Source organism: Caenorhabditis remanei, chromosome X (genome assembly GCF_010183535.1).
Source record: "Caenorhabditis remanei strain PX506 chromosome X, whole genome shotgun sequence".
Lineage (NCBI taxonomy): Eukaryota > Metazoa > Nematoda > Chromadorea > Rhabditida > Rhabditidae > Caenorhabditis > Caenorhabditis remanei.
Genome location: NC_071333.1, coordinates 2906598 through 3021903, shown reverse-complemented (window position 1 = coordinate 3021903; position 115306 = coordinate 2906598). Strand labels below are relative to the sequence as shown.

General features: G+C 38.3%; 15 protein-coding genes and 1 pseudogene across 16 annotated transcripts in view; 9 read left to right on the top strand and 7 right to left on the bottom strand.

Moving 5' to 3' along the window:
- Positions 1 to 3469, bottom strand: part of GCK72_022583 (uncharacterized protein) — a gene marked incomplete at both ends in the record, with an annotated part of 3474 nt that extends 5 nt beyond the window's left edge. The window contains 5 exons of the mRNA XM_053734914.1: positions 1 to 331; positions 377 to 730; positions 1207 to 1398; positions 1932 to 2591; positions 3440 to 3469. The exon at positions 1 to 331 is cut by the window's left edge and continues 5 nt beyond it. Of these exons, the coding sequence (XP_053578480.1) occupies positions 1 to 331; positions 377 to 730; positions 1207 to 1398; positions 1932 to 2591; positions 3440 to 3469 (1567 nt within the window). The remainder of the gene's footprint in view (positions 332 to 376; positions 731 to 1206; positions 1399 to 1931; positions 2592 to 3439) is intronic.
- A 7673-nt stretch (positions 3470 to 11142) lies between these two features.
- On the top strand, positions 11143 to 11433 carry GCK72_022582 (uncharacterized protein; the record flags this gene model as incomplete). The annotated part of the gene is made up of 1 exon (XM_053734913.1): positions 11143 to 11433. One exon carries the CDS (start codon positions 11143 to 11145, stop codon positions 11431 to 11433), a length of 291 nt encoding a protein of 96 aa, XP_053578479.1.
- An 8209-nt stretch (positions 11434 to 19642) lies between these two features.
- On the bottom strand, positions 19643 to 21485 carry GCK72_022581 (uncharacterized protein; the record flags this gene model as incomplete). Its single annotated transcript, XM_003090675.2, has 4 exons — positions 19643 to 19664; positions 19741 to 19859; positions 20286 to 20477; positions 20958 to 21485. 4 exons carry the CDS (start codon positions 21483 to 21485, stop codon positions 19643 to 19645), a joined length of 861 nt encoding a protein of 286 aa, XP_003090723.2.
- Positions 21486 to 26789: 5304 nt separating this feature from the next.
- On the top strand, positions 26790 to 28447 carry GCK72_022580 (uncharacterized protein; the record flags this gene model as incomplete). Its single annotated transcript, XM_053734912.1, has 2 exons — positions 26790 to 26819; positions 28247 to 28447. 2 exons carry the CDS (start codon positions 26790 to 26792, stop codon positions 28445 to 28447), a joined length of 231 nt encoding a protein of 76 aa, XP_053578478.1.
- A 9253-nt stretch (positions 28448 to 37700) lies between these two features.
- Positions 37701 to 39520, top strand: GCK72_022579 (annotated as a pseudogene). The gene is made up of 6 exons: positions 37701 to 37751; positions 38319 to 38465; positions 38565 to 38655; positions 38846 to 38967; positions 39017 to 39192; positions 39349 to 39520. Coding segments are annotated over exons 1-6 (759 nt in total).
- Positions 39521 to 39990: 470 nt separating this feature from the next.
- On the bottom strand, positions 39991 to 40343 carry GCK72_022578 (uncharacterized protein; the record flags this gene model as incomplete). The annotated part of the gene is made up of 2 exons (XM_053734911.1): positions 39991 to 40193; positions 40244 to 40343. The coding sequence occupies 2 exons, from the start codon at positions 40341 to 40343 to the stop codon at positions 39991 to 39993; spliced, it is 303 nt and encodes a 100-aa protein (XP_053578477.1).
- A 1720-nt stretch (positions 40344 to 42063) lies between these two features.
- On the top strand, positions 42064 to 47606 carry GCK72_022577 (uncharacterized protein; the record flags this gene model as incomplete). Its single annotated transcript, XM_003091053.2, has 8 exons — positions 42064 to 42161; positions 43456 to 43521; positions 43585 to 43668; positions 44353 to 44565; positions 46091 to 46130; positions 46236 to 46447; positions 46727 to 47021; positions 47082 to 47606. 8 exons carry the CDS (start codon positions 42064 to 42066, stop codon positions 47604 to 47606), a joined length of 1533 nt encoding a protein of 510 aa, XP_003091101.2.
- A 661-nt stretch (positions 47607 to 48267) lies between these two features.
- Positions 48268 to 51748, top strand: GCK72_022576 (uncharacterized protein; the record flags this gene model as incomplete). The annotated part of the gene is made up of 5 exons (XM_053734910.1): positions 48268 to 48408; positions 49086 to 49193; positions 49544 to 49678; positions 49906 to 50095; positions 50445 to 51748. 5 exons carry the CDS (start codon positions 48268 to 48270, stop codon positions 51746 to 51748), a joined length of 1878 nt encoding a protein of 625 aa, XP_053578476.1.
- Positions 51749 to 56150: 4402 nt separating this feature from the next.
- Positions 56151 to 57165, top strand: GCK72_022575 (uncharacterized protein; the record flags this gene model as incomplete). Its single annotated transcript, XM_003096623.2, has 4 exons — positions 56151 to 56412; positions 56456 to 56640; positions 56691 to 56918; positions 56968 to 57165. The coding sequence occupies 4 exons, from the start codon at positions 56151 to 56153 to the stop codon at positions 57163 to 57165; spliced, it is 873 nt and encodes a 290-aa protein (XP_003096671.2).
- A 2286-nt stretch (positions 57166 to 59451) lies between these two features.
- On the bottom strand, positions 59452 to 60030 carry GCK72_022574 (uncharacterized protein; the record flags this gene model as incomplete). Its single annotated transcript, XM_053734909.1, has 4 exons — positions 59452 to 59556; positions 59611 to 59724; positions 59775 to 59879; positions 59938 to 60030. 4 exons carry the CDS (start codon positions 60028 to 60030, stop codon positions 59452 to 59454), a joined length of 417 nt encoding a protein of 138 aa, XP_053578475.1.
- Positions 60031 to 67615: 7585 nt separating this feature from the next.
- On the bottom strand, positions 67616 to 68689 carry GCK72_022573 (uncharacterized protein; the record flags this gene model as incomplete). The annotated part of the gene is made up of 4 exons (XM_053734908.1): positions 67616 to 67684; positions 68164 to 68285; positions 68335 to 68461; positions 68516 to 68689. The coding sequence occupies 4 exons, from the start codon at positions 68687 to 68689 to the stop codon at positions 67616 to 67618; spliced, it is 492 nt and encodes a 163-aa protein (XP_053578474.1).
- A 5105-nt stretch (positions 68690 to 73794) lies between these two features.
- On the bottom strand, positions 73795 to 74291 carry GCK72_022572 (uncharacterized protein; the record flags this gene model as incomplete). The annotated part of the gene is made up of 2 exons (XM_003096616.2): positions 73795 to 74027; positions 74111 to 74291. The coding sequence occupies 2 exons, from the start codon at positions 74289 to 74291 to the stop codon at positions 73795 to 73797; spliced, it is 414 nt and encodes a 137-aa protein (XP_003096664.2).
- A 1163-nt stretch (positions 74292 to 75454) lies between these two features.
- On the top strand, positions 75455 to 77420 carry GCK72_022571 (uncharacterized protein; the record flags this gene model as incomplete). The annotated part of the gene is made up of 4 exons (XM_053734907.1): positions 75455 to 75686; positions 75852 to 76026; positions 76895 to 77033; positions 77127 to 77420. The coding sequence occupies 4 exons, from the start codon at positions 75455 to 75457 to the stop codon at positions 77418 to 77420; spliced, it is 840 nt and encodes a 279-aa protein (XP_053578473.1).
- Positions 77421 to 77489: 69 nt separating this feature from the next.
- GCK72_022570 (uncharacterized protein) lies at positions 77490 to 77897 on the top strand (the record flags this gene model as incomplete). Its single annotated transcript, XM_053734906.1, has 1 exon — positions 77490 to 77897. One exon carries the CDS (start codon positions 77490 to 77492, stop codon positions 77895 to 77897), a length of 408 nt encoding a protein of 135 aa, XP_053578472.1.
- A 21885-nt stretch (positions 77898 to 99782) lies between these two features.
- On the top strand, positions 99783 to 100480 carry GCK72_022569 (uncharacterized protein; the record flags this gene model as incomplete). The annotated part of the gene is made up of 3 exons (XM_053734905.1): positions 99783 to 99875; positions 100222 to 100284; positions 100388 to 100480. 3 exons carry the CDS (start codon positions 99783 to 99785, stop codon positions 100478 to 100480), a joined length of 249 nt encoding a protein of 82 aa, XP_053578471.1.
- A 2669-nt stretch (positions 100481 to 103149) lies between these two features.
- On the bottom strand, positions 103150 to 105772 carry GCK72_022568 (uncharacterized protein; the record flags this gene model as incomplete). Its single annotated transcript, XM_053734904.1, has 6 exons — positions 103150 to 103420; positions 103519 to 104065; positions 104151 to 104327; positions 104882 to 105274; positions 105377 to 105617; positions 105668 to 105772. 6 exons carry the CDS (start codon positions 105770 to 105772, stop codon positions 103150 to 103152), a joined length of 1734 nt encoding a protein of 577 aa, XP_053578470.1.
- Between the last annotated feature and the right edge of the window lie 9534 nt (positions 105773 to 115306).

Here is a 115306-nt window from a genome sequence, read left to right as displayed (position 1 = left end):
CTTTATCAATGTGTACTACGAATTTCACAAATGACCCACCTTTCTGTTTTCTGAGAAAATAGATGAGGGGAATAGACTCGACCACCGTAGAACCACCGATTGAATAGTTTAAATAGAAGCGTCCCATTTCCTCGTGTCCCAGACCAAGCAGAGTGAGAATATAGACGCCTATAATTGGCAGATACCCGAAAATAACGGCGACAATCATTTCAGCAATTATTGATCGATAATAGACTCTGATCTCAGCTTTTGTTGAGCTCGGAATGAAGCCGGCGAATTCTCTATTGATTTTCGCCAGGCGAAGGCGATATAATTCGTATGGAAGGAATGCCTGTTAATTAAATTGGTTTTTAATTAATTGAAAAGACTCAATTACCATAGTAATAACGATTAATGCCAGGGGAAGCATTGTAGTCCAGTTTTGAGATGTGTTGATTGCTCCAATAGTACCCGCAATATCGGTTTCCGCCGGCTGCCAGAAACACGAAGCAAATATTCCGTTGATAATAAGAGTTAGGGCGGTGAGTACTCCGAAGATAATGAAAAGTCGATATCCTTTAGGGGACATTGTGATCAAAATCTCTAGGGCGATAATTTTGAGGAGCAGAATAGTGAATTTGGTGGAGACTAGGGACCAATATTGTATTAGGAAGAATCTGGGGATGCTATCGTCCGGGAGAAGAATTGATGAGAAGACGATGGAGAATGCATTGTTCTTGATATGATAACTCTGAAAATGATAGATACAGTAACCTATGTAGTCGTTGTGGTGTTTTATCCATACTTGTCAACCGGGCCGAAACGGGCCGACACGGGCCGGCTCATAACTCGCGTCAAACTCAATGTTTTGGGCTGAAAAATATACCAAAATGTAGATCTCGACGAGTTCTATGTCCGTGACCTACTACGGGCCGGATGTCTATCCGTTAATATGTCGCGGGCCGAGTTAGAATGGTTTTTTGGCCATTTTCGCGTTTTTTGGCACTTTTTCCCGGCCAGTGGCACATTAACGAATAGCCATCCGGCCCGTAGTAGGTCACGGGCATAGAACTCGCTGAGATCTACATTTTGGTTTATTTTTCAGCTCATAATAATGAGTTTGAAGCGAGTTACTAGCCGGCCCGTGTCGGCCCGGTTGACAAGTATGGTTTTATCGATATCGCCATCACTATCGCTATCACAACCGCCTTCCCCCTTTCGACTTACCGGGCTCAACACGAAAGTTTCCATCATCAGAAATAGATTATAAGCAGTCGTCAGGTGGATTATGATCTTGTATTGTGGTATAGTCTTGGGCTTCTCAGTCTTGAAGAGGATATACCAAAATAATAAGAACAATACGATTGAAACAAAGTTGACCAATGAAGGGAGAAGAGTTGCCAGGTCGTTGAACATGATCTGAAATTTTTTTTTTGTTTTATTAGTTTTTGATAAAAATAAGATACGAGGAGAGATAACGGATAACGAGATAGCGGAAGAGAGAGAGGAGGGAGAGAGGTAATTAAGGGGGGGGGGGGGGGGGGTAATTATAGGGCGTTGAAAATCAAAAAAGGAGAAAAAAAGAAGAAAAAATCCATTGTCGCGTCCTGTTCCTGTCCTGAGTCGTGCATCCTTTATGATAGCTTATCTCTGAAAACAACCAATTAGTCTATAATTCTGCAACCTCGTTCCACGGAAATATCAAAAAAGGAAAGTCCAGTGGAGCGAAATTGCTATACGTACCTCCGATGTTAATCCTCTATCATCTCCTCCAATCTGCCTATAGCACAGTTTCGCTCCACCGCGAAGATGGCGTTGCCCACATTACCCCTTGTGGATTGATCTGACCGGGTTTTTCTGGAAATTTCTTTTTCTTATTGATGTCCTATTCCCTATCGCTATGGCTATCTACGAACTATGCTATGAGCTAAGCTATGAAACTTACTTAAAACCTTCCACACCACCAAAAACGATCCAGTTGCCTCGAGGCCCGCCATTACAATGATCCAAACACCAAACGCCTCTCCGATCTTGATTTCCATACCAAAATAGACGGATAGAGGGATCAACACCACGACTGGAGCCAAAACGGTGATCCCATGAAAGACAATCTCGAAGAGCCCACCGGCAATCAAAGCCTGGCGTGGCTTCTTCGGACTTTCCTTATGGGTTGCCAAGGTGTAGAGCACTTTGGTATATCCGAGACTCAATAGCAAGCTCCATCCCATTAGAACGATCGACACGATGTTGTATTCCCCATACGCAAAGCCCACAATAGGGAAGGCTTCGATGTGTTGGTTCCGTTGAGTAATTATGGAGAGGCAATTGGCATCATGGAGCTGAGGACCATAGGATAGCCAGGAGATACCGGGGATGAAGAAGGAGGCAGTGATCAGAAGAGCACTAGCAACCACGACACTCCCTGTGAGAATTTGATCCTTTCGATTCCATTGGTTGATTGAATGCCGGTGCTCTGCCATCCTCCACAGGCAGATGAGTGGCTTTAGGGCAGAGTAGAGGAGGATGGTGATGAGGAGGAGTTGAGTGAAGCGGTGGTGGAAAATGGTGGTTGGGGACAGGAGGAAGAAATTATAGTTTTGGAAGAATGCGGTCTGGAAGAAGGAGCCTTGTGCTGAGATCGCTTATAACTAGCTAAGATTGGCTAAAATGGTCAAAAATCGTCTGAGATGGGTCAAAATTGACCAAGATCGCTCAAAACCGCTTAAGATTGTTTTAGATCCTCTAAGATTGCTTATCATCATATATCATATCACATAAGACTGTCTAAAATCGTCAAATATCGATTGGGAGCTTCTGAAAGTGCTTAACATCGATTTAGATTGCTTACGATAGTCTAGAATTGTCAAAAATTGCCAAAAATGGTTTAAAATTGTCTAAGACTGGCTAAAATTGGCCAAAATTGATTATGATGCTCTAAAATGCTTTAAGTTATCTTAAGATAGCTTAGGATCGTTTTAGATCGCCTAAGATTGTCTAAGACCAATTGGAATCAGCGAAAAATTGGCTGAGATCGTCAAAGATTACTTAAGATAACCTAAGATCATTTGAGATCGCCTAAAATGGGTTTACGTGGTCTAAAATTGGTTAAAATCGGTCAAAATTGGCTAAGATTGCTTAAAATCGGTTGAGATAGGCTGAAAGTGCTTAAGATCAGCTTAGATAGCTCTAAGACAACATAATACTGTCTAAAATTGCCTAAAATCGATTGGAGTCGGTCAAAATGGTCAAAAATCGTCTAAAATTGCCTAAGATCGTCTAAAACTGTCTAAAATCATTTGAGATCAGAAGATCTAAGGATAATATGTAGAGATGTCTGTCCAGATGTTTGTTTGTTCGGATGTCTACAAGTTCAGGTGACGGACGGAAGAGTTGACTATGTCTCTCTGTCTGTCAGTCCGGATGTCCATCCCTATTTCTGTTTGTCCGAATGTCCACTCACCTTCTCACACTTCTTGTCCACTAGTTGCATGAATATAAATAAATAAAATATTAGAATTCCAAAAAAATCATATGGAGCATGACCTTAACACAAAAAGTCTGTTGAATAATGTATAAATCTGATGGTACTATGATACTGTATTTATACTGGTCCTGAAGGCCACGCCCACCAGTTACTGTAGCGGTAAACAAAACGATTATGCAGTCCTAAGAGACAGATGGGTGGAGCTTAGAAAAGAGAGAACGTGGGGAGGGGAGTATCCGAGGACAAAATTTGAAAAAAGAGGGGACCAACCGGTTGTCGGGAAGGTACTTAATTAGTGGGTACAAAATAGGAGAGGCGGGGAAAAATTAAGCCGGAGCAGGAAGGGGAAAAACAAAAATGTTGAAAATGAGCAGATGGAGAAGAGATTTGAATTTGAATATAAATTCGGGTAATAATTGGTACAAAAACTTTTTGGACGGTTCGAAACCGAGCCGTTTCATAAATGATTTTTTCAAAAGAATGATCAGTTTCGATGCAAGTGCGCTCCATTGGACTATACGAAACTATTCAAAGAGTGATTGAGCCGATAGAGCTACGTATCGAATGTCTAGTCAAGCTGTATTAAAGAACATGACACAAATCAAATTGCGAAAACTAGAAAGGTAGTAGATTGAATGTACACTTTTGCCTGTTCTAACAGACTCCCTCGTATATTTTCAAAAAACCCACAATTCTACTCATTACAAACACGTAATATGATGAAAGAACTGGAATCGTTTCAAATACTTCTTCGTCTTTTTTGCACTCTCCGTCTGACAAATGCAATACAACTTAACTGCTCCCAGACCCCGCTTTAAGTGCATTAAAAAAATTAGGGACGAAAAGAAGTTATTGGAACGAGGCTCGTGGGAACTTTACACTTTTGTGTGAACTCAGAACACCCCTCTAAACGTTTCGAGGAGCCAACGTTTCACAAACAGATGGCGAGAAAGAGAAATTTCCAAGACAGAAAAAAAAACATCAGATCTTGGAAGTCCAGCAAAATGTTTAGTCCAGCACATTATTCATCATTTTGGAAGAATATAAACAAAATTGGTAGACACCAGAAAGCATGACGGCCCAGAAACCCGTCTGCCCGCTGAACCCTTCAGTCTTCTCTCAGAACATCGATAGTTAGTTTCTAGCTAAGACATAGGAAATCATCAAAATGGGAACAATAGTTTTTTACTCAGACGTCCTACAGTATGCTTTTAATTTTTTAATGTACATAAAGCGGGGTCTGGGAGCAGTTAAATTGTATTGCATTTGTCAGACGGAGAGTGCAAAAAAAACGAAGAAGTATTTGAAACGATTCCAGTTCTTTCTTCATATTACGTGTTTGTAATGAGTAGAATAGTGGGTTTTTTGAAAATATACGAGGGAGTCTTTTAGAACAGGCAAAAGTGTACATTCAATCTACTACCCTTCTTGTTTTCGCAATTTGATTTGTGTCATGTTCTTTGATAGAGTTCCACTAGACATTCGATACGTAGCTTAATCGGCTCAACCACTATTTGAATAGTTTTGTATAGTCCAATGGAGCGCACTTGCATCGAAACTGGTTTTTTTGTTGAAAAATCAGTTATGAAACGCCTCGGTTTTGAACTGTCCAAGAATTTCCTGTACCAATTATAACCCGAAATTGTATTCAAATTCAAATCTCTCCTCCATCTGCTCATCTTCTCCATTTTTGTTATTCCCCTTCCTGCTCTAATTTTTCCCCGTTTTCCCCTTTTTTGTAGCCATTAATTAAGTATCTTCCCGACAACCGGTTGGTACCCTCTTTTTTCAAATGTTTCAATTGTATATACTCTGCGTCTCTCCCCTCCCCACGTTCTCTCTCCTTTAAGCTTCACCCATCTGTCTCTTAGGACTGTATAATCGTTATGTTTACCGCGTCTCCGATGTTCGAGTGATTTTAGATCACATTCGTCAAGCGCCTCGAAATACGATGTATACGTCATATTGAATTTCTTATAAACTCTGAAAATAAAGGATTTCTGGACTGATTCCAGCATTATAACGTTCTCCTTTAGAATAGGTGATGTGACCACAGTGCCTTATTCCAGTAGAGGACGGATGTAAACCAAGTAGCATTTGATGAATATTTTCCACGAAGCATATTTTAGGACCGAAAAGAATATATTTATCCTTTGATGAGCTTTCCGAATAGTTAACGCATTATCTATCACCAACCCATACATGCAACGGACCGGGCCGGGCCGTGACGAGAATTTCCACGACCCGGCTAAAAAAATTTGAACTGAAATTTTGAACGAAAATTTGAATTTTTTTGAATTTTTTCCCAAAAATGTCGAATTTTTGACTGTTCTTCAGAATTCAATCAAAAGCTATTTATGCATCAAAAATTGAAATTTTTAATGTTAAATTTCAAAAAAATTCAAAAAATTCGGTAGAAAATAGGTACCTTTTTTTGGAGCCGGGCCTTCGGGCCTTAAATTTACAAGTATGCAGCAACCAATGGTTGCAGAAAGGAGCAAGGGCAAGACTACTTTTTTCATTTTCTACTCTAGTTTTAAGACTACATGATAAATCGCGCCAGTACCCCAGAAATATGTAGGCTAATCTACACACGTTGGAAACATCTTCTCTTCGTATCACTAATCTGCGACTCCATCCATCTTACTATCTTGTTGTGTTTAACTAAGAAACCTTTTCCCCTCTTTTTATTCTTTTTTTCTGCGCTTATCTCATTTTGTTCAGCAAACCTCGTTTTGTTATCTTATCAGTTGGAAATAATAGGTATTTTCAATTTCGTTTTTTGTTTTTTTTAATGCGCCCGTTGATTTTTGTTGTTTTTACAACGAAATTCAGCAATGATGAACAGTAGATTTTATAAAAATATACTAATTGGTAAACAAGAAATAAGTGAAAAAATGGAACTTTTGTGAATAATTTGGAAACATAAACGCCTTGGAAAAGTCTGAAGTTTCACTTTTGTAGTTGAAAACTTTTCGGCAAATCTGATTGATCTCTTATTTTTGTTCCTTGACTCTCCGTTATTCTCCCTGATTCTTGTTACAATTCGCCTCTTTCTTCTTTTTCTCTCATTTCCACGCATAGACTGGCTGTAACCCTGGAGGCGCCTCAATCAAGCTAGGGATTGGCAACAGAGAATTCCGGTGATTACGAAGAATCTTTGGAATTACCGCATGGCTACGAATCAGATGATATCCATTATCCCTCCAATTAGTTACAAAAACCTTCTGAGCTGAATCGAGACGAACAACCCGAATGGAAGACTCTGATTTGGTTCTATGAATTTTGTGTAAGTATTTATCTTTTGATAAAAACTGAAGATAACACTATTCAAATTTCAATGATAAGGACAAACTTCTGTAAAAACTAAGCTAATTAAGTACATTTTGTGATTTTACTTATGTCATCATTTTGAGAAAGAGGGTTTCTTGCTGAAGAGACCAGATCCTCTTTTTAGTTTTGTTTTTAATAGTCTTACTGTCCAAGAGTATGGTCGAAACAGTGTTAGTTTCTCAATTTGCGTTCTGTTTTTCAGCTATTCTCAAAGTTTTCATGGATTTTAACAACAATTTCAGATATACACATTTATTGTCGCAGAAAACGTCAAAATTTCAAAAAGCGTTGATGATAGAGCAAAATGCAAAAAAAATTACCGAGGTTACCACTAAAATATGACGATTTGTGATTAAATAGACAGTTATGGAAATTAGAGTATCGTCGGCTGGAAATTGCAAAAGTGAGAGGTTACCAGTGTCGATAGCGTTGTCGTTGATGGTGTTATACACTGTATGGTGCCGAAGTGAATTCGTGACAATTTTGCTGGATGGTGTTGCCTAGATGATTCGGCTCTTTATGATTTACCGGGGGGTTTTAATAATAGACTGGGGTTTTAAGAATAGACGGGAATTTTGAGAATAGAAGGGGTTCTAAGAATAGACGGGTGTTTCAAGAATAGACGGGGGTTTTGAGAATAAAAAATTATACTAAAAACCCCAAAATGGTCAGAAATGACTACAGTCCCTCCAGTATACATTTTTTTCATAGGCTTTTCCAATTTTTTTGGTTTCTTTTTTTTAGTTTTTTTTCTGCATTTTCTCATTTACTTATCTATTTTGTACGTCGCATTGTTCTTTGATAAGAGAAGTGGACGATTGATAAGAGAAGAGACTCCTTCTTCTTTTGCTCTACAATTCTGCTGCCTGCATCTTGTTTCCCCTCCTCTTCTCCACTTCTCTCCTCATTATCTCTTGCCTACAGACAGATGGGTTGCCCGACTTTCTTCCATTTTCCTATCACACATACGTTGAGTATCGACTAGTTTATTGAAAATACATCTTGAATAAATTGTAGAAATATGAAATTACAGTATCTTCTTAAAAATCCATAAATAAATGAAAACAGTATTAAGAGACAATCTTTCGCTCAAGCCACCAGGCCATGTTACACATGCACCAAGTTGATCCGTTTTGCCTAATTTTTCAATATGTTAGTACCCTAGGAATTCTAAGAATTTTATACCATACCAGATTAGGCTCCGCCAACTTTGACCTACCAAAACGATCGAAAGATTCTTCGTAATCACCGAAATTCTCTGTTGCCAATCCCTAGCTTGATTGAGGCGCCTCCAGGGTTACAGCCAGTCTATGCGTGGAAATGAGAGAAAAAGAAGAAAGATGCGAATTGTAAAAAGAATTAGGGAGAATAACGGAGAGTCGAGGAACAAAAATAAGAGATCAATCAGATTTGCCGAAATGTTTTCAACTACAAAAGTGAAACTTCAGACTTTTCCAAGGCGTTTATGTTGTTTTTCAAATTATTCACAAAAGTTCCATTTTTTCACTTATTTCATTCCATGTTTTCACTTATTTCTTGTTTACCAATTAGTATATTTTTATAAAATCTACTGTTCATCATTGCTGAATTCCGTTGTAAAAACAACAAAAATCAACGGGCGCATTAAAAAAACAAAAAACGAAATTGAAAATATTATTTGCAACTGATAAGTTAACAAAACGAGGTTCGCTGAACAAAATGTGATAAGCGCAGAAGAAAAGAATAAAAAAAAGGGAAAAGGTTTCTTAGTTAAACACAACAAGATAGTAAGATAGATGGAGTCGCAGATTAGTGATACGAAGAGAAGATGTTTCCAACGTGTGTAGATTAGCCTACATATTTCTGGGGGTACTGGCGCGATTTATCATGTAGTCTTAAAACTGGAGTAGAAAATGAAAAAAGTAGTCTTGCCCTTGCTCCTTTCTGCAACCATTGGTTGCTGCATACTTGTAAATTTAAGGCCCGAAGGCCCGGCTCCAAAAAAAGGTACCTATTTTCTACTATTTTACATTAAAAATTTCAATTTTTGATGCATAACTAGCTTTTGATTGAATTCTGAAGTACAGTCAAAAATTCGACATTTTTGGGAGAAAATTCAAAAAAATTCAAAAAATTCAAATTTTCGTTCAAAATTTCAGTTCAAATTTTTTCAGCCGGGCCGTGGAAATTCTCGTCACGGCCCGGCCCGGTCTCATCAAAGGATAAATATATTCTTTTCGGTCCTAAAATATGCTTCGTGGAAAATATTCATCAAATGCTACTTGGTTTACATACGTCCTCTACTGGAATATGGCACAGTGGTCACATCACCTATTCTAAAGGAGAACGTTATAATGCTGGAATCAGTCCAGAAATCCTTTATTTTCAGAGTTTATAAGAAATTCAATATGACGTATACATCGTATTTCGAGGCGCTTGACGAATGTGATCTAAAATCACTCGAACATCGGAGACTGTGTAAGACTACAGCGGCATAGATATTATCTCAAATCTCTAACTAGGAACTCGACTAAATTATCTTCTCAAATACTTTCTAATAGAGTCCTCCGTTGTTAAAATTCTTTATCTGATCTGGTGTTTCCGATTAAACCGTGCACAGCTGTCTTTAAGAGCAGAATATATACATAAATACAATCTCGATCATTTCTTGTCACTAAATTCAACAAATTACTAACTTTGCTTTACCTTTTTTTTGGATAATGGAGCTAATCTCGAGGTAGCAGAAAGTGCAGAAAACTATTTTTTCTTTATTAAAAAGTAGTTTTTGCTTTGTTTTTTGCTACCTCTAGAGTAGGCCCATCATCAGTTATGTATTTATTTTCCCCTTTTATTAACCATCTCTTTCATGTAACTCTCAAAATCAATTCATTTTCACGTGTCAGTGGTTTTCACCCTTCGATGAAATAAAAAAATAAAAAAAGTAAAAAAAAGTTGGTGTTCCAAAACTCGAAATGATCAAACTTGGAATTTCACTTCGCATCATCTTCCCGTCTCGAAAAGCAGCATTGGTTCCAGCATCCTATAATTTAGAAAATCTGATTAGAAACTTGACAAACGAATTCACCTTTTTGGTCGAAGAGCTTCCAGATGCGACATAGTTGAGACTAGGAACGCTGATTTCACAAGTGAATCTTTGTGGAGCGTTTTTTTCATCCCTCGTATCGTACACAGGCTTGCCGTAGTTATGTCGACCAAGCCATCCATATAGAAATGCTTTAATATCTTGGGACATCTGAAAGTGATTTAAAAACATTGGCTCTATCCTATTTTAATGGTCCCATAGGATTTTAATGGTCCCATAGTGATTTTAATGGTCCCAAGTGATTTTAATGGTCCCAAGTGATTTTAATGGTCCTTAGGGATTTTGATGGTCCTAAGTGATTTTAGTGGGCCCATGTTTTTCTAGTGGTCCCATAAAGATTTTATGGATCTATTAGGATTTAAATGGTCCCATAGCGATTCTGATAGTCCCATAGCAATATAAGTGTTCTGATGCGAAACGACTGTTCAGTAAGCAATCCGTCAGCAGCTCTAACGTTATTCATTCATTCTTTATTCAAATTTTTATTTTTTCATTCGAAAATAAATAAATAAATATGCAATTAACATCAAATTAAGAACGGCCACGGCCACGGCCGCGACCAGGTCCCCACGACCCACCGCCACCACGACCACGAACACGTGAGGAAGCACGATCCGGGTTCCGACGAAGATGTGGAGATGACGGAGAGCGGGAGGGGGCAGCACGACGACGATTTAGTGGTGGCGGAGAGCGGGATGGGGTCGGACGACATCGATTCTGAGGTTGCGGAGAGCGTGAGGTGGCAGGACGACGTCGATTTAGTGGTGGCGGAGAGCGGGATGGGGCCGGATTCTGATGATTCTGAGGTTGCGGAGATCGTTAGCGGCCTGGATTGACGCCTGAAAAATTGGTTCAAAAAATATAAAGAGTAGATCCTACTAATATAAATGGAGAGGGCAATTTTCAAAATGAAACAAAGTTAAGAGTTGTTTCAAAAGTTGTATCCTCAACTTGAGAGTGCTATTAAAAATTTAGACCCCGAAAATTCATACCTTGAAAATCAGGTTGATCAGCCATCTCATCGTCATCCGACGTGCCATCTGACGAAATATCTGTTATCTCAGTCATGTCGTCTTCTGACTTAGTCATGTCGTCTTCTGACTCAGACATATCGTCTTCTGACTTTCTCTTGGCTCACTCTTTTTCAGCTTCTTTTGCCTTCGCCTGTCAACAGTCTTCCTTTTGTCGCTATTGCGTTGCAAGCGGGAGCCAGCGTATTTGTGAGAGAGGTAAGTGGCGCATATATTGTTTTAATATACTAACCATGACGTTGCTGCAGCAAATTATTGACTTTCTCGTCGAAAAAGTCGGAAAACCTCTGCTGCTAGAAGTCAGAAACTTCGTCGACGAAATTGTCGACGAAGCTCTTTTAAAAACGGACGCTTCGGAGGACAACGCAGCGAAGTCGACTAAAGAAATAGAGGAGGAACCGATCGAGAATGGAACGGAGGATGCTTTGGAAGATGTAGGGGAAGATGCTCGGGAGGATGCTGGGGAGAACAACCCACCAGAAGACGACCAAACCGCACGTGTTCGTGGTGGAGGAAGAGGTTGATCGTGGGGGCGTGGTGGTCGCAGTCATGACGGTTTTTAATTAATGTAAGATATTGCACATCTGTTATTGTGTTCTTTGTTCTCTTTAAGAGCGTTGTTTATTGTGTTTTGTAAGAGAAGTTGTTATAGAGCGTCCTGTAGCCCCTCGATAGCCTCCGATACGTGTATCGGGCGCTTACAGGGCTTCTGCTGTGTTCCCTCGATAACTCTTTTCCTCTTATTTCCTATTGTATTGTAAAAGGCGGAACCAAATAGGTTTTTAATGCAGTTCTTCGCGGGACATGTTTTTTCCCTATAATAAATGGTTTTTGTAAATACTTGAGTTGTCAGCACATCGGGCACTTCCTTAAAACCACTGAGCCACCTTATTTGAAGTATAAATTGGGCGCATGTTCCCACCCTACTCGGCACATTACCGGCGGCAGCAGTCAGAAGACAGAAGGGGTGGCCACATCTGTAGTTAAATTCACAGATACAGTACTACAATTATTTTGGAATTTCTAATTTGATAAAAGATACCTCCTTTGACCGGTAACGCACCCGATGCCTCTAAGATGAGAGGAAGACAGTTCCTTCATTTGTCCAGGACAGGCCAGCGGCATACTCCGCGGCAGCCATGCTCTCTCTAAAAATCTTTCTTACAGAAGCAGACCATCTTCACCGCCAAGAGAGCCACACGGTTTTTAAATTTGTTTGTCTTTATATTTTATTAAAATACGCTCTACTTCTCTATAGATATATACTTATATTTTTAATAAAAACATAAAAAATTAATGAAGTAAAACATGAAAATTTTAATGAAATTTACTAAATAACATGCGCGCAGCTGAATTGCTTATCGAACAATTCTGATTCCGCAGTAGAGCACTAAACTTGTTATGAAGCCTTTAAAATCTTGTGGGACCCATAAAATCCTTATGGGACAACTAGAATTACATGGGACCCTAAAATTCCCATAGAACCACTAAAATCACTTAGGACCATCAAAATCCCTTAGGACCATTAATATCTCTTGGGACCATTAATATCCCTTGGGACCATTCAAATCACTTGGGACCATTAAAATCACTATGGGACCATTAAAATAGGATAGAGCCATTAATAATAAAAGTATATGCATTAATAATAAAAATATCTTAAAACTATCTGAAGACAGAATCTCCAAAAATATGACTACAGGCCTCCTTTAAGTAACCAATTTTTGATATTAAAAGTTTTTCTAAAGAACTTACCACTGTTCTCAGTTGACTCCTAATAAACAAAAACAAGAAATTAGAATTTAAAAATAATCAGTTTATATACAATGGCGACAGGGCATTCCGTTAGCCCATCTGTGAAATGATGTTGTTCATCTTTCTATCCCTTTTATACTTTTCTTTCTCCGTGGGGGTGGATCCTGTGTTGTTTTACGATCCCTCTTATAGTAGAATGAGTGAGAGGAAAGACGGAGAACGAGAGAGTACAGTCAGTAGCTTATTCTATCTCTCAATATACATCATAGAACAATGCAATAAATTGTATGGTAACTTTTGAGATAAAAATTTTCTGGAATGTCGGTAGAAAGTGTCTCACAACGGAAATACTAGTTAATCATTTTTTCTCCACATTTTCTGTTATACAAAAACTCCAAAAAAAAAATAACAATCTTGTTATCGAAATATTTTGATCAACCTTGTACGAGTGACTATTGACCAAGCTATCCCTTTCACTTCCGTCGTAAACTTTTGAAATTGTCTGCGTCGCTCGATTGTCGGCTGACCTTTTCTAACAGCCCTAGTGAAAAAAAGTTCAATGACCTGCTGACACACTTGCAAAGGAAAAGAAGAACATCACACCATCCGCCGAAGAGAACGAAAAAAAAACACCGCCGGCCAAAAAAAATGAGCGTTTAAACGGGTTGTCCACGGAGAGTACACAGCAGGTGACGGAGGTTTCGGAATTGTCGGGAAACGCCGATTTGAATGCCGTCTTTTGTGTTATTTTTTAGTTATTCGTGTTGTATTTATCTCGTTTCCTATAGTAAAAATTATAATTAAACCATAAACTCGTTAATTATCTTGTTTTGCAGATACCCACTCGTACTAAACGTCAAAGAAACCGATGGAAAGAGGTGAAGAATTTGACGCAACAGATTCGGAATGTTTCACGGATATTTGACCGGTTTTCTGGTTAGTATAATTATGTTGGAACTACATGATGCTCTCCGCCAGTATCTCATTGCAGGTTCAACTCACTGTTTATTGAAAAAGTGCGACAGCAAGATCTCTATTTTGTTTTTTAACAACGTTTTTCAAACATCTTATTCAGCATTAAATTCTCTTCAAACCGTAATAAGAAATCACGTGGCCGCGTTAAATCAAGACATGGAGAACAAAGCTGTATATTCGGTTATAAGAACAAATAAAAACGAACTGTGCTGGTGGAGGTGAAACAGATTCCGAACTTTGATAATCGGAATAATTCAGACACACGTAAGGAAGGGAAAAATAATAGTTGTAGAACAAAACTGTATATACGAAAATATGAATAAATAAAAACTAACTTTGATGAAAAGAGAGGTGTTTTTGAACGAAAGTACGTAAGGGAAGGAGTAATACATCACGCTAACAAAATGTTATGTTCACCAAACAAGACATGGAGACCAAAACTTAATAAGTTTCTATCCGAATTGATAGAATTCCATATTGCTTGCCGAGGTGGAAGTATTTCCGAACTTTGATGAAAAATAAGAGATTTCAGAACGTAAGTACGTAAGGAAAAGTATATTACATCACGCAAACTAAATTTGATGTTCACTAATTAGAAGATGGAGAACAAAACTAAATAAGAATTTCAACGATCAAGATTGTCAGCCCACCTCATAAAGAGATGAGCTTTTTCCAAAATTTATTTGAGTGGGGTGGAGGTTAGGTGAGTGCAAATAATGTTTATATACATATATTTACATTGATCTCAAGTCCCATTAAGGACTCCCACCTTCCACTTCTGAGATCAATTTCGAAAATTGACACAGACGACCTATATGAAACGAGCGGCCGACATCTCCCGGGTTCCGCCACTCACTGTGTTTTGTGTGTGAGTGGGCGGGGCGAAAACGTCCAATCGATCGCAGTGCTTGTAAATCAGTTTCTTTTCATTGTATTAGAACTGAAATTTTGTTAGCGTGATGTATTTATCTCTCTTTGCACTTTTTACCCTTAACAAGAAAAAAAAGAATAATCCCGCTAAATTTTATAAGAACGGTTTGAAATTTTTGAAAATTTGAGTTGGTGTCAGTTTTTTGAAAATTTCACACTCAAAAAAACTTTTTTTGAACAAAATTAATTTCTATTCTTAAAGCACTTGAAATTTGCTACATTTATGTCATAATCCCTTTTTTTCAATAACACTTCTAGACAGAGAAAAATATGATTTTTTTTTTAATTTCGAAAAAAAACTTTTTTTTCGAAAACTTTCAATTTCTCAAAAACAACGTCACGTCACAGGAAAACCTGTTATGGCTCATATATTCTTTTCAAAACTTATCGAATGAGCAAAAAAATCGGTACTTTAGGGGGGGGGGGGCAAATGAAGTACATTCCATGTAAGTTATTTTTGAACGTAAGTACGCTGGGGACAGATAAATACATCACGCTAACAAAATTTAATGTTAACTAAACAAGACATGGGGAACAAAACAGAAAAATTTCTGTTATAATCGATAAAATCTCACATTGCTTGCCGAGGTGGAACTTATTCCGAACTTTGATGAAAAGTAAGGGTTTTAAGAACGTAATTACGATGGGGAGAGATAAATACATCACGCTAACAAAATTTCAGTTCTAATACAATGAAAAGCAACTGATTTACAAGCACTGCGATCGATTGGACGTTTTCGCCCCGCCCACTCACACACAAAACACAGTGAGTGGCGGAACCCGGGATATGTCGGCCGCTCGTTTCCTATAGGTTGTCTGTGTCAATTTTCGGAATTGATCTCAGAAGTGGAAGGTGGGAGTCCTTAATGGGACTTGAGATCAATGTAAATATATGTATATAAACATTATTTGCACTCCCCTAACCTCCACCCACTCAAATAAATTTTGGAAAAAGCTCATCTCTTTATGAGGTGGGCTGACAATCTTGATCGTTGAAATTCTTATTTAGTTTTGTTCTCCATCTTCTAATTAGTGAACATGAAATTTAGTTTGCGTGATGTAATATACTTTTCCTTACGTACTTACGTTCTGAAATCTCTTACTATTCATCAAAGTTCGGAAATAGTTCCACCTCGGCAAGCAATATGGAATTCTATCAATTCGGATAGAAACTTATCAAGTTTTGGTCTCCATGTCTTGTTTGGTAAACATAACATTTTGTTAGCGTGATGTATTACTCCTTCCCTTACGTACTTTCGTTCAAAAACCCCTTTCTTTTCATCAAAGTTAGTTTTTATTTATTCATATTTTCGTATATACAGTTTTGTTCTACAACTATTATTTTTCCCCTTCCTTACGTGTCTGAATTACTCCAATTATCATGACATTTTGTCGAAGTTCGGAATCTGTTTCACCTCCACCAGCACAATTCGTTTTTATTTGTTCTTATAACCAAAACCTATTCTAAAGGAGAACGTTATAATGCTGGAATCAGTCCAGATGTCCTTTATTTTCAGAGTTTATCAGAAATTCAATATGACGTATTTCGAGGCGCTTGACGAATGTGATCTAAAATCACTCGAACATCGGAGACTGTGTATTGATTTGATTTTTACCTATAAACTAATGGTTACTAAAGAAATTATTATCGATGAACCTATATTGGAACTATTGGACCATTCATAACTACATCGGCATAGTTACTCTCTGGAGATCAAAAACTAAATAAGAATATCAACGATCAAGATTGTCAGCCCACCTCATAAAGAGATGAGCTTTTTCCAAAATTTATTTGAGTGGGGTGGAGGTTAGGGGAGTGCAAATAATGTTTATATACATCTATTTACATTGATTTCAAGTCCCATTAAGGACTCCCACCTTCCACTTCTGAGATCAATTTCGAAAATTGACACAGACGACCTATATGAAACGAGCGGCCGACATCTCCCGGGTTCCGCCACTCACTGTGTTTTGTGTGTGAGTGGGCGGGGCGAAAACGTCCAATCGATTGCAGTGCTTGTAAATCGGTCTCTTTTCATTGTATTAGAACTGAATATTTGTTAGCGTGATGTATTTATCTCTCTTTGCACTTCTTACCCTTAACGGGAAAAAAATAAATAATCCCGTTAAACTTTATTAGAACGGTTTGAAATTTTTGAAAATTTGAGTTGGTGTCAGTTTTTTGAAAATTTCACACTCAAAAAAAATTTTTTTGAACAAATTTAATTTGTATTCTTAAAGCACTTGAAATTTGCTACATTTATGTCATAATCCCTTTTTTCAATAACACTTCTAGACAGAAAAAAATATAATTTTTTTAAGAGGCGTTGTCTGTAAGATGAGGATTCCTCTTGGCACAGTTGCAAAAAGTTGCTTCAATCCGAACTCTTTTCACAGCATATGTACCCCTATGGTAGTAATTTACAAACAATATGTCACCAGTTCCCTATGACGTCATCCTAGGAAAATATGCCCAATAAGTGACTTTTCACCCAAAAATTCATAAAAATTTCAATTTTTCAGATAACTCTGCGAAAATTTTGTAACATGTTAAAAATGTTTTTGGCTACTTTCACACAAATTTCCAGCCCTCCAAACACCCCAGAAACCGTTCAATTAAATTTCATTTTCATGTTTTTTCAACTTTTCTCAAAAAATCCCTCTAGAAGCCATAAAATTTCAAATCGTATTCATATTCCCCGCAAAAAGTTTTATTAGGTACAATTAAAATCATCAAAAAGTAGGGGGACCATTTTGAGATATTTCGATTTTTCAAAAATCACTTAAGGGTCCGCCCTTATGAAAAAATTTTTTTCACGAAAAATTTACAGAAAAAATTTGTTCCGAAAATAGTCAGAATATCCATAAAACACATAAAATGACCCAATTCCAAAATATTACACCTCAGAAATATGTTTGAACCGATTTGGTTTTTTTCTTCATCAAACTTTTTTCCGTTTTTTGACGTTTTTATTGATAATTTGTACAGAAGCAATAAAATTTCAAAAGATTTTCTAACTTCTTGCAGTAATTAACATACGATCCAATGAAAATCATCAGAAAAGAGGGGGACCATTTTGAGATATTTTCATTTATTTCGAAAATCACATAAGGGTCCCCCCATGGAAAACAAATTGTATCGAAAAAATAATTCGACATTATTTTGATTCAAAAACGTTCAGAGCTTTGATGAAATATTACAAAACCAAATGAAAAAAAAATTTTGAACGTTTTTGCATCGAAATGATGTCGAATTATTTTTTCGATACAATTTTTTTTTCCATGGGGGGACCCTTGTGTGATTTTCGAAATAAATGAAAATATATCAAAATGGTCCCCCTCTTTTCTGATGATTTTAGATGGATCGTATGTTAATTACTGCGGGAATTTAGTGCATAAGTTAAAATTTTATTGCTTCTGTACAAATTATTTATAAAAACGTCGAAAAACGAAAAAAAAGTTTGATGAAGAAAAAAAACAAATCGGTTCAAACATATTTTTGAGGTGTAATATTTCGGAATCGGGTCATTTTATGTGTTTTATAAATATTCTGACTATTTTCGGAACAAATTTTTTCTTTCAATTTTTCGTTAAAAATGTTTTTTTCATAAAATGTTTTTCATACCCTTATGTGATTTTTGAAAAAATTGAAATATCTCAAAATGGTCCCTCTGATTTTTAATGATTTTAATTGTACCTAATAGAACTTTTTGCGGAGAATATGTATACGGTTTGAAATTTTATGGCTTCTAGAGGGATTTTTTGAGAAAAGTTGAAAAAACATGATAATGAAATTTAATTGAACGGTTTCTGGGGTGTCTGGAGGGCTGGAAATTTGGGTAGGTCAAAACCACACCAAACATGTTGCGAAAGTTTCCTTGAAAATCGCGGCCGGCCGCGGTTTTCTAGCATATCAACTGAAAACATGACTTGATATGCTTTTGACTTTTTGGTACAAATCTGGCAACCAGGGTTCGACCCCCCTCGTGGCCACGTGAATAGAGAGAGACCAGCCGGCTCAACCGCCGAAGGCGGGGGAGACAGGCTGGTATATATATATATATGTACCAGCCTATCTGCTTCGCCTTCGGCGATTCAGTCGGCTGGCCTCTCCTCATTCACGTGGCCACCTTCTCTCAAACGTGCTCGCATGGCCGAGTGGTCTAAAGCGGCTGTCGCTGTCCAAAGCACGGCAGTTCGGTTTTGCCCGCTGGCTCAGTTTCTCTTCTCTTTCCAAAATCGTTGCGGACAGCGCCTCAGACAGACAGACAAACACCATTTGTCTTTTATATATAAGAATGATATCTGCCAATTCCAGCAGTGTGAGTCTCCCGGGAAACCCTTCCCGGTAAATTCTGTTTAGCGAAATTTCCCTAGTCCTGGAACCTCACACTGAATGCAAGTGAATACACATACTAACGAGAGGTTTACATTTTTACGCATTATCACCTGTTCACCACACCCCAATGATTTTATTCAGTTGCTTTGACATTTGTCTTGAAATTCTAGGTGTGATCGTTTTATCAAACAAACATTTACAAAATGGGAACAAGAAGAAAAAAAACAAGAATTTCTCAATGTGGGGACACTATCGTTCGGGAGAAGAATTGATAAGAAGGTGATGGAGAAGGCATTGCCCTTGATATGATAACTCTGAAAATGATAGATACAGTAACCTATGTAGTCGTTGTGGAGTTTTATCGATATCGCCATCACTCCCCCTTTCGACTTACCGGGCTCAGCATGAAATTTTCCATCATTAGAAATAGATTATAAGCAGTGGTCAGGTGGATTATGATCTTGTATTGGGGTATAGTCTTGGACTTCTCAGTCTTGAAGAGGATATACCAAAATAATAAGAACAATACGATTGAAACAAAGTTGACCAATGAAAAGAGAAGAGTTGCCAGGTCGTTGAACATGATCTGAAATTTTTTTTTTGTTTTATTAGTTTTAAATAGAAATAAGAGAAAGGAGGGTAATTAGGTTAGGGGGTAATAAGGGATGCTAAAAAGACCTTGAAAAAGAAAAGAAAGAAGAAAAAATCCATTGTATTTTTCTGCCAGTTGTTGATCAGTTGCAGAGTTCTTTGTATCTGAAAAATAACCAATTAGTCTAAGTTCTGCAATCTCACTCCACCGAGTCCAGTGGTGCGAAACTGCTATACGTACCTCCGATGTTCTCCATTATCTCCATTATTTCCTCCAATCAGTCTACAACACAGGTTCGCTCCACCGCGAAGATGGCGTTGCCCACACTTCCGCTTGCGAATTGATCTGACCGGGTTTTTCTGAAAATGTCTTTTTCTTATTGATGTCCCATTCCATATCGCTATCACACTATGAACTATGCTATGAGCTAACATGGAATGACTCCCGACTGGCTCCACAAAATTTACGAATTTATTGGCTTATTTGATAGATTCTACAGAAAAAGTGACAAATCTAATAGCTTTTCCGGTGACTGGACCTAATTTTCGAGATTTTCAGATTTTTAGAAAATCAATTTTTTTTCAAAATTTTTTTTTCATCATTTTTTTTCTCAATGTTCTCCCATCTGGCGAAAAAAGCAAAAACAAGTAAAAAAAGAGAATTTCATAGACTTTTCGATAGGCTATAAAAATGTTTTTGGTCATGTTCCTACTTTGTACCGATACCGATATCGGAATTTCATTACGCATTCCACCTTCCGCCCAAACCCAAAAAAGTCCGCTTACCGGTCCAATTACAGCATTATATATCAGCATGAATAAATTATATCCGTTGCTGATGTGTACGATAGCCTTGTATTGGGCTATAGTATTCGAGTTCTCAGTCTTGGCAAAGATAATCCAGATTAGCAGAAACAGTACGATTGATGCGAAATTGACCAGTGAAGGGAGAAGAGTTGCCATGTCGTTGAAGATCATCTGAAATTTTTATTGTTTTATTAGTTTTTAATAGAAAACAAGAGACGAGGAGAGATAATAGCGGAAAAGAGAGAGGAGAAAGAGGGGGGGTGGGGGTAATTAGAGGGTGTTGAAAATCAAAAACTTGAAAAAAAAGAAGAAGAAAAAATCCATTGTAGTTTTCTTGTTGCATAGGAGACGGATTTCCAATTGTGATTATCTCTGAAAACAACCAATTAGTCTATGCTTTTGCAACTTCGCTCCACCGAGTCCAGTGGAGCGAGACTACAACACGTACCTCTGATGCTCCATTATCTCCTCCAAAATCAGTCTACAATACAGTTTCGCTCCACCGCGAAGATGGCGTTGCCCACATTTCCATTTGTGGACTGATCTGACCGGATTTTTCTGGAAATTACTTTTTCTTATTGATGTCCCATTCCCTATCGCTTTTGAACTATGAACTATGCTGTGAGCTAAGCTATGAAACTTACTTAAAACCATCCACACCACCAAAAACGATCCAGTCGCCTCGAGGCTCGCCATTACAACGATCCAAACACCAAACGCCTCTCCGATCTTGATTTCCATACCAGAATAGACGGATAGAGGGATCAACACCAGGACTGGAGCCAAAACGGTGATCCCATGAAAGATGATCTCAAAGAGCCCACCGGCGATGAGAGCTTGCCGTGGCTTCTTCGGACTTTCCTTATGGGTTGCCAAGGTGTAGAGAATCTTGGTGTAGCCGAGACTCAATAGCAAGCTCCATCCCATTAGAACGATCGATGCAATATTCCAGTCCCCATAAGCAAAGCCGACAAGCGGGAAGGCTTCGATTTGTTGGTTCCGTTGAGTGATTATGGAGAGGCGGTTGGCATCATGGAGCTGAGGACCATAGGATAGCCAGGAGATACCGGGGATGAAGAAGGAGGCAGTGATCAGAAGAGCACTAGCAACCACGACACTCCCTGTGAGAATTTGATCCTTTCGATTCCATTGGTTGATTGAATGCCGGTGCTCTGCCATCCTCCACAGGCAGATGAGTGGCTTTAGGGCAAGGTAGAGGAGGATGGTGATGAGGAGGAGTTGAGTGAAGCGGAGGTGGAAAATGGTGGTTGGGGACAGGAGGAAGAAACTGTAGTTTTGGAAGAATCTGGAAGAAAGAGCCTTGTGCTGAGATCGCTTATAACTAGCTAAGATTGGCTAAAATGGTCAAAAATCGTCTGAGATGGGTCAAAATTGACCAAGATCGCTCAAAACCGCTAAAAATTGTTTTAGATCCTCTAAAATTGCTTATCATCATATATCATATCACATAAGACTGTCTAAAATCGTCAAATATCGATTGGGACCGGCCAAAATTGGATGAGATTATCAATGATCACCACAGATTGTCTAAAATCGATTGGGAGCTTTTGAAAGTGCTTAACGTCGATTAAGATTGCTTACGATAGTCTAGGATTGTCAAAGATTGCCAAAAATGGTTTAAAATTGTCTAAGACTGGCTAAAATTGGCCAAAATTGATTATGATGCTCTAAAATGCTTTAAGTTATCTTAAGATAGCTTAGGATCGTTTTAGATCGCCTAAGATTGTCTAAGATCAATTGGAATCAGCAAAAAACTGGCTGAGATCGTCAAAGATTACTTAAGATAACCTAAGATTGTTTGAGATCGCCTAAAATGGGTTTACGGGTTTACTTTTGAATTGCGCATTTCAAAAACGTTAATTTTCTTGTGAGAAATATTGTTCAACTTAAGAGACACTATCTGTAAGAGTGAGAATGTTTGTGTTGGGCCTTGGCACAGTTACAAAAAGTTGTTTCAATCCGAACTCTTTTTACAGCATATGTACCCCTATGGTAGTGATTTACAAACAGTATGTCACCAATCCCCTATGACGTCATCATAGGAAAATATGACCAATTGACTTTTCCCCCAAAAATTCACAAAAATTTTAATTTTTGAGATAACTCTGCGAAACTTTCGGTACATGTTCGGAGTGTTTTTGACTACCCTTACACAAATTTCCAGCCCTCCAGACACCCCAGAAACCGTTCAGTTAAATTTCATTTTCATGTTTTTTCAACTTTTCTCAAAAAATCCCTCTAGAAGCCATAAAATTTCAAATCGTATTCATATTCTCCGCAAAGTGTTCTATTAAATTTAGAAAAAAATTGTGAAAAAATTTTTTTCATAAGAGGGGACCCTTATGTGATTTTTGAAAAAATCGAAATATCTCAAAATGGTCCACCTACTTTTTCATGACTTTAATTAAATTTAATAGAACACTTTGCGGGAAATATGAATACGATTTGAAATTTGAGTACTTCTAGAGGGATTTTTTGAGAAAAGTTGAAAAAACATGAAAATGAAATTTAACTAAACGGTTTCTGGGGTGTCTGGAGGGCTCGAAATTTGTGTAAGGGTAGTCAAAAACACTCCTAACATGTACCGAAAGTTTCGCAGAGTTATCTCAAAAATTTATATTTTTGTGATGTTTTGGGGGAAAAGTCAATTATTGGTCATATTTTCCTATGATGACGTCATAGGGGACTGGTGACATATTTTTTGTAAATCACTACCATAGGGGTACATATGCTGTAAAAAGAGTTCGGATTGAAACAACTTTTTGCAACTGTGCCAAGAGGAATCCTCATCTTACAGACAACGCCTCTTAAAGATTACATCACGGTGTTTGGAAAACTCTAATAACTTCATGTTTATATTGATTGTGTAAAACAAACCAGCATCTCCATTTTCATAGTTGCCCGCTTTTTGATAAAAGTCTAGGAATCTTTCGGAAATCTGGAAATTCGGAAATAGAGAAAAAATGGAAAATCAAAAGATCTAAAGATAATATGGGGAGATGTCTGTCCGGATGTTTGTTTGTTCGGATGTCCACAAGTTCAGGTGACGGACCAAAAAGTTGACTATGTCTCTCTGTCTGTCAGCCCGGATGTCCATCCCTATTTCTGTTAGTCCGGATGTCCACTTACCTCTTCACACTTGTTGTCCAGTTGCATAAATAGAAATAAATAAAATATTAGAATTCCAAAAAAATCATACGGAACCTGACCTTAACACAAAAAGTCTGTTGAATAATGTATGAATCTGATGGTACCATGATACTGTATTTATACTGGTCCTGAAGGCCACGCCCACCAGTTACTGTAGCGGTAAACAAAACGATTATACAGTCCTAAGAGACAGATGGGTAGAGCTTAGAGGAGACAGAACGTGGGGAGGGGAGAGACGCAGAGTATATACAAGGGAAAAATTTGAAAAAAGAGGGGACCAACCGGTTGTCGGGAAGGTACTTAATTAGTGGCTACAAAAAAGGGGAAGGCGGGGAAAAATTAGAGCAGGAAAGGGAATAACAAAAATGGAGAAGATGAGCAGATGGAAGAGAGATTTGAATTTGAATTTGAATTCGGAGTATAATTGGTACAGGAAATTCTTAGACGGTTCGAAACCGAGGCGTTTCATAACTGATTTTTTCAAATGAATGTTCAGTTTCGATACAAGTGCGCTCCATTGGACTAGAAGAAACTATTCAAATAGTGATTGAGCCGATTAAGCTACGTATCGAATGTTTAGTCGAACGGTATCAAAGAACATGACACAAATCAAATTGCGAAAAGATAACGGGTAGTAGATTGAATGTACACTTTTGCCTGTTCTAAAAGACTCCCCCGTATGCTTTAAAAAAACCGGCGATTCTACTCACTACAAACACGTGCTATGAAGAGAGAACTGGAATCGTTTCAAATACCTCTTCGTTTTTTTTTGAACTCTCCGTTTGACTAATGCAATACAATTTACAAAAAAAAGTTGTTGCTTTGCTAAGAACATCATGTAGATGCAAATGCCAAACACTACGTTATAAGCGTTTCGTATAGCTGTATAGCTTTTGAAGTCGAAGAAAATGCATTTAAACATCCTAAATAGGTCAAAAACAGTTTAATAACGAGATAATTGTCTTCCACAGCTCTAAAAATGTCAAAAACGCTTGAACTACGTGGCTGTTTGCTTCAGAACTGTTAACTCGCGTTTATAGCGTCCTAAGTCGTTATAAAAGTTGAATATGTGTCAAACGTGTTCCAGCTAGCACTATAGCTGTCCAAACTTGTCAAAAGTGCGCCAGATATTTCAAACATTTCTCTGAAGACTGTTGATTCTCTGAAGACTGTTGATTTCTCTGAAGACTGTTGATGTTGATTTTCTCATCTCAGTCAATGAAAATCAATAGAGTTCTACCGTAAAAGTCACCGAGGCCCATACCATGACACTCAGGGAAAAAAATAGAGTTCTAACAAAATTTCAGTTCTAATACAATGAAAAGAGACCGATTTACAAGCACTGCAATCGATTGGACGTTTTCTCCCCGCCCACTCACACACAAAACACAGTGAATGGCGGAACCCGGGAGATGTCGGCCGCTCGTTTCATATAGGTCGTCGGTGTCAATTTTCGAAATTGATCTCAGAAGTGGAAGGTGGGAGTCCTTAATGGGACTTGAGATCAATGTAAATATATGTATATAAACATTATTTGCACTCCCCTAACCTCCACCCCACTCAAATAAATTTTGGAAAAAGCTCATCTCTTTATGAGGTGGGCTGACAATCTTGATCTTTGATATTCTTATACTGTTGTCACAAGCTGACAGAAGGTCCCAAAACTTTGCTAGGCTCTCGACCGCCTTTTTCCTAAGTGTCATGGTATGGACCTCGATGACTTTTACGGTAGAACTCTATTGATTTTCATTGACTGAGATGAGAAAATCAACTCGGGGTCTACCAGCACGTTGTTGTGAAAGACATTGTTTGCAGATCTTGCATCGGAGGTATCGTATTTGTTCCAGGAAATTACACCTTTCAAGTTGCCAGAGCTATCCTTCAGGCACCTTTCGCCCCACAATTCATGTTCTTCTGGTGGTCAAGGTAAAACGGATAACAGTTGTAATCAATCTCGAGTTGGCAGGAAGTCTTCGGTCCAGCTTCGTATGACCTGGGAAAGGTTCTCTATTTAATGTCAATAACAACTGTGTTTACAACAGACTAAAGAAAACGTCCATGATTTTCTTGTTTTGCTGGTTAAAATAACGTTGTCGGTGACTTTTGTTTATTTGAATGGTAAAGAGCTATTTAGAGCACTTTTGCCTTGTTTTTGCATTTGGAAAGCGGTGTGAGGAGTCTTTAGAAAAATGTTTGAAATATCTGGCGCACTTTTGACAAGTTTGGACAGCTATAGTGCTAGCTGGAACACGTTTGACACATATTCAACTTTTATAACGACTTAGGACGCTATAAACGCGAGTTAACAGTTCTGAAGCAAACAGCCACGTAGTTCAAGCGTTTTTGATATTTTTAGAGCTGTGGAAGACAATTATCTCGTTATTAAACTGTTTTTGACCTATTTAGGATGTTTAAACGCATTTTCTTCGACTTCAAAAGCTATACAGCTATACGAAACGCTTATAACGTAGTGTTTGGCATTTGCATCTACATGATGTTCTTAGCAAAGCAACAACTTTTTTTTTGTAAATTGTATTGCATTAGTCAAACGGAGAGTTCAAAAAAAAACGAAGAGGTATTTGAAACGATTCCAGTTCTCTCTTCATATGTTTGTAGTGAGTAGAATCGCCGGTTTTTTTAAAGCATACGGGGGAGTCTTTTAGAACAGGCAAAAGTGTACATTCAATCTACTACCCGTTATCTTTTCGCAATTTGATTTGTGTCATGTTCTTTGATACCGTTCGACTAAACATTCGATACGTAGCTTAATCGGCTCAATCACTATTTGAATAGTTTCTTCTAGTCCAATGGAGCGCACTTGTATCGAAACTGAACATTCATTTGAAAAAATCAGTTATGAAACGCCTCGGTTTCGAACCGTCTAAGAATTTCCTGTACCAATTATACTCCGAATTCAAATTCAAATTCAAATCTCTCTTCCATCTGCTCATCTTCTCCATTTTTGTTATTCCCTTTCCAGCTCCGGCTTAATTTTTCCCCTCCTCCCTTTATTTTGTAGCCACTAATTAAGTACCTTCCCGACAACCGGTTGGTCCCTTCTTTTTTCAAATTTTGTTCTCGTATACTCCCCTCCCCACGTTCTCTCTTTTCTAAGCTCTACCCATCTGTCTCTTAGGACTGTATAATCGTTTTGTTTACCGCTACAGTAACTGGTGGGCGTGGCCTTCAGGACCAGTATAAATACAGTATCATGGTACCATTAGATCCATACATTATTCAACAGACTTTTTGTGTTAAGGTCATGTTCCGTATGATTTTTTTGGAATTCTAATATTTTATTCATTTCTATTCATGCAACTACTGGACAAGAAGTGTGAGAAGGTGAGTGGACATCCGGACAAACTGAAATAGGGATGGACGTCCAGGCTGACCGACATAGAGACATAGTCAACTCTTCTGTTCTTCACCTGAACTTGTAGACATCCGGACAGGCATCTCCACATATGATCCTTAGATCTTCTAATTTTCGATTTTTCTGGATTTCCGAATATCCAGATTTCCGAAAGATTTCTAAACTTTTATCAAAAAGCGGGCAACTATGAAAATGGAAATGCTGGTTTGTTCTACACAATCAATATAAACATGAAGTTATTAGTATTTTCCAAACACCGTGATGTAATCTTTAAGTTGAACAATATTTCTCTCAAGAAAATTAACGTTTTTGAAAAGCGCAATTCAAAAGTGGACGGAGCTATCAAAATGTACTCAACTACTACAAAAAAATTTTCTTATATACTTAACGTTATCCATCTATTTTCAGGTATGAACCATATCACGCTACTCTATGAAAAGATACGGAATCATATAAAGTAGGTAGACACTGGCAATGTTATCCTTCTATTCCCCTTCACAGCATTGGTAAGAATTGTACTTTGTGGTTTGTAAGGCTCACCCAGGGAAACTAAGCATTTTTTCGAGCTCAGATTTGAATCATAGGCTTGCCCTCCAAAAGAGTTCGGCTTAGGATCATCACTCAAAGCTTGCACCGCTACTTGAATCGCAAGAGATGTTTTTGAGAGCGGAGCCTAAAATTCATTGTCTTCAATTTTTAAATTTGAAGACAACGAACATCATTGTTTCACAGCAGTGCGAGGCAAAAGGTCTGGGAAAAAATACTTTGAACTTTCAGAATCGCGTTGCGTGCGCGTCGCACCTTATACTAATATTTTAAATTTACGATAAGTAAACGTAAAATCCCTGACACACAGTCAAGTTTTTTGTCACCGTGCCAACCGTTGTGCGACGGAGCGCGTTTTCTCGACATTACGCCTCGCACTGATGTGCTGCATTTGACAGAAATTGTAGTTTGTAGTCTCTAACATGCAGCTCCCAATTCTTCATCTCCTATTCCATTCAGGTAGTATTCGATCTTTGCCTGCTTGGTCCTCCAACAATCCGTGAGCAATAAAACAACTTGAACAACCATTTTCGCCAACAACACGAACGATGGAAATGAGGAAGAAACAACGCGAAAAAGAGGAAAAGAAATAGGAATCGAAGGCGGAGAAACAAAAACAAAAAAAAGCGGAAAGTGAAGAACAGAAGCATTTTCAGAAGGCCTCAAAGGTGAGGGACCAATTGTAGTGGTAGTGATTTTCCAATAAAAATTTTTGCTACATGTTAGAGAAATATTTGACTACCTCCACACAAGATTTCAGTCTCTCAGAGACCCTAGAAACAATCCAAGTATATAGTGTTCTCACTCTCGCTTGTTTCCCGTAACCTACATAAATATTTACCAGTTTCAGATGCCTCATAGAGAAGCTCCTACCTTTCCTTTCCCACCTCGAATGATGGAAGTCATCGACATGGTTGAACACAACCATCTGGAAAACTACGCGAATGCCCCAGAAGACACCAACGACTACATATTCCTCCTATTCCGTTTGATCGTCATCATCATTCTCTTCTTCATTGGAAAACTGCGTATCGATTGGGCTGCCTACTAATTATTCTTTTAATTATTTTTTGTAACTTTCGATACTTTTCGTGATAATTTACTCGAAGTGATAAAGTATCCCCATTGAAACATTGTTTTCTGACTGTTGATGCTTGAGGGTGGAGGGTTCCTGTATCCCAACTAATTCTCCTCTATAAAATCATTTGCGGCTCCACTTTCTTTCCAGAAATCCACTCTTATGTCAGACTGTCCAACTCTAACAAACGACCCATGGCCCTCATGTGTATTAGACCACAAGTAAATAACTTATTCTCTTCCACTGTCCCCATCTGGAATTCCAACAAATCTAATTGCCGTGAATTTCTCTCACCCGGTAAATTTATCTCACTTCTTGAACAATCCATTAATCGATTATAATCATGATCTTTTTCCACCATCATTTATCTCCCCCACTCGCCTCTTCCATTTTAACGATCTGTCATATTAATTTATTCTTCTCGAAATTCTCACCACTAGTTCTATTTTATAATTTTTCCATTCGAATAAAACAACACAACGACGGAAATATTGAAAAAAGAAGGGCTAACTGAAATCCAGATAACTGTAAGAAGGTTAATTCTTTTTTTTCTTAGTTTGTTCAAAATTGTTTATGAATAGGTGGGACATCAGGATACTTGATCAATAATTGAATAAAAATAGCCACAGTTAATAAATTGCTTCATTGCAGACGTAAATGGACAAGTCCTCAAGGAGGTTCCAATCAAATTGAAGGTTTTTATTATGCAGTTAAAACAAAATTTTTTTTAAAAATATGTTATTACAAATAATATAATTTTTTAAAGCATGATCTTTTGATATTCTGGAAATTCTATCTTAGATTACTCCAAGTCTTTATCAACTATACGAATTTCTCATTTCCCCTTTTTCCTTACGTTTCCCGCTTTTCTGATTACATCTTCTTCTTAATCCCAATGCGGGGCATGTCCAACGTCTCCTCTCTTCTGCTTAATGTTCACTAATCTAATCCCCATGAGTTCACTCTCAGAAATTCCAAGTGTAATATTTCATAATATCAGAATGTTCGAGATACAAAGGGGCGGCTCGGTGAAGTTTGATCATCAAATATAGATGACTCCGCCCTTCTAGGGAAAAGTATATAAGACGCACTCTCTGACTCGTTCGAGCATCGATCAACAGACCATGTTCACCCGAAAAAAGTCGGCCATCTCCGATTTGCCAATCCTTTTGATCAAAGATAGTATCAAGTGTTCTCAGCAAATTGGGGTACTTTTTGGCCAGGTCCGTCACCTGGGTACCTAGGAAAATCAAAAAATCGATATTTTTCGAAAATTTTTCCTGAAGAAGTTAGGAATGAAATCTCAACGGGAAATTAATGTAGACACTATTTTAAGCATTTTTTGTGTTCAGAAGAAAATTCCAGCTCAACACCTTCATAGTGAAAATTTTGAAAATTTATGAAATTTTCGGGTTTTTTTCATGAAATTGCTTTTATCTCGGCAGGGACACGAGAAGACGGGCTTTTTTATTTTAAATTCGGAATCTACATAAAATTTGGTATTGGATCCATGTTGTCCCTACTGGTATCTCTTTCTCCAAAGAACACTTTTTTCGTTTTTTTTCATCTTGCAGAATCTATCAATTTTTGCCGTTTTCTTACTATTCCTGTCATATTCATCACAATTCCCTGTCAAATAACGTCGCAATTATGAAGTACCGTTGCACCAACTTCCCAAGTTGAAAATTTCGCTGATTTTCACCATGAACACGTAAGTAGCAGGTGACCCGACAGTGGGAATCAAGTTTTTTATGAACCTAAAGAATATTCCATTTATATTCTCCTGATTTTATAATGCTATCCTTAACATTTCAGTCGGAATGATTCAATTCGGGAGAAAATTTTCAGAAATCAAAAAATTCAATATTTTCGAAAAAAATTTTGTGGTATGATCGAAAATTGTACCGGAACTAAATAAAAATGGTATGATTGAATGAAAAACTTCAAAAAACCATTATTTTGAAACATCAAAATAAATTTACTGGAAGGACTTGAAAGTTAAAATCGCAGTTTTTTTCATACTTCCCGAAAAAAGTGTTCTTTGGAGAAAGAGATACCAGTAGGGACAACATGGATCCAATACCAAATTTTATGTAGATTCCGAATTTAAAATAAAAAAGCCCGTCTTCTCGTGTCCCTGCCGAGATAAAAGCGATTTCATGAAAAAAACCCGAAAATTTCATAAATTTTCAAAATTTTCACTATGAAGGTGTTGAGCTGGAATTTTGTTCTGAACACAAAAAATGCTTAAAATAGTGTCTACATTAATTTCCCGTTGAGATTTCATTCCTAACTCCTTCAGGAAAAATTTTCGAAAAATATCGATTTTTTGATTTTCCTAGGTACCCAGGTGACGGACCTGACCAAAAAGTACTCCAATTTGCTAAGAACACTTGGTACTATCTTTGATCAAAAGGATTGGCAAATCGGAGATGGTCGACTTTTTTCGGGTGAACATGGGTGATCGAACGAGTCAGAGAGTGCGTCATAAACTCCATCGTCAGAGGCATTCTTCAAATTTCGACCACTATGTTTAAGAGGTCTGGTATTCCTATTTTTATTAAATTCTAGTATTTTCAATCGAACATTCCAAAAGATCCGAACATTAATCTAAAACATCAGTGCGACAACAACATCTTTGTTTTGTTTTTCAACAACTTTTTGTTTTTCAACAACTTCGAACACACCGGACAGACGTCACAGAACGGTTTTTCGAACTTCAAATGTGTTGGAACCATCTTATTCAGCATTAAATTCTCTTCAAACCGTAATAAGAAATCACGTGGCCCCGTTAAATCTACGTTTTCAAATTAGAAGAGTTCGATTTTGGTCTATTTTCGCAGTGTTAAATAAGGTGTGTCTAACTACCATCCTCTGGGAAAGCGTCTGACTTTATTTTTGAAATAAAGTGTTAGAACTATCTTATTCAGCATTAAATCCTCTTGACAAAAAGTAAGGTATTTTTGAACGTAAGTACGCTGGGGAGAGATAAATACATCACGCAAACAAAATTTCAGTTCTAATACAATGAAAAAAGACCGATTTACAAGCACTGCGTTCGATTGGACGTTTTCGCCCCGCCCACTCACACACAAAACATAGTGAATGGCGGAACCCGGGAGATGTCGGCCGCTCGTTTCATATAGATCGTCTGTGTTTTTTTTCGAAATTGTTCTCAGAAGTGGAAGGTGGGAGTCCTTAATGGGACTTGAGATCAATGTAAATATATGTATATAAACATTATTTGCACTCACCTAACCTCCACCCCACTCAAATAAATTTTGGAAAAAGCTCATCTCTTTATGAGGTGGGCTGACAATCTTGATCGTTGATATTCTTATTTAGTTTTGTTCTCCATCTTCTAATTAGTGAACATAAAATTCAGTTTGCGTGATGTAATATTTTTTTCCTTACGTATTTACGTTCTGAAATCCCTTACTTTTCATCAAAGTTCGGAAATAGTTCCACCTCGGCAAGCAATATTAGATATTGAATTAGATATTGACTCGTCAACCAACGAATGGTATTTAAAAAGGCAAGGAAACTCTTGAGACAAGAAGATACCAAACTGGAGGATAAGTCAGAGTTCCCGGAGGAAAGAAGTCGCTTGCCACCAGGAATGCCAGAAGAACAACGAAATGAAAAAAAATCTACAGTTTTTGAGTGGGCTTCAAGGAGATTGGAATCGGAAAAAGCACCGAGGACAATGTGGGCGCTCGCAGAGAAAAGGACAGGTGGCCAATGAATGCACCTAAGACAAATCAACAAGGAGGTGGAGGAAGGGGAGAAAGAAGAAAAAACTGAAGATGTGTTCAATATGACTGTATGTGATCTCTACGCGTCATATTTTTGTGGTAACTTTCGATAATTTTTTGCATTCGATTCTACATATCATCAAATTCTTTTTGCAATTTCAATTTTTCTGCGACAAAAAATGTATATCTGAAATTGTTGTTAAAATTCCTTGAAGAACCTTTAAAAAAGCAGAAAATATAACTAAAATTGAAAAACCAACACTGTTTCGACCATCTTCTTGGACAGTAAGACTATTAGAAACAAAACTAAAAAGAGGGCCTGGTCTCTTCAGCAAGAAACCCTCTTTCTAAAAAATGTTTGATAATGACGAAGGTAAAATTACAAAATTAGTCTTGGTTTTGATAAAAGCTTGTTATCGTCATTAAAATTTGAATAGTGTATCATTAGTTTTTTATCACAAAGATAAATACTCACACGAAATTCGTAGAACCAGATCAGAGTTTTCTATTCGAGTTACCCGTCTTGATCCACACGATTTTAGTGAGTTGTATTCAGCTCGAAAAGTCTTTCACGACATTCTTGTCTCGACCGGGCCGCTCGGCTCGTTTTGAAACAAAATTTCGATTATTTGAACTTTTTTTGTAAATTTTTTGACATTTTTTTGAAAAAAAAACTATAGCTTTTGTCTAAAATTTGAATATTCAATCAAAAACTGAATATGTATGATAATTTGAGCACTTTTGATATGATTTTTCAAAAAAATCAGAACATTTTGTTTAAAAAATGAGTAACCATTATTGAATCCGGGCCGAGAGAAAGTTTGTCCCGATTATTGAAAATTCGTAGTACTTCCAACTGATAAGATAACAAAACGAGGTTCGCTGGACAAAATGTGATGAGCGCGGAGGAAAGGAAGAAAAAGGGAGATGAGCAAAAAAACATTAGTTGAAGACAATGAGGTGCTAACTAGTGAGATTGAAAGACACGCAGATGAGTGATACGAAAAGAGTCAGCCTACATCTTTTTGGGAAAAAGACTAAATTTTTCATGTAGTCTTGAAACTAGATTTGAAAATGCATTTCGAGGTAGCCATGTGCTTGATCCCTTTTTCAACATTTGGTTTTTGAAAGTGATAGAAAATAAAAGAAGGAAAACATCTGAGTCACGACAGATTTCGGGAGAAAAAAAACTGGGGAGGCGCAGAGAAACAGCAGTCGTATCGACCACACGTATCAACCACATTTTCAATGGGGCAAAAAGCGAGAGAGTGTAGGAAACAGATATACAGCAGAGAAAACGAGGAACGGCCGACATACCACCCAGCCGCTGTTCTTTTCATTCATTCCTCCTGCATAATATCGTTTCAATGGGTGAGTTGGTTTATTCTTTGCGCTTTTAGCATATAAAAAGGTATTTTTCAGATACTTTTCTGGTTAAGTGTCAAAACAAAGTATATATTTGATTTTTTGTGAAGCCTTGGATTTTTTGTATTTGGGTTTTGAAGGTGAGTATTAAATGTTCCAGATATTCAAATAATAGTTACAGTATTCAGATGTCCTATTTGATGGTCGTCACGAAAATTCGAAATTTGATTTTTTTGGAGTTCTAGTTTTTTATTAGTTTTGGAACGTGGAGTTCTTGGAGGTGAGTCACTGTTTTCAAAAACCACGTCGGCATAGTCATATGTTTCAGAACAATATCTCTTGCCATCCAGACACCGCAAAAAATGAGAAGACAGAGCCGGAGCAACTAGAAGTCGTTCGAAGAGTACTGAAACTCCGATAATTTTAATGGTAAGTTATTCTGGAAGAATCCCTCTCCAAAAATCTTCTTTTTTTTTGAAGGAAAAGTCGAGGTCGGTGAAAACGGAAGATGACGAGGACATGGAAATTGTTGAAATTCGACTGGAGATCGACGCAAGACTATTTTGGAATGCATTCTGGGAGCTTCCAAACGAAAATCGAAAGTTTTGGAAGGAGTTTGAGCCGATTTGTGATAAAATCAAAAAGTTATCAAAAGAAAGTAAGGAAAAAGTGAGTTGACTAGGTGGAGGATGAGGGTATCTCTTCATTGTTCATTTTTCAGGTCCTCAAGGTAGCGGACATTGTGAAAAGCTCGAGAGCACCTTTCCTCGTTTACTTGACTATGTGGAATTGGAAGATATGGAACTTAATTATTTTGTAATCTGAATAAATACTTTAACATTTTTTTCGTTGTTTTGTACCAATTCAGGTAGAATTAAGATTTTCAAAGTTTTATGAGGATTACATAATATCGAAAGAAAATTCGAGGGTTGCTATGATGCTTGGAATCCCTTTAACTCAATCTGTAATCAACGAATGAAGAGGTTGGTAGATTACATCTTATCATATCAGTGAATCTACACAACGTATCCACCTGATGACGTTTTTCAACAGAGAACTCTGAGGGGTTAAGCTACTCATAATCAAACTACAAAAATTTAGGAATAAAATCTAGAAACGTAACGGTTGACGCGTTTTCTGGTGGAATCAATGCTGACTGGCATACCTTTAACGCGTTTTCTAGTAGAATCAATTCTGACTGGCGTACCTTGACGCGTTCTCGAAACAAAATAGAACTGCCGAACTCGTCGTTCATGTTGTTAACTGTCCATTCCCTATACTGAAGATGAAACTTGTCTTCTCATTGCAAGTTTCGTCCGGTTTCCAGCATTCGGTCTACCAAATAAAGAATTGGAGACATCTCCCGCATGTTCAGTGGTTTGTAAAAATCAACCTAAAAAAGGACAGATGCTGATGCTGATGGTAACAATCAAACTCTTACCGTAATAATATTATGATTCATATCCAGATATTCCAGAACCATTGAAAAAAAAGCGAGAGAAGAGTGATTTAATACTCCGGTGTCGGAAGGTTTGGAATATGATGAAAAGTCCGCTAAAATCTTGAAACATTGGCTGAAAATCATGTTATTGGCTAAAAGTTGGCCAAAAACTTCATTTTTCCATTTTAAAATTATCAAAAATCACACTTCCAGCGTCATTCTCCAAGTTTTTCCATCAAAAATAAACTGACATTTGATTTCATAAAATTGCTGAGAAACCATGAAAACATCATCTAAAAATCTTATTTTCAAACTAAAATTGTGTTTTTTTAAACAATCATTTATTAATTACAAGCTAAAAGGCAAGTTTTAGAGTCATTTTGAATTCAAGAATGAAATTTTTGGGACTATTCAGCTCTAAATATTGATTTTAGGTCATTTCACCCAAAAAACCAAATTCTTTACCCTTTTTTAGCTCGAAAAGTGATTAAAACGCGTTTTTCATTTCCAAAATCTACTTTTCCACCGATTTTCAGTGAAAAGTCGTGTTTTTGAACGTTTTTTTTTTACTTTTTTCGTCCAAAATGCAATTTTCCACCCATTTCCAGCTCATCCGCAATCAATCCAATCATTAAGTCATCATTGTCAAAAATGAATTGAGTACAAGAAGAGGGACATGTCAACAAAAAGTGTGCTTGATCACCAAACCGTTTTCTCAAAAACTCACTTCGTCTTCTTATTGATGAAACATATAAGTGGTAAATCAATTATCAGCAGGTTGTAGTTGAGACAGTAGTTGTCATTCATTGGATTTCGGAGTCTACTTCTTTTTAGGTCTGCTGGCAAGCCATCTAAAAATTCCCGGAGAGTCAAGAACCGCCATTCGATGTCTCGCTTGAAATTGGTCCAAAAAAGAATGTCGTATGTCCAGGTTCTTTGGCGTATCCTATTTTGAATCACACAAATATTCGAAAGACGGATCAGGGTGTTTTGACTCCTAAAAGACGTCAACCTGTAAAAAAATCTGAACAATTATGTGAAATCAACGAAAATTCAACAAATCAACACTTTCGCCACAAAAATGCACGTATTTTGCACGTTTTCAATAAAGAATCACTCTCCTTTTTTAATTGGATTTTTGCTGCTGTTTTCAGTTCAGATCTGAAATAATAATAATGAGGAATTTGAACAGCTCATCAGTATTTCTGATCAAAAATCGACGATACACCAAAAAATGCACGTATTTCGCCTGTTTGCAACGTTTTTAATGAAGAATCACTTACATTTCTCCATCAGATAGAATAAGTGCGTTTCGTTGGGAGTTTTCAATGCGGAACCACTCGTTTTATCGTTTTTCTGAAAGAAACAATTTGTCAAAGTTCAAGAAAAAACGGCAAAGAAATGATGAAAAAGTAGTCTGCTAAGTACTGATCATAATTCCGGTTCAAAAATCATGAAAAGCAAAACGTAATTGATAAAATATGATGTATTTATTGGAAAAAGTCATTAAAGACCGCGACGCGGCCGCGTCGCTTTGGAGGGAGGAAGAGACTGAGGAGACAGTGTAATAAGGTGTGGGTCATCCAAGAAAATGAATAGCGAATGGTCGGAGAAGGACATTAGCGGAAAAGGATCATGCAATTTAAAATAAATGTTTGAAATAGCAGAGAAAATGGAAAAGACAATGACACAAATGTGACTAAAACTGTGATTGTGAACTGTAGGAGGCGGTTAAGAAGGAGAATACATAGAGATATTTTGATGATATTTTCAACAAAGAACTCCGTGTGGTGATCCTACATCAAGTCAAATTGAATGAGTTTTGAGATAAACAAAGAAATAAAAAATACTGTTCTACTGGAAAGGGGAGCAATTGAGTGCAATCGGAGGTTAATTTAGCTTGTTTTTAATTATTTTTCTTTTTTTGGCTGCCAAAAATTTAAAAAAATCACTCATTTGTGCTCTAGTGTCACATTGATTTCCTTTATCAGTCGACAAACAATTTTTTCCTTCGTGGACCTATTCCAGCTAGGAATGCAAAAAAAAAGTGTTCATAGAGGGCTCTCCAGCTGCCAAAAAGCGTGAAAACTGCGTCAGGCAGCTTGCAACAGGTCCAAAGTGGACAAGATTTCTCGAAATGCGTCAAAGGCGCGCCAGTAAGTTCCAAACGCATCAAAATAGCGCCTGAAAGCATTAAGCAAATTAAATGTAAGCCAGAAATCTTGAAACACGTCGAAGATCCACCAGTGAGCATGAAAAACATCAAAGCACGCTGAAATTTATGACTCCGCAAGGATTGAAACACTTTTTGACAGCGTTTGTTACTTTTTTCTTGCAAACACTTGTAAATTCTTGTGTTCCTCGATTGAGATCAAATCGCGCTCATCATTTTTTGCAAGATTAGTATCAAAATAGAATAATCCAAGAAAACTTAGTATACTTCTTCTTTTTCCAATATTCTTGATTCCTTTCCCAGCTTACCCACTTGTCGTCATTTGTGGTGCCATGTCCGCAGTGCAGCTGAACTGACGCGCAACTGCAGACCGGAGTACTTTTCTCGTTTCACTCATTTTCTCACCAATTTATTTTGTTTCTAATTGTTATTTATTAAATTTTTCACTCATTTCACGTCTTCTCTTACATTATTCATTTATTTTTCAGTTATATGAGCAAATCTGCCAATATTCCACATCAAAACCGGCTTGCCGATGTGGAGGTGAGATTTCCGACAAACATTGGTACGAAGTTTGATTTTTCTTGCTCAGCAGACTCAATCAAAAGATGACGGGCATTGCAGTCGAGCAACTGACCAAGACGTGGAGGAGTTTATATTGGAATGTGAGTTGATGTTACTTAAAAAACGGAGGAAATAAATGATTTATCAATTTCAGAATATCGGTCGCCAGTTGAAGGATAAATCTCTGGAACCCAACATTGCTTGTAGACTGCTGGAAGAGATCAATGGCACAAAAGCACAACCGGCGTACAAGTGAGAAGTTTTTGGCTAACTTTTGGGGAAGAACAAGTGAAAATCGATAAAATCCCTCGAAAATGAATTTGCGACGTTCTAAGTTTCGGCAGAACGCAAGAGGGGTGGTTTTGAAACCTAAAAGCATGCAATCAATGTACCAAATGAAGTAGTAAAAGCTAAAAATATTTTTTACATATCTGCGCTTGTTCTGAAGGGGAGAAAATAGCATTTGAAGGTCTCCGCTTCAGAAAAAGTAGACAACTACCAGGAAAACCCCATCAATCTTTAAACTTCACTTTTCTATATTTACAGGCACGTCGGATACCACTTATCGACCGTCGATCAACTCTTTACAGTGCTTCACAAGAAACCGAGCACAGTTGCCGAGCTGCTCAACAGCTTCGACAAAAACGATGTATCCTTCCCAATGAGGCAATCATTCAGGTCTTCTTCCACCTGGTGACTGTGGTCTCTCACCCCGGAGACTAACTGAAAATTACTGAGGTACGTTTTCTTTCAACTGAAGCCTTACTCAAAACAAAAATTTTCTGATTCCAGGTTGTGTGCTACCTGCTAAATCTTCAGCTGCTCAAATCGGAGACTCACATGACGACGATGTCCAGGAAAGAGACGTCGATGTCCACACGCTGTTTTAAACATTCTGTGGAGTTGATGCACCCAGTGAATCACAGCTTGGTTTGAATTGCAATGATCATTCAGGTGATTTCTTAAAAGAGTTTGAGTGACCACCGGAAAAGTACAAGGAGTTCCTGAGTCAGTGGAAAGTACGATCATTTCCAAATAGAGGCCAGCCTCTAATATTATCATTAATTTTTCAGAATACTCATCGGATTTCGGAGATGATGGATGCACTTTTGACGAGAACTTGCCTCCAGACGTCGAGATAACCTGCAAAGCAAAGTCGAGCTTTGTTGGTTTCGTGGCGGATATCAACGTCTTGGTAAGTGAAGGTATCCAATGATAAACCAAAAATATGAAACAATTTTCAGACCAAGATGATCCGCAGTACTCCGTCATCTGCAAACAATAACACCGAACGAATTGTGTCGACTTGTGAGAAACTAACAGAAACATTTATCTGCACTGCTCAAAAATCGAACGTGGAAAATTCGGAAGAGTATTCAAAGGTGTCAACACTTCGGAACATACATCAAAAGGTGCAGAAGTCTTTAAAAGCCGGAGCTTCGTTCTATGATGCCATCGAAGTCAAAAACAAAGAATAAAGCATTTTCGGGAAGAAAAACTTTGATTTGTTCTTTTTGGACTACTCATCGTAAGTTTATTTAACACAGTTGAGCTGATATGAATTTTTTGATTTCAGAGGAATCTATGTGGAAGCGAGTGAGTTGGAACGTCCTAACAATGAAGCGAAGGAGACAAGGCGCCGGGAGGAAACAAAACGATTGTTGTTGGATACACCGACAACATGCGAACCGGCACCGGCTGCGCCACCAACTGTCCCAAAGAAAGCCCTCATTTGTGTGATCAAATGAAAAAAAGGTTAAATTTTTTCTGATTGGAAAACAAGCCCATACCAAATATACACGTTCCCTTGATTCTGACGCGAGGTTGTTATTTCCCAATTCGGTACCCTTATGCTCATGACGCTTAGACAGTAAGGAAAACCTTGGAATCTCTCCATTTAGGTGAAATGTTTTGGCTCTGTCTTTGACAAAATCAAAAACTGAGATTGATATTCACTGTTTTCAGAAATCACTAAATCCAATACTCTCTCTGACTTCCGTGGACATCTCCGTCAAAGCACTCATCAAGCCTGAAATGATGAAAAGTGCTAGTGACCAACTTATACAGTGAGGAAGAAACCTCGAAAAGTTAGTCCAGGCCTTGAGAAAAACGGTTTTTTCTGCAAACTCCTGTTTGAAAGAAACTGTGTGCATACGTCACTGCGACTAATAACAGAACGCGTTCGAGTTCCAAAAATGTATTATTCAATTTTACTTAATCAACAATTTAATGACTTTGCAGTGATCAACTTAAAGTCATGGGTATTCAAGACGAATTCAGTTTCAGCCGATGTTTCCTTGCTTTTGATAATGTAGGTAATTGTCCAAAAATCATCCTTCATCACTTGAGCGGCGACGATGATGTTTACCGGATAATGTGGATCTTCTTTCCGATACTCGAGCAGATTTTTCAGGAATTCGTCTGCAAAACGAAATTTACTTACTGAAGTGCCAGAATTTTTCATTTCTCACCTTTTTGAATGGTTTTATTATTGCAATCAGTAGCATTAAAGGAGTCTTCGAAAAAGTTTGATAAACCAGTTTGTGCATTGTACGCTGTGGCCAGTTTCATCAAGAAAAGGGTCACGGTTTTTGAAGATATAGTCTCCGGACGGAGAGAATAGCTGCGACCTGAGGAAACATGCCAGAAACCTCCGAAAAGGGCAAAAATGAAGAGGATTGATGTTGCAGACCACATGAGGAGTCAATACTGATACTCTCTTCTTGAACGCTTTCTTTTATATTGAGAAGTTGTGAGAAATTGTACAGTTCTCATGAAAGCAGATGGGAATGGAATCATTTTCACAGTCGGCATTTTCTTTGACAGCAGAAGATGGTTGTTGAAAAGTTTTCAGTGAGAAAACATCAATAATCGCTGGAAAGGAATGTTGAATTATGAAAAATGAAAAAAAAAGTTTCGACTCGTAAGCTAGGAAAGTTAATGGCTACTTACAAACATAATTGTTATCTTCTTCGCAATTTCTCACGTTTTCTCTACTACACCGGTCCAACTTAATGTTTCTTTCAATTTATTCCCAAAGTGCGGATCGCTTCCTTTTATTCCCGTCACCCAACACCACATGTTATCTCTCTTTCTCTCTACTGCCCGTGGTTCACGCCGACTGGACCACTATCTCCCCCTTCGCATTCTTCAATGGCCTCTTCCTCCTCTTTCTGTGTTTTTTTTAATGAGCAGTAGAACCAATGTATTGTCATCTTTGGAGATCTCGTCTGGGCACGTCAAGAAAAGAAAATGTAGGTGAAATTCAAATACCGCCCCCCCCCTAATTCAAAAATGACCCCCCAAAAGTTGTCCTGGAAAAGCCCCCCGCCAGTGAACTTTGAGAAACAAGCTTGTTAAACGTTGGTCCCCCACTGTTACTATCTCCAAATAGAAAGTTGATTAAAGGAGAGCCCCCCTCTCCCCATTCAATATGAGACCCCCGTTCAAGATTGGGCCCCCACCCCAAAGCGGATTCAAGCAGAACCCCCCATTCTGTCGTAATATAAAATGCCAGTGGATTAAAGAAGAGCCCCCCGTTTTTGCGTGATTTCAAGTGCATTGCAGATTATAATATGCGGACTACGAAAATCATAGTTTTTCCATTAATTTTTCCCCATTTTTTTTGGTTTTTCACTGATTTCAGCAAATGTTTTACCTTCCTTTCTGAAAATTAATTGTATATTGGCATTTTGGAGGGGATAGCGCAGTAAAATCCCAGTTTTTGACAAGAGAGCGCCGATATTGAACGATGGGAGCTTGTTTTTTAATGGTGGGGTCCCATTCTTGAATGAATCACTTTTATGGTGGGGGGCTTGTTTCGTGGGGGCCGATTATTAAATCGTGGGGGGCTCATCTTTCACCAAGAGTTGGTTGTTTAGGAGAGGGGGGGGGGGCTCTTTTTTAAGTATGCCGGGTAATTGAAATAGAGCCCCCCATTTCTACAGGTGGGGGACGAATGTTTAACAGAGGGATTCAAGAGTTACCCCCCTCTTGAAAAGAGAGCCGCCCACCAAATTTGTACTGGTGGGGGGCTTTGCAAGGGTTGCTATCAACGTGGGGGGCTCAACTGGATGGGGGGCTCTCCTTGAATTACGCCGAAAATGTATTCCTGCGTCCGCTAGTTTTGAGACAGTTTGACCTTAGTTTGATCAGTATACTTAAAATATAACCGATTGATGACCACTCCCTTGAATTAATCAATTGCCGTTATGTTTCACATCAAATTTAACTATTTTCAGGTGTACTCTCCGTCAGAACAAGATGGGACCGCTCTTTTTCAACCCGCAAAATGCAATTTATCTCATCGCCACTCGCACCCCCGACCAGGGAGATTGATCGAGCACTACCGTTGCATAAAGCGACGAAACCGACAAACTCAATATTTTTGTAAGTTTAAATAGCTGTAAATTGTGCAAAAATGTGGTAGAACCACACCCAATATATTCAATTAACGAAAAATATGTCGAGAGAATTTTCCACACCACTACATCTGGGAAAAAGTGTCGAAGGCACGCCAGATAGGTATAAACAGCTAAAAAAGCGAGACAAGTGTTTCATAAAACCCTCTAATTGCCGGAAACTCGTTGAGGACACGTTCGATCAGTTCAGAACTGGCTTGGTTCTGTACTGAAGAATCTGAGAAAGGTTAGCGCTGAAAATCAGTCTGAAAATTCTGATTTGAGTTCTAGAAAAAACAAATCTAGCTAATGCCGGATTTGGTTTAGAAGCCCATTTCCATTAAAAAAAACACAAGATTAATTTGATTTGTGTTGTTAATTTTTTATTTTTTTGTTCAAAATTGGATAATTTCAATGATTAGTCGTAAGACTACAATTTCGATCAAATTTGCTTCCACTTTTCAGCAAAAAAACCTCATAACCTCATGATTGGAGCTGAAAACTGCATTTCTAATTTGAAAGTAGCCTAGGCAGTCCAAGTTTAACCCGAAATATTTTTTTATTTGATCCAAATTTTTTACATCTGACAATGTTTGATTTTTTCACACATATCTAACTTGAACTGCCTCATATTGTCCCTCCTCATTTTTTTCAGCAAATTCAAGCCGGCTTCATGTTGATTCAAACACGCCCTGCCTCCGTCATTAACATTCACCATCCCCGACCTCGAAACCTAGTCCAAACATTCTGTCACCTGATTCGTAGCTTCCCCGGAAAAATGGAACAGTTAAAGGCTCGAATGAACGACAGATAGAGCGACGATACCGACGAGCAGGAAGATTTTGTAAGTGTTAGTTGCTGCAATTCCGTGCAGAAAACTGTGTCAAAATAGGACCTGATAAATCTGAAACACGAAGAATGAGTCGAGGGCGTTTCCAATCGCTCTCGACTTTTAAAAAACTATCAAAGATACGTAAAACAGGCTTGAAACTAACTGGAAACAGCACCACAATGATTTCAAGAGCGTTATTTACTTCCAAGGCTTCATGATGACTAAACGCGTCATAGGCGGGCCAATAGCTTCAAAATTTATTTTAAAAACGTCACAGGCGCTTCAGACAATACCACAAATACTAAAAACGTGTGAAAGGCGCGCCTGCAGCTCTGAAACACACTAGTGAATTCAAAATAGGTACGTTCTTTTGAAAACTTTTATACCTATTCAAAAATCTCCATTTCCGAATCGAAAATAGTCATTTTTACTCTAAATCAATATTTTCCAGGCAAATCGTCGCGGATAGCCAACTCGCCAGGAGTTTTGGTGATCCAGACACCAAATATACCTCAAAGTGAGTAAAAACGGCGGCGGCGGCGCGCCAGCTGAATCCACATAAAAATCAACCTAATTTCAGAAGCTACGATCTACCGCCCACCTTCACAGTAATGTCAATTCAACCGACCGGACGGTTCACTACTTCGCCATCTTCATCGATGAGGTTCTTCATCTCCGACCTTGTTTTTTTTTCGGCACCTGACTAGCAACTTCCGCGGAACGATGTAAAAGTGAGCAGGACGAATTAGCCACGGATTGAGCGACGAAATCGACGAGCAGGATGATTTTGTAAGTTAGTTGCTGGAAAATGTGAATAAATAATGTCAAAAGTGCGCCAGAGAAATCCAGTTCATAAATAACGAGTCTAAAGCAGAATGTTCTGAAATGACCAAAAACACGCCTAATCGCTTCTGAACTGTCAAGTCACGCCCATTGCACCCTAGATAGTTCTACTGCGCGATCTTCAAAACTTGTTTAGAAATGCGTCACAGTCACACCAGACACTCCAGATGGCCCTCAAAATGCCTAAACGCGTCAAAGGCGCGCCAGATAGTTTTATAACTTACTAGAAATTACATTGAACTAGCGCAAAACATTACTAAAACTGATCTGAACGCATCAGAAACTTTTCAGATCGCTCTCTGAATGTCAAAAACTTTCTTTTACCGATGAAATTCCAGACCGGTCGATGCACCATATGCTAAAACTGGCTGGGAGAACAATTTTTATTGAAGATAAAATATAGGCGCTTGTTTCGGCTTTTTTACTGACCAGAGGCGCAGCTTAAACGTAGATGTGTGGGTGGAAGAATGCAAAATTAATGATAAAAACGATAGAATGATTCAAGGCTCAATCTTATGAATCATCTGATTGAGGAAGCGGGAAAGGGAGCCGAAAAGAAGTGGGGGAGTGTTAAGTACACAACCGAGCACAGGCCTCTTATCGAATCTTTAAACGAATTTCAGACTATTTGTCACCATAGCTATCACGACAAAGTGGAAGAAAGTGCCGCACAATCATCGTTGGATAGCGCGACGACAACGGCTAGTCGGTTGATATCGTAAGTTTTTCTAGTCTAATTGGCTAAAAATAATTTATAAAACGGGTCAAAAACAACAAATAAGGGTAAACCAGCTAGCACTAAAACTGCAAAAACGCTACAAAGGTGCTACAGATAGCTTTGAAATCCATAGAAAATGCGTCAAAGGCGCTCTAGTTAGCTATGAAAATCACTAAAAATGCGTCGAAGGTGCTCCAGAAAGCGGTTTCTCAGCATAATTAGAGAAATCAGGCTACTGTGTCACTAGAGTCTGTGAATAGCCCCCAAATAATTCTATTAAGTTGTAGATATCCAACTTCATGGCTTCGTTCGATGGAGGATTGGAAAGAATAATCATTTGGAAGAGCATAAATCGCTGACAACAACGTTATTTCAACGAGCAAAACAAGAAAATCATGGACGTTTTCATACTTCTCCCACAAAAGCGCAGAGATATCATCAGATGTGAAAAGAGAAGCTTTCTCAGGTCATACAGAGTGCTGGACCAAGGACATCCTGTCAACTCAAGAATAAATACAACCGTGATCCGTTTTGCCTTGATATTTACCACCAGAAAAAAAGGAACTGTGTCACCCGACTGATGAGACTGTTCAAGTGGAAAAGTCGTATCGCTGCGAAATCGGACATCCTTGATGACAGTGTTTGCATGAGTTGCAGATCTCTAAAAATCTGATCGAACAAGTAAGTTTCTTCTGAAGACTGTTAGCTAAGCGGTCAGTCAAATCGTTTTTTTGTGTGAACCGTAGTTACACCGATTAACTGACCATTCAGCTTGATGTCTGGAGATCTTTTATTGTTTTTCCTATCAGATTTCAGATATGTATGAGAGCACGCAATTTGGCTGATAAAATGTTGATTGTGATAATGCAGTTTTCAAGATACATAAATTCAAGATTTCAAGATAATTTTAAAGATAAATTTTTCAAGATAAATGAACTTATTTCTAATATAGTTGCTTTGATGGTTCAACATAAATGTATTAGGCTAAAATTTTGATGCTTCAATGGTGAATTAACTTATGAAGTATCAAAATTAATTAATAGGTGGTAAAGGTGCGCCAGTTTTGAGTTATTCCTCTTCGCTCTTACATATTTGTTTAATATTTGTTATACGAATATAAATCGGAAACAACTGGAATATTTTACAAAAGCTAAATCGGAAAAAAACAATTATGAAAGCGTTTGGCGATGGTCCAGAGGAGCGCGTCCGCATCACGGAGTTGTGACCTCTCGAGAAGCAAATTTTTGACGTTCCCAAATTTTCACTTGCATGCTAGAATGGATCTATTTTTATTTATTAAAGCATACCGACTTTACTATTAATCCAAAAAGTTCCCACAGTAAGGTCTGCCGTGAGTTATATTTTCCACATTCTCTACTCACATTAGTCATTTTACGATGTTTGCCACCATATACCGTACACTGTGTCCAGTGGATACTGGCTACAGTATACGGTTGCAGTCAACCATAAACCAGATGGTCCTGTCATATGTAGCTACCATAAACTAGATACTGTATATTTTCAGATTTGCACAGGCTCCGCCTACCAAACTATGCGTCTGTCGAGTCTGTATTCAATCATTCATCTTCCTCACGTCGTGACGGAAGGTAGCTGTTTCTAGTCTCTCTTCCTATTTCTCTAAATTCTTAGAATTTTTCCTTTTTTTTCAGATGTCAACCACTGCCACCTCTACAACATCTGGAATCAAAGTATCATTGTTCAATCAGGACCAATGGGAGAAGTTTTATCCTCAAACTGAAATGATTCTGACTAGGAACAAAGGACGTCAACTGTTTCCACTCCTGAACTATATTCTGAAAGGATTGGATCCAGATTCAGTGTATGCAGTGTTTCTACATTTTGAGAGAGTCGATAACTATAAGTGAGTTTTAATTTTAAAAGATATGTAATAGCAAACCGGGTCTAAACGAGCTGTCACAAGCCGGGGCGCATTTCCGTATGTGCCGTGGTCCGGGCTGGAATGGGTTTTTGGCACTGAAACCAGGTCCGCGAAACACTAACAATTATCCAACCGGTCCGGATCAGGTCAGTGGCATAGAACCCGCCGAGATAAACATTTTAGTAGATTTGTCAGGTTAAAAAAATCAGTTTGAAGCGATACACGCACCTTTACCGATGATTCAATACTTCAATTTTTCAGATACGAGTTCTCGTGCAATAAATGGGAAAAGAAACAAAGTGGTAATGAGATTCCACCAATTGAAATGAAACAACACATTCATGGATGGAGAAATGGAAGTCATTGGATGAATGGTCCAGTTTCATTTAAACATGTCAAGCTCACTAATGATCCAGATAACACCAAAGTAGACAGTGTTTATGTACAATCCATGCATAAACATCTCCCGGTTATCAGCATTCTGAAAACGGGAGATACAGTAAAAGAGGAATTTCGATTGGGACTCACGGAGTTTATTGGTGTCACTTCTTATCAGGTTAGTTTCAAAAATTATTAAAGTTTGTTCGATTTCATAAAATGTATTGTATATTTTCAGAATACTCACATATGTTCCCTGAAAATCGAATTGAACCCCCATGCTACCCGATTCAAAGTAACTGGCGGGCATAATAAGGTATCCGAGGAGAAGAATAAACGACGAGGAATTAAGCGCCCAGCCCAGAATCTACCGTACCAATTTTCTCTGTCAGAAATGCAAGCAGCTCCTCAATTTGTTAACCAGTACTCTGTACGTGTGCACCCAAACCAGGAGAATCAAATAGGAATGTACCCTATGCAAATGGCTCCCGGAATACCTGGCACCACACACACTTATAATTCTCAAGGATTATCAAACAACTATCCGTATCAACAGCAGAACCAAATGATGATCAATATGGTACCATGGTACCCAATGAACATGTCAATGGGACCATGGCAAGGAATGCATATGTACCCTGGTATGGTAGCAAATATGGTTCCACGGATGCCACTTACTAGCTATTCTCAAAATTGGCAGTATCCACAGGGCAGTATGGTACCATGGAATGGAGAATATGGACAACGTGAAGCAGGAAATTAGATGTTTGCAATTGCGTTCTATCTAAATCCGAGCTTACAACATACAATGATCCAAAACTAAGCTTTAATCAACAAGTATGGGTATACTGTTTCCAAATGAAGAATTATATTTAACAAGTATAATAAATCGATAATAATAACAACTGCTTATGTACTTTTTGAGTTTTGAATGTGACAAGTTTCAGACAGTCTGCTTTTTTCCAAATCCGCTGAGTATCGACTGTGTACAGGGTAGCTAATAAGCATACAACGCACTTAGGGGTAACTGACCAAATTGCCAAACCTTACTTGTTAGGAGAAAGAAGTTGAAATTCATATCATTGATCACTTAATTGTGTTTTACTCTTACTTTTTCGTAGAATCATATGTATAATTTATCAATCAGTGAGTTCCATTGAGTGAGGGAAGGGAGGGTAAAAAATAACAGAGGCATTTTTGGTCGTGATGTTTGTTGATCAATGTTCACCGAAATTTGCTTCCAAACACTGCAATAAGACGACCACTCGTTCCCAGATCCTCATGGGAAACAAAAATGATACCTTTGTCGGCAATACTGCCGTTCCCATCTAACAATATTCACCGACTCAAAAAGCCACTCCGTCTTCATTTGTACATCTTTCCGTTTCACGAATTGGTGACTGCTCATTCTCTGCTCATCGAGAATGAAGATTTTTGAACTCATTATTCCACTCGTTTTGATTTTTGGAAAGATTTCCTGTTCTGCTGGAAAAAAGGAGAGCGACCGCGCTGAGGGTCGTGAGAAGAATATCACAACTCCGACCGTTCACGAAAAACCTGATCAGGTACGTTTAAACAGGAAAATACTTGTTCCGAATATTTAAGAGAGACCAGAATATTGAAGAAAAATACAGATAATAACTGAAGTATGACTGTTTTTATGGAACTCAAAAAATTGAGAAAGGGGAGAAAAAAAATCAGATAAGATGCGTGTAGATGATGTTGGCTATGTTTTATGTTAAAACATTTAACCAAAACCAACGATTTTTGTTATGTAAGCAATTTACGCAATTCAAAACTGAATTCACTAATTATAAAATATCTGTCGTCTTAGTGATCGAAATTTGTTGTTAATGTGGTAGAATCTTTGTGAATAACAAAGCTGTTTTTAGTATAGAAAACTTTATGATTCATTTTTGTTTGGCTTGCAGCGCTAACGTTTCAAACTTTTTTGAGCTTCCTCCAATTTTTGTCTGTAAAACAGCAAAAGAAATATTAGAATACTGATTCCATGTAATTTTTAGTCCCCAATTAAGTATTAGTTTGTCTGCTCTTCAAAAAATTGTGCCAGAAACTTTTTGTAAAGAAGGACATGGATCGCTTATTTAGAAAAAACTCCATCGAAAACTGATGAAAACGTGATTTTTACCCCTAAAGTACCATTTTTTGCTCATTCGATGAGTTTTTTCGAGATTAAATTACCCATAATGGGTTTTCCTGTGACACCAATGTAACATTTCAGAACTGCTCCAAAGAAAACAACTGCTCTACTGCGAAAAATGATAATGACGACGTTGAAGGTCCTACAAAGAATATCACTACCCCGATCGTTATGAAAAATCCAAAACACGTACGTTTAAATCAGAAAAAAAACATTTTGTTGGCGCAAAATGTTTGCTTTTTTATCTCTAGGTAGGTAGTAGGTCATGACTAGCTTGTTTATCTCTAGGAAATGGAACTGGCCGCGTTGAAACCCCTACAAAGAATATTACCACCTCCAGCGTTTTTAAAAATCCGAAACATGTACGTTTGAAATAGAAATGAGTCTGTATTTCATTGAAAAATGTAAAAAAAAAACCCGAAGTTTACGTTTTCAAATTTGATAAAAAATGAGAATTTTCGAAATTTTGATAACATAAGCAACACCGAATTCATCAAAACAATCAAATTTGCCGGTTCAAATTACATAAAGAATTTCAGAAGTGCCCTGGAAAGAAAGGCTGCGCTAATGGAACTAAAGGAAATTCTAATATCCTTCCCCCTCAGCCCACTGTGGTTGTCACTACTCCAAACGTTCTCACTAATCCAGGACATGTGGATTCAAATCAAAAAAGAGTTAGTATTGTCCACTTTATGTTTGACATAACAAACAATGAATTAATTAGGCTTGGATCGAAAAAGTTTAGTAGCGGTGAAAACCAGACGTTCACGGTTTTTATTTTAATTAAAAATCAGTTTTCAGCCCAGCATATCTGAATTTTTTGAAATTTCAGAGAAGTTAGCTCTGTCATACTTAATATATCCACTTCATAATTCAGAAACACATTAATGATACATTTCAGAACTGCACCGAAGATTACACCGAAGATTGGTATATAAAATACTTCGATTTGTTCGACCAGACGTACATTAATTACGCTGACGGTTGCAAGAAGAAATTCAAGGCGGCAATGTTTTCGGACAAACTTGCGACGTACCCATTGGCAAAAGGGTTTTTGCACCTCACTAACAAAACATTAAGTTTTTCTTCACGTTAATGCAATCCATAAAACATGCATTTCAGATAGAAGAACGCAGAAAATGCCTTGAAATGAATGACCAAGAACTTATCGAAACTGCTCTCCCGGCATTTGAAAAGATCTGTGGCAAACCGACAAGGTTGATAATGAAAGAAGTAATAGAAAGTAGCATGAAACCTCTATAAAATTATTTATTCAGCTCATCAAGGATGCACGACAATGCTTTCACTGTAGCAAACATCTCATTTTTGGTGAAGAGATAGACTTGGAGTTTTAAAGAATTAATTGGTTATCCTGCTTTAATAAAATGTGTTATTTTCATTGAAAAATTTGGACTGTTCAGATTGCAAAAACTTAATTAGAGGACTTGGGTCACGACCTAATTAAGGATTTGGGTCACGACCTAATTAAGGATTTGGGTCACGACCTACTTGATTTGGGTCACGACCTACTTGATTTGGGTCACGACCTACTTGATTTGGGTCATGACCTACTTGATTTGGGACAAGACCTACTTGATTTGGGACATGACCTACTTGATTTGGGTCATGACCTACTTGATTTGGGACATGACCTACTTGATTTGGGACATGACCTACTTGATTTGGGTCATGACCTACTTGATTTGGGTCATGACCTACTTGATTTGGGTCATGACCTACTTGATTTGGGTCACGACCTACTTGATTTGGGTCACGACCTACTTGATTTGGGTCACGACCTACTTGATTTGGGTCACGACCTACTTGATTTGGGACATGACCTACTTGATTTGGGACATGACCTACTTGATTTGGGTCACTACCTACTTGATTTGGGTCACGACCTACTTGATTTGGGTCACGACCTACTTGATTTGGGTCACGACCTACTTGATTTGGGTCACGACCTACTTGATTTGGGTCACGACCTACTTGATTTGGGTCACTACCTACTTGATTTGGGTCACTACCTACTTGATTTGGGTCATGACCTACTTGATTTGGGTCACGACCTACTTGATTTGGGTCACGACCTACTTGATTTGGGTCACGACCTACTTGATTTGGGACATGACCTACTTGATTTGGGTCATGACCTACTTGATTTGGGACATGACCTACTTGATTTGGGACATGACCTACTTGATTTGGGACATGACCTACTTGATTGGGTCACTACCTACTTGATTTGGGTCACGACCTACTTGATTTGGGTCACGACCTACTTGATTTGGGTCACGACCTACTTGATTTGGGTCACGACCTACTTGATTTGGGTCACTACCTACTTGATTTGGGTCACGACCTACTTGATTTGGGTCACGACCTACTTGATTTGGGTCACGACCTACTTGATTTGGGACATGACCTACTTGATTTGGGTCACGACCTACTTGATTTGGGACATGACCTACTTGATTTGGGTCACGACCTACTTGATTTGGGACATGACCTACTTGATTTGGGTCATGACCTACTTGATTTGGGACAAGACCTACTTGATTTGGGACATGACCTACTTGATTTGGGTCATGACCTACTTGATTTGGGTCATGACCTACTTGATTTGGGTCATGACCTACTTGATTTGGGACATGACCTACTTGATTTGGGTCATGACCTACTTGATTTGGGACATGACCTACTTGATTTGGGGACATGACCTACTTGATTTGGGGTCATGACCTACTTGATTTGGGACATGACCTACTTGATTTGGGTCACGACCTACTTGATTTGGGACATGACCTACTTGATTTGGGACATGACCTACTTGATTTGGGTCATGACCTACTTGATTTGGGACATGACCTACTTGATTTGGGACATGACCTACTTGATTTGGGACATGACCTACTTGATTTGGGACATGACCTACTTGATTTGGGTCATGACCTACTTGATTTGGGACATGACCTACTTGATTTGGGACATGACCTACTTGATTTGGGACATGACCTACTTGATTTGGGACATGACCTACTTGATTTGGGTCACGACCTACTTGATTTGGGACATGACCTACTTGATTTGGGTCACGACCTACTTGATTTGGGACATGACCTACTTGATTTGGGTCACGACCTACTTGATTTGGGACATGACCTACTTGATTTGGGTCACGACCTACTTGATTTGGGACATGACCTACTTGATTTGGGTCATGACCTACTTGATTTGGGACAAGACCTACTTGATTTGGGACATGACCTACTTGATTTGGGTCATGACCTACTTGATTTGGGACATGACCTACTTGATTTGGGACATGACCTACTTGATTTGGGTCATGACCTACTTGATTTGGGTCATGACCTACTTGATTTGGGTCATGACCTACTTGATTTGGGTCACGACCTACTTGATTTGGGTCACTACCTACTTGATTTGGGTCATGACCTACTTGATTTGGGTCATGACCTACTTGATTTGGGTCATGACCTACTTGATTTGGGTCACGACCTACTTGATTTGGGTCACTACCTACTTGATTTGGGTCATGACCTACTTGATTTGGGTCACTACCTACTTGATTTGGGTCACGACCTACTTGATTTGGGTCACGACCTACTTGATTTGGGTCACGACCTACTTGATTTGGGTCACGACCTACTTGATTTGGGTCACGACCTACTTGATTTGGGACATGACCTACTTGATTTGGGTCATGACCTACTTGATTTGGGTCATGACCTACTTGATTTGGGTCATGACCTACTTGATTTGGGACATGACCTACTTGATTTGGGACATGACCTACTTGATTTGGGACATGACCTACTTGATTTGGGACATGACCTACTTGATTTGGGTCATGACCTACTTGATTTGGGTCACGACCTACTTGATTTGGGACATGACCTACTTGATTTGGGTCATGACCTACTTGATTTGGGTCACGACCTACTTGATTTGGGACATGACCTACTTGATTTGGGACATGACCTACTTGATTTGGGTCATGACCTACTTGATTTGGGACATGACCTACTTGATTTGGGACATGACCTACTTGATTTGGGTCATGACCTACTTGATTTGGGACATGACCTACTTGATTTGGGTCACGACCTACTTGATTTGGGACATGACCTACTTGATTTGGGACATGACCTACTTGATTTGGGTCATGACCTACTTGATTTGGGACATGACCTACTTGATTTGGGTCACGACCTACTTGATTTGGGACATGACCTACTTGATTTGGGACATGACCTACTTGATTTGGGTCATGACCTACTTGATTTGGGACATGACCTACTTGATTTGGGACATGACCTACTTGATTTGGGACATGACCTACTTGATTTGGGACATGACCTACTTGATTTGGGTCACGACCTACTTGATTTGGGACATGACCTACTTGATTTGGGTCACGACCTACTTGATTTGGGACATGACCTACTTGATTTGGGTCACGACCTACTTGATTTGGGACATGACCTATTTGATTTGGGTCACGACCTACTTGATTTGGGACATGACCTACTTGATTTGGGTCATGACCTACTTGATTTGGGACAAGACCTACTTGATTTGGGACATGACCTACTTGATTTGGGTCATGACCTACTTGATTTGGGACATGACCTACTTGATTTGGGACATGACCTACTTGATTTGGGTCATGACCTACTTGATTTGGGTCATGACCTACTTGATTTGGGTCATGACCTACTTGATTTGGGTCACGACCTACTTGATTTGGGTCACTACCTACTTGATTTGGGTCATGACCTACTTGATTTGGGTCACTACCTACTTGATTTGGGTCACGACCTACTTGATTTGGGTCACGACCTACTTGATTTGGGTCACGACCTACTTGATTTGGGTCACGACCTACTTGATTTGGGACATGACCTACTTGATTTGGGTCATGACCTACTTGATTTGGGTCATGACCTACTTGATTTGGGTCATGACCTACTTGATTTGGGTCATGACCTACTTGATTTGGGTCACGACCTACTTGATTTGGGTCACGACCTACTTGATTTGGGTCACGACCTACTTGATTTGGGTCACGACCTACTTGATTTGGGTCACGACCTACTTGATTTGGGTCACGACCTACTTGATTTGGGTCACGACCTACTTGATTTGGGACATGACCTACTTGATTTGGGTCATGACCTACTTGATTTGGGTCATGACCTACTTGATTTGGGTCATGACCTACTTGATTTGGGTCACGACCTACTTGATTTGGGTCACGACCTACTTGATTTGGGTCACGACCTACTTGATTTGGGTCACTACCTACTTGATTTGGGTCACTACCTACTTGATTTGGGTCATGACCTACTTGATTTGGGTCACGACCTACTTGATTTGGGTCACGACCTACTTGATTTGGGTCACGACCTACTTGATTTGGGACATGACCTACTTGATTTGGGTCATGACCTACTTGATTTGGGTCACGACCTACTTGATTTGGGACATGACCTACTTGATTTGGGTCATGACCTACTTGATTTGGGTCATGACCTACTTGATTTGGGTCATGACCTACTTGATTTGGGTCACGACCTACTTGATTTGGGTCACGACCTACTTGATTTGGGTCACGACCTACTTGATTTGGGTCACTACCTACTTGATTTGGGTCACTACCTACTTGATTTGGGTCACGACCTACTTGATTTGGGTCACGACCTACTTGATTTGGGTCACGACCTACTTGATTTGGGTCACGACCTACTTGATTTGGGTCACGACCTACTTGATTTGGGACATGACCTACTTGATTTGGGTCATGACCTACTTGATTTGGGTCATGACCTACTTGATTTGGGTCATGACCTACTTGATTTGGGTCACGACCTACTTGATTTGGGTCACGACCTACTTGATTTGGGTCACGACCTACTTGATTTGGGTCACTACCTACTTGATTTGGGTCACGACCTACTTGATTTGGGTCACGACCTACTTGATTTGGGTCACTACCTACTTGACTTTGGTTGGGTCACTACCTTACTTGATTTGGGTCACGACCACCTACTTGGATTTGGGTCACGACCTACTTGGAAATTTGGGTCACGAACCTACTTGATTTGGGTCACGACCTACGTGATGTTGGGTCACGACCTACTTGACTTTGGGTCACGCTACTTGATTGGGTCACGACCTACCTTGATTTGGGTCACGACCTACTTGATTTGGGTCACGACCTACTTGATTGGGTTCACGACCTTACTTGATTTGGGTCACGACCCTACTTGATTTGGGTCACGACCTACTTGATTTGGGTCACGACCTACTTGATTTGGGTCACGACCTAATTAGATCTACCTACAAGGGACCCTACCAAAGGATCGTGCCCAATTAACTTGACCGTAACCGACCCCCGTGACCGCCCCCCGATGACCGGGGGTCACCCCCCCCCCTCCCGTCCCGGGTCATTTTTCGAAAATTCAATCATTTCCAGCTTTTCCCGTCGGCCACTTGGTGTTCGCCCCGTTCCTCTTGCCGATTTTCGCTCATCCTCCCACCGGCCATACTACCGCCACCGTCTACTGCTACTTCAAAATGTAAGTATTTTTAAAGATTTTGGGGCAATTTTTGAGAAAACTAGGTTAGGTAGCAATGCGCGGAATTCGGGAATCTGTAGGAAAAGTTTTTGGCTATTAAAATCGTACATTAGGTTTTTGAAAAAGTGGGTTATTGAGGCGTGAGGCAGTTCGCAAAAGAGGTCACTTCACAAAAATTCAGAAAAGTTGAGTTTTTCGATGCATGAAAAATGTATGTCAAAGTGAGATTTTAGAAACTTTGAAAAGTGGGTTTGGTAGCTTGAGGATAGGACTATCTAATAGAAATACTTTTTTTTGACATGAATCTAGCAACCCGCCACAAATGCGCTCCCAAAATCTAGTTGGTAGTTAGATTTCACGGCGGGCACCAATCCCAAAATAAGCATTTTTGTAACCGTTTTCGGAAATTTTTTTGGCTTAACTGATAGAGTCACTAATTTGCTGCTCAAAAATGAATTTATTGTTTTCATAACTAGGTCAGCTAGGTGTCCCCAATCACAAAAAATGAGTTTTTTAAACAAAATTCTAATTAATTTCCAGGATGTCAATTGATATGCGGCCTGGCAAAGTTATCGCCAAAAAATATGTCCTCGGGGACGAAATCAACTGTGGAAGTTTTGCTAGGGTGTTTCAAATTAAGAAAATAAATGAGAAAGAGTTTACGAAAGTTCTGAAAATGGGGAAATCAAATGAATTGAATGAAAAGTATCAAACTGAAGTCAGTATTCTTAAGTGTTGTCGTGGTCAGAAGTCCTTCCCGCAAATTACTGATGAGATTTCGATCAATAATTTTAAGTGTATTGGTAAGTTCAAATTACTAACTCAATAGAAACAAACTTTTTTCAGTGATGACTCATTCTGGTGAATCAGTCGCTGATCTTTTGGAGAGAAAGCCGACTCAGAAGTTCAGCAACTCGAATATCCTTCGTATGACCACGTCCCTCTTCAGAGCTCTAGATACTCTTCATCGAATCGGATTTGTACATCGTGACATCCATAAAGGAAATATGATGCTCAAATTAAGCAATGGGGTGAGTTCTTAAAGTTAAGGTTCAATTAAACCAGTTTATACATTTTTCAGCGTCTCGTCTTTACGTTAATTGATTTTGGAAACTCTGCTTTAGCAAAGTCAACTCTGAAATATCACTCCAAATCTATCGCGATTAACATCAACGTCAATTTTGGGAAAACTGAGGACTACGCTCCAATTGACGACTTCATAAATTCGATTTATTGCCTGACCAAATGTGCCGGAATAGAGCTTTTCAATGTGCGATTCGATGCGATGATTCAAGCAAAAGAGAAATTTGTAAGTTTTTTCCTGAAAATATTAGTTTGTACAGATAATATATTTTCAGCATCGCGACCCATGCGCAGCATATGATGCTAGTCGAAAATGGATGGGACTGATCATGAAGAAACTATTGGAAATCAAGAACGATCAACTAAAAGACCATAAACCTGTCTGGAAAATCTTGGATACTGCCATTCCCCACTGCCTCCCTACTTCACCGATCAAATTCAAGATAATAGAGGATGAAGTCTACATTGAATGATGAAAACACATGTAGAGAGCCCTCCGTTTCCGTAAAGTATTACATGTATGAGATTTGAATAGAAATAAAAATTAGACAATGTAAAAATAATTCATTTAACAAAATCTTAGAAAAAACAAAACTTTTTCAGGGATGGGCAGAATTTTCGTTTTTTTGACAAAATCCAAACTACATCAGTAATGACCTGAATGTTGAGCATGCCCAGTGAAGCGATTTAGACTACTGGAATACTGTTGACCAATTATGTTTATTTGAAAGAAATAAGCACCCAATTACCCTCTGAAAACAACACTTTTTCAGGGACGAACAAAATTTTCGTTTTTTTGACAAAATCCAAACTACATCAGTAATGACCTGAATGTTGAGCATGCCCAGAGAAATAATATAGACTACTGGAATACTGTTGACCAATTATGTTCATTTGAAAGAAATAAGCACCCAATTACCCTCTAAAAACAACACTTTTTCAGGGACGAACAAAATTTTCGTTTTTTTGACAAAATCCAAACTACATCAGTAATGACCTGAATGTTGAGCATGCCCAGAGAAATAATATAGACTACTGGAATACTGTTGACCAATTATGTTCATTTGAAAGAAATAAGCACCCAATTACCCTCTAAAAACAACACTTTTTCAGGGACGAACAAAATTTTCGTTTTTTTGACAAAATCCAAACTACATCAGTAATGACCTGAATGTTGAGCATGCCCAGTGAAGCGATATAGACTACTGGAATACTGTTGACCAATTATGTTCATTTGAAAGAAATAAGCACCCAACTACACTCTAAAAACAACACTTTTTCAGGGACGAACAAAATTTTCGTTTTTTTGACAAAATCCAAACTACATCAGTAATGACCTGAATGTTGAGCATGCTCAGAGAAGCGATATAGACCATTAAAATATTGCTGACCAATTATTCATTTGAAAGAAATAAGCACCCAATTACACTCTAAAAAGAACACTTTTTCAGAGATAGGCAAAATTTTAGTTTTTTGACAAAATCCAAACTACATCAGTAATGACCTGAATGTTGAGCATGCCCAGAGAAATAATATAGACTACTGGAATATTGCTGACCAATTATGTTCATTTAAAAGAAATAAGCACCCAATTACGGTGAAAATTGCGGAACAGGAAGACACAGAAATGGCACCTGGTAAAATTTTTTTTAGCAAGATACGGTAGATTTTGGTATCAAGTATCTCCGATGAGATATGAAGAGAAAAGAATAGATTTCCATTTCAGTCTGAACAAAAAGATGGGAGGAGACCTCTTCTCTTCTTCCCGGTCCTTCCATCCCATAATGTGTATTTGGCAGCATGCCAAGTCGAAAAGACACCTAGCTGTCTGTTGTTGCGTAGAGAAATGAATGCACTGATTGCAGTGAAATTTATCAGGATCTGGTCAAAAAGGACTCGGCATCATGTAAAAAGTGAACATTGATTTATGTATACACAAGTAGTATTCACCTTATGTTATTGAATATCTGAAAAACTAGAAGATTCAAACCGACCAATTAATTGAAAAAATTGAATTTAGTTAATAAAAAATCAATCTTTCAGACAAAAATTAATCAGAATGATGAGAGAAGATTATTGAAAATGTGCGTGGCAGGTTCCAACGTTCAATTTACTCAGATCTACCGGGTCCTCCTTCTTTGATCTATAAAGGGTGCGCGGCACCGCGCGCTCCTTTCTCTTCTTATTTTTCCTTCCTGATAGTCTACCCCCGTTTCTATTCATTCCCCTATTTCTCTATCTATTTATTCACTCTCGTTCATTCGCTCCCTCTAGTTGTATTTTCCCCTTTATTCAGTCTTCTAATAAAGACTCTTCTACCATTCTGTGTTGTCCTTCCCATCCCACTCTCTCCGGATGACGGACACAACAGAGACAAAAGTGACAGGGAGACTTTACAAAGAATTGAAAGAACAAAAATATGGGGAAGCGAGAAGCTCACGTCACAACAAAACGTTTAGAAACAATAAGGAATAAGAGATACGCATACTTGCAGATTGGCTCCTTGCATTAAACCAGCTCGTATCAATTCAAAGACTCGACTCGTAAAATTCTACAGTATCCTGTAAAATTCTACTCCCAGTTTTGAATTTGATTATAGGGTCCAAGCTGCTAGTATGAGAAAAAGACAAAAGAGAATGAGGGGTTGGGGGATAATGCATATGTAGAAAGAGATACATTGAGAAAGGAGGGGAGGCAAACGGGAGAATACTGTCAAAAATAAAAGGGGAGACGTGTTGTTGAAGTCTCAGACAAGCTCATTATTTCTTGGTCTTTTTGATCGTGGCGCTCTTGGCCGTTTTGTTCGGCTTCTTGGCGGTTGTCTTGGTCTTCGGCTCCGCCACAGCAACTGGCAAGTTACACGGCTGAAATAAAATTGGTTCCAATTTTAATATTATCGTGAATTGTTTTTGACTCACGTTGTATTCTTTGCTTGGAGCCGGGTGGGAAACCCGCTCCGTGCGTCGTGGAGCACTAGCCCGGTGGTCAGCTGGGCGCTCAATCCCGGAGAGATAGCGTCTTGCCACTCGAGACTAAAGGAAAAAAGTTAATTAAAATTTTTTTTCAAAATACTTCAACTTACCGAATCGCGAGGGCGTGAGCTCGAGCGCTGAGCTGCAGCCGCGAGACGGGAAGCTGGTGCCGGACGGGTCGGAGTGGTCTGGACAGACACAGGAGCAGAAGTTGGCTGAAAAGATAGTATTCCGTTCTATCAAATTTTTTTCGAATTTTTTTTTGCAACCTACCGAATGGTTCGGCGATGGGTTCATGACTCCGCCAGAAGCAGGAAGCGACTTGCGAGCTCTGACCAGTGGTTTTGGGGGTCGAACGCGAACCATCGATTACTTTTTCTCTGGAAAAGTGACAAATCAATAGGAAAATAAGGGAAGAACTGATGAAATGAAAGGGTGAACTAGAGAAGATACGATTGGGAAGAAAGAGAGGGGGAGAGTAGAAGAGACGGCTCTCATTTGACGGTTCTAAAATTTGAAAATTTAAGACAAAATGCGTCCGTCTAGCCATAAAGGACGGGAAGGCTTCAACTGAAGTGATGTGGAGGGAAAGGAAGGAAAAGAAGCTATTTCTGTAGGAAGCGGGGCCTATAGTCCCAGACAAAGTAGGGAAAGGTGCGGAGGAGTGAAGTGAGAGAGCAAGGACAGATCTGGAGACCTAGAGTCTGTCTTTGATAGAAGTTACATCTGTAGCCTTCTTGTCTCGTGTTATATTACAGTAGCGAGCATAAGTGAGTACCCCGACCTATTTTTATGTGTAACTCTGCTGAATTATGTCCGTTTTGCCTAAACTTTTTTTGAAAGGAAAACAAAATATTCAGCAATACGACTATATGTTTTTTTTAAAAAGTTCCATTACTGATTTTTTCAATAATCGATTTTTCCTGATCTTGATTTGAAAATTCGAAAAAAAAACCTTTTATTTTTCTCTTGGAGATATTGAGTTTTTAGTTTCAAAATCTCTAGAGAGCGTGTGGAGGATGAAAGTGGCAGGGGTGCTAGACAATAGAAAAACAGAAAAAAGCCGGAAAAAATGCAGAAAAGAGGTGGGGTTTGCTCTCCGCAAGTAGGAGTCGTAAGGGCAGGTAGATGGTACAGAGCAATGTCCAACACACGGCGTTCATGCGAGTGAAAATGAAAGAGCCGCAGACTGAGGAAAGAGACGTTCATTTACACACTGTAGCGTATGAGAGGAGTGTTTCTGTTCTCACCGCTGTCTGACCCGATGCAACAAAGTGGTCACCAAAACAGATGAGGAGCAATCCATTGTTTGTAAGATAGCTGAGACGAGAGAATGAGAATATATCGATTTGTTGAGATCGAGAAATAATAAACTTGAGGACAAAATGAAATTAGAAAATTTTGCCTCATATGATTTTTCATTTTATGTTGCTTCAAAGTGTGTGCATGGCAACATCTGGCGATTGTAAATCACGTATAGTTGTTGCGCAAAACAACCTTGAACAGTGTAATAATAATTTTCAATGTGTAATAATAGTAATGAGTGTATTAGTTCAAGTGTAATAATAATTTTAGTGTAATACAAAATAAAGTGTCGGCGTGGAAAAACAAATTGAGAAGAGATAACTCTAGTACGATAAATGATACCCTTTTGGATCAAAATGTGATTCTATATGAAAGTTTTGACGGTCTTGCCAAAAAAATCAGAGAAAGGTGGAAATAGAGTGGGGTACAGCTGATTTCGCATGTTTTGAATGAAATTTCGATCAGAAAAATGTTAGAACTATCAGTAAAGAACATTTTCTTTTGATTTCTGTGAAACTTATAACTATAAAAAAAAATCATTCTTAAAAATTGGAGAAAGGGAATTTTATGATGCTCCTTTGCCACACTTATTTCCCCTTTTTCTTTCCCATTTGTCCTTTCTCCACGTGTACTTGTGTTCATACTGTTGCCTATTACAGGAGTTTCTATGTTCTCGACTTCTGACCTGACGAGGTGCAATGAAGTGGTCATCATAAGAGATAAGGAGCAATCCGTTGTTTGTATAAGATAGCTGAGATGAGAGAATGAGAATTGATTCGATGAGCAGAAGAATTCATGAAATCGTTTTGATGGAATTCGAGCAATAAAAAACTTGAGGACAAAATGACATTTATACTTGGAGAGAGAATGAGAGATGTTTAACAAGACTGAAACTGAAGTGAATGTTAACCGCCAAAATAAACATTATGAGTTAGGAAAAACACAGAATATACAGACATGACAAAAAGAAACAAGGTGAACAAGCAAATGTCTATTACCAACGCGAGAGAAAGATGCGAGACTCTCTTCTTCAAAAAAAACTATATTTTTTCTTTCTGTTTCCTCCTGTAGAGCAAGGTTACAAAAGAGATTGATGGTATAGAGATGTTAGATACAAGGTGTTTATGAAAGAGATACTTTTTTCGCACTCTTCTCTCTTCATTCATCACCGTTCCCTCCTTCCGTGTGTACTTGGCAACATGCCAAGCCGATGAGAACATTATAGCTGCCTGTTGTTGATTGAATGCATATGAATGATTCTACCGATTGTAGCGGAATTTATTCGGTTCTGGTAGATAAGGACTTGGCTGCCCCAAAATATCGATTCTTTCCACTTTCTTAGACGTAATCGAGTGAATATGGCGGAACTTGTACCCGCGTTTTATTATCAATCTTCGTGTTGTAAATTTTGAGTTCTAAAAAAACTCGAAATCGCCTATGGAAACTATTCTAAACCGGAACACACAGGCCTGTCATTTTGGTATCAATAATCTCCGAAAAGAGAGGAGATGACAGAACAAGTTTCTATTTCAATCTGAAAAGAAAGATGCAAGGAGGTCATAGAAGGCAGATCATTCTCCTTCCTTCTCTTTCTTCCTCCCAGTCCATTCTCTCAATGTGTGCATGGCAGCATACCAAGTAGAAACGGACACCGTAGTTGTCTGTTGATGCTTGGATGCATAGGAAAGAATGTCCTGACCGAAGGGGAATTTTTAGAAACGGATAGAAAATGAGGGTGCATCAGGGATGAGCGGGAATAAAAATTCCGGAAATTTCGGAATTATTCTACTAGGAAATTCCGGAAATTTCAGAAACTCGATTTTGTGAGTTTTTCATAGTCAAAATTTATAAAAGTGCATTAAAAACTCAACATTCTGTGAATATGGACACAGGTATGGCGGTCTGGATAAATCTTTGTGAATTTTTCGACGATTAGAACTTTGAAAATGATTCACCTTCATTCAGCTAAAATCAGCCTGAGCATTGAACATGGGTTCAATCATAGATGTAAACAAATATAACTCAGAATTATGGAAGGTGGTCTATGGCACAAGGAAATTTGCTATGCCGTTTTTAATAGTACTTATTTATTCTTTTCTGGCATGACAGAAAGAGAAATAGTGTTGCGCGACACAAGACGCAGGAAAAAGAATGAGAGTGGCGAAGAGGAAATGAGAAGAGAAGAAAGGGTGGACAGAGACAGAGAAAGAAGAACAGCGAGAGAAGGGATCATGTTCAACAAATGTATTATGACGTGGCGACTAACATCTCTGAATCTGACTGTAAATAAGAAAATCTTTTGCTAGTTGTCGGATTAGACTCATCTTAATTCGTCATGGCTAAAAAGACAGTTTTCACTTCAACTCCAGAACTTAAAAACTTCAACTTTTTTAGTGTTAGAAATACAACAGCACCAATTCAAAAATTTGACAATTTTCTAACCGAAAAATGTAGGAAATTTCGGAAGAAAAAATTTTTGGCACCGTACTAACAAGGCTATTTCTGATAGGGCACAATAGATGTTGGTAGCAGAAAGCGATGATGAGAGAATGGGATGGCAGAACAGAGGGTTGGGAAAAAATTATAATAGTAAGAATCATCTTTTTTGCTTATTTCCCGGTCTCTTCGCCCCCTAAGTACAGGTTATAGCTCCAATGAAATAAAGAGATAACAAAAAAGACGCTCACCTTTATATGAACTCAAAACAGTTAGAATGTCCCAGAAAACAGATTCCTCTCCTTCTTTCTCCTCCCTCTTGCTTTCTCTGCACGGTTACAAAAGGGATTGATGGTATAGAGAAGTTAGATACAAAGCGTTTATGAGAGAGACGCATACCTTTTCCCCTCTCTTCTCTCTTCATTCAACGTCGTTCCCTCCTTCCGTGTGTATTTGGCAGCATGCCAAGTCGAAAAAGACATCCACGCTGTATGTTATTGCTGGGAAGAACAACAATGAATGTACTGATCAAAGTGAGATTCATTAGTAACAGATAGAAAAATACTAGGTAACGTGGCCGGAAGATGACTTGGAAGTTTGGAATTTGAGCAATTTTTTTAGCAGAAAACTAGTAGAATTGATAATTGAAAGCGAATTGAAAAAGACGAAGAATTCAAATAATAGGCGGAAATATGAATAATTGGCACCATGCCGAAAAATTGAATTATTGAAAGGCACTGTAGTAAGGGTACATTTTGGTATCAAACAGCTAGGATGAAATGGAAAAATGACATTATAGACTTCAATTTCGATGTGATCAGAAAGATGCAGAAAAATCACAGAAGTAAAATCATTTTCCTTCCTCCTCCTTCCTCTTTCTCCCTTCCCGGTTTCTCTCGTCTCAATGTGTATTTGACAGTATGCCCAGCCAAAGAGGACACCCAAGTTGTCTGTTGTTGCTTGGAAGCAAAGGAAGGAATGTCCTGACCGAAATTTTTAGGAACGGATAGAAAATGAGTTGGCATCAGGGATGAGCGAAAATAAAATATTCGGAAATTTCGGAATTATTCTTTTCGGAAATTCCAGAAATTTCAGAAACTCGATTTTGTGAGTTTTTGGCACAGTGCCGAACGACTGGAAATAGGTATAAAATGATTTCTGTACTCATCAACAACGATGAGACAGGTGGTAGGAACAAAGAACATGGATACTTGTCTCTACCGTCAGGGTTCAGATAAACATGACTCGCTGAAGGGCGCGGATGAGAAAATGATCAGAACAACACTCTTGAAAAAACAACGAAGAAAAGTTAGAACGCGGTCTACAAACGATGGCCACTATTAGCCAAGAACTAAAAACTGAGGAATAGTGAGAGAAACTGCGGGCATCGACAGGAGGCGGGAATCGAGAAGCAATAAAAATTTTTTATTAGAAACCGGAGATTGAGAGAAAAGAAAAGTAGAAACAGAAAAATAGACTTGTTGACACTCGGAGAGGTTAGACAGTCAGCGACTAACAATAATGAATCAAATGTTGGCTACGATCACTTCAAATGAAAGTGAGCGGACCTTAGTTTTTTGTCAATAACTAAAAAAAAGAGATAGTAAGAAAAAAGAGTGCATCGACCAAAGGCGAGAATCGAGGCGCTGCAAAAAATACTTATAAAAGAGCAGAGATTGAGAGAAAAGGAAAAAAATAAACTGAAAAAAGACTTCCTCACACTCGGAGCATATAAAATAGACTGTAGGTCAATCCAGTTATGTCAAACAGTTTTTCAAAGAGAAAAAAAGGAATTAAAAGAAATGTGACGGTTTTGGGTGATCCTAATTCTTCCAAAATCCGGCGGAATTTTAAAATCAGGCGTCCCTGAAAAGATATGGAATTAGCAAAATATATTTTTCTTTCAATCGATAATATTTGAAAGTGGACTAACGTTCACTTTCGAGAATCCGATGAGTTCTTTGGTACCACGAAAACAAAAAGCTTTTATAAAGTTTCCGCCAAAATGTATTTAATTAAACCGACTGTCCTTCATCTGTTTTCCACTTTTCTCTTCCTTCCTCGCTCCCCATTCTTCTGTTTACTCGACACCACACCGCTCCCATAGATTTTTAACAATCTCTTTTTTGGTAAATTTTATGTGTGAAATGGTGATAAAATCGGCAATTCAAAGTCAAGTATCCTTCGCTCTATAATATTAATGTGGTTGAAAATGTTAGGTGAATTATCAATTGTTATATGTAGTACTTGGATTGGTTACGGTAGAGTTCGTTGCGAGTTGGCAAGAAAATTGGAAGTGGATGATCTTCAAGAATCTAATCAAGTTCTCAATTTCATAATGTCATTCAGATAGTGTACAGGGGTAGAGTTTCTCTGACGCCAGACGACCCGCTCCATCGAGACGCGCTGTACCAATCACCCCTTTTTATTTCTTAACCTCTCTCTCACACAGGGTTGGGAAATTCCGGGTCGGGCCGACTGAAAAATTTTCCTTGGCCCGGTCCAGGGACGAGCGGCAACGGAAAATTTCGGCAATCTGGCAATCCGGCAATTGCCGATTTCACAAATCGGCAATTTCCGGCAACTTTCTGCAATTTTCAGCATCATGTAATAATAAGGATTTTTCCAAAGTCGGGGGAAAAAATGGGAGCACAGTACACTGTATATCGCCAGTGACAGTTGCTTCGAATAAATGAAAGTAGTTCCCTTTTTTTTCGAAAAATTTTCAAAAAACTCTTTTAGGAAATCGAAAAATATCCACGTTTGAAATATCCATTTTTCCACGTAGAAATATCCGTTTTTCAACGTAGACATGTCAACTAATTTACACATTGTCTCTCCCGGTATATTGTCAGAGGCATTGTTTTTCACGTCTTACCATCTGCCTCCTTATCTCTTTGGGAAATCGGTCCGAACGGATGACTTTGGGGGAAACTTGGAACCTTGAACGGTAGGATAAGAGGGCCTGCCTGTCCTTTGCCACTCGCCTATTGTCTCATTACTGTTAACACAAACCACCTTTTCACTTATCTCCTTGGGAAATCATTGATCCTATTAGATTAACAGATGGATGTTTTCTGATAGACTCCGCCCACTGGCCCCCAGTCTCCTCATCATCATCTTCTTGGCTCAGTCGTCCACCATCTTTCCGTACTGGATGGTGACTCTTCTATCTTCTTTTTTTGGCCATCTTTGAGATATCCACATAACCATATTTTATCTCATACATATATTCCCTATTTTCTAAGTTTGTTTATGAACTAATGTTTTCTTTTTCAGTGCTAAAGCACAGCGCATGAAGAGCAAACCCACCGGCTTGATAGATAAGAAACGGTCGAGTGCAAGAAACGGTTGACAAGAAAGTAATGGATCAAGACGAATCAAATGACGATCAATTGATAGACGTAAGTTAAAAAACCCTAGAATCAAGATACTTTATCGCTCTTAACTTTGACTTCCCCCACCATTCTTATCTGTGTCGGTACCGGATAGACTCGTTGATCAGAGGATGTAGTAGTCTATAATACCCGGGCTGAGGTTTACTTCAGTAGACGCGGGTTTGAATTCTCCCGGGTTAGAAATCAACGAAATTATTATTGAAATTCCTAAAAACAGGACTTTTTTAAATCTAGAAATCAACGAAATTATTATTGAAATTCCTAAAAACAGGGTAATTTTTATGAAATTAACTTCCCCCACCATTCTTATCTGTGTCGGTACCGGATAGACTCGTCGATCAGAGGATGTAGTAGTCTATAATACCCGGGCTGAGGTTTATTTCAGTAGACGCGGGTTTGAATCCTCCCGGGTTAGAAATCAACAAAATTATAATCGAAATTCCTGAAAACAGGACTTTTTTAAATCTAGAAATCAGCTCTCCCGATTACAAAATGTATTGATTTGCTTTTCTCCATTTTTCGTCCCCCACTTTTTGTTTTCAAAACTTCTGTGTGTCTGCAACATGCCTCACCCTCCTGCTGCAAACGAGGAACAAAGGAAAAGGGCATTGCGTCATGTACACTGACACGGCCTGACACGAAAGACTCTTTCCATCGTTTTCTATGAAAGCAAAGCCGCGGTGCAGATGGTTTTTATTAGGGATTTCGAAAGACGCCGACGATTACTCCCTCTCTGCGGTCTCTTTTATGCCGTGTTCTAAGAAAACTGCCGAAAATATTTGTTCTCTGCCTTGCGGTGGTCTGGTAAAAAATTATGATATCATTTGAAGGGCTCTGGTACCAATGGAGCAAAACTGGCAAAATTGCTGAATGTTGAAACGCTGAAATTTTCTGTATCATGGCTAAAACTGTAAATTTACAAAGTTTATTGAAATCATATTAAAAATGTTGAAAAAAATAAGGAAAATTAGAATCCGTTTGCTTCTTTTCTTTCCAGAGCGCCTGCCGCATGATCGACGCACTATTTGCCAAACGGTGAGCAGCTCGTTATCTGAAATTTGTTCAGTTTGTTTTTTCTAGAAATCTGAATCCATTTATTATAATTTCACGGTGTGCTGCCGGAGGGTGTTAAAGGTGCATCTAATTTATTCACAATGGTCTCGAGGAGGAACACATGATTGAAATTTTTAGGACCTCCCCATTCACGATAAAAAAATCATATTATTTCACCGAGATTTTTTGGATAAACGCAGAAAAGTATGTATCACTTCAAAAAAAATTTTTTTTTTGTATCTTCGAGCACCAGCCGTACATTTTTTACAGGTTTCAGGCTTCTAACGACTGTGACTATTTCACTCACTATTTCACTCATCACGCAAACGAAATCATCTTCAACTTGGTGAACAGGCATATGTTGCCGACTCTCCAATAACGTTTTGCACTTTTTTTTACATCCCGGTACAGTGCACTTGAAAATTTCCCCTGAAAAACAAATTACTAAATTTTACTCATTTTACTGTCAAACACTTACCTTCGTGAGTTATCAAATGCACTTTGAGATCATCAGGTGACTCGAAACGACACTTGCAAATTTCGCAGTCAAATGGCATCTCATTGACATGAGCCGAACATATATGAACTTTCAGCTCAAGCTTTGTCTGAAATACTATGCTCTCTTGCTGATACTTTTTTTAATTGAATATATATAATACCTTGAAAATTTTCTCACAGCCTTTCCAAGAGCAATCTCTTTGATATTGTTCTTGATAATAGATCTCTATATGGTCTCCCAGTTTTACTCCGTCATCAAAAATTTTGTTGCATTTGTTACAGTCGGTGATCCAGAAGCATCTGGGAACACTGACGTTAAAAGTATTGAAATTCATTTTGAAAAAACTTACCACTGTTCTAGTTTGACTCCAAATTAATGATAAACAGATAATTAGAATTTAAAAAAAATCAGTTTTAATACAAGGTGTAGACTGGCATTCCGTTAGCCGATCATTGTTTGAGATACTGTTAGTCATCTTGCATGTTGCTTTTATACTTTCTTTCTCCACGGGGCGGAGCTTGCGTTGTTTGGATACCTGCCTATAAAATAGCACATGGAGGGAAAAGTTAAATTTTTAGCTCAACAGAGATGTAAGTCCAAATTTTTTTTTCTATTTGTCACATCTTCGATAGGAAATTATCTGCATGGTTTTATTGCCCCACTCCTGAGAAACCCGGTGACACATTAGCTTAGATGAAAGAAGAGGTTAAGAATGGTAGAAGTTAACTGCCGTCATGTGACAACATACGATTTCGGTTGTTTGATTTTATTATCTGAAATCATTCAAAAGAGAAAAATAGTCACACTATATTTTATTAATTTTCAGATATACAAAAATTTGAAAATTCTCGTTTATTAATCCAAGATCTCTCCACGGAATAAAAGTGGTGTTTCTCTTCAAATATTAAAGATTCGGTGGCCTAGTCCACACTTTCCAATTTCAACTTCCATTCTTCTCATGATGAACACTGACACCGACTGGAACGAATGTGAGAGGATTAGAATGTGATTATGTCTAATTTGATTACACAAGAAGAGAGAGGAGAAAAAGAAGGGGGTGTCTGCTGGTGGCGCCAAAATATTACTTCCTTTTTGTAATTTACAATTTCCTTTCACAGATGTTAACCACGTTTCTCCATATTTTTTGTTATCCAAGACATTTTTCGTTTATTTGGAGGACTTTTTGCCTTATTTCATATGATGTTTGACTTCGAAAATGTTGTTCTCCTTCTTTCAAACTTCTTGATGACATGCCACGTTTCGAGGATGAAATCAAAATCACGTAGTCGAGATGTTTTGATCAAACCTTTTACGAATGAATATTGACCAAGCGATGTCTATCCATTTCCCTTCTGTCGTAAACTTTTGAAATTTTTTGCGTGGAGTCATTGTCGGCAGACCATTTCTATTAGCGCGAGTGATAAAAAAATTCAATGACCAGCTAATAGAAGAATGACCTTTATTTTTTTCCAACACTGGTACTTGTCTCATGATGTACACTGACAGCGACTGAAATAGTGTATGATGTTTGCCCTAAATAGTGGGAGGAAGATGAAAAAAGAGGAGAAAAAGGGGGTGTCTGCTAGAGGCGCAGACAGTAGACCACTAAAACAGAAAATAATAATACGATACAATGTGCTGATCAAATTAAACATATGAGAGTGATCTGAAGTTTTCTGAGAGTGGACATTTTAACCAATTGAAAAAAGAAACACATGTGATGTGCTGAAAACTTGGAAATATACAATATTTATCATTTGTATAATACAACAGGAAAATGATAATTTATTTAAAAGTATAAAGAAGCATCGATTGATACTGCTGGAAACACGCGCTCCGCCCACCAGAGGAATGGACAATCGGACTCTTTAGGACGTTCTCTTATTGAAAATTGTTGAGAGATCGTTATTTCCGAGCTAATAAAAGTCATTCGCTCTCTCGAATTCATGGCTTCCAGAATACCAGAATATACCGTCCATTTCCAATTGGTCTTCACGAACTCGTTGATGACTTGATTCTCCAAATTTTTCCACTTTTCTTCCGGAAAATGTCAGTGTGTGAGAATAATGGATCCGATAGTACAGCTGCTTCATAACTATTTCTAGAATAGTTCTCGAACAATGAATCCAGCAATTCTTGGACTTTCTCTTGTTGAAATGGAAATTCCCTATCAATCAGCCGTCGTTGTCCCTCTATTGCAGGTATAATTTGATAGATAGAACTACTCGGAGTTCTCAACGATCTGCAGTAATAGACACATCGTCGAAGGAGACTTTCAGATGAATCAGTTGATTGGAGACCATATTGGTGATGTATAGGTATTTTGTATTGTTCGCAGAGGTGGACGAATGATTAGTGCTGCAAAAATTGGAAAATTATTCGAAAGAACTGGAAACTTCTGAAAAAAAACTAACGAGGAGAAGACATTTTGTTAGAAAAATGTATGTGTTTTCCCACGAGTCATTGTCCATCGACGGCAGGTGTGATTCTTGGTTCCTTGCGGATTGTAAACTGGAAAAAGAGAAAAATAATAAATAAAATAACAGACAATTGTTCATTGTATGCAAACTTGGCAAAAAATCTGTCGTTTCCTTTTATAAATCTTATATATTGTCACAATACATACAATTCGTGAAATCTCCCAGCACAACGACATATTGCGATAGAAAGAGATGTTTTTAAAAAAAGGAGTGGTGCCGTTTACATCAATTTTTACATTTTTAATTTCCTTTAAAATATTAGAATCCGTAACAAAAATATGACTTCAGTCCTCATATAAATTTGACATTTTTCGATACTTTTAGTTTATTCAAAGTTATTTATATACAACTTACCACTGTTCTTATGTTAGTTGACTCCAATTGAAAAAAAAAAATAGAAGAAATTAGAATTTTGAAATAATCAGTTTTTATACAAGGGCGACCAAGTCATTCCGGTAGACAGTCTTCTAATGCTGTTGTTCACTTTGCCTATCTCTTTTATACTTTTCTTTTTCTGCGGGGCAGAGTCAGTGTTGTGTGACGCTCCCACCCCCTAAGAGAGTGAGTGAGAGAAAAAAACGGAAAATGAGAGAGCACTGTCAGTTGCTGATTCAATTTTACATGTTCTGAACCATAATCACTATGATTTTTTAAAATTCAGTTGGAAATTCGAAATTTAGGGTTTTATTTTGATGTTTTCAAACTTGAAAATGGAATTATCACTGTTCAATCGTGCATTATAAAATTAGTTTTCAATTGTCCAAAACACTTCGTTTTTCGAAGAAGATATTCATTCACTATCTTCATGCGGATCTTCGGAAGTTTCTTTGTTGACTGCGGCCGGTTTTTCACTTTCATTCTCTCTACGTCTTCTATGCGGTGATGGTCTTTTTCGACCAACGTTTTCTATGATTTGTCTCCGTTTCCTAAGGTTTTCCTTTTTCTGACATTCTGTAGAAGAAACCAGCGATTTGTCGAACGTCATCCTCGATTCTTTCAAAGACAGTATCAGGTTCATCCACGCAACACGATGTTTTAGTACAATGTGAGTAGTACCAGAATTGTGTTTGTTTTCCTGTTTGCACAGCGTTGCTTTCTTCTTTTTTTCGATGCGATATTAGATGCAACAAAACCGGTTTCTTCGAAGTTAAATTTTCCTTCGATTGGTTTCAAGGTCGATTTTTAGGCAAGATGCCATTTCCGATACTGCCCTATCGACGACCTGTGATACCATTTGATTCAACAACCAAATGATTCAAATTGGAAATTCCTGTCCACTCCGTCTTCCCCGAATCTTTGATAGGTGTTACTGATCCATGATAGACTGAGACTTCGTTCAAAGGATTTTCTTTCAACGCTTTGAAAAATTCTTCAGACGTTGGTATATCACTTCCTTTATCCACATGATTTTGTACTTTGTTCTTCACTCTATTGGCGTCTTGATCATTAGCGCTTTTCTCTCCGAAAACGTCAAAAAATCGAAGAGATCTTCAGTGGTTAAATTCGATTGTAGCAGCACCATGATAACATCCTGAATGATATAATTACTGAAATAATGCAATTTACAATATTTTCACCTGCATTGTCTGACCTCAAAGATATCTTCTTATGTTAATCCCAACATTCTTCAGCTCTGCAGCAAAATGAGCTGTCGTTAGCACGACCAAAATACTGTCCTGAAAATATATGTTCTTTGTTTCAAATGTTTTTAATGTGTACAAAACTATGTTGAACAGTCAAGAAAACGGAAACTATTTCGTTTTTAGCAGTTTTAAAATTATACTGTAATAATAAAAGTTTATTAAAACTCTATGAAGTATTGGAAATGGCAAAAAAACCCAACTACTTCAGTCCTCCTTCAAGTTTGCTTTTTTTCATAATTTTAGTATATTTCTAAAGAACTTACCACGGTTCCTAGTTGACTCCAAATAAACAGAATATAGAAAAATATAATTTTTTAAAAATCACTTTTAATACAAGCGCGACCTAGTCATTCCGATAGACAGTCTCCATAGTCAAATGATGTTGTTCATCTTTCCTATCCCTTTTATATTTTTCTTTCTACGCGGAGATGGACCTTCTGTTGTGTTACGATACCGCCCCTGAGAGAGTGAGTGAGAGAAAAGACGAATAACGAGAGAGACATCAGTAGCCCTGTCAGTTTTGATAAATTGTATATTGACTCATTCAGAAAAACATTTTCTGAAATGCCGGGAAAGATTTTTTTTGTGATTTACTATTTCCTGTCAAAAGTGTAAACCGCTGTTATTTTCTGATATACAGATTATTTCTCATTCAGTTCTACGCGTCTTCTAATTCCTTAATTCGATTTCCAATATCGTTTGACCTTCGAAGTGTTGTTCTTCTCCTCCCGAGCTTCTCATACACATGACGGCTTGTCACTCTTCAAGGGCAAAATAAAATTCACATTTCAATCAGTTTTTCTCGAATGACCGCTGGCCAAGCAATATACGTTAATTTTTCTTCTGTCGTAAGTTTTGGAAAAAGTCTGAGTCGGGTCTTTGTCGGGAGACCTTTTCTAACATAAAAAGTTTTGTAGCAGTTCTATTTTTTGCTAGTTTTGTTTATACGATTTTTTAAACTTTCTCTCGCTTTGATTGAATTTTTTCTCTAGTATGCATATGTTCTTATCTTTAACTGATAAGGATTGATAGAAACCCCCTCTCTTTCCTTCAGTGTTGAGAGTATGCGCAGAGTGTACTAGGGAGAAGACACATCTGTCTGGCTATATAAAGAGTGTTTCGAAATAAGAGAGCTCACATTCAGTTCATTGAACAAATTCTGACATCCTGAAATAGTGCAGACAACGTTGACTTGTTTTATATATATATCTTCTTCATGTTCACACTTCCAAAATCTCAAAATCTTAAAGTGCCTGGAATGACAGAACAAGAACGAAATGATTGTAAAACAACTCAATTTCTTTCAAATAAACTAATTAGCAATTTTCAGTAGAAGAATCCGATGGGAAGGCTTCGAAAAATCCATAAGCTGTTCCGATGCTGTTACCAAGGCACACGGAGTTCCACAAGTTGTTACTGTACCGTTGAGGTCCACGTGGTCCCTCTTCGTCCACCGGGCTCTTCATATCCCCATCGTCTTCCTTTTCATTCTTGGCGCCATTGACTGATTCGTGATTCACTTTTGCCAATTCCTCATCGCAAGGCTGTTCTGGGAATAGGGAAATTTGAATTTGGAGGGGAAAATTCGCAAAAAAAATTTAAATTAAAAAATTCTAGCTAAAAATAATTTACTTGACATCAACTGCTGCAATCCGGGCTCATTATTATTCTTGATATATCCGAAACCTTCTAAAAGGAAGAAGAAGTCTTGATAGCTCGAATCGTCTTTGAAAATCAGATCGAAGTCGTGGTAGAGGACATTGTTCAGCCACTTCTCAAGCTTCTCGGACTCCAACCCGCGAGCAATAGTCATTTTCTCGCAAAGCACGTCAAGGAATCACTAGAAATAATGAAAAAATTGAAAAATTCAACATTTAAAACCCTTACTTTGTCCTTTTCCTTTGTTTCATCCCCCACCATATGAGTTATCGAGGACGGGTTGATACCACACTCCACGACAGGGTTCTGCCGGCGAAGTTTTTGTGCTGAAAAATTAGTTTTTGTAAAATTTTAGCACGAAAAATTGAGTTTTGAAATCGAAAAATACCAAAAACTAAATATTTCCACGAAATTGTCGTGGGTTACGGTTGACAAGTCCGCAAACACACGCTGCCAACTACTGACCGCGACGCGTGCTGCGCGCGTCGCGGCCGGTTTTTTCGATTTACGACGATGCTCGGCATCCAACTTTTGGCGGTTTTTTATCAAAATATCAGTGTATTTTAAGATTTTGGTAACTTTTTTGATAGATTAGAACATTTTCAATCTATTTATCACCGCGAAAACCTATAAAATGCGTCAAAAATGTTAGAAAACCGAGTTGGCAAGAAATAACGAAATTTTGAAAAAAAAAACGTCTCGGAAAAATGTTCCGATGCGGTTTGATGAGTTTTTTTGTGATTAAAATGTGCAAAATGTTTCATTGTTTTAATTTTGGCTGGAAAAATTTTAAAAATGACTCAGAAAATCTTTCAGGATTTTTTGAATTTCTGCGACAGTAATTTTTGAAAAATATGATCGGAAACTGGTTTTTCTTGGTTTTTCCTGACAGTTTCTTGGTTTTTATTCATAATTAGCCTTTTCCAAATTTTTTGAGCCCAAAAATTCAAACATCCACTTCAAAATGACATCTCTTGGAGTTTATCGATTTTTGGCCTTTTAAAAAAATTTCTGTCTCTTTTCCTTTCCATTTTCCCGCTTTTTCTCATTTCTAAATAACTTTTCGCGCTTTTTCTTTTATTTCTTTTGATATATACATTTTTATCAAAGTTTTTTTTAATTTTTCAGCCCAGTCTACTATTGCATGGCAGGCATACGTCTCTAACAGGCGGTTTCCACCAAACGAAGAACTTTCCGAGCAACCAATGAAGCAAGAACCACATCAATATGAGCTCCCAAGAGCAGATGAGGATCCTCAAGGTACTCTTTTCCATTAAAATTCAAAACTTGATACAATTTCTTTAGACCAAGGCTATCATGGAGTCCTCAGGCATCTGGAGGTGCGCTTTTACTCCACCACACAATATGGAACATCATTATCCAATTCAAGAGGAACCGATGACCAACTCACACTGTTACGAGCCACCATCATCTCCACCGACCCCAAATCAACCTTTCCAACCAATTCCACAACAGAATTTTGTCGCCATGCAACCGCGAGATGGCCACAATTATAAGGAACAGGGCGGTGGAGACGCTGGCGGAGGAGGTGCGGCATAGAACGGTGAGGATCCACCAGGTGACGCGGATACAATGTGGATTGACTCGAATTTGGACGATGATCTGGAAGCAGATTTCTTTAGAGCAAATTTTGGACTTTCTTATGGTGTAAGCGATTGGAATTCAGAATTTTTCTATTAATTTTGCTTTCAAGACCGTAACTACGACTGCCCGAATTCAGTGTATCGTGTGATTCACCAACAGGAAGGTCTATTCGAAGTTATCGGAGGTCTCAGTGAAGATGGTCTAATAGTTAAGGAATGGATGTCGGATGGCTTTGGACCACCACATCGTGAGGGATATGTGCCGACAGAGGAAGAAGAAGAGCGGTAAGAAGCGGCGACGGCTACGGTAAAAGAAGAACCACTCCAACAACACAACGAAAAAAACCATTCTCAATCGGCGGAAACCAAATGGAGTATGCGGACCCGAGAATGCAACCGACAGGTTAAGAAACTGAGTTTTTAAAAGATGCGGATGTTTGGAGGCCAAGAATTTGAGGATTCTGAAGTTCTGGACATCCAGATAGGCGTACTAACTGGTAGAGGATCTCACAGATGTCCTCAAGATAGAAAAACATAAATTTAGCCTACGGGTTCTGACAATTTTGCTGGATATATGTATTGAATCAAAATAGCAACTTTTCAACTGAAAACATCAAAATTTCCAAAGAAATGATTAGCAAAAGACATAAATTATTCTGGCTTCCAGTGCATTTTAGCGAAATTAGGCAACTTGGTGATGATTTCGACATGTTTTCGGGTGCGGCGTTATTTTCAGCAAAAACTTTAGCTGAATAACGACACAATCCTTTCTATTTGACAAAAATGGACGGTATTTTCGTGAGAAAATCGTAATTTCTGAGATTTTGAGTAGAAATTGCCAGTTTTTAGCATTGCCAAAAAAGGTATCGGTTTTCCTTTTTGACATAAACTGAGTAATACTCAGTAAGTATTTTGTTGAATATTGCAGAGTCGTCAATAACTATCAATTGATATTCTCAGTTTTCACTATCAAGTCCGTTTTTTCATGAAACACGCTGAAGTTGATCTATTTCTCATTGAAAATCTCATTTTTCTGCTCTTGGACGTTTGAAATGTCTTAGCTTTGACTCACTAGACATCTGTGAATTTCAAAACTCTCAATCGAATACATTTTGCTTTCTAAGTTAAACGTTCTAACATTCTCTGTTTTCAGTGTCTCAGTCGCTTCTCGCAACAGTCCACAATTCCATATCATCAACGAGTTAGGTCATCGAATGATGGTTTCCCAACAACACCACGGAATTCATGTTCAATCAGTCAGCAGTACTCGTGTCTTCAATAAAATTCCACAGGTCACTATTATTTGTCAGCAGCAACAACATTCAAAGACAATGTATCACGCTCCACAATGAAATCTTCGTGGAACTACACTCCAATCTCAACAGCAACGTCTCAGTGGAGCAACACGAGGGTTCCACCAATACATTGTAAGTCCATTGTCGCCCGGAGGGTTTGGAGCAAGCGTCAGTCGTCAGATGCCGGCTCAAGGAGCACCACAAGAAGTCGGAGGTCCTGGAATTGTCGTTTCCAGTCAGCTAGGTCTTGCTAGACCAGAAGTCTGTCCGGTTTATGTTACTCGTGCGGTGACTGATAACTTGGGTCGGAAACTCATACATAGAGCATCCGATGCCGCATCTACTACAAGGACCACCCGCACAGATTCGTCGTGCACCCGATGACGTAGAATCACTGCCAAGCTACGACTCGAGCAACAACAGTTGAATTGCCAGCGTGCTGCGCAATTCCCGATGCAGAGAGCTGGTGGTACACAGCAAGAACAGTCGACACGAGTTGGGCTACCAACACAACAGGCGGCGATAATCGGGAAGTTACGGCCAGGAGGAGTTATGGCTGTCGGGTCACCGGGTCACGAGGATCTTCTCCGCTCTCCACAACGTGGGATTCAAGTACGGCAACCGGTTTGTTGTGAGCCAAGAAAGTTCCAAGTTAGAGTCACAGACACTTATTCGGCGCCAATTCCAAAAGTGAGCAATGCGAAACGCCAGCACAACTCACTGAAGATCCAGAGGAGATATTGCATGTGCAAAAAATTGAATAGCTTACGGAGTCAGGTGCTTACGATATGGAGGCTCCAGATGCCAAATGAGATGAAGCAGGAGATGAAATTGCCGTCACGCTTAACATCAGCCACGTAGTCACCGGTGAAATCGCATGGAGTTCGTAAGACGAAACCCCCACATCGGATGACTCAGGAGGAGAAGAATGCGCAGTTGGCGATGTTGTCAACGGATAAGGTGGGATTTGATTTGTTTTCTTCACGATATTCACTGAAATTAAGCACAAAGCTTCAAAAATGAGTCTGAAAACATTTTTAGCGCCGAAATTAGCCAGTCAGCGTTAATTCCACTAGAATACGCGTCAAAGGTACGCCAGTCAGCGCTGATTCCACTAGAATACGCGTCAAAAGTACGCCAGTCAGCGTTAATTCCACTAGAAAACGCGTCAAAGGTACGCCAGTCAGCGTTGATTCCACTAGAAAACGCGTCAAAGGTACGCCAGTCAGCGTTGATTCCACTAAAATACGCGTCAACCGCTACGTTTCTAGATTTTATTCCTAAATTTGTGTAGTTTGATTGAAATTAGCCTCATAGTGTTCTCTGTTGAAAAAGTCACCAGGTGGATAGGTTGTGTAGATTCACAGGTATGATGAGATGTAATCTACCAACTGCTCCATTCGTTGATTACAGAGTGAGCCGAGGGGATTTTGAGCATCATAGCAACACTCGAATTTCCGTTTGATATTATATAATCCTCATAAAACCTTGAAAATCTTAGTTCTTCATGAATTGGTACAAAACAAAAGCATATCTAAAAATATTTATTCAGATTATAGAATAATTAAGTCCAGATCCTCCAGTTCTTGTCGTTCCATTTCAAAGGCAAGTAAACGAGGAAAGGCGCTCTCGAGTTTGCTCCCATATCCGTTACCTTGATGACCTGAAAAATGAATAATGAATACGAACCCTCATCCCCTCTCAGCCAACTCACTTTTTCCCCACCTTCTTCCGACTTTTTGATTTTATCAGAAAGTGACTTAAATTCCTTTCAAAATTTCCGTTGACATCTGTGATGATTTCCACAATGTCCATGTCCTCGTCATCTTCCGTTTTTGATCTGAAAGCTTTTTGATCTCAGAGAGTGATTCAGATGGAGATGTCAAAGACATCACTCCGGCCAATTTGAAACCTACAGACCACTCTCGGACCATTCCATCAAAAATACCATAGTGGGCAAATTGACGCAAAAGTCAAATTTTCAAATTTTTTTCAAATTTGTTGAATTTTTCTGCGAAAAAGTCAAATTTTCGACTATCATTCAGAATTAGAAGAAATTCTGAAAAATAGTCAAAAATGGTCGCGTTTTTGATGAAAAAATAAGAAAATTTCGAGAAAAAGGGTCATTTTTTGAAGCCGGGCCTTGAAATCTTTCTACCGGCCCGGCCCGGGCCTTGACAACTATGAAAAATACTTTTTTTCAAAAAACAAATTTTGACTATTGTGACTTACCCCCAAGAACTCCACGTTCCAAAACTAATAAATAATTAGATAGACCTGCACCGTAGTGTGGTTGAGAGTATTCCCTAAAAATGAAAATTATAAAATTGCTTTCCATTTTGACACCAGTGACATACCTTCAAAAACTCCAAACTAATAAAATTTAGAACTCCAGAAAAATCAAATTTTGAATTATTGCGACGTCCATACAGTAGGACATTTGAAAAAATGCAATCAATGTTTGAATACCTGGAACATTTAATACTCACCTTCAAAAACCAAATACAAAAAATCCCAGGCTTCACAAAAATCAAGAATATAATACATTGTGTTGACTTCTAACCAGAAAGATGTCTGAAAAATAACGTTTTTGTATATTATAAGCAAAAAAATGAGCCAGCTCACCCAGTGCAACGATATTGCGAGAGGAATGAAAGAAAAGTACAGCGACTGGGTGGTGAGTTGGCTGTTTTTCGTGTTCTCTCCCCTATATATCAATTTCGTACACTCTCTCAATTTTTGCCACATTGAAAATATGATCGAAATGTGTGGTCAATACGACTCGTGTCATCTGCGTCTCACCGCTTGTCTCTCCCCAGTTGCCAGTTCAAAATGATCTTTTTTTCTATTTTTGATTCCCATCACTTCCACCGACCAATGATTGAAGCAAGAGCAAGAAAAAAGCTATTTTAAAATGCATACTCAATTTCTCATTGAACTTTAGATTGTGCCCTAGAAAGATGTAGACTGACTCATTTCGTAACACTCATCTGCGTTTCTTTGAATCTTAGCACCTTATTGTCTTCAACTAATGTTTTTTTGAAACCCCTTCCACCCTCCTCTCTTTTTTTTACTTTCCTCCGTGCTCATCACATTTTGTCCAGCGAACCTCGTTTTGTTATCTTATCAGTTGTCAGTACTACGCACTTTCAATTTCGAGGGGACGGGGGCAAAGAACAATTTTCGAAATACAATATAATTTGGATCTTTGAGCTGCAGAAATTTTTAGAAAACGCCAAGTATACCTGAAAAATCTCCGTCTGTGTGTGAAATGCATTCATGGATGCTCAATTTTTGAATTATTCTTGAAAATTTTGAAAAATCATCTACCTTTTTTTTGAGCCCGGCCCGCTGCAACTTTGTTTAATATCCTAGAGTGTGAATATTCCTGAGCCATTAATATCAAGCACATCCCTTCCTTTTTCTAGCTGGCTCCTCAGAGAATTACAGCAAATCTATATGAACTAAACAATAATTTAAAAGAACGGGGAGACTTATTTTGTCGATTCATAACTTTTTGGAAAGAGATCAGACAAAAAAGTTGTCAACTACAAAAGTGAAGTTCTTGGTTTGATCTGCATACCAATCAATATCTGGAAATAATCATAAGTTTTGAATAAATTTGCACGACTTTGAAAAGTTACATTGTTCACTGAAAACACCAAAAGTAGCCAACATAATTCCATCCTTATGACTGCACTCCCGAATTGGGAGCTGGTCCCAAAATCACTTTCAATTACAGATTTTGTTTATATTCTCATTTATTTTTTCACTTATACCCAAAAGTTCTATCACAACGCACCCCTTCTCCTCTTTCCCCTTTTCCCCCGCTGAGGTGTAATGAATGAACGTATCGGTGGTCGTCTCATTTCCCGGCCACCTCCACACAAAATTTCTGCGTCTCTTCAGATGTTCTGTGTTGCCTGCTTGACTGGTGTCGAGAACACACAACGCAATCACACCGATAAAAATCTGGCAGGAAGCAAAGGTCTCTCTCTCTCCCCTTATTTTTGCAGTTCGATAAGCAACGCGAAATGCGTCAAGATTGTTTGCACATTTCCCGATAACGCTCAGATTTTATTTCTCAGAACACTTTCATAAAACTGTTATATATATTGTTAGATGCCACCCGAAGGGGGATCTAATTTAAAATTTAATTCCTGAAATAAACAACAAACAACCATGTCCTCTAGATAGTTACGAATTTATTAAAAGAAGATAAAGGAATAAACGAATAAAAGATAAACTACAAAATAAAGAGAAATAGATAAAGATAAAATAAAAATATAGGCACAGAGAAACTACATTACAATAAAAGAATGAATTACATTTTAAGGAATAAACTAAACTAACTTAGTGTGATAATCTAGGAAAAATCTGTCTGGTTAAGTGTGTGTCTGGATATATGTGTGTTTAAAAATGTGGGGTTAAGTGTGGGCGCTAGGCCTGCTGACCCGCGACTGCCGGAGCCTCGCTCCTCGCCTCCTCCTTGATGGAGGGGCGGAGACTCGGCACGTGTCTTTCTTCTTCTTGCCCAGAAGCTCCCGGCGTGTCACATCCCCGCTCTCCCACTGAGCTCCGTCCCGGAGCTCCAGAAGAGAGGGTGGACTCTTTTCTGTTAAAGCTTTTCTGGGCAAGTTCTGTTTGACTGTCTGTTTTCCTCACTAGCACAATAGGTGTGCCGAATGGTGAGTCTGATCTTTGTCCAATTGCCTGTTTAAGGATTTCTTGGATTTGATTTTCCACTTCTTTTCTTTTCTCGAATGGTGGAATACGGTAGATTGTCTTCACGCCTCCAGTGACCGCATTGATTTTGATGTCACTTTCACCAATTTTGATGGTCTTTTTGTGGAGGTTGATGTTCAATCCATGTCCAAGGCTGTTCAATTTTCTTATCAGATCAGATCCAATTAGCATTGGCGCCGGACACTCCGAGTTTTTGGACACTAGCCACTCGTGGGGAATTGATACATTTCCGATTTTTATCGTTCCCATGCATGTTCCCAAAAAGTGTATGCTAGATCCATTGGCTGCTCTTGCAGAGGGTGTGTTCCGGTTAATTATTTCGGATTTCACGGAAGAGAGCGGTAGATAACTGATTGCGGCTCCTGTATCGACTAGGGCCTTCAGTGTTTCTCCGTCCAACTCTACATCAATGTGTGGGATTCTGGCTGCACTGATCGAGTTCACGTCTACTGAATTAACCGAGAATGTGGTGTACTCTTCTCGGTATGACTTCAGTGGTCGTCTGGTGGATTGTTCCATTTCGACATTGTTAACTCTGGCGATTTGATTGTGAGCATACTCCACTAAGGCATTCCTTGCCTGTCTCATTGTCTGCCGAGCAAGTTTTCTCGTTTTTCGGATCGTTTTGTATTTGATGTACACATACAATATTCCAAGAATCAACACAATTGTTAAGAGTGGTATTGCAATCCACAGTATTAGAGCCAGAATCTCAAAGACGGCCATTTTCAGTCCTTCACGAAGTTTTCCCATGGCTGATTCGTACATGTTTCTGGCCGATCTGCCTGCAGCTGATGTCGAGTTAGAGAGTTTTTCCAACGTCTCTTTCAGGATTCCCTCGGTGACCAATCTTTTATTCAGTCGTCGAGATTGTTCTTTGTCCGCTCCCGTGGAGACTCCATTCTCTTCGCCAAGGATTGTGTAGAATGTGTCTGGGGCTTTCAAGATGAAGTGTTGTTGCTCTCTCTTGTTCGGACGAGTCAGATGTTGAGGTTGAACTTCCTGGTTTTTCAATCCCACCCAGCGGTTGTGTTCCCATCTTACTGACGGTGGTCGCTCTTCGCATGGGATCTCCATGGCTTCAGCAACGAGGTCTTGACTCCCTGGTAGGAAAAACCATACTTTGTCTTTCACGGTGACGGGTATTAAGTCAAAGCATGTTGTGTTTATTTTTCTGTCCCAGTGGATTCTGTCTGGAGACACCGTTTGGCATTTTGAGATCAGCAGAGTTTCTCCGATTCGTTTTACGGATATATCGGATCTCTTCAACAATTGTCGTACCGCAGCCGTTGGGTCAATTTGAAGGACTGTTTCGAACATTGACGTGGTCCTCCATTGTTCCTGGCATACTTCTCTGAAGATTTGCTCGTTGGGTTTTTCCCATGGATCCTGCTTCTCTTTGTGGGGTTCGTGGTGTGGTATATTCGGTTGTTCGTATACCACATTCACATTTCCCTTAGGGATCGGATCTCTGTCTTCGACTTGGGTTTGTGGTGTTTCCCTTGTCGTTCGGATGGTTGGCGGTGGCGATGTCTCTGGGGCTTTTGCCTTGGTAGTCGGACTCGGCTTGGTTGGTGGGGACGTAGTTGTAGTTGGAGTCGCTCTGGTTGTTGTGATCGGACTTGTGATCTCATTCCGCTTGACTGTAGTCGTTGTTGTCGGACTGGCAGTGGTGGTGGTGGTGGTGGTGGTTGTAGTTGTTTTTGGAGGAGAGGTTGTAGGCGTTCTCCATTCATTTTCTTCTTCCGGTTTCAGACCCTGATATATGACTAGGCTCTCCGGAAGTATCTTTGGCGGCTCAAAACTGTCGTCACCTTGTGTGAAGACCGGGTTGCTGATTCCAAACTCTCTTTCCAGCAGTTTGTTGAATACATGAGCATCTTGTCTCTCGATCAAGGTTTTCAACTGTTCCTCTCCTCTTGTCAACGGATGTTCCATCTCATTCAACTCTTTCAACTGTCGGGCTCCATATTGTCCAATCCGAATTGCTTTCAGTGTCATCAGCAGCAGTGGGTTTCTTGCATTGCGGTCGGCTGGATAAAAGCGAGCTCGGTTCTGCAGTAAGGTGTTGCTGATGTTGTATCTGCTGATTTCCCTCAGAAGGGCTGGTTCAGAAATTGGGTTCTTCAGTTCAGGAATCTCAGTCCAGTTGTTTGTTCCGAACAGTTTTTTCAAGATCGGTGTCGAGTAATTTTCTCCGATTTCGAATTGAAATTCCATGCCTCCATGTCCTCCTATTGAACCTGTTTCTCGTGGTCCTCTGTTCCAGAGCCTGGGGCGTCTTCTTTCCGGAGATGACTCGACATGCATGTCAGGGACCCAACCTGTTAACGGTGCTTCGTAGAACTCCACTAAGTATCCGTCGTCGGTTAGGTATGGTTGGTGTACGAAACAACCTTCTGCAGCCGATTGTAGTCTTCTGAGGTCTCCATCAATATTTGAGAAGATTCCCATTTCTTCAATAGCAATTTGCTGCTGACTGATGAGTGCTGTGGCACTTTGTAGGAATTCATATTGACACTCTTTTCGAGTGTCCACTGGTTGCCATACGATTGTGCTGGACTCGTCTTGGCAGATTCCTGTACTGAAATTGCATGACTCCAAATCTCCGAGGTTAGATATAGCATGTTGGCCGTCAATTGTGGCGATTTGTCCAACTTCGAGAGTGAACTCGTAGGTTGTGAACGCGCTCGTGCCTAGCCAAAGAGTGTGGTTGGATGCTATGTCTTGAGTGGCTTCTGTTCGAAAAATTCCAGGTGATATCTCTTTCATCTCCAGATCGTTATACTTTTTCGAGATGGATGCTCGTCGACACTCCTCTTGTGAGACAGAGGAGCGCTTTCCAACAGTGGCTTCTGTGGATTTGTAAATCTTCAAGAACGAGAATCTTTCGCCGGTCACCTCGTGTTTGAAGCACTTGATTGCTTCCATTTGGATAGCTTCGTGTCTCAAGGTATAGACGTTGACCTTGTGGTCTTTCAATGCAATGTCTTGTTTGAAAGAACAGAGAATTGGTCTTGGTGGAATGAACACGTTTCCTGCTTCACCGAAACCACAAATTTGAGGATTTGCTTCGGTGGTTGGAGCCATGATGAGTGTCAGAATTGTGGCTATTCCCATGAGGAAATGTCCAATATTGTTGACGTATGGTCTTCCGGTGTTCTGATCCCATCTCAATTGTCTTCCTTGGTTGGAGTTTTGTGCTTGTCCAGAATTTCCTTGGTTGGGGTTCCTGTTTTGTCTCCAGTTTCCCTGGTTGTTTGGATTCTGGTTTCCGCCACTGTTCTGTGGATTCCACTGGCGTTGGGAGTTTTGAGTCCAGTTATTTTCTGGGTTTCGGTTCCAGTTGTTTTGGTTGTTTGGATTCCCTGTCCCACTGTTCTGTTGGGGGTATCCACCTCTTCTGTTTCTCCCTCTGAAATCTCGTCGGAATCCATTATTTCCTGAGTTTGCTTGGATGTTTCTCTGCTGGTTCCATTGAGGGTTTCCAGAGGTGTTTCCTCTCTCATTTTCCCGTCGGTCGTTCTTCTGGGGCTGTTGGAGATTCAGCTGTTGGACCGCGGCAATGAGGTTGTCTTCCTCCTCTTCTTCTTCTTCGATTTGAAGCAACCGTTGGATTTTCTCTGCTTCAGACTGCATTCCTGACAGGGTTTTGGGAATTGTTTGTAGCCTTCGGAGGCGTGTTCGAATTTTCTTCGAAGTTCCTGATAGGAAATGTGTTGCCATCAGCTGTTCCTTGCTCTCAGAATTCAAACCGTCGTAGGCGTAGTTTCCGAGAGTTCGGATTTGTTGTCCGAAAGCAGAGAGGGACTTTTTCCCTTGGGAGATGGTGGTAAGCTCCTGTAGGGCTACCTCTTTCTCCGCTGGGCAGTCATGTGCTGCGATTAGCATCTTGGCTGCCTCATCCCAACTTGTCATCTTGTCCTCGTCCAGTCTGTTGTATTTCAGCAGTGCTGGGCCTGACAAGTATAGTGGAATGAGTTCCACTGCTTCTTCCGGTGCAATGTGACACCGATGAAGAGCCCGAGAGAATTGGTCTAGCCATTCCTTGAGTTCAGACGATTTCCCATCGTTGAACTTGGCTATTCTCTTGTCCAGGATTTTCGTCATCTCTCCCTGTTCTCTCCAGGTTGAGATTCTCCTGTTTGCCATTTCTCTTCTGGTTTCGGCGTTGAAAAGGAGTGTTTGGTTTGGGGTGAACTCTGAGGACTCCGACTGCAGTTTCGGTATTTGTCCTGGTGTCAAGGTTCTTTCCCCTGGGTTTTCTCCTTTTCCCAGATTTCCGAAACCTTCAGGTATGAAGATTGCGGTTCTGAGTGGGGTGTTGTTGGGTGGTGATTCCCTTGGAAGGTTTCCTTCGCCGTTTTCTGGTGTCGGGGTTACCTGGAATCCTTCCCTCCTGTCCCGTAACTCCTTTCTGGTTTCTTCAGTGAAGAGAGCTGTTTGGTCCGGAGTGAATTCCGGTGTCGACTCGTTCGAGTCTAGCTCAAAGTTTAGAGGTGGGGGATAGTGCCCTGGTAGTGGCGAGCTTGTCCTCCCTCTTTCCTTTCGACTCTGGCTTCTCAGGACTCTATCCGATACTCCAGTTGGCTTTCGCCAATTGAGTCTTTTGAACGGATTGAATTTGGGAGTCGTGTTTTCTGAGAGTGTGTCTCTCCTGTGAGAACTCACCACAATTGGATGTGGGGAAGTTCTGGGATTGGTGGAAGGGTTAGCACACTTCTGTTGCCAGAAAACTGGTGCTGGAGGAAGCTCTTCAGCAAACGTCCGTCACTGAATGTGATACGGGAAATTGCTGGGATTGGAGTGCTCTGTAGCGCACGTCCGGTACCAGAAAACTGGTGTTGGAGGACGTTCTTCAGCACACAACCGTCACCGACTGTGATCCAGAAGAGTGCTGGGATCTGAGTGATGTGTAGCACACCAGAAACTGGTGCTGGGGGTGCTCTTCAGCACACGTCCGACACCGGGTGGGTGCGGGAAAGTACTGGGATAGGAGTGATGTGTAGCACACCAGAAAACTGGTGCTGGGGGTGCTCTTCAGCACACGTCCGACACCGGGTGGGTGCGGGAAAGTACTGGGATAGGATTGGTGTGTAGCACACCAGAGAACTGGTGCTGGGGGTGCTCTTCAGCACACGTCCGACACCGGGTGGGTGCGGGAAAGTACTGGGATAGGTTAGATGTCTTGTAGCACACCAGAAAGCTGGTGCTGGGGATGCTCTTCAGCCTTCTTCCGTCACCAAATATGATGTGGAAGAGTGCTGGTATACTATGTTATGTCTGTATGTCTTATTTACTTCTAGATTGTTTACACTATTACAAAAAAAGCTACGATACACACAACAACAGAAAAGACAACAAGGAAGAAAGTTTGTTTTTGGTTAGGAATGAGAGAAATTTTTAGAAGGTTTTTATTTATTTATTTTTTTTTTTTTTTTATATAAAAAAATTTTTTTTTTTTTCAAAAGGTATTTCAAAATAGGAGGGTATAGGTTTTTTTTTTCCAAAAATAAAGGAAAGAGAGAATGAACGAAAGAGAAGGTAATCGAATCCTCTTTTTTTTCCAAAATATATAGATTTTTTTTTTTTTTCAAAATTATATAGGATTCTTTTTATTTATAGAATTTTTAAATATTAACAAAAAACTGACTGGATTGATCCTGAAGCTGTTCCGAAGCAAAGCGGCAGATGACGTTCAGCGAAGTTCAGAATAGTACAGTGTCGTGTAGTAGGGGGTAGTTGGGCAGAAGGGTTGGGGTTTTTGGGGTTTGAAGGTTGAAGGTTGAAGGATGGGGAAACAAGAGCACGAATCTGAGCGAGTGACTTCTACTCGGTCGAGTGGTTGTAAATGGTTGGTCCTCTCTGCTCTTGTGGGATTAGGTCCGTGGGTGTGGTCCCCTCTTCCCCTTTGTGGCTCATCCATCATTCCTCCTTTCCTTTGTGGGGCCCATAAATTATTCTTCCTCTCCTTTGTTGTGTGCTCTTCTTTGTCATGTTTCCTTTGATGTGGATTGTGGCGTAGTTGGGTTTTTCTGAATGACTGATTAGCTTTCTTCTTTTTTTTTTTCCAAAAATAGTTGGTCGTTTAGTTCCTGGTCTACTGTAGATTCTTCCCTTGGGCGGTGCTGTCCAATGGAAGTCACAGAGTGTTTTCCAGGCCTACTGTATCTACTTCTGGTACCCTTCCGGAGTTTTTGTTCCGAGGTTAGGTATTTCTGAATGAAAATTTTGATTACAGTCTTTGGTCAGAGACTGGATAGAGATTGACTAGATCTCTTTGGACTCAGAATTTGAATACAAAAATTATGAATTTTTATTTGCACCAACGAGAAAAATTGTTTTGAGAATTTTGAAGTCAGCGGCTCATCCCATTGAGTTTTTCCCGCTTTGAGTCCTGTTCTCTATTATTCGGCAGAGTACGACGGAGTTATGACACGTATTTAAGAAAATCAGAGCGTTTTTCGACTAATCTTCTTCTTTTTAAACCCGAAATGAGTAAAGTTGTCCCTTCTTGTATGGTTGCAAGATGGTAAGGCAAGTAATATCTAGAGAAGACCAATTCATCTAGTACTCATCTTACCGGACTTCTCTACGGTTCCTCTTCAATGCTGAAAATGTTGCCGGTCTTACAAAAATCTACGGTATCCAGCCCGGATTAAAAAAAAGAAAGAAACTGATTTTCTCAGTATCCCAAAATAGCTGTTTCAAAAAAATGGTGAAGTGAGGACTTGACGCCCTATTCACAATTTGGTGAAATCAAGAGGAACCAATTGTTTTATCAAAAAAAAATATCTCCATGCCTGGTCATAAAAGGTTGGGAGCCTTTTATGCTGGATACGGTATCGGCCTGGGTCGGGTCGATCCACCAGGGGTCGTACAAGTTAAAGGGGGTGTTTGGTGTAGCGGTGTAGAGTAAAGAGAAAGAGAAAAAAGAGAGAGTTTATGAAATGAAAGAAAATTTGAGAATATGAATGTAGAATGGGGTAAAAGTCAAGAGGAACTACGAACTATTGCCGAATAGAGATAATTTTATCAGAGATTTTCATTATATTTCGAAATTGACCATCCAGAATTCCTAGGAAAACTCTACTTTACCTACGACTAGGTAGAGGGATATCTTGTGTGGAAGAATGTGGTTAGCTATTCCTCATTACTTCCGGGCGGTTTCCGATCTCTGAACTTCGTAAACCTTCACAAAATACCGCTTCCAAGGATGATACACGACCATATTAGAGTTAACCAAACAAAAGAAAGAAAATTCCTAATTTGATTAATGAAAAAAAAAAGAAATGATATGTTTGTGTCTATGACAGGATGGTTCCAAAATTGCCCTCTGGTCTCTCTACATGAATCGTGAGATCATATTAGAGTTCGAGAGGGACCTCCATGTTAGATGCCACCCGAAGGGGGATCTAATTTAAAATTTAATTCCTGAAATAAACAACAAACAACCATGTCCTCTAGATAGTTACGAATTTATTAAAAGAAGATAAAGGAATAAACGAATAAAAGATAAACTACAAAATAAAGAGAAATAGATAAAGATAAAATAAAAATATAGGCACAGAGAAACTACATTACAATAAAAGAATGAATTACATTTTAAGGAATAAACTAAACTAACTTAGTGTGATAATCTAGGAAAAATCTGTCTGGTTAAGTGTGTGTCTGGATATATGTGTGTTTAAAAATGTGGGGTTAAGTGTGGGCGCTAGGCCTGCTGACCCGCGACTGCCGGAGCCTCGCTCCTCGCCTCCTCCTTGATGGAGGGGCGGAGACTCGGCACGTGTCTTTCTTCTTCTTGCCCAGAAGCTCCCGGCGTGTCACAATATTTTTAAGTTGTGGTTTTAGATTTTTAGCGATTCTTCGAGAAAAAAGTAATTATTTCCAGAATGTTGGCATGGAAATGTTCTACGCCTTCAATAACAACGAGATTCTTGTTTTGAGGCAGAAAGCAGCACTTAACAATTTAACAACCTGGAATAAGTGAGTATTTTGACAACAAAATATTAGAAAAATGCTGCTGATCAGGGAAAGTGCTGCACAATTTTTGATTTCCCAGTTTTTAGCTCAGGAACTGAGGCCAAGCCCGAATTTTGAGTATAATACATATTCTCACCTGCCGAAACAAAAACGGAATTGTGCATTTTCTTAATTGTTGTAATTTCAGGACCGTAATAACCTGAAGACATCTCAATCAAGCTACTGACAGGAGAAATAAAGTATTCCGGTGATAAAAGAGAATCTCTGAAATTACCGAATGGGCTACTCATCAGCTGATATCAATTATCCCTCAAATTAATTACAAAGACCTTTCGAGCTGGATCAAGACGAAAAACCCGAATGGAAGACTCTGATCTGATTCTATGAATTTTGTGTAAGTATTTATTTTTTGGATAAAAATTGATGATAACACTATTCAAATTTCAATGATGATGACAAACTTTTACCAAAAACTGAGTTAATTGAGTACGTTTTGTGATTTTACTTATGTAATCATCAAAAACTTTTGAGAAAGAGGGTTTCTTGCTGATGAGACCAGGCCCTCTTTTCAGGTTTGTTTCTAATAGTCTCACTGTCCAAGAATATGGTCGAAACAGTGTTAGTTTCTCAATTTTAGCTCAATTTTTTAACTATTCCCAAAGTTTTTCTAGGAATTTCCACAAGAATTTCAGATACACACATTTATTGTCGCAGAAAAAAAATGAACTGAATTGCATGCCTTTTTTTCTTCCTCTTCTCCGCATTGTACGTTTAATGGTGATTTTTGAATTTTCATGAACAGCCAATGCTTGATTAGAAGAATCGGTTGGTAGAGAACTCATAACAGGTGCAACAAGATTTTTTCACTTTTGGCGGTCCTTGAACATTTTCTTTAACTTGTCAGGTCGGCGCCTCTCTTGGCATATAATGAACGTTTTTTCGATGCAAAGCAGCTTGGAGAGTTTGATGTCGCAAAATGAAGATTGCTGTTGGTTCCGATTAGTCCCGATCCAGATGGCTGTTGAGATGTGATTGTTGAGGTGTTGATGATCTTCTATTATGTTGGCAAGAAACTTTTGGGCATAATTCAAATTTGTTTTATTTCAAAGAAAAACATGATGAATATCAAACATATTGACCATCATTGTCTACAACACTTTGCTATTTAGTGAGAATCGAGTGTCGTCAGATTCGTCGTAAAACTTCATCTCGATCATCAGTCAATTCAGCAATTTCTCATTTTTGTTTGTCCTTCTAAAGATATAGTTGTAGAGGTTTCCCTGTCGCCAGTAATCTCGGACGCCATTTCGACTTTTCAGTGATTTCTTCAATGCTCCCCATGATGCCTCGATGCCCTAGGTATGTACAGAAGAGTCACGAGGGTCCACAAAATTCAGTTTGTGGTTGATAACGCCATGACTTTTTCTAAGCTTGCTTATTCTTCTGTATGCTGTCCACCCGTCACTGACTATAGTCGTGCCTGGAATGAAATTTTTGCAGAACATTTTCTCATTGAAACATACCGAGTGCAACAGAACGCTGTATGATGAGAAGAAGAGTAGTAGCGTCACATTTTACAACTTGAAACATAGCAATCTGCAGTTTCAATGTTCTGAGAAAGCAAAATATAGAAATGCGTCACCTTTTCTGTTTTTCGTTCCAATAACCCGAAGACCCATATGGTCGGACGATTCAATATTGATTCCCTTTGATACTTTGCTTTCAACACTGCCGTCTCGTCGATTTCAACGACTTTACCTGAAAGCATTTAGTTTTAGTTTTATTTTTTGTGAAAATTCCCACCAGTGCCACCCAAAATTACTGCTCCTTTTTCCTCAATTGTCCGAATCAACCATTCTTGAACTTCACTCACGGTGTTTTTATCAATTTGGAAATAATTGGATGTCTGTTCCAATGACTTTTGAGGGGTTTCATTCCAGCCGGTCGCCAGCCAAAAAACATCTAAAAAAAACTGTGGTCATTATTTTGAAAATTTTTGGGAGAATTTCCGAAACTCACCTCAAGACCGAAAATATATACATAAATAAAACCAGAATTCATAAATAATCAGGAATACATTATTGTTTTGATTTCCATTCAGTAGGAAATCTGAAAAAAGTTATTTCGCTAAGCATAAGAGAGAACTCAACAACTCACCCAGTGATATTACGAAAGAAGTGAGGAGGACAGCGGCGGAGTGGGTCATCATGGCGTCGGTTGTTTATCGGTTTCTTACGCACATTAAACATTTTTCCTATCGAAAACACATGCCGATACGTGATGACTCGTGTTCTTTGTGTCTTCTCAGCTCCCTCTATACGTTTTCTAGTGGAACGTTTTGAATCAAAACTGATGGATTTTGGGTCGAAATCGAGAGAGTTGAAGTGTTTTGAGCAGTTCCAGCTATTGAAGCCGAGCTTTAAACCATTTGAGTAAAAAATAGATCAGCTGAAGTCGATTGTTTTGAAGTCAAAATGTTTTGTGCTAAAAATGGATTGCTCGACTTCGTTTTCTGAATGTGAGCATATTGTGTGAAAAACGAAAAAGTTGGAGTCAACGAAAAGAGAGACGCGAAAATTCAGAGGCGAAAATCAGTGGTTCCGGAGCAATTTGTGTCGAATTTCCGTCTATTTTCCATATTTTGAATGCGTTTTTCAGTGACGGCGGTTTCGGTTCGATGAGCGTCGTGTCGAACACATTCTCTACCTGATTCTTCTGATTGCAACCGCGACGCGACCGCTTCGCCGACTTCTGTGTCTTCTCCTTCGCTTGGATCCCCGTTGCGAAAGAAGATATTGACAAAGGCATTCTTTGGTTTCTGGAGCCGCCGCCGCCTCCGCCGCCTCCGCCGCCATGTAGGATTCTGGAGTTGAAGGGGCTGCTGACGTCACGGCTTCCAGTGGTATCTAAATTGACGGCGTTGCAAATTAATCGTTTTCTGATATGCTGATCTCATAGGTTACCATCTTAATTTTCAACAAAATCGTCCAAAGGAATCATGATTCGAACAGTCAAGCGGATTTTTGTGCATGTTTTGTTTTGAATGATGTCAGACACAACCAACTACGCATACTCTTTGTAAGATAAACTCTCTGTGATTCTGATAGCAGTCAGGATTTCTCCCTGACGCTTCTCTTCTGCGAGCGCCATGCTTATTTTTTCCTTGACCGACTATAAGAAAATTTTACAAGGCTGACATGGAATGTATTTTGACTGCTACCCCTAAAGTACTGATTTTTTTTGCTCATTCGATGAGTTTTATCAAGACAAAATGGCCCATAAAGGCTTTTCCTGTGACGTGACCTCGTTTTTGAAAAATTGAGATTTTTCGAAAATGAAATTTTTTCGAAATTTTTTTTGCATTAATTTTTTTCATTATTTTACCGGATTGTTCGGAAAATAGGCTTTGCACATATTTATAGCAAATTTCATGTAGTTTTTGACAAAAATATGACACTCATGAAAAAATAATTTTTTGATCCTGAAAAAGGTAAAAATGTGACACCCTCCAAAAAAAAATTTTTTTTTTCGAGGTCGGCAGAGGTGACATACATATGGTAAGAAAGAACAACTTATGTGGATTATTTTTTCATATAGCACTATAGTTGCTTCCAGTTAAAAATTAAGGAAAAAAATGCTCTGAAAATTTTCATTTTTCGAAAAAATGTGACTTGTCGGAAATAAGTTCGAATTTCTAATATTGCCTAAGCTCCTAATCAAATTCAATAAAAATAACAATTTTCAGATTATGCTCCACGATTTTCAAACAATGATTCACATCCCTGTTAACTTCTCTTGTCATAACACTCGTTCAAAGATTGCAAGTTTTCTCAAGTGGTGGAAATTCAACAGCTTATAACTCCTCTAAAACTGAAGCAAACAGGTTCAAAAGCTCAGAACAACCCAAAAATGACTATTGCTTCTCAAAAATCATAATTTGCCTGTTTTTCGAAAAATATTTTTTTTCTATTTTTGATAAGGGGGCACCACATGAAATTTTTCCAGAAACTTGAAATTTTTTTTTTCGAAAACAACCACAATTAACGGTTTTTAGAATGTGTTCTTAGTTTATAAACTTGTTTTGAGTTGTTTTCAAAAAAAATAATTTTTCAAGTTTCTGGAAAAATTTCGTGTGGTGCCCCCTTATCAAAAATCGAAAAAAAAAATTTTTTCTAAAAACATCCCAAATATGATTTTCAAAAATCAATAATTATTTTCGAGTTGCTCTGTGTTTTTTAGCCTCTTTCCTTTAGTTTCAGAGGAGTTATAAGCTGTTGAATTTCCACCACTTGAGAAAAATTGCAATCTTTGAACGAGTGTTATGACAAGAGAAGTTAACAGGGATGTGAATCATTGTTTGAAAATGGTGGAACATAATCTGAAAATTGTTATTTTCATTGAATTTGATTAGGAGCTTGGGCAATATTAAAAATTCGAACTTATTTCCGACATGTCACATTTTTTCGAAAAATGAAAATTTTCAGAGCAATTTTTTCTTTAATTTTTAACTGGAAGCAACTATAGTGCTATATGAAAAAATAATCCACATAAGTTGTTCTTTCTTACCATATGTATGTCACTTCTGCCGACCTCGAAAAAAAAATTTTTTTTTGGAGGGTGTCACATTTTTACCTTTTTCAGGATCAAAAAATTATTTTTTCATGAGTGTCATACTTTTGTCAAAAACTACATGAAATTTGCTATAAATATGTGCAAAGCCTGTTTTCTGAACAATCCGGTAAAATAATGAAAAAAATTAATGAAAAAAAATTTTCGAAAAAATTTCATTTTCGAAAAATCTCAATTTTTCAAAAACGAGGTCACGTCACAGGAAAAGCCTTTATGGGCCATTTTGTCTTGAGAAAACTCATCGAATGAGCGAAAAAAATCAGTACTTTAGGGGTAGCAGTCAAAATACATTCCATGTGAGATCTACTTTCGGCATCACTATAAGTAATGAAGTTCACAACTTTGAGTAAATGTGACTTTTCTATGGTCGAAGTATTATATACTAAAAGTCCTATAGCACTAGAAAATCCGCGTTGAAATGTTTAATAGTGTTTCCTACTTCTGTTCATAATTCAATCCATTCTTACTACTTCTACTCAAAACTAGTATCAAAATGAATCATTTCAGCTCTTTTAGTCATTTCCGTCACAACATTTTTTAAAACTTTCCTTATCTCCAAAATAGTCATTTGCATCGTGAAGTTATCCTCCACTCCTTTCCCGCCAGCAGACAAAAGGGGAAAGAATGGGGAAGGGAGGATGCAAAAACGACACTGCAAAAAAAGAGACGCAGACCTTTTTCTTTTAAACATTCGACTAGTGGGAAAAGAATTGAAAACAACTTCACTATGCAAATGAAGATGTTGATGAAAAGGAAAGTTTTGATGATTGAAATGGAAGAAGCCCGACGTCTGGTCAAATGTTGAAAAATCATGCTCTGGCTGCATCAGATTAAAATAAACTTTGAATGTGAGAACTATTCTTTCAGATATCTAGAAAATGGAAATGAGAATCAGAACTGACTGAATATAATGAAGAACTAATTGGAGAAGTTTTCAGTTCTGGAGTTGAAGTAAAAACGGTCTGTTCCTTCCTAGCTGAAAAAAACGCTGCTTATTTCTCTCAAAGCATATTTCACAAAATTTAGTTCTTTTAGAATTCTTCAACCATGAGAGCAAAAAGATGACTCCAGTCGGCCAATTAGCAAAAAAGTTATTTATTTTCAGTCAGTTTCAGAGTTGCCAGTCGCCACGTCATAATATATTTGTTGAACACGATCCGTTTTTTTCTCACTGTCTCCTTCTTCCTCTGTTTCTGTCCACCCCCTCTTCTCATCTCCTCTCCGCGACTCTCATTCTTTTTCCTGCCACTCGTGCCACGCAACACTGTTTCTCTTTCTGCCATACCAGCTGGCGGATAAAAAGAAAGAAAAAATGCGAATGACAATTTTTGAGATAAGAAAAGAAGGATCCTGCATATTGTCTTGCCAGGCTGTACGAAGCGATGAAACTGCAAAAAGGATGTTTCGTTTTTGAGCGAGAAACGTTTATCCCCCGTATGGCTACGATTTGGCACCGTCAAAATGGTTTCGACTGTTATGAAAGCGTGGTCATCTTTTTTACATTTTGAATTTTCTCCACATCACCCCCGATCCGTCAGATTCAATAGAGTCGTCTCATATTAATCCTGAGGAGGTAGATTATTTTTATAATAATTTGCTACAAGTTCCAGTTTTTCGCTCATTTTTTTCAGAATTCGTCTATTAACCTAAAAACTGAGCTCATTTGGTAGAGGATACATAAAAGAAAGCTGATTTTTTAAAACTCCGACCACTAATGCGATTTTTGTCCAGCATCCACGGAAGATTTGGCTGTTTAAATTTCGTATGGAGGTGATATGCTGGCAACACTATTCTAACAAGCAACACGGAAACTTCTTGGAATTTATTTTATCACCAAAAAAACCATCTCATCTGCTACTAATGGAGAGAAGAGAAAACTAATTACTGATCATTGAATTTCCCCACAACTTTTATTCTCCATCTCTTGCTTCAAGTATCCACATGAAAACACCGAATTCATTACCTCTATGATATTTCTCGTTCATTCCAACTGTTTTCAAAAACTCATCAGTTGCATCAACAGCTTCCATCGGCTCAATGGGTCATCTTAAGGACTTATTCTTTCAATTCTACTATTTTTCTTTATCCTACTATTCCACTATTCACTATAATGAGTCAGAGATCACTGATCACCCCCAGTAAGTTTTTTTCCGAGAACTGTTAGCTAGGCGGTCCGTTAATCGTTGTGTATTGTAGCTACATCGATTGACTGATTTCTCAGTTTGAAGTCTGGAAGAATTTTCGTGCTTCTATAATCCAGTTTGCAGATTTTTTGAAAATCAATTGAAAAGTTTTATCTTCTTCAAAAGTAAATCACCATATTTGTCGAAAATGAAGTCTAACTTTTGTTTTTTCATGGGAACCGTCTGAAATTTGACTGAATATCCGCTTGTGTCAAAAATATTGTTTTAAACTTTTCTATTTCTTTCATTGTGAATGAAACAACTTTTTTTAGTTCTTAAATGGAGTGTCATTGTACAAAATACCAGTCTAACTTTTGCTCAGTCACCGAAACCATCTGCAATTTGGCTGAAAATCCGCTTATGTGGAAAATGTTGTTTTAAACTTCTTTTTTTCTTTCATTGTGAATAAAACAACTTTTTTTAGTTCTTAAATGGAGTGGAATTGTCGAAAATACCAGTCTAACTTTTGTTTAGTCATGGGAACCGTCTGGAATTTTGTAAAAGACCGTTAATGAGAGAAAAGCTTTCTTAATTTTTAAATGAATATTTATTGACAAAGATTGTTCGAAAAAGATCTTCTATAATCCATCAATCGAAGTTGTGATCTGAAAACATTCATTTCGTCCGGAATTTCAATTAAAATCGTTTTTTCTTCAAAAAATAACAGTACTTTCAAATAAATGAATTCAAACTACCACGTTTTTGAGTGGCGCAATAGGGCGCGTTTGCATAACACCCAGTTATTGCCTGATATTTACGATCGAGTGTGCCTTTCGCTCACCAAAAGAGATAAAAAGAGTGTTGCAAAATAAGAGAGCGCAGAATGAGAGAACGCACATCTACGTCACTGATCAAACAATGTAAAGACAAAGAGAGACACATCGATTTCTCCCCAGTAGTGTCCTCGAGGTGTCTTACTGCATAGACGCCGAAAAAATGTATTCCTATTTTTTTTGAATTCTAATCTTTCTATCTATATATTTTTGAATTGGAGCCGAAGTAGTTGTGGAAGGTGAGCAAGTTTTTTGAAAGTATGATTTATGGTGTTTCCGGTTAACCAAACATTTTGAACATTTTCCAATGTTGATTGTGTTTTTTCAAGTTTTGTTGTATTAAGAGGCACTATCTGTAAGAGTGAGAATGTTTGTGTTGGGCCTTGGCACAGTTGCAAAAAGTTGTTTCAATCCGAACTCTTTTTACAGCATATGTAGCCCTATAATAGTGGTTTACAAAAAATATGTCATCAGTCCCCTATGACGTCATCATAGGAAAATATGACCAATAATTGACTTTTCACCCAAAAATTCATAAAAATTTCAATTTTTCAAATAACTTTAGGAAATTTTCGCAACATGTTAGGAGTGTTTTTGACTACCCCTACACAAATTTCCAGTCCCCCAGACACCCCAGAAACCGTTCAAGTGAATTTCACTTTCATGTTTTTCCAACTTTTCTCGAAAAATCCCTCTAGAAGTACTCAAATTTCAAATCGTATTCGTATTCTCCGCAAAAAGTTCTATTAGGTCCAATTAAAATCATCAAAAAACCATTGCACCATTTTGAGATATTTCGATTTTTTCAAAAATCACATAAGGGTCCCCCCTTATGAAAAAAAAATTTCCACGAAAAATTCAAAGAAAAAATTTGTTTCGAAAATAATCAGAATATTGATAAAAAACATAAAATCAACCAATTCCGAGATGTTACACCGTAGAAATTAGTTTGAACCGATTTCGTTTTTTTCTTCATCGAAATTTTTTCCCATTTTTTAACGTTTTAATCAATATTTTGTACTGAAGTACACAAATTTCAAGTAATGTACTTATTTCTCGCTAAATTTAGCAAATAATCAAAAAAAGACCAGTGATAAACCATTGGACCATTTTGAGATTTTTCCATTTATTTCGAAAATCACATAAGGGCCCCCCCCATGGAACAAAATTTTTATCGAAGAAATAATTCAACATTATTAACGTTTGGAACATTGATGCAATATTACAAAATGTTTTGTAAAAGAGTTTTGAACGTTTTTGAATCAAATTAATGTTGAATTATTTTTTCGATAAAAATTTTGTTCCATGGGGGGGACCCTTATGTGATTTTCGAAATAAATGGAAAAATCTCAAAATGGTCCAATGGTTTATCACTGGTCTTTTTTTGATTATTTGCTAAATTTAGCGAGAAATAAGTACATTACTTGAAATTTGTGTACTTCAGTACAAAATATTGATTAAAACGTTAAAAAATGGGAAAAAATTTCGATGAAGAAAAAAACGAAATCGGTTCAAACTAATTTCTACGGTGTAACATCTCGGAATTGGTTGATTTTATGTTTTTTATCAATATTCTGATTATTTTCGAAACAAATTTTTTCTTTGAATTTTTCGAGAAAATTTTTTTTCATAAGGGGGGACCCTTATGTGATTTTTGAAAAAATCGAAATATCTCAAAATGGTGCAATGGTTTTTTGATGATTTTAATTGGACCTAATAGAACTTTTTGCGGAGAATACGAATACGATTTGAAATTTGAGTACTTCTAGAGGGATTTTTCGAGAAAAGTTGGAAAAACATGAAAGTGAAATTCACTTGAACGGTTTCTGGGGTGTCTGGGGGACTGGAAATTTGTGTAGGGGTAGTCAAAAACACTCCTAACATGTTGCGAAAGTTCCCTAAAGTTATTTGAAAAATTGAAATTTTTATGAATTTTTGGGTGAAAAGTCAATTATTGGTCATATTTTCCTATGATGACGTCATAGGGGACTGATGACATATTTTTTGTAAACCACTACCATAGGGGTACATATGCTGTGAAAAGAGTTCGGATTGAAACAACTTTTTGCAACTGTGCCAAGAGGAATCCTCATCTTACAGACAACGCCTCTTAAAAACATAAAAAAATATATATAGTATGAAAAAAGGAGGCAAAAGCAAAAGGTCAGTTTTTTTCATACTTGTCATTTGCCGGCCCGGCCCGGTCGGCCCGAGAGGAATTAAAAAAAAAATTTTGCATCCAAAAAATGATTTTCAAGTGCTTTTTTATCACTAAATTCATTGTAGAACTAATAAAAATCCTGAATTCAGTTGAATTTTTGCAGAAAATGCCCCAAAAACTACTTTTTCCAAAATTACTGCTAAAAAAACATGTTTTTCGAAAAAAAAGTAGAGATGTACTAGGCAAGTGAACACTGACTACCTAAAGTATGCACACAATTGACGCATATAAACTAAATTTTTTACAGAAGCGTCTGTCCAAACTTTATTTGAAGCTCCACAAGAACCAGTTCGACGTAGAAGTAAGTTTTTTTGAATCTGTTTTCGAGAATAGTGTTCGACGTTTTGTCCTTGATAGGGAAGGTTATGGAGTCAGTTAAGAGCTATGAGACGTGATAGATATTATTGGAAAGCTCAGTTTCCAAAAATATGAACACTGAAATACTGAATATATATTTGGAATCAGCATGTTCTCAGCTTTCCAACAATATAGGTCATGTCCCATAACTCCAAACTGACACAATGACCTTTATTAGTTAATATCGATCACTTTTCGTAGTCTATAAAAAACAGACCCGGGCACAACTCTTATGATCAAGCGAATTACCAAAAAAGAAACATATTCCTGTTCATATTTCAAAATTTCAGTGCTCTCCGGAGAACGAACGGCGGCAGATCCCGAAATCTACGAGAAGGAGGCAAAAGCAAAAGGTCAGTTTTTTCATTGCCTTGATTTCTCACTGAGTATACTTAAAGAAAACAAAAAAGTGTTTTCTAGTTCCTTGAAGCCATTTTTCCAAACGTATTTTTTCAGCACTTCGCAGAAGAGATGATGCCGCAAGGAGTCTATAAAAATGGAGAAGAAGACTGCCAGACACCAGTTGGAATCTGCCAGACTGGAGCTTGAGAAGGCCGAGAAGGAAAAAGAGGAGATGGAAAAGAGTCTGAAAAAAAGACGTGGCAGTATGGAAAAAGATAGTGATGATGGAGGACAGCCCTCTTGAGTAAGTTCACTTAAAACACTTTGACGCAAACATCTTATTCTCATTGACATCTTTCAGGGAATCCCGGCTCCAGGGAAAAAACGTCTTCAATCCAAGAAAGTCAAGAAGGCGAAAACTGTAAGTGTCCAAGTATTCTAGCAAGAAAATAAGAAATTGATTACAGGAGGACGTCTAAAAAGTTCTACCCAAATCAATCGAAGCGCTACAGTAGCTGAACGAAGGCGAACCATTATTTCGTGAGTTTTGAACTTTTCGATAAGCTAGATTAAAAATTGCCACACTTGCGTTTTAGATCGCGAACATTTTTTTTTTAGAAAATCCTTGGTCGAACTTAATTTTTTTAACAGTATAACGTGCTCATTTCAGAACTTCCAAAAGTACAACTGAGCTCCAAATTCTTCGACTTCTAATCAACTTCTCTTTCTTCATCTCATTTGTTTTTTACATCTTCGTCGAATAAAGAATATTTGTTTTTAATAAATAGTTTTTTTGTTAAACTTTCATTAAAAAGGGAGGACACTGAAACTCTACAGGGTTCAAAAAAGTTGAAAGGGAACAACGATCTCTGTTTTAGTATGAGAGTCTTCTTGCCGTTTTCTTTCATGTAATTCTTATTTCACATGTCGTCGGTGTTTATGAGTTACTCTACCCACAAATTGTATGACTGAAAGCATTTCTTGTCTAGATGCTAACTGAACTTTTGTTTTTCAAAAGATTCACAGGAGTGATTTGCCTACTTTCTTACAGATGAAAAGAATATGTAGTGCATGTAGACAAATCAGATAGAAAAAAAACAGGTATGCTCACATTAGTTAGTGACGAAGAACAAGCGGTACTGTATAAGGTCCGCACCTTCTCCTCAGTTTTTTCCAAACCATCAAACATGATACCTTGCTATTCTAACGTTCGAAAACCCATCCAAACGTGGCAGGTTGATGGTCGAAAATACACATTCCTCAATCTCGAAGTTTATGATTATTTGCCTTCATGCAAGAGAGAAGGATTTCTGACAAGAAAAGAGCTGAAAAACGGTAAAAAATTTCAAAAATAAAAGATTTTCAGATTTTTTTGACTAAAAACGCTCATTCTTGTGGTTTTTCGTCACAAATTGCCCATTTTTCAATACTTTTTTCGACTTACCCTTCTTTTTTTGTTCGCCAACTTATAGAAACTACTCAATACGTGGTATATCAAATGAACAAGTAGAAGACGTGTCAGTCCGATGCACCGCTATACATGTTTGTGCATCCGATGACTGTAAATTTCATTCAACGCGATCACTGCCGCATCCTTCTCTTTTTTCACTCGTTCTTCACAAATCTCCTTCTTAATTTTTATGAATAGACGGGCCGCAACAGCGGTCGTTCCTGGCACCTTCTGGCGACATGTTTGAAGTCAGCAAACTGTGACCTTTGCTTATTTTCTCTTTTCATCATGTTTTCTTCACTTTCCATCTCTTTCTATCAACGCCGGAGCATGAGGGTGGCGCCAGGGTGTGAAAAGAGTGCAGATGCATCGTCTTTCAAGATTCCTTGGCCGGGGCGATGGGGCAGTTGGTGTCAGGTTCAGTGCCACGGCGGAGGGCATGAGAGAGGCCAGGCTAGGAAAAGAAAGAAGATGCTTAGTTTTTCAGGACACTTCTGCCTGCGATCCATGGAACATCTTAAGCCTCCATTAGACGAACTCAGCTGTGGAAAAGGAAGACGTAAACGCGCCCCATGGGTCGCCCGTGTACTATGCGCTGGAAAGAGGGGGCCAGTCGTGTACTATACGTGGAAAATAGGGAAAAATAAAGGGATTTTGGAGGAAAAACATTGAAAATATAACATTATAAATTTTTTCAGATACTTTTCAGGTAAACATTTTTTTTTTCTACTTTTCGACGAAAATTTGCATTTTCAAAGTGAGAATCACACAAATTTTTTAGATTTTTGTGTAAGAACATTTTCAAAAGAAAGAAAACTTTTTTACGAGTTTGTAAAATGTTTTCTTTTTCTTGAAAATGTAACTTGAAAGAGAAAATAGAGTTAGGCCATCTCGTGAAATAGTTAGGCCACCGGCTACTTCCTCTTTTCTGGGGGGCTCTTCGATATAGACGCAGAGAAAGGTTAGAGAAAAAACGAGAGAGTATGGTTTTGACGAGAGACGCGGAGAAACGAGAGAGTCTACTGTAGGGTCTTACTGTCCCCCTCTTCCTCATGTGTGTCCGATTTTTGGTGGAGACACCCCTCTCTCCGCCACCTCTCCTCTCGGCACCGCCACCTGACGGGTGTATGTCAATTTTTGTGTAGTCTGAGAAAATGGGGGGGGGGGTGGGTGTGTGTTTCTTTTGTCTCCCCATACTACTTCTGATGCCGATGGAGTACCAGATGTCGACGGAACACTCTATATTCAATACGATGAATCCATCAAAGAGAGAACCGAGAGTGATGAGGGTGTAGCGCTGGTGTACAGTGACATCTCGGAACTTCTTTCTGGAATTATAAGAAAACAAGCAGTGACATTTAGGATTTTATATAAGTTGGAATCGAGAATCCACACGTCAGTTCTTGAATCAGATTTCAAAACACACTTACTTCGAACAACACTCAAAGCAGAATACCAGTGGAACTGCTGTTGTTCCAGTTCCATCATCCTCAACATACTTTGCTGGTTTGCCCTTTTGTTTTGGAATGTGCTCTTTGATAAGGACAACGGGGACATTACTGAAGAGTACTTGACGGCATTCTTGACATCGTTCGACTGAGTCCAATTTCACGTCACCAGTTTTGGCATCTCGAATCGTGAAGACCTTGTGATTCTTCGAGACGTAGTCGATTTCGAATTTTCTGTTGGCGTGTGATCTGGGAATAGAGGATATTCGGTGAAAGTGGATTTCAAAAATCATCTGTGCTTCTCATCTCAGATTCCTGATTTACAATTTTGAAATACTTTCACTGACCGCATCAGAATAGACTTCACTAGCTTCTTCATCTTCTCATCCATTTCAGCTCTCTGCATCACCATTTCCAAGTAATATTCTGACGAGTATTTGTTAGCCACGTAGTGGTCATGACAAGCGGCAGCTACAGCCAATTCAGTGAACGTGGGCGTGGCCAAGTTCCATTTGAGATTCCTCGCGAAACCATTTGATTGTACCCAATGGTATGTGCCAATTCCAACATAATCGAGCTCACCTGGCTTCTGAATGAACATCTGGAGTGGGATTCTAGCTTTGAGGATTTCCTCTTCACAGCTCCAGAATTGTTCTACTAGCATCGTCAGCAATGACATCTTTTTCGCAATTATTTTCTGAAATTCGGCAGCATATTCCATTGGGACACCATACCAAACACAATCTTCTGGGGCCATGTTATAGTTCAGGGAGGCCAGGCAATTGTTCTCCAGATGACCAGTGGTACGGGCTCCAGGAAGTTTAAGGTACATCTGCGGCTTATTGAGACCATCAATCATCTCTCCAGCAAAATTGAGAAGTGTTCCACAGCCATCTACGGAAGGAGTCCGGGAAGAGATTCACGTTCTGAAAATTGGGAATATTGAATAAATGTTGAAAAAGAAAGTAGTATTACTAACCGCTGCTTGTCTCGACCAAGTCGTAGAATCCGTCAAATTCATATTGGTACCTAATGCGCCCATTGTGGCATCTTCCATCGATTCCGCCCATTGACATACTGGACTCTTTCATCTTGTTCGCCAACTCCTCAATGATTTTTTCGACTTCCTCCAAGTTGTTGTTGAGTTGCAAGATGGCTGTAATAGTGAATAGATTGAAAAAATGTTTAAATTAGATTGGCAACTAGAGTTCAAAATTATAAGGCAACCATCTACAGTACCGTCCAAAAGATTGTAAACTTTGGTCTTTTCAGTTGATATTGGCCAACTTTGAGAGTGTGTCAGGTAATGCTGATTGTCCCACCAAGTAGATTTTTAATGAATCGTATAGAACAAAGGTAGAGCTTCATTTGTGTGGTTGACAGCTTTTCTGTACGAACACTCCCTAGAAAGTTATAGTCATTTTAGGAAGACAGCTCAGAAATTGCATTATTTTGTATAGAAATAATTCGATTTGAAAGATAAATTACGTTCTCGAAACGTAACTTGCTAGGGAGTGTCCGTACAAAAAATTGTCAACTACAAAAATGAAGCTTTACCTTTTTTCTGTATAATTCATAAAAGTCTATTTGATGAATTAAACAGTATTACTATGACACACTCATAAACTAGGCCAATTTTAACTGAAAACCGTACTGTAACTAGAATTCAGAATTATTAAGAAACCGTTCAATCTTCCTTTCTATCCTCACCTTCTCTCACCAAATCCTGAATTGTCTCATAGTATTCACTGAATTCATCGAGCTTCTTGGTATGATGAGCGTCGTAGCAAGCCCATTCGCGAGGATTTGGTCTCTTCTTTCCTTTTAGTTGGACGCTCCAGTAGTTGGTGGTTGCCTTCTGAGGCATCTGTCGCAGACATATCAAATCATAATCATGCAAGACTTTAGCAAGAGTTTCAATCAAGAAGTCATCAGGATTCAGTCCAATCACATCGCCGAGCCCACGAACAACACTCATACTTGTACTTGAGAGCACCTCGAGAAGTCTGGGCATTTGCTCCAAGTTGTCCAGATGGTTAATAGGAACGGGGAGATATCCTGGAGCAGGAGCCGGTTCTTCTCCTCGGAACTTTTCGAAGAATTCTAATTCTTTTGGAACAACATTCTGGTTACATCCATCGAAAAAGTAGTAGTTCTTCGATTTATCCAACTATTCATACACATGATTCTCATTTGTATTCTTACGACGTTTGGCTGCTTCGAGCACTTCACAACTGCTAGTAGTTATTGGATCCAAAAGTGGTGAACCAGTGAAACTGATCTTATCCGGATAATCGTGGGAGCTGGAATTTGAAGTGACGACATTCTCCAATTTCTTGGGATCGGCCAAAACCATTTCATCCAGTCTATTGATGAGACCACGGAAGTCGGATGTCATTGGAGCAGTTTTTTCCAATGGGACGATGTAAGCGTTGCAATTGGTCTCCTGAAACAAAAATGTTGTTTTCTAACCTTCCAAATAGTCTCTATTCTCACCTTAACCTCATCATCGATGTTCTTGAAACTCTTCTTGCCGCTTCCGCGAGCCCAGCTACATCTTTTTGTTGAGAAACACACACAATTGATGACTTTGCAAACCATAATCTCGATTCTCGGTGCACATTGGTCTTTCCGTAATGATTTCGTGGTTGTCCAACATTTGATACTTCTGGACGCGTCGGCAGTGCTATTTAGCGGCGGCGACAACTAAAATGCAAAACATTCGGAGAATTTATTGATTTCCAGCCGGAATTCAGCCTAGAACAACAACAAAAACTGTGAAAAGTTGACGAAAATGACAGAAAATCAGAAAATCGCTATTGCTCGAAAAATGTGAATATTTCACGGCGGCGACAACTAAAATGCGAAAAATTTGGAAAATTCCTTGATTTTCGTCCGGAATTCAGCCTAGAACAACAACAAAAACTGTGAAAAGTTGACGAAAATGACAGAAAATCAGAAAATCGCTATTGCTCGAAAAAACACTATAATTTCGCGGCGGCGACAACTAAAATGCAAAAAATTCGGAGAAATCATTGATTTTCCATTGGAATTAAGCCTAAAACAACAACAAAAACTGCGAAAAGTTGACGAAAATGACAGAAAATCGGAAAATCGCTATTGCACGAAAAATAAGAATATTTCGCGGCGGCGACAACTAAAATGCAAAAAATTCGGAGAAATCATTGATTTTCTATTGAAATTAAGCCTAAAACAACAACAAAAACTGCGAAAAGTTGACGAAAATGACAGAAAATCGGAAAATCGCTATTGGACGAAAAATGTGAATATTTCGCGGCGGCGACAACTAAAATGCAAAAAATTCGGAGAAATCATTGATTTTCTATTGAAATTAAGCCTAAAACAACAACAAAAACTGCGAAAAGTTGACGAAAATGACAGAAAATCGGAAAATCGCTATTGCACGAAAAATGTGAATATTTCGCGGCGGCGACAACTAAAATGCAAAAAATTCGGAGAAATCATTGATTTTCTATTGAAATTAAGCCTAAAACAACAACAAAAACTGCGAAAAGTTGACGAAAATGACAGAAAATCGGAAAATCGCTATTGCACGAAAAATGTGAATATTTCGCGGCGGCGACAACTAAAATGCAAAAAATTCGGAGAAATCATTGATTTTCTATTGAAATTAAGCCTAAAACAACAACAAAAACTGCGAAAAGTTGACGAAAATGACAGAAAATCGGAAAATTGCTGTTGCACGAAAAATACGAATATTTCGCGGCGGCGACAACTAAAATGCAAAAAATCCCAAAAAATTCTTTGATTTTCTATTAGAATTAAGCCTAAAACAACAACCAAAACTGCGAAAAGTTGACGAAAATGACGGAAAATCGGAAAATCGCTATTGCACGAAAAATGTGAATATTTCGCGGCGGCGACAACTAAAATGCAAAAAATTCGGAGAAATCATTGATTTTCTATTGAAATTAAGCCTAAAACAACAACAAAAACTGCGAAAAGTTGACGAAAATGACAGAAAATCGGAAAATTGCTGTTGCACGAAAAATACGAATATTTCGCGGCGGCGACAACTAAAATGCAAAAAATCCCAAAAAATTCTTTGATTTTCTATTAGAATTAAGCCTAAAACAACAACAAAAACTGCGAAAAGTTGACGAAAATGACGGAAAATCGGAAAATCGCTATTGCACGAAAAATGTGAATATTTCGCGGCGGCGACAACTAAAATGCAAAAATAAAGGAAAACTCATTGATTTTCTATTGGAATTATGCCAAAAACAATAACAAAAACTGCAAAAAGTTGACGAAAATGACAGAAAATCGGAAAATCGCTATTGCACAAAAAATGTGAATATTTCGCCGCGACGACAACAAAAATGCAAAAAATTCGATAAATTTTTTGATTTTCTATTGGAATTATTATCGAAATAAAAAAGTTCCGACATTTTTTCCTCGTCGGTGTTTGCGGACTTAAGCCAAAGCTATCAAATTTTGGCTTGAGTCCGCAAACACCGAGGGGGAAAAAATGTCGGAACTTTTTGTTGCGACAATAAGCCTAAAACAACAACAAAAACTGCGAAAAGTTGACGAAAATGACAGAAAATCGGAAAATCGCTATTGCACGGAAAAACACTAATATTTCGCAGCGGCGACAACTAAAATGCAAAAAATTCCGTAAATTTATTGATTTTCTATTGGAATTAAGCCTAAAACAACAACAAAAACTGTGAAAAGTTGACGAAAATGACAGAAAATCGGAAAATCGCTATTGCACGGAAAATGTGAATATTTCGCCGCGGCGACAACTAAAATGCAAAAAATTCGGTAAATTTTTTTTTGTCCGGAATTCAGCCTAAAACAACAACAAAAACTGTGAAAAGTTGACGAAAATGACAGAAAATCGGAAAATCGCTATTGCACGAAAAAACACTAATATTTCGCGGCGGCGACAACTGAAATGCGAAAAATTCGGAAAATTCATTAATTTTCTATTAAAATTAAGCCTAAAACAACAGCAAAAACAGCAAAAAAATGACGAAAATAACAAAAATTGCTATTATACGAAAAACTGCGAATAATTAGCGTCGGCGGCAACTAAAAAGCAACAAAAATGGGAAATTTGATATGTTTTTGCGTCGAAAACTTGAAAGAAAATTACTGGGCAATGTCAAAAAAAAATGGAGAAAAAAAGAAGCAAAAACGTTTTTTCAATGTTTTCTATTTGACGCGCATATGCACACTGCACAGTTTCGTCACTACAGTAATCCGAAAATGAGAAAATTTTCTGAAATGTTCATCTTGGAAGAGAAAATACTAAAAACCGGGAAAAAAATACTGATCATTTTGAAAAACAATATGAAAATAGGTACAAACGTTGGGCGTAACAAAAAAATAACAAAAGATATCATTTTTTCAACCACGCCCCACTTTTTGAAAACAAAATAGCTGGGAAAATTGATATTCGTGAAGGTTTCAACACAAAGTTCGGGACATCCGAATTTCGCAAACACTTTTTAGAGTTTTTTGGACATTTCTGGTTTTGAAACGTGAATTTTAGATGAATGATTGAAATTTTCGAATTTTTTATTCATTTATGTTGTGAAAATAGAAGAATACCTGTTTTTTCAATCAAACTATATAAAAATAGTGAAAACGAATTGAATAACGGGAGTAATAAACAAATATTTCATTTTTTAAGTGAAAGATAAATTTTTGAACAGAATAATTAAGAAATCTGATTTCTTTTACTGATCACAGCAGAATTCTTGAGATTTTCAATTTTTTAAGCGGTTTCTGCCTGTGTTTGAGACATTTTTGGGATATAATGTGAGTTTTGTGTCGATTATTTGAATAATCATATTCTTTCATATTGTCGAAATAAAAAAAGGGATACCCGGTGTTTGCGGACTTAATGCTAATTTTAATAATTTTGTCCGCAAACACCGGGTATCACTTTTTTTATTTCGACAATAGCTTTTCTCAGTTTGTGTAGTGAAAAAAAGGAACTATTTTTTCACAAGAAAAAATGTAAAAATTGTAGAAAAGACTTGGGTTTGCGAAAGAAATAAAAACTTCTCATTTTTCACACCACATCATGTAAATTTTATTTTAGGTCAATTTATCAATTTTAGAACCTCTTAAACCACCGTGTCAAAGACGCTGAATCATTTGCATTTATCTGCTTTGCGAAAAACTTCTTGAATCTTGCAGAGAAGTCTTATTTTTATTGAAAACATAGAATTTTCATAGAGCCGAATGAACGGGATTCCCACTGATCGTTTGATATGACTTTTTTATTAGTCACCCTTTAGATCTCCACTAAAATATTCAGCGAACTAGAAACCAAATTAGAAATAAGGCACGTAAGGGATCTGCAGGGGATTACGAAGCAAAATCTTCACTGAGTAGAAGGATTAAGATATTCAGCGACTTAGAAGTTTAATAACAAGAAAAACACAGATGAGCGGATATCAGATTAGGAGTCAGTACCACGGATTAGTCTAATACTCTTCCATTGATATCCTCTATACCTTCGTGTTTTCTTTATGAATCGTGAACGTCATAGTTATTTTTCATGTTTTCAAATCTCTTTCTCTGCGTCTCTCAAGTAGATATCCAGTATAAAAGACAGCTTTTAGCTCAAGAAATTCATTTTGCATCTTACTCTCCTCTTCTCCCTGGCGACGCAATGAGCGCGTCGCCTCCTATATTAATCTCTGATTATTTTTGAGTTCTAAGCTTTAATTTATTTACATTCTTATGGGTTCTTGTCACGGTTAAAAAAGTAAGTTGAAATTCATGTTGATATCTCTTTTAGAAAAAAAGTTAGTTTGATTTTTCACACTGCACACTTTTGCACACTAATTTTCCAGTCAAATCAAAATTTCTCAGTGAGTTTAATGTTAATGGGGCTGAAATTTGGCACAAAGGTACAACAAAATACGCTGATTCTGATGCACTTTAGCTTTTGTTGATATCTCTTTTAGAAAAAAAATTAATACAAAATGCTGCAAAACCAACGTGTCAAAACGTCACACCTGAATGAGTCAAAATTCCCAATTTTTTCTTAGTTTTTACTGCATATTTATTGATTTCGACTAAAAGTTTGAAAAACCGAGTTTTTGAAATTTCCGGAATTTTCAAAAAGAATAATATGGAAAATTTCCGAAATTTCCAGACTTGTCAAAAATCGGGCCGAGATTTTTCTTGACCGGGACGCGCCGGGCCGAAATTTCTCTTGGCCCAGCCCGGCCCAGTCGGCCCGGATTAAAAAATGGGTACCCATTTTTACCAATTTTTTTTGAAATTTTTCGAAAAAAAAGTAAAAATGCTTAAATTATAATACATATTCACATTTTGATTCAATTTTAAATGTTTTTTCGAAAACTATACCGAGCGGGTCGTGATTTTTTTTGATTTTGGCCCGGCCCGGCCCGTGACAAGTCTGGAAATTTCCGAAAATTTTAGTTCCGCAAATCCCTGTGCGTGATGCAGTGCGTAACTCAAGTATAATAGGCCACCCATGAAATTGAGTTTATTTACTCAGCGAAACATTTCTGCGTGAAATCGATAACGAAATTAGATTCCTTATTCAAAAATACCCATAGAAAAAGATTTTTGAGACATTTAATCTTGTTAACTAGATTTTAAGCAAATGAATCATTACTCTTATTGTTATTTCACATTGCCCTAATTCAATTTCAGATCAGTGCTCTCTGTCACTCAAAAAATGTTAAAACCAACACTGTTCTCGTCTTCGTTCTCCTTTTTGTGTCATCGATTTTGGCCACTGCTGCTGGTGTAGTGTATTTATTTGCAGTATGCGGAAACACATGCAAGAGTGGCAAGTTCAATTAAATTCTAACTTTTTAGAGAGTGTTTTATTTCAGATACGGGTCTTCAAACAGTAGCGGGTTGCTGTCATTCGTACTGTCCTGATGAATTTGTAAAAAGTCATTGTTGCAGCCACGACGTCTAATTTTTCCTCCGCACCTCTTCTCCGATCTTTCCAAGACACCCATACCCGTCCCAATCGGTGTATACTGATTCAGTTGAATAAAACCATTGTTATTAAACCCTGTGTTATTTTGTTTAGATCCTACAGAAAGTAGGCATCATTTTTTCCAGAATTTTTTTCAGAGTTCTTCCTGATTTTGAGTATTTTTGCGTTTTCCGTCAATAACTAGGGAGTGGTCTAAACTGACCGTGGAGTTCAGCAACGAGACCTAGCACAATCGGTAGACAATCAAATTCTGATGGACAATCAGTTTTCAAAAAAAAAGTCCTCCAGAATTCAGATATTCTGGCTTTCAAATTGTGTTGTGTTTTACTCGATTTTTCACCCACATTTAGTGGTGTTTTGCCCCATATTTCGTCGTTTCCCTTTTTGAGCCGTTTTTTTTTAATCAAGCGTAAACTACGAACGATTCTGATAGCAATGAAGTAATTTAGAATCTAAGCAAACCAGAAGTGTCGCCTGGAGTGATAAACTTTCAGGATATTGTCTAGGCGGTTATAAAAAACCCACACAGCGCAGTTTCGATTCGATTTAAATCAAAAACGGCTCAAACAGTGAAAAAAAGAGAATTGGTACAGACGTGGTCGAAGTGTGCTTTCCAGAAATGCTTTCTGAAAACTGATTTCTCATTAAAATTCTTTTGTCTTTCGATTCTGCTAGGTCTCGTTGCTGAACTCCACGATCAGTTTAGACCATTTCTTATTCAGTGAGGAGAGAATGGAGAAAAGGTGGTGAAAACAGTGCGGAGAGGAAAATATTCATAGGGTCTCAAAGTCGTTAAATTTTTATCTCTGTGTGGCGCCATGGGAATTCTCAGCGATAAAATATAATTTTTGAAACTATTTTTTATTGCTTCTCCGGTGAGTCAAAAAAACGGAGAGGCATACATAGAATAAAATGTGTCCATTTGAATGTTCGATAAAACCTTTAGATATTATGAATACGAAGAACTTCCACCTGACCGTTTTCACCCAAAAAATTGAATAAATTTCTTGAAGTGGCTGCAAAAAGTAATTTCTGTTGAAACTCAAAAACTTTGGGTTCAAAGCCTTAGGTATTGTTTCAGGAAAGTCGATGTTGGCGCCAACTGAAAAAAAGATGTATTGATGCGAGAAGTTATCGACGAACAGACCGATAGAACGACAAATCATGTTGTTGGGTGGAAAGCAGGATCGGTCAGTGTTGAATAGGAAGTGATTGCGAAATCAGCTCTGATACATATTACCGTAAATACTGTATTATAACGGCATGCCGTTATATTTTTCAACTGCCTCCCAGAGAAATTTTGAGTTTTTGAAAACTCATTAAATTTAAACAAAAAATCTTTTTTGGACATTATTTTCTCTGATCAAGACGTTGTCAATCACGCTGCTTCTAATCAGAAACAAGAAAAAACACCGGGAAATTTATATTCATGAATTCTGAGTATTGATGGGGTGCCGTTATAATACAGGTGCCGTTATAATACAGTATTTACGGTATGTATTTCCCTAGTACTCTAAGGAGAAAACAAAACTGGACACATGAGTTTTCCAAAAAAGTGTTTATTATAACATAATTTTTTCAAAATTATAACATAATTATTTTTATTTAGATTTTCCAATGTGAGATCATAGTTGTTTCGGAAACACCGGAAAAAACACCGGAAAAAAACTGTGCAATTGAGAATCCACGTGTGTTTAATGGGTTGTTTGTAGACGTCGTAGTATATTTGTGCAGCTGAAAAATAAAGTTTATGTTTGAACAAGCTTATCCCAGAACTAACCTGTCACTATTACGAATAAAACAAACAATTAGAATTCAATAAAAATCATAATATACATTTTATATAGGCGAAACGCATACTGGTAGCGCTTCTCGGAGAAATATGAATACCCACTTTGTCGTTCGCTATATATAGTGTTCCGAAGCTCCGCCTTCTTCTGAAATACTGCGCTCTCTCACTCTCTCGTTATGTGAGAGAATCTTCAAGCCGTTCTTCTCCACGTCTGTCTGCACCCACTTTCTAAACCATCACTGCACCTGAAAACGATTTCGTAACATAGAATGCGCAACTGTGGCCGAAAAACTTATAAACATAACAAAGAGGCGCCAGACCCATGAAGGAGGAGGGCTGGTGAAACATAGCACCCCATCGATCCAAAAAGGAAACGAATAATTGGTCAACCCTCTTTTGATCTATCTCGATTCCAATACCCTACTCAACCACCCCTCAAATATAACTTTCCATGACCCACAGCCTCTCATTCAAACATTTTTCTGAACAATCGCTCCCCTTTTTTGTGTTATCTTTCCCATGCATTTATTTTTATTTTGCCATTTTCTCTTTCCTCTCCCTCCTTGCGTCTGAGTATTGCCGTTGTTGCGCAATCTATGTCACGAAATGGTTTTCATTGGATTGATGAAATTTCCATAATACAGTGTCATGAAGAGCAGTTTTGGAATGCAATCGAAAAATAATATTAAAAAACGAGACGAAGAAAGACTATCTAATATGAGGACTGCATATCCCGTTTTTTGTTTGTTTTCTGAGATGTCTTATGTTTTTTAGGTCAATTATTCCATACGATAATAATTAAGTCTCGAACATGTGGGGAACAAAACTGGTCACATGAGTTTACCAAAAAACTGTTTATTATGACATAATTATTTTTCAAATATTCATTAAAAAGTCTCAGTATGTCTTCAAGCATTTTTTCAGTGATCCCTCAAGCATCTCCAAAAGTTTGCCTCCTCCTCCATGGCTTCACATTTTCAAATAAGTTCTGGAAAATGTGTAATTTGTGTGGAATGAAACATGAAAAAGGGAATATACCTGTGATTTTTTCCCTTAGCTTGTCGTTTTCAGTGAGGATCAGGGTTTTTTTTCTTCTTCCATGACGATTTTGTTGCTCACTGCAGTGTTGAAGAGAACACTGAAATATGTTTCCTTTGAAAAATGTTATAACTAGTTTCAAAAGCTTCTTACACATATCAACCAGATTCCTTTGAGCGTCCATGACAACTTTCCTCATGACTTCGAATGATGTCCCATCCACACGAATCGAACAGATCTTGTTTAGCTTTGAGCTCAACGTTTGGAGACGGCAATGCTGAAAAATGGGAAGTAATGAAATTTTCAAACAACGTGAGTTACCTGGAATTTTGAAAGATTCGATCTCTTGATTTTCGATCTTTGGTTGTTCGTGGTTCATTTTGGCGACTAGTTGACTTTCTGAAAAATTTACAGATAATTTCAAAGCGTGAAAAACTAATAATTCGAGAAAATTATATTGATGACTCATTCATAGTTTTACTAGAAGGAAAATTTACTAGGACTTTGAATTCAACTTTTGTTTTTACTAACCGTAGAATTATATATTTGATAAAACTAACCTACAAGCGTGGCAATGCTCCCAACCGTGGTTGTGACTTTCCATACCAGACGATACCAATGATCTCTGCAATTTTATTATATACTCTCTCAAAGAAAATGCATCCCAAGTATATTGGTATAAAAACGGGTCCATCCCAGAACTAACCTGCCACAATTACAAAAAATAATAATTTAGAACTCAAATAAAATCAAGGGGTATTAAAGAGGTGAAACACATACCAGTAGCGTTTCTCGTAGTCGTATGAATTTCCTCTTCGTCGTTTCCTATTTATACTGTTTTCAAGCCCCTCCTCCTTGTACAATACTGCTCTCTCGCACTCTCTTGTTTGTCTGCGCCCATTTTCTCTAACATTGTCTCTCGCTTTGTTTACATACTGTTGCGCAATAGTTTCGAATCAGCAACAGATGACAACACGAGCAGACGGATAGCATTGGTAAGGTGCACTCTGTTTATATGTTATTTGAATGTGTATGATTGAATAGATAAGTTTATTAGTTACTGACAGTCAGAATGAAATTACAATTAGAAAAACGATGATTGGGAGATTCAGATCTAGAGGATTGAGAGAGAAAGAGAGAGGAGGTAGGATATTCAGAATTGATCAGTGAATACATGTGACATTTAGTCATAAAGAGCACCGTGAAAAGAGGGGCGGGAAAGGAAGGAGGATAAGCAACAGGTGCCGGTGAGAAGGAAAAGGGAGAAACGGAGTAAAATAGGAAGATGAATATTAGAAAAGGGAGTAATTATACA